The 119,370-nt window shown below is 43.8% G+C and overlaps 1 protein-coding gene across 3 annotated transcripts; it reads left to right on the forward strand.

The window, feature by feature from the left end:
- The first annotated feature begins 13,259 nt into the window (after window positions 1-13,259).
- LOC147897213 (geranylgeranyl transferase type-2 subunit beta 1-like) lies at window positions 13,260-94,865 on the forward strand. Of its 3 annotated transcripts, none has more exons than XM_087381440.1 (9): window positions 13,260-13,589; window positions 13,708-13,855; window positions 54,519-54,635; window positions 93,014-93,080; window positions 93,201-93,349; window positions 93,591-93,691; window positions 93,795-93,893; window positions 94,052-94,127; window positions 94,358-94,865. In XM_087381440.1, exons 1-9 carry the CDS (start codon window positions 13,527-13,529, stop codon window positions 94,447-94,449), a joined length of 912 nt encoding a protein of 303 aa, XP_087237566.1. In that variant the 5' UTR covers window positions 13,260-13,526; the 3' UTR covers window positions 94,450-94,865. The 3 variants fall into 3 exon arrangements, with proteins under 3 accessions (XP_087237566.1, XP_087237564.1, XP_087237565.1); XM_087381438.1 differs by having other exon boundaries at window positions 13,263-13,589; window positions 93,558-93,691; XM_087381439.1 differs by having other exon boundaries at window positions 13,265-13,580; window positions 93,558-93,691.
- The last annotated feature ends 24,505 nt before the right edge of the window (window positions 94,866-119,370 follow it).

Consider the following 119,370-nt stretch of genomic DNA (forward strand, 5'->3'; position numbering starts at 1 on the left):
CCCTCTCCCAAAACCTCAACAATCTTGTAGGGACCGTTATATCTTAACTTTGGTTTACTGGGACGAGGGCCCAGTTTAAAGTTAAACATTAACACTAGATCTCCCTTCTAGAACACCATAAATTTGATATTCCTATTGACCCATGCTTGCCTCCGCCTCTGGATCACATCCGATATGTATGAACTAACAACCCGATCTTCTTCCAGATTTAAGAACTGCTAGATCCTATGATTAACTGACTCTTCTGGAGATAATCTGCATTCAACCGCTATACGAAGACTTGGTACAATGAACTCCATCGGGACTATAACTTCACACCCATACACCAGACAAAACGGTGTCATTCCAATAGTTACCTTGTATGCTGTTCGGAATGCCCACAATGCCGAATGTAACTTCTAGTCCCAATCTGGTTCTATTCTCTGAAACTGTTCTCCTAAGGATTTTCTTGAATGTCTTATTTGAATTTTCAGCTTGACCATTAGCTTGTGGATAATATGTAGTTGATTTCTTATGCACAATCATATGTAAGCTTGTTAGCTTCTTCGTTACTTTATTCAAAAATTGAACTTCCTGATCAAATACTATCTTGGACACCCAAATCTAGTCACAATATTATAATAGAGAAGCTTAGTTGTGTTGGCAGCTGTATTATCCCTCAAAGCAATGGATTCCACCCACTTTGTATAGTAATCCATAGCCACTAGAATATACTTGTTTCTAGTATACCTAGCAGGAGGTTTAATAGGACCCATAAAATCAAGCCCCCATTTTTGGAAAAGACCTAAAGGTAGTACAGGTTGATGTGGCATTTTATCTGCATCTATTGGTCGTCCATCTCGCTGACAATGTAAACAAGTCTTGGCAAATTCATGAGCATCCTTCAAGACTGTAGGCCACCGCAAACCAGCCTGGAGTATCTTTTTCCCAGTAATGTCACCCGAATAGTGACCTCCCAAACTCCCAGCATGTGCTTCCATCAAAATAGCTTTTCTTTCATAATCTAGGACACACCTTCGGATCACCTGATTAATGCCTCTCCTGTACAACACTCTAGCTATTACCAGAAACGGTTTACTCTGTAGCACAAATTTCTTTCCCTAGTCTCGGGACAATGACTGAGGTACCACTCCATCTATCAAAAACAACAACATTCTATCATACCAATCCTGCCCTTCCTCCGTGCTGACCGAAAATAAATGCGCATTAGGTAAATCATCTTGAACGCCCAAAGCTTCTTCACCATTCAGCAATCGGCTTTAATAATTTGCAACAACATGCTGTTTACTCGGTGTATGAACAATGTCATAATCATATTCTTGAAGCAATAATATCCATCTAGCTAATCGGCCAAACAATTGTGGTTTGTTCACCAAATAAATAAGAGCCTGATGATCCACATGTAGTACCACTTTATTTCCCAACAGATAATGTCAAAATTTTTGGAGAGCATACACCATTCCCAACCTTTAACAAATTGTTGCATCAACACTGCTCCAATAGCCACATCTGAAGCATCCACAAAAATGTGAAATGGCAACTTCCAATCAGGTGGCTTAAGGATAGGTGCTACAACTAACATTTTCTTTAACAAAATCAAAGCCCTCTATTGTGGTTCCTCCCATGTAAACAATTCTCCCTTCTTGGTAAGCGTTGTCAACGGTACACAAACATGAGAGAGATATCGTAAAAATCTGTTGTGCCATTTAATCTTCCCAACAAAGCATGATAGTTGCTTCAAAGTTCTCGATGTAGGGGCATTCTGAATGACTTCCACCTGTTGTGGGTCTATGGTCATACCTTCTTCTAAAATTATATGTCCCAACAAGACACCCCTTTTTACATCAAAAGCATACTTCTCCAGATTTAAGCTAAGTCGTGCAATTATGCATCTTTTAGGGCATAATCTCAGATGCTGCAAATGCTCATTCTTTTTTCCGAACACAGAAAAATCATCAAGAAAATCTCTGATAAAAGTAGTCAAGTAAGGAGCAAAAACTTCCTGGATCCATTTCTGAAATGTGGGAGGTGCATTCTTAAGACCAAAAGTCATAACATTACTAGCAAAAACTCCCCACTCTGTGATGAAAGCTATCTTGTCTCTGTCCTCCGGAGCCATCCTTTTCTGATTGTAGCCACTGAAACCATCAAGGAAACTATACATCTCGTGACCAAGCACATCATCAAGCATTGTGTCACAAAAAGGCAATGGAAAAGGGTCTGTTATTGTTGTTGCATTTAATTTTATGTAATCAACACACACTCTAAGCTTACCATTCTTCTTAGTTACTATGACTATAGGTGAAAGCCAAGTCACTTTATTCACTTGGTAAATGAACCCCACCTTGAGTAGCTTATCAATTTCCTCCTTCACCCTCTGAGCATAGTTTGGATTCATTCTATATTTTTGTTGAACCACTGGGACATCATCTTTCTTCAAATTAATTCTATGTTGGCAAAAAGATGGATCAACCCCTTTCATATCCGTGTAATGCCATGCAAACACATTCTTGAATTCCAATAACAATTTATGTAAAGCTTGAGAAAAAGTTGCATCTAACAAAGCACTAACATGCACCAGCTTTGGATCTTGTTTTGCTCTAAGGTTCATCTTAATTAAATCACCCTCCTATACGCTTGCATACTTCCTCAAATGATCCTCAAACGCTATTTTAGCTTCAATGATTTCTTGAATATCTATTTTAATGTATACTTCCTCCTCCTCATCATCAACATCCCACTGGTCTGCATAAACTCCGTCTGACTTCTTTTCTTTGCGTTCTTCTTGGGCTTCCTTTGGACTAGAACTATCCGAAATTGGAACTATGGACATCTCCATTGCTGGAAAACTGTGCACTGCAAGACTCTTGTATTGATCAAGAATACTCAGCACATCCACTTTAAAAATTGGCACAAGAGATGGATTTCTTTTGAGGAACCATTCCTCCTCATCATCTTCGACTTCAGCCACCATGTTAATGCCTTCAGCTGCCACGGGCTGAACTCTTTTCGGTACACTCCTTGTTGGAACCATTGCCATTTTAAATTTCTTCTTTCCCTTTCTAATGGTCACCCTATCAGGCCCCCAATCCTATTTGTTCTTGGCTACTCGAAACCATGGCCTACCAAGTAACATAGAATAAGATTGCTCATCTCCCTCCAATCTGAGGACAACAAAGCTGACCATAAACATCAATTCACAAACTCCAATCTACTGATTTCTCAGAATTCCCAGAGGTTGGACTCTCCTTTGGTCCGCCATCATCACCTGAAAAGGAGCTGGTTCTAATTCATTGAGACAGAATGTCCTATAAAGGTCTTCGGACAAAATGTTCACACCCGACCCTCCATCTAGCAGGACTTCTGGTATCATCTGTGACTTATATTTCACCTGAATAAGTGGTATAGTATAGTCCACATCCTCAATCTGTGCTGCATTAACAGTTGGGTCAACTTCCAAAGACTCTCCCTCTTCCTTTTTCGCCTTATCCATTAGGCTCCCCATGTCAACTAACAACTTAGTCAATATTGATCTTAGCTTTGAGCAAGTTGTGAAACAATTCTTCTTGTTCCCCTATAACCACCTTTTCTGGTTCTTTAAGTACGCCGTGGGAAAGGGGCTTCTTTGCAAGCCCCTTTCTTTTGTGGCATGTTTGCTTTCTGGCCTTCCGCTTGCATATCAGATTCCTCAGGTTGCACTATGCTCCCTTTGTTGTCACCCTGATCTTCCTTTGGTTCCTCCTCAATCATTGCTAGCTTTTCATGTTGAGGTTGGACTCTTTTCTCTACTGATTGCATTGCTTCATTAATCTTTACTTTGGCTGGTATAGGTGTCTGTCAATGCCCACCTGACCTTTTTGTCTGCATTTACCTTATCCAAAGCTTTAAGAACCTCATGTCGAACTTTCTTTTGCTCATCCCAATCAATTGGGTGCTTGCGTTTATCTGCCATTGGCACTTTCTCTTCCTTCGGGATTGGTCCCTTAGACCTTGTTACAACCAGTGCTATAGGATCACTTTGTCCCTCCGACATGTCACTTTCCTGTTTGCACCCTGAACTATCACATAAAACGGCCAATACCGGCTCCATAACCTTCTTCTCTTTTGCTATTGTCTGCTTCCCCTTCACAGGTCCTTCCTCTACCCCATTTTGCTCGAGCTGTTTGATCACAGCATTGGCTTGGGTTGGTGGTGGACGAGGTGGATTCTGCGTTTGTGATCGAGTCTAGTACTAAACAATCAGGATGCCCCTCTCATTGTGGTGTTTACACCAGAGTTCACACCCTGGACCTTGTCAGTGTCTAGCTTTTCCACAGTATGTGCAGTCCTATGCATCATTACTTGTATTAGCTTGTCGAGGATTATTTCCCCAATTCTGATATGCTAGTCTTCTCGTTTGGTTAGCATTCTCATAAACCCCTACTTGATTGGCTACAGGTGGTTGTGTCGCTGCTCCAGCATCTTGTATGTAAGGAGGGAACTGCCCCCTATAATTCGGATTGTACCAGCAATTGGCACTGTCATGATTTCGTTTAAAGCAAAACTCACATTGAGCTTTCTCAAATGAACCGGCTTCTGATAGCCCCATACTTTTCAAATGATTTTTGATCTTTTTCTCTAACTTCTCATCCCCTGAGGAAGCTTTTTCCTTTTTCTTTGACTTGGAACTCCCCTTGGACTTTCCCTTCTTGGATTCCTTCTTTCTTTTTCTCTTGGACTTCATGTCCTCATCATCCGAAGCATCAGGACTCGAATTCCGCATCATCATCCTCACTATCTGTGTCAGAGTCTTCGTCCGAATCTATGTCCAAATGTGAATCTTTTGCATCCTTCTTTTTACCCTTCCTTGACTTGCTTTTGGTCATGCCAAATCTTCATTCTGCATGCTATGCAACTGCTACCATGTTGTCGAAGTCATTGGCTCCTGCCAATGTATCCCTTCCCGCAACAGCACTTCTCAATTCCTTATTTAACCCCTTATAGAAATAATCCCCCAATTGCTTCTCAGTCGGGCTTTGAGCGGGTGGCCAGCATTTTGGAACTTCTAGGCATAGTCTTCTACCAACAGATCCTTCTGTTTCAATTGTCGGAGCTTCTTGAGTATTGCTTCTGGTGTTTTCTTCTGTCTGAACCTTGACAGAAAAGCTTGTTTTAAAGCATCGTAATCCGAAAAGTGATTCATACCATATTGAATGAACCAACTCATGCCTTGCCCACCAAGGTTTGCTGCCAATTGTTCCTTCTTGACCGCATCGCCAAGCTGACCTTCGAAAGCACTTGCTATGCATCGGGTCTCAAATTGCCCAATGTGACTATCAAGGTCTTGTCTTGTCTTGCCACTAAATTTAGTAGAGCGGACTTTGGGGTTCTGCATGTTGATTGTTGGGTTGATTGGAACTACTGGTTTTACTCTCCTTGGGTGGGGTTTGCTCGGGAGTGGATCAAACAATTGCCTTTGTGCTCCTACATACAGCCCAAATGCTGCGTGGTACCCAAAAGTTGCCCGAATGAAGGTTTCTGATGGAGGCCACGTAAGATTTTTTGCATTAACTGCATCTTGGTATTCTAAACTTCCTCCGGAACTAGTGGAAGGATCTTCACCTGACGCTGTGCTACTAGGAACCCAGTCTTCATCCTCCGAACTCAGGGCAGTTTCATCCACCTCTAGCTGGATTTTAGATGGTTCTCCTACCTCTTCCGGCATTCCAACCGTCTCGCCAAGACCTTCTTCATTTGTATCAATATGACCCCTTTCCCGGGCCCTTGTAAAGTACAAATGACTAATACACTGAGGAGATGACTCCGTTTGCTTTGTGTCTGACATCTGCTACCACTCTCCCATGAGCATTCTGTGAGATTGCTCGACTCCTTCTCCTTTCAGTCTACAAATTGAATTGTCAGCGCCAGCCTCAATGCTCCCCAACATTTCCACTAAGAGGTGCTACGCATGAGAAGGGACGAGAAAAAGTGAGATGGGTACCGTGAATCGCCACAACCAAGAATGTTAGTGCTCGAGTGACCAACGATGATGAGGAGAACTTGAGTGAGCAACTAGAATGTCAAAGAGCAAGCGCCAAAGGAGGCAAGACAATCCAACAAGGGACCATTAACATAAAATGCAACCAAGGTGAGTTGTTAGAGCAAGAAATGCACCAGAAAAGGGTGCAAAAGAGCTAAACACCAGAGCACAAGGATGCGGCTATTGATAGGTAGCAAGATGTAGAGGAGTACCAAAACATAAGGAGTAGCCAAATAAGGGACAAAGATAGTTGCACAAAGGTGAAGAGAATACTCTTACTCTCGCCTCTCATGAACTGCAACATGAAGCAAGCACTAGAGCAAGGAGAGGAGAGACATGAAAGAAGTATAGATGTAAGAGGGTGGGAAAAGCAGTAGTGAAAGGAGTCAAGGCATTTTTAGCAATGGGTTTGAAGGATCGGGAGTCCATTCCAATACTTGGAGCAAATTAATGGGAGAGATAGTATATATAGAGCATGACAAGGGGGGAAAACATTACAAAGGAGCCCTTTGTGGGCGGTGGGCTTGGGAAGGTTTTAGTGGTTTAGGGTTTTGTTTAGGATGGGTTTTGGGAGTTTAGTGTGGCTAGGGGGGTTTAGGAGCTTTTAGGGTTGAGTTTAGGGATAGCTTAGAAAATAATACTACCACTAAGAATCATACGGGTGAAGGGGGTTCTAGACTAGCAAATGTAACATAGTAATAAGACACATAGGAGTAGAAAGTAACCTTAATAAGCAACAACTATGCTAAAAATTTAAAGATGATTAAAAGACGAACAAAAGAGATAATTACTAGCAGATTGGCAGGATAAAAGAAGATTATTGTGTTACCGACTTATCATAGAAGGAGAAGGTGGAGGGTAGACAATTATTGTGTTACCGACTTATTATAGAAGGAGAAGGGGGAGGTGGGGGGGAGACAATTATTAAACATATGTGAGTGTGAGGAGGCTTTTGTTAAGTAGGCTAAGTAAAGGAATCTTTCACATTTTAACGTTTGTTTTTCAACCCTACCTCCTATGCCCGCATCATCATTCTAGGCATCATGGACCATTGGATCAGCTCTGTGATCCTATCTAGCATAGAAGTATAAGGTAAGTTCTCTCTCCTCGAAAGGTTATAGAATAAACATGCAAATAAATTTCACAAAATGTATACAAGAGGAGTTGTATAGATGTATTTTTTCTTACAGCAATAATACCACACCGTGGTTCACTAGACTCCTTTATCCTCTAGATTAATGTGTAGATTGTAAGAAATAATACGACGTCTGTGCTCAACAGATAACAGGATCTCGTACACAAGAGAGAAACAAGATAGTATGGAGAATCAAAAATTTGATTACCGTAGAACTGATACAATAGATGGCGCTGCCTCCCAACCGTGCGCTCCTGTGAAAGACGCTTCGATGGCATGCTGGAAATAGTAGAAGATGGAGGCTGGATGCTAAGGAATCAGGGTTGCTGTAGCCAGTGATTAAATGGGCTTCACGAGCTTGCTCTTATATAGCCATCAGTTGTAGTCGGTTAGGCTCAATTGGGTGACCGACCTAGTCCGCCCAAAACGGTCGACAGGGGGTCGGTCTCGAAATAGGCCACCGACCATACGATAGAACCAGTGCGCAAAACAGAGCAACTGACCTATGGACACCGTTCGGCCCAGAGCCATCCGAGAAGAAAGAGCAACTATGGGTTGCTTCTTGCTGACCCATGACACAACTCCAGATCCAAGTGAGATACAGTACCCTGTCACTGATCTCCTGCTGTCCACGTCTCTTGCCCAATCCGAGTCACAGAATCCGGTCAAGATGTTGCCCTTGGTATAGGTGATGCCATAATCAAGTGTGCCTTTGATGTATTTCAGCACCTGCATCCCTGCCCTCCAATGGTTCTCCCGGGGCTTATTGGAAAACCTGCTTAGTACACCAGTTGCAAAACTGATGTCCGGCCGTGTGTTGCATAGGTAAATCAAGCTGCCCACAAGCCTTCTGTACTTTGCTTCATCCACCAGTGGTGATGAATCCTCGTTTGAGAGCTTCGCATCAACCTCCATAGGGGTACCAACTGTCTTGCACTCAGCCATGCCAAATGCCTTCAGTATCTCTCCAGCATACTTCAGCTATGAAATGAAGATCTATTTCGGCTCTTGCCAAACTTCAATCCCCAAACAGAAATGCATCAATCCGAGGTCTGTCATTTCAAATTATCTTCCTCGCAAATGCTTTGTCTGGAGATCTTTTCTTCATGGTTCCCTGTTATGACAAGGTCATCCACATAAAGGACAATAATCATACACCTGCCTCCTTCTCTGAAGATATACAAATTTGCATCAGATGGGCTCCTCCTGAACCCGTTTTGCAGAAAGTAGGCATCAATTCACTGGTACCACGCTGGTGGGGCCTGTTTCAGCCCGTAAAGTGCCTTCTTCAGTTTGCAGACTTTACCTTCTAAACCGGGGATCTCAAAACCTGGTGGTTGTTCCACATATACCTCCTCCTTGAGATCTCCATTTAGAAAGGCAGATTTCACATCCATCTGAAACACGGGCCAACTTCCCTGGGCAGCTAAAGCCAAAACACTGCGAATTGTGGTTAGTTGAGCTGTGGGAGCAAAAGTAACTTGATAATCAAAACCATGTACCTGTGCAAATCCTTTTGCCATGAGCCGAGCCTTGTACTTATCTAACGTGTCGTGACTTGTACTTGGTCTTGTACACCCACTTGGTTCCGATTACCTTGTGTTTTGGTGGTCGATCCACAAGGTCCCACGTGTTGTTCTTAATTATGGAGCCATACTCCGACTGCATAGCCTCCATCCACCTATCATCGCCCTGTGCCTCTTCAAGACACTTGGGTTCTTCAGCACGGATCACTTCTGTCATCAAAGCATAGTTGACCACGTGTTCCTGCGCCCTTCTTTGCTCCTCTAATCTCTTGGACCGGCGGTGTTCGGATGGTTCCTCCTCAATGGCTGGAGGTTCTCTGCCATCCAAAAGCTGCTTTACCCACTTCGGGAATGGCCGTTGCCATTGTGGTTCTGCAGGCTCTTCTTCATCTTCTTTGTCTTGAATCCTCCCAAGCACCATTGGGGGATTTTGGTCTGCTATTGGTGGCGGTACTGGATGGATATCTTGGTCCTGGTTGTCTTGGAAGGAAGCATCCTCCTCCAATTGATGCAGTTGTTCTGAGAAGACCACATCGCAACTTACAATTACCTTCTTGGTAACAAGGTTATAGAGACGGTAACCCTTCGCCTCTTCACTGTAGCCCAAGAAAATACACTTCCGGCTCTTCGGTTCCCATTTAGTCCCGGTAGCATCAGGGACACGCACAAAACAATCATCCAAAAACTCTGAAATGTGCAGTTCAGCGCGATGCTTCTAGAGGAGGAGATGCGTCAAAAGACGAGGACTGGAGAAGATTTGGCTTTCTGAACCGGATCAAAGAAAGGTAAGGGTAAGGACTCTGGTAACCCATCTTCTTCTGATGATAAAAAGAGAAAGAAGAAGATCAAGTGCTTCTATTGCAACAAGGCAGGGCACAAGCAGAATGAGTGCCGAAAGAAGATTGCAGATGAGAAGAATGGAGTAAAGAAAGAGTCCAGCAACAGCGCGCAGGCAGTACCAGTAGAGCTGTTCATCGGAATTGAGGAGATTTGCACGGAGGTAGTTCATGTACCTGCGGATGAACCTTGGATCATTGACAGTGGTGCATCGCGCCACATGACCAGTCGGAAGGATTGGTATACCTCTCTACAGCCGGTAGGGAATGACATCCTGGTAGCAGTCGGCAATGATGCAAAATGTCTAGCAAAAGGAAAAGGTACGATTGCTCTCAAGTTAGATGGAGTTGTAAAACAGTTGTCTGATGTTCTTTATGTGCCAGATATCAAGACGAACTTGTTGTCCATTTCCGTGATCATGGATCGGGACCTCAAAGTTCAATTCGATAAGAATGGCGCACAGATTTTGGATCTTCAAGGGAAGTTCATTGGTAAAGGTACATGGCGCAACAACATCTACGAACTCTCAGCTTTCAGTGCTCGAGCCGATGTGAAGGAGAACACTAAGCTGTGGCATGAGAGGTTTGGTCATCTAAACCTTAGTTCTTTGAAGGAGATGCATAAAAGTGGAATGATTGCAGACCTACCGGAAATTTCAGATTTGCCCGATGTATGTGAAGCTTGCATGATGGGCAAGTAGCATTGGCATCCCTTTCCTAAAGAGGCCAGCAGGGCAAAGGCTCCTCTAGAGCTCGTTCACACGGACCTCTACGGAAAGATGGAGACGGAAGCTTTGGGTGGTTCCTACTACTTCATGACGCTGATCGACTACAGTAGAAGGATATGGATATACTTCCTGAAGACTAAAGACGAGGCTTTTAGTAGGTTCAAGGAATGGCATGTAATGGTTGAGAAAGAAACGGGGAGGAAGGTGAACAAGTTGAGATCAAACAGAGGTGGAGAGTTCACACAACTGAATTCGAAAGTTACTGCATCACAGCAAAATGGAGTAGCAGAACGCAAGATGCGCGTCATCTGCGAAATGGGCCGGAGTATGATGAAAGGGAAAGATTTGCCAAAGACTTTCTGGGCTGAAGCATGTAACACTGCAGTTTACATCCTGAATCGTAGCTACACAAAGGCTGTGAATGGGATGACTCCACTGCAAGCCTTTTCTGGTAAGAAACCAATCCTCAAAGTTGAGGGGTGGATTTTTGTTATGCGTATTCAACGCCGTAATAAGACTGTCGTACTTTGGTGGGAGAATCCGTATGCACCTTCGTGCTAGATTCTCGCTGGTGATGGTGATGCCAATCGTAGTCATCTGATCGCGCAGATTCTTCACCCTGGTGATGAACTTCTCTGCCGCTTCAGACTCAGACAACTTCTCGTTCGTGAGTTGAGTCTCCAGACTCTGAATCCACGTCTGATTCGTGGTCTCATACTGATTTTTCAAGACCGTCCATGCCTTGTCCATGCGAGAATCTCATCCGCAGTTGATACTATCTGTTGTCCTGCATTGGCTGGATCCGGTCTCGCAACCGGCCTCACGTCCACCCCAGTAGCAGTGTCCCAAAGCTTGTATGCGCTTAGGATGGTCTTCATCTTGAACTTCTAGAGTGGATAGTTAGAGCCGTCCAACTTTCCGCTTTTCGCCGAACGGTGGGATTCGTAGTCTTGCAGGCTGGGCCATCTCTCACAATCTGCTCGCAAACAGAAACACACTACCAAATCTTCTTGCTAGAGTCCAGGCCCTGATACCATGTAATAAAATAATACAACGTCTGTGCTCAACACATAACAGGATCTCGTACGCAAGAGAGAAAACAAGATAGTATGGAGAATCAAAATTTTGATTACTGTAGAACTGATACAATAGATGGCGCTGCCTCCTAACCGTGCGCTCCTGTGAAAGAAGCTTCGATGGCGTGTTGGAAAGAGTAAAAGACGGAGGTTGGATGTTAAGGAATCAGGGTTGCTATAGCCAGTGATTAAATGGGCTTCACGGGCTTGCTCTTATATAGCCACCAGTCGTAGTCGGTTAGGCTCAATTGGGTGACCGACCCAGTCCGCCCAAAACGGTCGACTGGGGGTCGGTCCCGAAATAGGCCACTGACCATATGATAGAACCGGTGCGCAAAACAGAGCAACTGACCTATGGTCATCGTTCGGCCCAGAGCCATCCGAGATTATTTGAGGCTCCAAACGGGCCCCGGAACCTGAGAGTGGGCTGCCTCAGGAAATGCTCTGTCTACCCTCATTGCAGTCAGTCAAGGGATGCCTTCCCGCACTTGCATGTAGCCTAGTTGGCGGTGTGCCAACTCTACCTAAAGCCGTCCAGCCAGCAAGCCACACATGGCCCCCATCTGGTGTCCAAACTAGGACCTACCGGATAACGGAGCTACTCAAATGCCTTCTCCTCATATGGAGGGCTTACAAGTAGAGTTAGCTGGTTCCCGTGTAGTTACATGAGAGTGGAGCATTGATATCTAACATAGATTTCATCATTGTTATACTAATAATGTTCCTTTATCCAAGCATTGTTACTTTCTACAAAATTAAATTCAAATTGCACCTAACGGCTCTCACCTAATTTTTCTATTAGTTTGCTCATCCATACTTCCCATAGACATATTGTATAGGCCCTTAATAGCAAGAAATTATTTCATGGATCCAAATTAAGCTAAGGGGTTGAGAAATTCATGTGAAAAGGTGGAGTACCCCAATTAAGCTAAGATAAAAAAGAGAGCTTCAAAGTTCATGCAAGTGGGGGACTTCAACTAAAAATCTCCAATTTTCACTCTCAAGGACATCATGATTACCCTTCCCTTGCCTTTCCACCATTCCCCTTCTACATTTTCCATTAACTAATACATTCTTTTTTTTCCCAATTGGTGGGACCTATTTGTTATAGAACCTATCCTTGCCATTGGATCTATTTGTTCTAGGCATCAACTTTCGATCGTCCACACAAATCTTGAGCTTCCCATTCTCATTCCAAACAATTACTATGAAAGATAGTTGAGCCACCTTCTCAATGGGATAAATCAATCCCACCTTGGCCGACTTGTCAGTTTCTTCCCTCAGCCTTTCTTTCAAGTTGGTTGGTGTCCATAAAACTATCATCAACTCCATTCACCTCTTGATAAGTCTATTAGAGGCATTGTATAGGAGTGCAATAATTGCATCAATTTCTCTTTGGAATCTCGATATAGTTCAACACTAACAAGAACCACTTTGGGAGTATCCTCAGCTCCTAGATTCACATCTTAGGCTACATCCTCGTCTACCTTGCAAATTTAGGCCATCTCAACTTCATGTGTTCCTTCTACATCTATGATCTTCTAAGTTGTTCATTTCCCTCTCCCTCATCAGTCTGAGTATATTGTGAGCAATTTTGAGCATTTTGATTTCAAATCAAGGTATAAATGAAGGGTTCTTCTGAGAGATCTCAACAATGGAAGCGGAACATAAGAAGGTGAGAGAGAGGGAGAGCCATAAGAGAGAGCCACACAAGTTTTGGTGGGTTCAGAACACCCTAATCTTCTATGTTATCCATATATACGTGTGTTTGAGTATTGAGGTGTATTGATGGGCATTGGATAGTATGCTCAAAAATTTGATAAAATGCTAGGATTCAAGTTCAATCTCGAGTTAGTAGTTAAGTGCTCGACGATAGAAAGGCTCTCCTGCAACTCTAGTTAAAAATTACTTGTGGAAATTCACAAGAGAGTTTTGGATCCTCCAAGATAGCACTACCTTTAAGGAAAAATCTCCGGCTTGGGATCATGAATTACTGTTGTAGTCATTATAACATACTAGAGTTGCCCATGCCTGCCCATGGTGCATTGGATGCATAAGGACTTCGTGCCAGTCCACGCATGCGTGGGGGGTGCCGATGGTGCGCTAGTCTTAAAGTTTACCAGCTGAATAATCTCAGATAATCAGATCATACTTGGCAACATGCACAGTGAGTAGGCTACAAAGATAAAGTTGCAGTTACAGAGCGATGGGAGAGCTCGAGATCAAGAAGCACGTCGACTACATTAAATCGCTGGACAAGGTAGCACTGGTGAATGGCTGCCCACAATTGTGATCTACTGTAAATTGTGCAATACGATGAATGTTATATGCATCAACAATTCATCCGGCTTTCCATGGCTTTTCTGAGGTCTTTCTGGCTGAAACAGAAGAAAGACTTCGATTCACTTGTTACGGAGCATTTACGAATGAGTGGAGCATATTGGGGTCTGACGGCGATGGACCTGATGGGTTATCTTGGAGATATGGACAGGGATAACATCATTTCCTGGTTGCTGCAGTGTCAACACGATTGTGGTACTGACTATGCTCCTTGGTGTGGTTACGTATTACTTATCTTGTAAACTTTTGTGGAACTGAGCTCGCAAGAGCATGGTTATCAATATTTATTTTAGTGTACACGAAAAGCAAGACAGATGGCAGGTAAAATATAACGCAGCTGGTGAGGGGAAAAAGGACCGCCAAACAAAGGGACAGCCTTGAGCTCTTTTTATCACCGATCTTTACGGATGAATGAGAACATTAACAAATTATCTGGCCATCAAACTCGTCAAATAGATAATTGGCCATCTTTCTGTCTGATTTCATGATCGTTGTCTTTGATTTTGTTCATATTTACCTTCGTCGTTGAGAATATACAGAATTAGTGCATCTAATGTTGGTTGGAAGGGAATGACTTCTCCTTCTTGCCTTGATATAAGCTCAACTATGAAAGCCACGGATAAGGATTCTAAATAGTTGTGCAGGCTTCTGTGTCTCCTCCTTACGATCCCCATTCACCAGGTGTCGTTCATAGCCTTGTTATATAGCCTTAAAGTTGGCTTTTTTGTTTCTCTTGGAATTCTTGGATTTGTTGTTTTGTCCCTTAAATTTGAGCCGAATGCTTCAAAGCAGCAGAAGAGAGAACTTTCTGGAATTCTTTTTAAACTCCTTGAACTTTTTATAGCTGTTTGTTCCTGAGAAATCCTCTTTTCTTGCTCCTCATCACCCGTCTGTATGCTATAGCTTTGGACTCTTCCTTGGCTGTGTCTGCTGTTTTCCAAGCAGTGTTTGTGGTTCTGCATTCCTGGTCATACTAGTTGTTGCAGGGCATGCTTATGCTCTTTTTGTGAAGCATTTATGGGCTGTCTCCTGCAGTATTGCTCTCATGCAGCTATTCATTGCCTATGGTTCTGTATTCCTGGTCATATCTGTTGTTGCAGGGCATGTCTATGCTCCTTTTGTGAAGCAATTATGGGCTTTCTCCTGCAGTATTGCTCTCATGCATTTATTCATTGCTTGGCAGGTAAGAGGCATCTAAAAACGTGAATTTGCTGTTTCACGTTCCTTCTCATAAGATGTGAGCTTTTTATATCCAACCTCAGCCTGGGGGTGCTGTAGGTTTCTGTTTTCTGCTGTTCCTTTGAGCCCTAGTGACATTGTCTCTTCATCAACTCTAAGCTATTCCACTGAGTGTCTTGCAGTGGGCTTATGATCGTGTAGTCGATACGCATGACCTTTGCGGGGTTTTGCATGTATAGCCTCCTATGCCTTTGAAAAAGGTGGTACAAAGAATCCGTATAGAGCGAGGAGTTGTCTCCATGGATGATTTCTCCACGTCCTCTGACACCTTTTTCCAACATTCTCATGGATAAAGCATTCCCCTATGGATAATGTGGCATTGTTTGCAACGACGTTTTCTTTTTTTCATGTATTCCTTAATGCAAGTACTGAATGGTGCCTGCTTTTCCCTCCCCTAGAACTCCTTGCTAAGGTGGTGTTTCCTCATTTCAGACCCCCCAAAAATTTCAGAAACATTTCCATGCTCCCATTGCCGTTTCTGTTTCCGTTTCCGTTATTCTCTAACGACCCATCCTTTATGTGGATCTTCCTTTATGATCTTGGCCGTTGTTTCCTTGTCCTCCCATGCGTTTTTTTGTGTTCCACCTTGATTTTTCAGAGAACCCTGTATTTCTGGGGCTTCATTCCCTTCATTCTCCCATGTCTCGAGTGCTACAAATATGCCTGTTTCTGATAGTTCTTCTTCCAGTGTGATGGCCTTGCCCAAGGGCCATCTTCTAACGTTCCATATTTTGATCCTGAGTGTCTTGTGGTCTTTCCTCCCCATTCACCTCATTCTGTGATGATAACTTTTCCATCTCTCATGTAGGCATTGTTCTCCTCCTTTTTTGCATTCCTAAGTACCTCAAGCTCCTTGAGCTTTTGGGAGTACTGGCTTCTTGTAAGGTCCTCATTTATTACCCATATTGAGTGCCCCTTGAGGTGGTGCTTATGGTTCATGCCCTGGAATTTGACAATTATAAGTCTTGGCTTGTCCCCTTTCCTCCTCACTCTAAAGGCCCCTTTCCTTTCCTTTGCTGAGAACGTGGTGATGAGGACTGCTTCCATGTCCTCGTCCTCACTCTCTTCTAACCCACTATTTGGAGGTTGAGGGCCTTGTCTTGCTGCTCGTTTTGTTCTCTTAGTGTGAAGGTTAGCTCGTCGGTTTTGTTGTGGACTAAATCATCAATGGTGGTGATGATATCTTGTGATATTGGAGTCTGTGGAGCCTGCATCTAAGTAGTTCCCCCATGCATTGTTTTCTCACTGTGGAGTTCCTATGTGAAGGTTAGCTTGTTGATTTTATTAAACATCAATGGTGGTATTGGCATCTGCATTTGAGTGGTTCCCCCATGCACCTTTTTCTCACTGTGGAGTACCTATGTTGTCTTCCCTCTCCCCTTTGGCTCGTTCATTGATGATAAAATTTCCATCGCTCATGTAGGCATTCTTCCCCTACTTTTTGGCATTTCTAAGTACCTCAAGCTCCTTGAGCTTTTAGGAGTATTGGCTTCTTGTAGGTCCTCATTCACCGATATTGAGTGCCATGGTTTAACACTTTAAAGTGGGACTATGCGCCCCAGAATTTGACAATGATTAGTCTTGGCTTATCCTTTCCACTCTAAAGGTACCTTGCCGTTTTGTTGCTGAGATGTGCGTGGTCTTTTGGTAAACGTGGGTGAGGACTGCTTTCATGTCCTTATACTCAATCTCTTGCACCCCCACAATTTGGAAGTTGAGGGCCTTGTCTTGCTGCTGCTTTTGTCCTCGTAGTGTGAAGGTTAGCCCATCCATTTTGTTGTGGACTAAATCATTAATGATGGTGGTCATATCTTGTTGGTTTTTGGCATTTGTGGAGCCTTCATATGAGCAGTTCCCCCATGCACTATTTTCTCACGGTGGAGTCCCTATGTGGCCTTCCCTCCCCCTTAAGCTCGTCTTGGATGATAACTTTTCCATGTGTCATGTATGCATTCTTCCCCTTCTTTTTTGCATTCCTAAGTGCGCAAGCTCCTTGAGTTTTTGGGAGTAGTACCTTCTTGCAAGGTCCTTATTTGTCCATATTGAATGCCCCTTGAGGTGGTGCTTACGCTTCAACACTTTAAAGCAAGACGGTGTGCCCTACAATTTGACAATTATTAGTCTTGTCTTGCCCCCTTTCCTCCCCACTCTAAAGGAACCTTGCCATTTCGTTGGTGAGATGCGCATTGTTTTTTGGAAGACTGCTTGAGGATTTCGTCCATATCTTTATTCTCATCCTCTTCCACCCCCACAATTTGGAGGTTGAGGGCCTTGGATGAGCTAAACTTTACACTAATGATATCTTGTGGGTTTGGCATTTGTTGAGCCTCCATGCGGTTCCTTTCAAAGACGTGAGGTAGGGATTACTTGAACCTCACTCACACAGCGGAATTGCTCAGCTCTCTCCAAAGACATCTCACTGATACACACCTCACTCATGAATAGGGAGAGAAAGAGAGAACTCATTTTTTATTCTTCCACAAGATATGGGCAAAACAAGCTCAAGGGTGAGCACAACAATCTTCCAGCAAAAAGGGGTTGGCAATAAAACTCTGCTAAGAAGTCTCATGTGCTGGTCAGATGCGTTGCCTATATGGTGAGGCTTTAGTAGAAAGCGATGTTGAACTTGTTAGAAATGACCCAACAGAGGGCACACACAGCAGAAGACTTATAGTAATGCCCAGGAGCTCACACGGTGTGGTGTGGGATGTGGAATCACACACTTCTTTACTTATGTGCATACAATAGATGTGCAGACTCATCAATAGACAATGAACCAGCCAAATAGAGAAACCACCAAAATATATATTCTCGTCCAAAACTATGGACACAATACAAAAGAAATAGATCTAGAGTCCCACCAATGATGTGGTCCTCTGATCTTACCACAAGGTCCTTCTCCTATCTGCTGGCTATCTGTAAGAAATCCTAGATTTACTATATTTAGAAATGTGCTAAGGAACAGGAAGGAGACTGAAATAGCAGAGAATAAGGAATAATTATATTGCTTGAGTGTCTGTAGTGTAGCTGTAGTGTGTCATCCATACAATTGGGCCTCTCTTATATAGAGAGTGAAGAGTCACACATGAAAAGGTGTGTACTCCAAAGTGTATGTGCATGAAGAGGTGTGTACCCCTTGTGAAGGGTGTGACCCTTGATGAGAGGGTACATTACAATAGGAGTGTCTCTTCAATAGAATGTCTCTTGTGAAGGGTTGTGCCTCATAGGAAGTGTCCCGTCGAAAGGGCATACCCTTCCACAAGTGTCCATTCATCAAACCATCCATAAGTCTAGATATAGAGAAAGGAATACGTCATGGATCGTGACATCCCCTCCCACTCAAAATAAGACCCTGGTGGAGGTAATGAACTGATGTAGAAAATATCACGGTAAATTCTGAAAATACTGCTGTCAAAAGTCAGGGTACTGCTGTAAGTCTTCATCAGATTACCAAGTAGCGTCGGAGTCATCCAGATCTCGCCAAAGAACAAGGAATTCCGTGATAAGTCGATGTCGAGTCTCTCGGTGTCGATGGTCCAAAATACGCTCAGGAATAAGGAGAACATAATCGTCTTCAATTTTTGGGACATAATCACCTGCAGGAGGAACTGCTTCATCGCCTGGAATGTACGTCTTTAGCCAAGAAATATGAAATGTCGGATGGATTTTACCCCATGATGGTGGTAATTCCAATTTGTAACGTAAAGGTGAATTTTTCTTGATGATCCGGAAAGGTCCATAGTATCTTGGTCGCAACTTAGGAAACACAGACTTAACCGTCTTATAGCGATGTGGGACTACAAATAATAGCACCATGTCACCAGTGTCAAATTCCAGGTGACGTCTATGTTTGTTGGCAGACCGTTGATACCGCTCTTGCGCTTTTCGCATACGATCCCTGACTTGGAGTAGAATGTCTTGCATTTCTTGAACCAGTTGATCAGCTAGGGCCATTCGATGTTGAAGTACAAAATTCGTTGGTACAATCGGAGTGTGTCCATAAGCTGCTTGGAATGGAGTCATGCTGATGGCACTATGGAAAGAGTTATTATAAGCAAACTCAAGGAGTGGTAGATACTCTTCCCAAGCTGCTAGGCATGACTGAATATAATGTCGAAGCATTTCTTCCAGAACTTGGTTGACTCTTTCAGTCTGGCCATCTGATTCTGGGTGGTAGGCTGAACTAAACAGTAGAGTTGTACCCAAAGATTCGAACAATGAAATCCAAAAGTGACTGGTAAACTTAGGATCTCTATTGGATATGATATTCTTGGGCAATCCATGGTGTCGAAAGATGTGTTGTATGAAGAGTTTGGCGATGTCCGGAGCCTGTGCACTTCTTTTGCAAGCAACAAAGTGTGCCATTTTGGACAATCGATCAACAATTACCATAATTTGAGTGTTACCTCTGGAGGATCGTGGTAGTGTTGTAATGAAATCCATGGAAATACTTTCCCACCTTTCAGTTGGAATTGGAAGAGGCTGAAGAAGTCCTGCTAGAAGTCGTCGGCTTGCTTTCATTTGTTGACAAGATAAGCAAGATGTAACCATTTTGATGATGTCGCTTTTCATCTGAGGCCAGTAGTATGTTGCACTGAGTAACCTATAAGTCTTGTTGATGCCTGGATGGGTAGCATAAGGAACTACATGATGCTCTTTTAACAAAAGACGTCAAACATCCTTGTCATGTGGTACACAGACGCGATCTTGATAATACAGAAGGTGGTCTGTATAAGAATAGGATGAGAAAATCTTCTGTTCGGAAGTCGAAGGTTGATCTTTTGAAAGAACTTGTACTGCTGTGCCGAAGTCTTTATCATTGAAATACTTTCCTTTGAATGAATTCGGAACATCCACAAATAATGTAGAGATTACCATAGCTGATGCTAGAGTTAACCTGCTGAGAGCATCTGCAACTACATTGCGTAGTCCTGGAATGTACTCAATGGTCATGTGAAAGTTGGCCAAAAACTCAACCCAGCGTGCTTGTCGAGCGTTCATGACTGGCTGAGTAAAGATATACTTTAAAGAGTGATGGTCAGTCTTGACCACCGAGTTGGCTCCCATGAGATAATGTTTCCAAGAGCGATAAGCATGTACAACGGCAAGAAACTCCTTATCATAAACCGGGTAGCGGGTTTGGATATCGGAATGTTTATGGCTGTCAAAAGCAATAACTATGCCTTCTTGCATCAGGACTGCTCCTGTAGCGATGTCGGAAGCGTCGGTCATGACCTCAAATGGAAGGTTTGGGTTAGCAATAGCCATAACTGGTGTGGTAGTGAGTGCTTGCTTGAGTTGTTGGAAACTATACTCTGTTTCGGGAAGCCATTGAAAAATTGCTGTGCTTTTCAATAATTCGGACATAGGAGCTGCGATTTCGGAAAACTGATAGACCTTTGTATGGTAGAAGTTTGCCAATCCGAGAAAAGAGCGGACATTATGAACATTCTTAGGAGTAGGCCTGTTTTGGATTACCTCGACCTTCTTGGGATCCACAGAGATGCCTTGAGCTGAAATAACATGTCCTAAATATTCGAGTTGGGTCTTGAAGAACTCACTCTTCTCAATGTTGATGTAGAGAGAATTTGTGCGGAGAACTTCAAAAACTTGGTGAAGATGTTGTTTGTGCTCATGTAGGGATCGGCTGAAAACGAGGATGTCATCGAGGTAAATGATAACGAACTTATCGAGGAAAGGCCTGAAGATGTCGTTCATTAGTGTCATGAATGTGGCCGGGGCATTGTTTAACCCAAAAGGCATGACCAAACATTCATAGTGTCCATACTTTGTTCGAAAAGCTGTCTTGTACTCATCGCCTTCTCGTATGCGAATTTGATGATAACCTGAACGAAGATCAATCTTGGAGAAGTGTGTTGCATGTAGAAGTTGATCGAAAAGGTCATCAATGCGAGGCAATGGATCCTTGTTTTTGATAGTGAGCTTGTTGAGGGCTCGATAGTCGATGCAGAGGCGCATAGACTTGTTCTTTTTTTCCACAAGTAGTACAGGAGATCCGAAAGGGCTGCGACTGGGCCGAATGTGACCTTTGTCGAGTAGCTCGGTGACCTGTCTTTGGATTTCTTCTATTTGAGTATGAGAAACCCGATAAGGAGGTTTCGACGGTGGATTACTGCCGGGAATAAGTTCGATGGGGTGATCCACTGGTCGTCGAGGTGGTAACTGCTTTGGCAATTCCTGTGGGGTTGAAGGAGAGTTCCTAGAACCAGTTAGCTCAATAAGTTTTCCCTGGTGGACAAACTGGATAGTATGGCTGCGAAAACTGATTGATGGATCATAGTCGTAGAGCCACTGTTGTCTGAGTATGACATCGTACCGAGAAAGAGGCATGATGTCGAAGTTCAACTTGTCCGTATAATGTTGGATGTGAAAAGACAAGTTTTTGATCTTGGTGTTGCACAAGAAGGTAGTTCCATTTGCGAGTTCAATCTGATAGTCCATGAGACTAGGACTGGTGGTCAACCGAAGTTTGTCGACCATAGAACTAGCTAGGAAGTTATGAGAGCAGCCACTGTCGATGAGGATAGTGACCATTGTTCCACGAATCGATCCTTGAACACAAAGTACTTGAGTGGCCAGGGAAGGGTCGGGGTTGCTGGCAAGGCTCAGGTGGATGGTATTTGCCATTCGAACAGCTTTGCCTTTCTTGTCTTGTGCTGGGGTAGCATCTTTTGTTTGGGAAGTGCTAGGTTCCATATTGGAATTTTGCTTTGGTCGCTTGGGACAATCGAACCATCTATGGTCGCCTGTACAGATGGTACAAAGTCCTTTTGTGCTGTAGTTGTTCTTCTTGTCAGTGGCCGCACCTTTATGTTGGGGATGACGGTAATGACTTTGTGAAGAAGAAGAGGCGTGATCCTTGGAGGAGTGCTTCTGTTGGAATCCAGCATACGATTTCTGAGACTTGTGGGGATCTTGAGACTGTCGCTGACCTTGATTACCCGAGTTTTTTCTAAACCTGGGGTTATCTTGAGGGCGAGCACCTTTGGCCATAGTAGTGTTCTGTGTTCGATTAGCACTTTGCTTCCCTATGTTTTGGAAATCTGTTATGCGCTCTGTGTAAGCAATAGCGCCAGTTGTGGTGGTGATGTTTGCTTTAAGGACATCAATGTGTAACGAGGGATGTAGGCCTGAGATGAAAGCATGAAGGCGATCATCATCAGTTAACCCATCAATCTCCAGCACCAATGTGGTGAACTGAGAGGTGTAGGAAGACAGGGAGCCTGTTTTCTCCAACTGTCGGAGTTTTGAACATGCTTGGAAGTCCGCATTGGCAGGTATGAACTGCTTACGGAGCACGTGTTCAAAACGTTCCCAGGTTAACACACTTTTGCCGTCCTTTAAGCGTCTTTGCCACCATAGGAAAGCTGTATCCTTAAGGAGGGAGGCTGCCAAGGCAATCTTTTTGCCTCCCGTGAGGTCAACAGTATTAAAGTACATGCACAATTTTGCGAGCCATTGGTCAACTGTCTGTCTGGCTGGCTATACCCAGTCCAATCATGCTTGTAAGAGCTTAATGGCAGCAAAACATCCCAAAACCTCTGGGTGTAATCATCAAGATTCTTGCAAAGTTTGTATGACAAGTCATGCCAGTGTGAAAGTACTTCAACTTCAAAAGTTGGAGTAAGCCAAGTAGAAGAGAACACTTGCTTAAATTCCAGCCAAGTAGAAGGTGCATCTCCATGAAGCATAAGGTTGGTGTACCACTTAAGTGCATTGCCTTTCAAAAATGTGGCAACCTTCCTCATCTTGGATGCTTCTGTAAACAAACCCCCAAGAAATGCAGCATCAAACTGTTGAAGGAATGTGAGGGCTTTGTACCTGTCCTGTACTCCATTATATGTATCAAACTTGACATGAGAACCACCATCCTTAAATTCTTTATATACATTTGATATTGGCTGTCCCAAAGATGGCTGTATATTTGCAGCATTCCCTTCACTAGGGAGAGCCATGCTTGGCTGAACATTAGGCATGGGAGCATATGCTGTGGCTTGCATGCCTGGCTGCATTCCCACATTGTCATACATGGCTTGCTTTCTATGCCCAATTGGCGGTGAAATCAACATAGCATCAAAGATAGAATCTGTACCAAAATATTCAGGTTGCTGCCTCAAATATGGCTGAGGTGGTTGAGCCACATTTATGGACTGCACATTATTATTTTGAGGAGTAGAAGTACCCAAACCAAGGCCTTGTGCTGGCTGCTCATACTGTTGCACTGGCTGTACTTTTTGTACCTCTTTCTCAAGTGCTCTTTTGGGCGATTCCTCTCTCTTGGAAGTCACTTTCTGAGTCATTTTTGATGGCTGTCCCTCATGGGAAACTGATGCATGAGTGTGCGGTCCGCCATGAGAAGCTGATGCATGTGTGTACTCACTCTTTCCGTGCTTGTGCTTTCTTGATTTCTTCTTCTTCTTGGCATTTGTTTGCACAATCTGGGCCAAATTTTGAGCCAGCTGAGTCAAAGCAGTCACTGCACGTGCAAGCTGTGCATTCAACATAGTAGCATCGTCTGACTCACTAGTATCACCGTTGAGCTCAGTTGTAGCTTCATGTGTGGCCTGCTCAAAAGGCATTTGTTGTGCTCCCTGCAGCTGTACACTAGCTGGATCATTAAGGCTTTCCTGCCTTCTCCTTTGAGGAGTTGTGGAGCTCTCTTGCTCATGGGTACTCACCATGTTTATGGTTGTAATATTCAGCTGTTAAAAAGTGCAGCAAAGATATCCTTCCACCAAACTATCGAGGCCCACCTCTTGAGAAAGAGTGTGTGGTATCCCGGCAATGGAACCAATGAAACCGGCCTCTAATCACTCAGAGGGCAGTGGAACTAAACCTTTAATCACTTCAGCACTTATTTACAGCGCACAAAGCATATATCACAACCATTAACCATTGCATGATCACCATTTGGCATTTACCCATTTGTTCACAAACAAAACCACTGAAAAAGAGATGGAGGCTAGAATGCCCCTGCTCAACAAACATAGACAAGTGCACCCGATTGGCCCCAAACACCGTGGCGCCCCTTTCGGTATTTCTTTATATATCACAGTGAAATGATTACAAGTTGCATCTGGGAGACCTTCCCTGTAACTGAGCACGCAGCCCCAATTCACTAAGCCTTCGCAAGGCTTTCAAGCATAGAACACCATTACATAAGTGCACTTAACCCATAGGCTCAATCCAAAGGCATTCTCTTTTCCGAGTGCAATTCCATTGGCTGTCCAGATGCAATCACGCTGCACCCCACCTGCACTCTCTTTGAGTGGTTTCCAGATGGCATTCACAAAGCTTTTCAAAGCTCCAAAATAAAATCAGCAAAGTACCCAACCAAAGAATGACTTATGTAGCAGTGCCTGGGCACCTGTGAGCCAAGAAAGAAGCGGCACACGAGGCCAACCAATAGCTTATGGCAAAAAGAAATTGCAGCAGCAAAATCACAACTTACCAAAAGCCCTGAAAACTCGAACCAAGTCCTCAATTGCCAAGAGGACATAGTAGCCAATGCCCAATTGCATTCTCAGCCAAGGAGGAGTGCAAAGGCATGAAGAAAGAGCATTTACAAGAGCCGACCAGCATGAATTCAACTGAAAAATGCGAAAAGAAGCACTTCTGTCGTGAAGAAGTGGGAGTTCTTGGGCTCAAAAGAAGCGTGCTTCAGAGAGGAATGCATTGAGAAGGTTTTGGAGAAGTTTCATCGCCGGAAAGTCCTCCAAAACTGAGAAAAACCAGTCAACCAGCGCGTGGGACCACTCGAAATTCAACAGAAAGCTGTAGCTTTGCAAGAGGAGAGGCCCAGGAGGCGGTAGAAGCAAAAAGGTCCAGAAAAAGCCACTTTTGCAAATTCGACCAGCAAAAGAAGTGCTCAGCTCTGCCCGTTCTACCAAACGCACAGAGGGAAAAGCATATCACTACGAAGGGGAGGCAGAGGGGAAGCCATCGGGCCAAACGGAAGTCGAGGAATCCAAACGGGTGAGGAGTTATGAAGAAAAACGGAATTCAGCTGAAGGAGGCTGAAAAACCAGTCCAAAATCTCAGCAAAGGGAGAAGATGAGAGAGAAAACCACACATGTGAAGTTTAGAAGGCCCAGGAAGGTCCAGGAATGGCAAAGGAGCATGTAGAAGGCACTAGAGCCACCTGGAACAAGCTTTTGTAGCCTCTCCTTTTCAAATATGTGCTAGTATTTTTTGATAGACATCCAATCCCAATTCCTGCACACCAAGCAGGTCTCTGAACTTGCGCAGCTTCTCTGCGCCCAATGCCTTCGTGAATATGTCAGCTACTTGATCCTTTGTGATTGCTTACAATTGATGCATTTTGAGCCTTTGTTTAGCTGAGAAAGTGAGCATAAGTGAGCAGTGTTTTTCTGAAGCTGTCTTGTATCCGAGGAAGGGATTATTTTTTTGTGAGTACAATACTCTTCCCACTAAGGAAATTTTTTGGACAACAATTTTCAGAATTGTTGGGCTATTTCATTGGACTTTATGCCTCAAATGCTTCAGGAAAAGTTGGTGATTGGGAGTTTGCAGTCTTGTGACAGCAGTAAAAAGTGAGCAGGTGGCTGTTTTCAGAAGTGAATATCAGAGAATCCATGAGGAATTGTCTTCTGAGTTGAACCAAGAAGTTTTAGTTTTTTGGACAATCTACAATCTTGTTTTTGAAAGCGTTTCAATTCGAGATTTAGAGAAAAAGTTATGATGCCTGGTATGCCCATGATTTACAGTTTTGACAGTTTATGACAGCAGCTAGAAAAAGTGAGCAAGGGGCTGCTTTCAGCAGTGAATATCAAAAAATTTGGACCTGCAGTAAACTAGAAGTTTGTAGATCTATTGGTTGTCTATAACTTTGGTGTTTATAGCAAAGGCAACCGAGTTACGGTTGGGAAGATATTGACAGTTCAAAACAAGCCAAAACTGTTGCAGACTGTTATTACAGCAGTAAAAGTTTGCAGGTGGTGGTTTCCAATAGCAGATCTAAGGAAATCTGTAAGGATTTTGGACTTGCTATAAACTGAGAAGTTGTAGAGTTTTCTACAAGCTACATTTCTTCTGTTTACACTTTTTGCATTGGAGCTATCGTGCAAAAGCTATTGGCTAGTTTTGGGATGCCCTGAGGTCACTTACAATAGAACATGTATTTGTGAGTGACAGTGTGGCTGTTGTCATTGCAGTTGATATTTTTTGGGCTTCAGTTTGGTACATTGGTGCAGTGTATCCTGGTTGTTCTATCATCCATTGTGATGGCTTCCGCATCAGAGAATGCATTGTTTAACATTGAGAAGTTGGATGGCACAAACTTCTCCTATTGGAAGGAGCAAATCTACAATGTTCTGGTGCAGAAGAAGCAAGTAAAGCCTATAAACGCAAAGGCATAAAGCCAGAGAATTGGGAAGATGATGAAGAGTGGAAGGAATTGGATGAGCTTGCATGCTCCACGATCATGCTCACACTTTCAAAATCGGTGTATTTCAAAGTCAAAGATACTGCAGGTGGTGCCTATGGTGTGTGGACAAAGTTGCATGATCTTTATGAGAAGCAGAGTGCCGCTTGTCAAGTGTATTGGCTGAAGAAACTCATAGATCTTCGCATGGAAGAAGGGACTTCCATGTCTAGTCATTTAAATGAGTTTAACACAATTTCCAGTCAACTTTCAGCTCAGAAAATTGCCTTTGATGACTCAGTTAAGGCAATGTTCTTATTGGTTACCCTTTCTGAAAGTTGGGACACTTTTAGGACTGCTATAAGCAATTCAGCCCGTGCAGGAGGCCTGACAAGCAGTGATGTTGAGAGTAGCCTTCTCATTGAGGAGGTAAATAGAAAGAACAATGCTGGAACTAAAAGTTTAAGTGCTCTCAATGTGAGAGGGAGGTCATATTCCAAGGGGAAATACCACTACAGAAATACAAGCAAGTCTAGAAGCAAATCTAGAAGAAAAGCCCATGCCAAAAAGGATTTGGAATGCTTCTATTGTGGGAAGAAAGGCCATTTCAAAAAGGATTGCTACAAATGGAAGAACGATAAAGGCAAAGGCAAAGCTAATGTGCAACCCAAGAAGGAAGAGAAATCCATGGTCAATATAGAGGAAGTGAATGCCATGAGTAACAATAGTGATGAGGGTGACATTCTTTATGCCTCTATGTTTGAGCATGTTTTTCTTGTGACTAGTGATGATGCATTGTCACAGAATTGGATACTAGACTCAGGAGCATCTTTCCACGTCACTCCACATAAGGAGTGGTTTACCATTTATGATGCAAGAAGGAAAGGAACTGTGAGACTTGGAAATGATTATCCATGTGACATTGTTGGAGTGGGAGATATCCACTTGTCTCTTCCTAATGGTTCTACATTTGTACTCAAGAATGTTAGGCATGTTCCAAATCTGAAAAAGAGCTTGATAAGTACGGGACAGCTTGATGATGATGGCTATCATGTGTTTTTTGGCAACAATACATGGAAAATTAGCAAAGGGTCACTTGTGATTGCTAGAGGTTTCAAGCATGGAACGTTGTACTCAATGCATGTGTCAGGCATAAGAGATAATGTAATCAATGTGACCGAGCAGCCATCCATCTCTTTGTGGCATCGTCGGTTGGGACACATGAGCATGACAGGAATGAAGATACTTTCTGGTTTGCAGTATGTTCCCGTGTTTAATTTTTCATATTAAAGCATGTGTGAGCATTGCATGTATGGGAAGCAAACATGGTCTTCACATAAAAAATCTTTGGGCAAGAAGAGGCTTGAACCATTGAAGTTGGTTCACAGTGATGTGTGTGGACCTATGCCTACTGTCTCATTGGGTGGTGCTTCTTACTTTGCTACTTTCATTGATGATGCTACACGGAAAGTATGGGTCTATCCTCTTCGGAAGAAGAGTGATGTCTTTGATGCATTTCAAAAGTTCTTAGCATTTGTTGAAAATCAATCGGGCAAGAAGCTCAAATGCTTGCGCATTGATAATGGAAGAGAGTATACCTCTCATGCATTTAAGAGTTTTTGTGAGCTACGTGGCATCAAGCGGGAGTTGACTACTCCTGAGAATCCTTCTCAGAATGGGGTTGCTGAGAAGATGAATAGAACTATTGAAGAAAGGAATATAAGCATGCTTTCTAATTGTCTAGGAATGACAAGCATAAGTGGGAGAAGGCTATGCAGTCAGAGATGGATTCTTTGATGAAGAATGCTACTTGGGATTTGGTTTATTTGCCTAAAGGAAAGCATGCATTGCCATGCAAATGGATTTACAAGCTGAAGATGTCTCAAGCAGATGCATTGCCTAAGTATAAGGCAAGGTTGGTAGCCAAGGGTTTTACGTAGGAGAAGGGAATTGACTTTGATGAGATCTTTTCCCCAGTGGTGAAGATGACTACCCTTCGTATAGTGCTTGCATTGGTTGCTAGAGAGGACATGGAGCTTGTCCAAATGGATGTAAAAACAGCTTTTCTACATGGAGATCTTCATGAGAACATCTATATGTAGCAGCCAGAGGGGTTTGTTGTGCAGGGTAAGAACGGATGGTATGCAAGCTTCAGAAAAGTCTTTATGGGCTGAATCAGGCTCCTAGGGAGTGGTACCATAAGTTTGATGCATTTATGCAATCCCAAGGGTACACACGGAGTGAGATAGATCGTTGCCTCTACACAAAGAAGGCATCAGATGGCAGCCTTCTTATTTTGATTTTATATGTTGATTACATGCTTATTGCTGGGAAATCTACGTTGGATGTGGATGCCTTGAAGAAAAGGTTGCATGAGACCTTTGACATGAAGGATTTGGGTGATGCCAGTCACATACTTGGCATGAGGATTGTTCGGGATAGGAACAAGAAACTTCTTCATTTGTCACAGAAAGAGTATATTAGCAAGGTACTTGAGCGTTTCAATATGGAGAGGGGGAAGTCCATAAGTACTCCGTTGCCTCCATATGTGAAACTTAGCCAAGCGGACAGCCCTAAGTTAGATGAGGAGTGGGCTGAAATGGCAAAGATACCTTATGCATCCGCAATTGGAAGCTTGATGTATGCCATGGTTGCTACACGTCCAGATATTGCTTTTGCAGTGGGAGCTATTAGCAGGTATATGGCAAATCCTGGCAAGAAGCATTGGCGGGCAGTGAAAGGTATCATGAGATACTTGAATGGTACAAAGAACATGTGCATTTTCTTTGGGAGGAAGGACACATCTGTTGTTGGATATGCAGATGCTGATTTTGCAGGGAATGTAGACACCAGGAGGTCTACTACAGGATATGTTTTCTCATTCACTGGAGGTGGAGTTTCATGGGTCTCTCGTTTGCAGCCATGTACGGCTTTGTCTACCACTAAGGCAGAGTATGTTGCAGCCACTGAGGCATGCAAGGAAGCTATATGGCTTACTCGTCTAGTGGGAGACTTGAGCATTGCAGGAGAGGTTCCAGTTTTGCATTGTGATAGTCAGAGTGCCATCCAGTTGGCACGGAATTCTATCTTCCATGCGAAGACAAAGCATATTGATGTGAAGTATCACTTCATCAGAGAGGTGATTGAGGACAAGCGCATCCAGCTTGTCAAGGTTCACACAGATGAGAACCCTGCAGATCTTCTTACAAAGAGTCTTTCCTCAGAGCGGTTTGCACATTGCAGAGTATTGATGGGTGTCGGATGACATTAGGATGCCCATCTTCTCCCTTAAAGGCGCATTGGCCCCTTTAAGTGGGAGGTTGTTGGGGTAAAGGCCAATGGCCTAGTATATACCCCGTTGTACCATACATACATAATAAGAGCTTACCTTGATCTGGGTGAGCTAGCACCCACAATTTCGGTGTTCTCCCTTTCTTTGTTGGTCTCCGATAAGACCTCATCTGTGGTGCAAGGACAGAATTTATTTGGTGCCAGATTCAAAGTACCGACTGCTGGTCTTACAGGAAATGCACTCATCTCCTATGGCAGGACATGCGGGTATTACTAAGACATATGAAAAGGTCAAACAGAGCTTTATCTGGGATGGCTTGTGGCGGGATGTAGTTAAATTTGTTAGTGAATGTTTGCCCTGCCAGCAGAATAAAGTGGACAGCCGGTTACACGCGGGTTTCTTACAGCCATTACCTATTCCAAAAGGCAGATGGACGCACATTGCTATGCATTTCATCACAGGGTTGCCTTCCACAGAGCGGGGATGGGATAGCATTTTTTGTGGTGGTTGACAGAATGACAAAGCAGGCCCATTTCATACCCACTAAGACCCGTTATTCAGCATCACAGGTTGCTTGGCAGTTCATCGAGCATGTTCTTAAGCATCATGGCTTCCCTTGGGAGATTGTCAGCGACTGAGATGCAAAATTTATGGGTTACTTTTGGCAGGACTTATTTACAGCAGTGCGTACTTCTCTTACACCTAGCACTGCTACCACCCTGAGACGGATGGACAATCAGAAAGGGTGAACAAATGGCTGGAGGAGTATTTGAGGCATTTCTGTCATGACACATAGAAGTCTTGGGATAAGTGGTTGGCACTTGCTGAATTTTGTTACAACAGTACCAAGCACATCTCTATTGGCATGAGCCCGTTTGAGGCTATGTATGGATGCACAGTGGGTATGCCATCTTTAGTTGCAGACATGGCTGTGAAAAATCAGCAAGCAAGAAATGACTTGGAGAGTATGGATGCCCTTTTGCAATTGGCTAAAAAGAATATGCAGGATGCCCAAGCCAAGCAGAAGAAGTATGCGGATGAACACATGAGGTATCTATCTTTTGAAGAAGGGGATTATGTGCACTTACGCCTCCATAAGAACCGTTATGCCTCGTTGAAAGGTAACACCAACACGAAACTTGCTCACAGGTATTACGGTCCCCACAGGATCATCCACAAAGTTGGCGAGGTGGTGTATGAGTTGGAGCTACCCAGGATCTCCAGGATTCATAATGTTTTCCACGTGTCCTTGCTGAAGCCACATGTCGGACAGCATATCCAAGTCCTTCCTGAGCTACCACCTATGGATGAGGAGGGCCACATACTCTATGTTCCGGAGCGCATCATGGGTTTCAGGGATCACGTACTCGGAAACAAAGTCTACACCGAGTATCTTATCAAGTGGCAGGGACTCCTTGAGGATGAGAACTCATGGCAGCCAGATAGCATTGCCCAGGACAACCCCTATCTCCTGTTGGGCTGATTATTATTTGCTGTTTGCTGCACCTATTTAACAGCCTGCATATGAAATTTTGAGGGCAAAATTCTATGGGAAGGGATGGCTATAATGAAGGGGACAAAAAGGCCAAGTTAGAGGCCCTTTAGGTGGAAAATGTGGAGGGACTATATAAGTCTCCATCCACCCCCTACTATGTACCTTTTGATGTGACATCTAATCCTATCTACTCTCCCTCCTCCTCCCTGCTACTTGCTGCCTACATGCGACAGGAGACCAGAGCTTACACAATTGAGGTTCGACCTATCTCAGCTCTCCTCAGAGGCGACCGACAGAGATGTGGCATTACACTTGACATAGCCCATCGGATCTAGAGATCGAGGAGACCACGCCCCCCACCACAACGCCAGACAGCTCGACAAATGCAGATACGTGAGCTCTTTGCGTCACACCAGAGAGCTATCACGGAGCCTGGATACATGGAGCCAGATCATGTTCTTGGAGCATTAGCCCTGAGCGCTTGACATGCCTCACTCATGTTACACACTATTTGGCTTTTCTGGCTTGACATGATATGATGTACTACATTAGTATTTCAGTTTATGTGTTTTCTAGTACTCAACGAGGGCCTTAGTGAGCCCTTCGCTCCAGCCCACAGTGGCTTGTATGAGTTTACATTGTTTCCGCACTTTTGTCCCATAGGCCCGCGAGGCCTCTCGCGGACGTTAATATATCTTTCTTTCTTTCTTTCTATCCCCTTATCCTTCTCTCTCTTCCTCTCTCCTTCCCCTTCTCCTCTCTTCTCCTCCCTTCCTTCTGCTATTCTCTGAGGTCAAGTCGGAGGAGCATTTTATTTTCAGGTGCCCAGTGTACTACGAGATCTGAGGTCGCTACCATTGCCTCTTTAGAGACAGCTCTGGGCTCCTTTCCAGATTCCTCGCCTACCCAGATCAGAGATGCCTCGCGGCCTTCATTCATGAGGGGGTTCGACACAGAGAGTACTTACTCAGGCGACGAGGCTTGGGCACATCATAAGATACCTCTCAGAGCAGGATCACAGAGTTCTTCCCATCGAGTGACATTGATCGTCCAGTCTCTAGCCGCAGACGTGACAGAGACCTCGACCCAATGATTGCAGCACGACACAGGAGACATCGGGGGGACACACAGATCACTCTGGGGGACCTCCTGTCATTGTTTAGACCCGGGATACGTCCCACGGGAGTCACGGTGGCTCTGGTCTTGTGTCGAGCCTCGTCCAGGAGACCGAGACGTACAACACCCCTTGACGGGCACTAGCGTCCCATCACCGGCTATGCACCAGCTAGGGCGACATGACATACGGAGGATTCCGCTCTGCTCCAGTCCTTTTCTTTTCATTGTTACATCCAGATGTATTTGATTTGATTATGTATGATCAGACTTAGGATTCAGCATGGGTGATGATGCTCATTTAAGTAGCTCCATCCTTACTGTGATTTGTATCAAGTTTTCTTTCAGTCTCATAGACCCATCGGTCTTCCGAAGACTCTAATAAAATATCTTTCTTTCTTTCCTTCTTTCTCCCCATCTCCAAATCTGCCCCTTCCCCCTTACCTACACGTTATCCATGGCGTGAATCTCTGCATATCGGTGACTTTTCACCTCGTGAAATATGTCTTTTGCTTATCGGTTGAAAGGCAGCTTGGTCCACGATGTAGTACTTCACTTAGTTGATGAAATAAAGCTTCTGCTCATTATCTTTGCAACTCTTAGTTTCTTTTGGTTCTCCTTATTATCATTTGTACTTGCATGCAATAGATTAAACGTTTATTGTCTTCAGTCCTGAAAGCTGTCTTGGACACATCCTCTTGACGAATGCGTATCTGATGGTACCCACTCTTAAGATCTATGCGGTTGAACATAGCCGATCCCTCTAATCTATCCAAGATATCACCAATTCTTGGAATGGGGAAGCTGCTCTTGCTGGTTATCTTATTTTATTTAGTGCTCGATAGTCAATGCACGTTATCCATGAACCATCCTTTTTTTGCACTAACAACATTGGTGAATAGTAAGGAGATAAACTGGGATGAATCAGCCCCTTGTCTAAAAGGTCCCTCACCTGGCTCACGATCTCTTCCTGCTGGGCTTCAGTCACCCTATATGGTGGTGTTAGAAATTGACCAACAGAGGGTATGCATAGCGAAAGATTGATAGAATAGCCTAGGAGCTCACACAGAGTGTGTGGGGAGTGGAATCACAAACTTCTTAAACTTATGTGCAGACTCATCAATAGACAATGAACCAGCTAGATATAGAAGCTACCAAAACAATATATTTCCGTACAAAACTATGGACACAACAAAAGAGAGATAGATCCAAAGTCCCACCAGAGCGTGGTACTTTGATCTTACCACAAGGTACTTCTACTATCTGCCGGCTATCTCTAGACTTGAGCCCGCGTGCTCCACCTCGAGCGTAGTAGACTCTCTATCCAGAATGGTCTTCTCCACCTTTCTCCTTGTGAATGAGCCAAGGTGGGCAGCACCTTGCTGAGCTAGGTCTGCAGCCTTCCAACTCTTCTTGGTCCTCCAGGAATAGGCTCCAAGGGTGCTGGTCTGTGCTGCTCCTGCTTGCTGCTCCAGAAGATATATTTTGAGGGGCTGGAGGCCCTCCTTATATAGGCCCCAGGCGTGCCAAAAATAACCGACCAGCAGCCTGGATGTGGCCGACCAGCCTGCCAAAACCGCCCCCCTCTGGCTCTCAAAACCGGTCCATAGGCCCTCTTCTCTATGCAGGGGCCCAGCCCCTATGCTGGTCTGTTGGGCCGACTTGGTTGGCTAGCTCAACCGACCTGGTTGGCTCAGCCCAACCAGCCCCTATAAGAAGGCCCCCCTTTGCTCCTTTCTCTTCCCCTTCTTTCCTGCTGGTCTTGCCCCTGTTCAGGCCTGTTCCAGCCCTCAGAACTTGATCCAACAGCTCCGTCTTGTAGGCGCCTTTCCCCCAGGATGCCCCGCAATCTTGCTGCTCATCAATAGCCTCCTGCCAGGTCAGATCCAAGGCATGATGCCCCTGCCACCCTCTCTGCACAAAGGCGCCATCTGGTGCAGCCTCTGGAGCTCTAGGTACTTGGCTTTTTTCTCTCTGATCTCTCAGGACCCAGGTCCACCTACCCCATGCTCTCCTCATATGGGGGCTTACAGATGGGGAGGTGACCTTTCCAACAAGTGTCCTGTTTGGTGGACTACTGCATGGCACTATATTTATTCCATGATCTTCAGGCCTCTTTGGTGGAAGTTCCCCTGGCAATGAGTCAGAAAACTACTCTCCACATTGATTAAGAAAAGCTCTCCGCTCTTTATTTAGCTTAAAGACAACAAATTGTGGATCGTCCGACTTAGTATTCTTTGCAAAAACTAAATACGCAAAAATATGATGTTTCATTATTGAGCGAATAGTGGAAACAATAGGGACTGACTCCTAAAGTTCGACATACAATACATGTGTCTTCCCTCTATGTTCCAGAGAAATCTTTCGATTATATGTATCTACCAAAGCATGAACTCTGTGACACCAAGACATACCCAACAAAACATTACAGCCCTGAAGAGGCATAATATAAAATTCCTGACTGTCCACAAAGCTCTGAATGTGCAAGCGGAGCTTTCCAATGATAGGGGTGACCGGGGTGCTAAACCCAGGGCAAGCTAAGCCTAGCTCATAGGCCCCATCTCCTCTATATACTGAGTCCAAGTTTGCCTGCCAAATCTAGAGAGAGAAAATTTGCACGAGCCCTTGGGTCAAAGAAGAAGAAGATCTGATCTCTCACTTTGTCCCATGCCTTGTAAAGCTGTGTAGCATCCCCATGGGCTGCTCATTGATCACGTTAGGCATCAATTCTATAGAAGGCTTAGGATTCTTGCCTTTCTGCTCATTTTTATAATCCATTTTCCCTATGAGCTTACGTTTTGGGCATTCCCGTGCCACGTGCCCCTCTTCCTTGTAGTGAAATCATTTGTTGGCCTCCATCAAGGCTTTTCATTCCTCACGTGACAGCCAATCAGAGCCTGGCCTATCACACTTCTTCCTTTATCGAATGGATCCTTGGAAGCATTCCTTGGCTTCCCTGCTTTCTTAAAGCTATCAGCCTTACTGCTGGTCTTTCCAAGCAACAATGCATCAATTGTAGTTGCATTTTCAATTAGTTGAGACATGTTGGTTACCCTTGTCTTTGTGGTGTAGTCTCTGATTTCTTTGGACAGCCCATAACAATATTTTTCAATTTGCTTGTTATGACAGTTGACCGCATCCAACTTGTGCCATGCTGTCATAACATCCACCTCAAATGTAGTGGTCAGCCAAGTAGTTGAAAATACCTGTTTGAACTAAAACCAACTAGTCGGTGCTTTGTTCTATATCAACAAATTGATCCACCGCTGTAAAGCATTGACTCAATGAAGTTCCCTTTGTAGAAGGTTGCATCAAATTGTTGCACAAATGTTAGAACCTTCAGCCTATCTTGAGTCCTATTGAAGGTCTCAAACTTCACTACTGCCCTACCTTCCTTCTAATCCTTTACCTTAGCCTTGGGTATCGAATTGTCATAAACAAGTGGCTGCAAAAATGGAGAATGCATAGCATTTCCTCCAGCCACTCCTGCACTGCCACTATCCATTGGAGGATTTGCCCAATCAGCCCCAGACATTCCAAACATACCCCTGGGAGCTCCAAAACTACCTTGCATCCCACCTTGCATTCCTAGCTACATGTCAATATTCTCATACATTATGTTAGGCATTCCGGGCTGCATACCCTCAGACATATTCCCTTGCATACCTTGCATTCCAGGCTGAGAACCCATTGGGTAGTTTCCAAGCATTCCAAGATTATCTACAGCTTGCCCAGCCATAGACTGGAACACCGAACCACCACCAAAATACCCTGGATGCAAAGAAGGTTGGGGAAAAGCTTGCTGCCCTTGATTTGCATTCTGAAAGTTATTCCCTTGGCCATGCATATCCATATTAGTGCCATGACAAGATTGTTGCAATGGAGCACCTTGTGCATTTGGCATAATTGAGTGCTGTCCATTCAATGGCATCAAACCAAGTGACTCTTTTCGGACCCCACTGGGGCCGCCTGCATGAGAATGCCTCTTTCTTTCCTTAGACCTCAAAGGAGCATGCATAAACTCAAGAAACTGTGGGTCCGCCGTGAGGTGAGTGAGTGTTCTCACTGCACTCATCAATTGTGTCTTAAACAAGCTTGCTGTGCCTCAACATTTTGATCATCCTGAGAGGCTCCCTCATGCATAGATTGCTCATCTTGCTCATCATGAGAGGATTGCTCTTCCATATCCCAATCTTCATCAGAGTAAGACATATTTGCTGAGTTTTCCTTGCTGTAATCCAATTACACTAGGCAATACTTCACCAAAGGCAACCATAAGCTCACCTCCTTAAAGAAGATGGTGATATCTCGGCAACGGAACCATGAAACCGGCCTTAAGGCCAACAAGAGTGCAGTAATAGACAACTAACCAGCCAATGCTTTCATCATAAAACTTAAACATTGGGAGCTAGAATGCTCCTGCTCAAGAACAAGGACATCGATGGGCTTAAACCCTTGGCGCTCCTTTCGGTATTTCTTTATTACTCGGAAGCCCCTGAAACGGATTATACAGTAGTCACAAATCCTTCTGCATTTAGAGCGCTTTGCATTCCACTAGGCATCAATGCAATCTAGACCCACTTGCCTGTGCACGTTGCCCTGGGAGTCTACAGTTGGCGTGTACACAATCCGTTTCACTCCTGAACAAACTATGTGGCTGGTCTGTTCAGCTGTTCGTACACATCGTACGGCCAATTTGTACACAACAGTTGAAAGTCCGTACTACAACAGTTCCGTATTGCAACTTTGCACTAGCATGCGCTGTATGCCAATTTCGTACCAGCACGTACATGTTGTATGGCTATTTGTACCAGTCCGTACTGTTTTGTTCGTATAGTGGCGAAAGTGCTTACCCCCTCTAGTCTGTACTGTTCAATCCGTACACGTTATATGACTATTATGTACCAGGTCGTACTGTTCAGTCCGTACAGTAGCTAAAGTGCTTATCCCCTCCAGCCAAAGGATACGTATAGCAATTGAAAGTCCCTATAGCCGCCAAAATCCCATGAGGGAGGTCGTTATTCCGTTCTCCGAATCCGTTGTCAATTCTCATCTTCCTATGTGATTCTCCTTGGTCCTCCACAAGCACCTTGCCAAATGCATCCAAAGTATGGGAAATGCCATGTGGCGTCCCCCTTTTCATTTGCCTCCATTGCCCCCTCTAATGGGGCAATTTTTAGGTGCTAACCAATGGCCCAACTTGAATTCTAAGGGTCCTTTGTTCCCTCTTTAAACCAATCCCTAAATTCACCCCCAAGGCACTAAATCCGTAGGGGGAACTTTGCACACCCACATCCCAGGGCCTTGGCCACTCAGTTTTCCAGGGTCCTACCCACATGCAAGTTCAAACTCACGCCCTCATGATAAGAAAGGGCATGTGGTATGGGAAGCATGTCTAGACTTCAATGTTGGCTGGCTCTTTGCTGTGGTCTAGACCTTTAGCTTGGGGGTGACTCGACGTACTGACCGGCTGGGAGGTGAGCTGCTAGCTCCAACCCTTATGGGTTGTATGCGGGCGCATCCCATGGTTTGATAGGACTCCGGCTTGAAGTTGTACCTTACCAAGGTTTGGGGCTTACAAGACCTGGATAGGGGATGTTTCATTTGGTATCAGAGCCAGGTTCGAGCGCTGTAGAGTTCTGATGCTGTGAGGGAACGCGTAAATTCCCTTGGGACTGCTTATCTAGGTAAGGATGCGCATGTCCCTGGTACAAGAGAAGAAAATTTGTTGTGCTTGAGATTCGTGTTTTTTGTGTATGTTTTGCTGAGATATGGCTGCAAGATAGAATACGAGCTGTTTGAGATTTAGTTTCTGCTGTTTGAAATTTCGTTTTTGCTCCCTAAGGCTGTGCAGGTGAGTTGTTATGCGTTGCGAGAGTTGCAACAGGTTGAGGAACAAGCAATGAGAGAAATCGCAGCAAGGAGAGGGAGTTTTGGCTTGAAAACAAATTTCTGAAATGGTGTTTTGCTTGAAAACGAATTCCAGGAAGGCAAGACGAATTACCAGAAGAAATTGTGCGAAGATGCTGATTTCAGGTTCGTTTTTGACTATACAGTAGCATGGAACAAGCGTGCTGCTGTTCCAGGGTTGCCTGGGCTCTACATGGCTGGTTGCGACCGATTTTGGAGCAGCCTAGAATAGTTGTAGATCTGTTCCAGGGCTGCATGTGGGCTCGAAAAGTGCTTCAAAGAAGCTCGCTTTGTGACCTAACTGCTTCAAAAGGCTGTTTGTGGTTCTCTAGAGGCTGCATGCAGGTTTACTTTTTGAAAAGTAAAGTTAGAATAGAAGACATGCAGGCTAGTCCTAATTTTTTGAAAAGGAACGGGTGCATGTGTGACATCCAATTACTTTCTGGGCTTGCATGCCTTGGAAAGTAACTTTAGCAGTGGAAACTATTAAAACCCTCTACTTTTCACTTTAGTTGTGTGTCATGCAAGCATACATTTGTGGAAATGCATGCAAACTGAAGTTGGACTGCCACATGAGTTCTAGAATGGACAAGTGTCCAAAAGCATGTGCATGTGGGTAAACTTTCTAAAAAAAAGTTGTGGCTTGCATGACACTCTCTTTTCATGCAGCCTAGATCCACATGCAGCCCACGCATGGCATCACTTTTAGCACACTTTGCTCAGCCTAATCCAGCTTTTATTTCAGTCATATTCCCACACCCATAAGCTGGTCTATACTTGACCAATTTGCCTCATCTTGGTTGCAAATGATTGCTTTCTCAGCCCACTTTCCTCCTAGCAAATCAGCCACAGCTGTACCTTCTTGCTCCTCGCCAATGTCAAGCATATCATTTACAGCTTTCTATTCTCCCACTGCCACAAGCAGCAAACTTTGCCTAGTAACCATCTCCCCCTACCTTGGTTGTCGTTTGAACCTTGATCTCTGAAGAGCATTTGTTGCTGTCCTTCGACTTTGAGTTGTCGTCATACAATAGTAGGGTAGTCTCCACTAAACAATCGTATTATGGAACCACTTATATTGGAGTTGATTGCATGCGTGGACTGCCGCAAACCCGGGATTGTTTGGGATAGCCGATGCTGTTAAGTCTGCACATATTGGACTGCAATCAATTGGCATAGGTGCCCCTTAGATATCTGGAGCTGTGCACAACACCTTGAAGGGACGATGATTTTAGGATAGCCAGTCCAAACAAGGATGTGGTTGGAGAATTGCTTGAATATTGCTTTGCTAGGTACTACAGGTTTGACTTAGGAAAATAGGGAAGATGTGTTGGAAAGGTCACCTCCCCATCTGTAAGCCCCCAAATGAGGAGAGTGTGGGGGAGAGGGACCTAGGGTAGAAGATGCCCAGAGAAGAGAAAGAAAGAGGGGGCTGCCACATGGGCAGCACCTCATAGCAAACCAGAGCTTCAGAGGGCGTATCAAAAGAGCTGATGTGGAGGAGAGATGGTGGGGCATCAAGCCTTGGATTTGGCCCGAGAGCAGCAAAGAAGCGAGGGTAAGGGGCCTGGTAGCAGCGCAAGCGGTGGGCTAGGTGTTGTAGGGAAGGGAGGGGCTGCTGTGGGCAGCACCTTGCCTTATATAGGGCTAGGAGGAAGCTGGTCGGCCACATAGGCCAGCGCACATCCCCATACATAGGGGGGAGCTGGCACACACTATAAGGGGGGGCTGGACCCCTGCTCAAAGGTATAGGGCACACAACCCAAGAAGAGCTGCCCACAACCCAAAATATAGGGCTTGGTGGGGGCGGGTTTTTGGCAGATTGGTGGGCCAGAATGAGGCTTCCTGTCGGCTATTTCAGGAGGCCCTAGAGGCCTATAAAACTAGCCCTTTGCAGGCCATCTTCTGGTGGTTCTAGTGATGCCCTATAGGCCATGGTATGTGCCTTGTAGGCATAAGTGTAGGCACTTATAGTGTTAGTGCCTTTTAGGCCACATAGGACACTTAGTCCTATGTGACACCTAGGACACTTAGTCCTAGGTCTAGGTACAAGTACTTTGTACTTGTGTGTTATCATTTATCTAAACTTTGACGTGACTACTGATCTATCGACTCGTTACGTACCTGCACTCTCTCTTTCTTCGTTTCGCACCTTCAGTGGTATCAGAGCAGGTATTGCTCTTGTCTTCAAGCTCTCCTCAGCCCTTGAGTCCTCCATTGCTCATTGGGAGTCTGCTGCCCTGCTGGTCGTCACATTTCCAGCTTGTTTGAGGCTCTTCAGCTGCTGTCCAAGATCCAGGCGTTCAGCTTCCACAACCTCTTACAGATCCCTCCAAAGGTGTAACTGCATTCCCTTCCGTATAGTCGTACAGGCGTACGGAAGGTCTGGTACCTGTCCCGTACTGCATACAGTACTTGCGTCGTACAGCCCGTACGTGAGCAGACGTGCATCGCCGTACCTACGCGTGGAACGTACCTGCATCGTCGTACGTTGTATCGTACACCGCGTCGCGCATATTTCGTACCTGTACTTCAGTACGTCGTACCGTACACAGCATCGTACCTGATCCGTACATTGCGCATGTTTCGTACCTGATGAGTCGTACTTACGTACAGCCACCGTACTTTCGTATCTTCAGTGGTATCACCTGCAGATCAGCCGTCAACTTCTTCTGAAATTTGGGGCTTTTGTAGGATATTGGCAAATTTGGGGCTTTTCAGTTCTTTTCACCTCCTTTGGTTGCAATTTCTTGCAAAAATATTGGAGTTTTGGGATTTGGTTTGCAATTTCTTGTTTAGATTCCAGTACATTGGGTCACATTGCAGGACATTAAGTCACATTTGCAGGACATTGAGTCAGATTTGCATACATTGGGTCACATTTGCAAAAATTTCAGCAAAATTTGGGGCTTTTCTGCATTTTCCCTCTTTTTGGCCTATTTGCCCTCAATAAATTTGGGGCTTTTGCCAAATTTGCTGTTTTTGCAGTGAATATTGCCTGTCAAAGTCAAATTTGGGTCAGATCTGCATTTGCCCTTTGATTTGGGTCAGAAATTTGCAGATATTTTTTGTCATTTCTGGGACAGCCAGCTTTTTGCAGTGATAGCCTTGAGGCTTTTGGGTTTTCAGGTCTTTTTCAAGGTATCACAAATGCTATGGCTGGGAACAATCAAGATTTATTTGGAGTTCTTCGTGAAGATGATAAGTTGGATGGCACCAACTATCCGATGTGGTCTTATCTCATGAAACATATTCTTGTTGCAAAGCATTTGTGGAATATTGTTTCTGGGGCTGATCTGAGGCCCGCCACTGCTACAGTGGTTGTTTCTACTGCTGGTCCTTCTGCAGGGGGTACTCCTCCTGATGCCTCTTCCTCTAGCACTCCTGCTGCTGCTCTTCCAACTCAAGAACAGTCAAGATGGGATGCAAGAGATGCAAATGCACATTCATGCATTGCTTTATCATGCAAGAGAATCATTATTCCACACATCCGGTCTTGCAGGACAGCAAAGGATGCTTGGGATAAATTGGCTTCTCTCTATTAGATTCGCAATGAACCTCGTGTTACATATTTGAGAAGGCAATTACAGGAATTGAATATGAATGAAGATGAGTCAATGGATGCATATTTGACAAAGGTCAAGGACCTCATGGAGCAGCTTGCCAACATTGATGAGGTGGTGCCAAATTCACAGCTTGTCAGTACCACATTGAATGGACTGCCAGATACATATCAAGGGTTTGCTACAACCCTTCGATTAGTGGCCATGGGTAATCCAGACCACTATTCTTTTGACCAGCTAGCTACTTTGCTTTTGTAGGAAGAGCAAAGTAGAGCTAACAGACAAGCCATTATTCATGATCATGCATTTGCTTCATAGCAGACAGGAAGAGGCAAGGCTTCCAAGCCTATGGGCAAGCCAAAATCTGCGCATAGCAGTTGCAATTCCTCTACGCATAGCAGCTGCAATTCCTCCCATGGATCTAAAAATACAGCAGATAAGGGAAAGAAGAAAAGATGCAACTATTGTCGCAAGCCTGGACATGACATTTCAGAATGCAGGAAGCGCATTGCTTCGGAGAAAAAGAAAGCAGGATTGACAATTAATGCCTCACCTGCTATTGAATCCCATGAGCCAGCACATGCTTCACTTGCACCTGCTCTTTAGGATGATTGGGCATGGGCTGTCCATTGCTCATTTGATCCCTTCAAAGCTGATGCACTCTTTACTGCTAATGATGTTCAGTCCTGGTACTTTGATAGTGGTGCTTCCAAGCATGTCACATCCTGTAGACAGTTGTTTCATTCTCTAGCTGATGCACCTCGAGGGGGGACTATTACATGTGCTAATAATGCTTCATATGCTGTAAAAGGAGTTGGAGATGTGCAGCTCACATCCATTTCCAGCCATCCTGTCACTCTGACAAATGTTCTTTTTGTGCCTGGCATTGAAGTCAACTTGATTTCAATTTCAGCAATTGCTACTTCAGGCTTCATAGTAATTTTTGATGGCTACAGATGCCTAGTATATGATCTTCCTGATGACAATGCCATAGTTCTCACTGGCACTTTGCAAAAAGGGCTTTATCACCTTGATCATCATCCAGCTGCACTTTCTATTGAAGCATTGGCTATTTCAGATTCACAGCTTGCTGAAACTCATCTTTGGCATGAGAGAATGGGCCATCTCAATTATAGAGCTCTTGCAAAGCTACATTCACAGCAGATGGCAAATGATGTACCTCAGACTCACACAGTTTCCAAACATGTGTGTGAGGGTTGTCTTTTGGGTAAGATGCATCGATTTCCTTTTCAAAAGAATTGTCCAAAACTCTCACAAAGGAAATTGCAGCTAGTACACAGTGATGTCAGTGGCCCAATGAGGACAAATGCCATTGGGGGGTATAAGTATTTTATGACTCTCATTGATGATTTCACAAGATATTGCTGGGTATATCCTTTGAAGGCCAAATCTGAAGTTTTCTTATGCTTTCAGAGATGACTGAATATGGTTGAGAATGAATCAGATTGCAAGCTTGTCACCCTCAACACAGATAGGGGGGGTGAGTATATGTCAAAGGAATTTGATGCATTTCTGTCCTCACGGGGAATTATTCACTCATGCACTACTCCTTACACTCCTCAGCACAATCCTGTTTCTGAATGGAAAAACAGATCCACAATGGAGATGGCTAGATGCATGCTTAAGGCCAAGTCTTTGCCCAATAAATTTTGGCTTGATGCAGTAATGTGTGCCAACTATGTGCTGAATAGATCACCTACACGGGCATTGAAGACTATTACACCTTATGAAGCATGGAAAGGTAGGAAGCCTTGACTTTCACATATGAAAGTTTTTGGGTCTCTTGCATATGTTCATGTACCATCTCAGCTGAGACATAAGCTTGATGACAAGGCAATCAAATGCATATTCATTGGTTACAGCCAGGAGAGCAGAGGGTATAGGTTATATCAACCAAATACTAGGAAGATTATTGTGAGTAGAGATGTGATCTTTGCTGAACATTCAGCTTCTCCTCTTGTGGACTGCAAAGCAAAGCTAGATGTTGACATGTTTGATGCCTTTGAATCTTGGTTACCTGTGCCATCATCAGAAGAGGATTTTGACCAGCAACATGAGCCTCTTGCAGGTCCTCTACTAAGCAATAATCAGCCACAACCTCATGCTGATTTGCAGGTTTCTCTTCCGGCACAAAATGATCCCACTACTCATGATGCAGTCATTGAAGAAAGAGCTGTCAATAGACAGCAAAGGCAAGTTCCCAGATGGCTTCTTGATACATTGAGGGACAGCAAACAAGATCAGCCTTTTGCTGCCCGGACAAGATCAGGGAATAGACAGCATGGTCACTTTCTTGAGTTTGCACTCCTTGCTACAGCTTGCAATGAAGAGCGTTTGTGCCATAAAGATGCTTTTGACAGCAAAGAGTGGGTGGATGCAATGAAAGCTGAGTTACAATCTATTGCCAAAAATGACACATGGGAATTAGTAGATCTCCCACTTGGCAAGCATGCCATTGGAACGCGGTGGGTCTACAAATTAAAAAGGAAATCTGATGGCAGCATAGATCGATACAAAGCCCGTCTTGTTGCAAAAGGGTATGCCCAACAACAAGGCATTGACTTTGAGGAGACATTTGCTCCCACATCCAGGATTACTACCATTCGATGTGTCATTGCCATTGCAGCCCATCATCATTGGCAAGTTCACCAACTTGACATCAAGACCGCTTTTCTTCATGGGGATCTGCAGGAAGAAGTCTATGTCACACAACCTCCTGGCTTTGAGGTTGTCAATTCTGAAAATAAGATATGCCGGCTTAGAAAAGCCCTTTATGGTTTGAAGCAGGCACCCAGGGCATGGTATGCCAAAATTCATGCACATTTACTATCCCTTGGTTTTCAGAATAGTCCCACAGAACCCACTCTTTATGTCCGTGGGAGTGGATCTGATTTTTTAGTGCTGATTTTATATGTGGATGATATGCTTATCACGGGCCCAGATACTCAGCAAATTGCAGCTTTCAAGGCTGATTTGCAGCAGATTTTTGACATGTCAGACATGGGACGGCTCCATTATTATTTGGGCATTCAGTTTGCTCATGTTGAGGGGGGTATCATGATGTCTCAGTCCAAGTATATTGGACAGCTCCTTGATCGTTTTCAGTTTGAGGATTGCAAGCCAATCTCTACTCCAGTGGACCCTGGCTTCAAATTCTCAGCTCATGATGGGAGTCCACCATGTGATATCACTCTTTATCAACAGGCTGTTGGATGCCTTATTTATTTATGTCACACCAGACCTGACTTGCAGTATGCAGTATCTCAGCTCAGCAGATTCATGCACATGCCCAATTCACAACATTGGCAGGCAGTGAAGAGAGTCTTCAGATATCTCAGAGGCATTTAGGATTTAGCCCTCTTCTATGGTGATCAGGGTTCACTTACCATGCATGCTTACACGGATAGTGATTGGGCAGGATGTTCCGACACCAGAGTGTCACATACTGGCAATTGTTTTTTGCTTGGCAATTCATGTATTTCTTGGCTCAGCAAGAAGCAACCGACAGTTGCCACGTCTAGCTGTGAGGCTGAGTACAGGGCAGCTTTCACCGCTACAGTAGAGTGTGTTTGACTTCGACAGTTACTTACAGATCTTGGTATTTGCCAAACATCCTCCACTATCATTATGTTCGGGAGCGGTTGTCAGCAGGAGACATAGAGTTGTCCTATCTTCCCACAGAGGACAACATCGCAGATATGTTTACAAAGGCACTTCCTCGTCCGAAGTTCGAAGTCTTCCGACAGGCTTTACACTTGGTTCCCTTTGTTACATGATCTGACATTCCTTGTACATTCATAGGTGGCTATATCCTTTTGGATGAACATGTGCCACCATGACCAGAAACTACCAAGTGTTCTGAGACGTTGCCAGAGTACTTCAGCCCATCCCATGGGGGGGGGTTTGTAGGCCATCTTCTAGTGGTTCTAGTGATGCACTATAGGCCATGGTATGTGCCTTGTAGGCATAAGTGTAGGCACTTATAGTGTTAGTGCCTTTTAGGCCACATAGGACACTTAGTCCTATGTGACACCTAGGACACTTAGTCCTAGGTCTAGGTACAAGTACTTTGTATTTGTGTGTTATCATTTATCTAAACTTTGACGTGACTATTGATCTATCGTCTCGTTACGTACCTGCACTCTCTCTTTCTTCGTTTCGCACCTTCACCCTTTGGTAAGGCATAAATCATCTAGCAGGTGAGCCATTAGAGGAGCAGCTGTACACACACCCTCATGCCTACAACCACGAGGCTGAGTCATCTAGTAGTTGCTGCAAACTAAGCTCATCAAGGGCTCGACCTTGGCTGTCTTCTAGGGCAGCAAGGAGCTGAGATTTGAACAAAGAGTCTACATACGCTCGAGGTGGAGCATGCGGGCTCAAGTTCTAGAGATATCCGGCAGATAGTAGAAGTACGTGGTGGTAAGATCAAACGACTGCGGTTTGGTGGAACTTTGGATCCCTCTCTCTTTGTATTGTGACCATAGTTTTGGACGAAAATATATATTCTTTTTGTTGGGTGCAGGAAGTAATGGAACGGGAGTGGAGTGCGGGAAGCAAACAACAATCTGGAGCAAAACGTAGTATTGCTCAAATGGATAAGAGGAAAATACAAAGGGTGGCCTATATGGCCCCCAAGTCAACCATATGGTTGATTAAATAAGTCAACTCATAGAGTTGACCTGACATACAAGGCTCATACCAGGGCTGAGTGCTAACAAACCCCCCTCCATGGTATGGCTGAAGTATTCTGGAAATATTTGAGGAATACTTGGAAACTACATCATGGTTGCACATATTTGTCCGAGAGGGATATAGCAACCTATGATATGTACAGAGTGATCCCTCACGTAACAAAAGGAGCCAAGTGTAAAGCATGCCGAAATGCCTCAAACTTGGGCCGTGGTAAAGAAGATCTGTCAAGTTGTCCTCGGTGGGAACATAGGACAACTGTATGTCTCCACCAGACAGTCGCTCTCGAACATAGTGATAGTGGACTTCAATATGCTTTGTGCGCTCATGAAACACTGGGTCTCTAGCAACTGCCAAAGCACTCTGGCTGTCGATGTAGATCGTAGTAGAGTCGGATTGAATGATATCATAATCTGCAAGTAACTTGCGAAGCCAAACGCACTCTACTGTAGCTATGTACTCAGCCTCACAACTGGAAGTGGCAAGTGTAGGCTGCTTCTTGCTGAACCAAGAGATGCATGAAGCTCCAAGCATAAAACAGTTGCAGCTGTGTGACTCCCTAGTGTCATAACATCCTGCCTTGTTGTTGTCCGTGAATGCATGCAAAACAAGTGGGGCCTCTAAACCATAGAGTAACCCAAATGCTGCGTGGCCTTCAAGTATCGAAAGACCCGCTTCTGTGCTTACCAATGCTGCATACTAGGCTTGTGCATGTACCTACTGAGCGGGAAAATGGCATATTGAAGATCAGGCTGGGTATGACAAAGCTATATGAAACAGCGTTTCAGAGCCTGAAACGGCTGGCTGAAACATTTCAGCCAGCCTGAAACGCGTTTCAGGGCACAGAAACGGCCAGTTTAGACAACAAAGCATCTAGGGTCTCCAAATGTCACGAAAATCCGCCGCCAGCCCGATTTTGGTCATTTTGATTTCAATTTTGGCCTTCTATGCAATGTTTCACTCCTTCCACTCCTTCAGCCTCATACTCTCTCCATCCTTAAGGTTTCCCAGCCCTCCTTGAGCCCCATTCACTCGTTTCTTTCTTGTAGGTTGCTTCAGCCCTCCATCATCATCTACTCCCCTTCAGCCCTCCTTCAAAGCTCAAACTCCACTCCTTCAGCCCTCTTTCAGGTTTCAGACCTCTTTCAACCCTCCTTCAGCCCCCTCTTTTAGCCCTCTCTTTCAGCCTTCTGTTCCCTCCTCTTTCAGCCCCCACTTTCAAGTTTCAGCCCTCTCTTTCAACCCTTGGCTCTGTTTTCAGTTTCAGCCCCCCATTCAAGCTTCCATGGCTTACTGCTAAGTTAACTTCTAAGTTCTAATTTGTAACTTGTTCTAAGTTCGAACTTCTAAGTGACATTGTGGTAAGTATTATGCACTATATTTTAAGTTACGGGTAGGCTGTAGCATTCTAAATGTGTGCTCATCTCAAAACCCCCCTTGCTGACGTGGTGTTTTTCCGTTTCAGAAATCCCAAAACGTTTCCGTTTCCGTTTTCGTTCCCCGTTTCCATTTCCCCTAACTATGATATGAGGCAACCAACAACTTGCTGATAAAGGGATGCATCAAATGGCGGACTTCCATCCTTGGAGGAGAAACGAAAGCCAGGCTCCAATGGAGTAGAAATTGGCTTGCAATCCTCGAATTGGAAGTGATCAAGGAGCTGTCCAATATAATTGGACTAACTCATCATTATACCCCCCCTCAACATATGCAAACTGGATGCCCAAATAATACTGCAACCGGCCCATTGTCTGTCATGGCAAAAGAATGCTGTAAATCAGCCTTGAAATCTGCAATTTGTTCCATATCTGGCCCAGTGATAAGCATGTCATCCACATATAAAATTTCGGACATAAAGAGTGGCCTCGGTTGGGCTATTCTAAAAGCCACGGGCTGTCAAAAATGCATGTATCTTTGCATACCATGCCTAGGGTGCTTGCTTCAAGCCATAGAGGGCTTTTCTGAGCCGGCAAACCATATTTTCAGAACCTAATTGTTCAAAACCAGGTGGCTGAGTGCCATGCTTCTTGAAGATCACCATGAAGGAAGGCAGTCTTGATGTCCAGCTGATGAACATCCCAATACCGATGAGATGCCATTAGTCAAACCCAAGCCAAAGATTATTTATTGAGGTTTTATTGTAACAGTACCACCATCTTGCCTTTTTGGGTAGAGTTTTTGGGTAGAGTGATATGCATGTAATTATCAAGTTGTGCCACTCTAAAGATTATTACTGCTGGCTGTCCTTTATGTTGTATGCTACTAGATAATGTTTTCTTTTTGGTAGGCTTTGAAAAGTACTTTATGTTCTGTGGCGTGGCGTCAACGAGTTTTAAATGTTGATATTTCATTTTTTGATCGGTCAAGTCTCGTTTACCCAACTGTTGGTATATTCACATAGACTAGTACATCTACCTGTTGCTATGTCATTCAGTTTTCACCATTCAGCTACCTAGGTTATCCTGGAGTGAGGACTCACTCCAAGGTAACCTCTGGACATGGCTATGTTATTCGGTCATCTCTACTGTTGACATGGCTATGGCATTCAGGTTTCACCATTAATGAGTACTATTCGATTATAAATTCTTGTATTCTCTGGTAGGATTCAGCATGGAGGATACAAAGAATTCCTGCTACTTAAAGGATTAAGTAACCAGTCTACTGTGACATTATGGGTATACTTTCCTATTGTTGAGGCGAGTTAAGAATGGCTGAGGATTCCTTCAGGTCGCGAGAGAAAACCTTATGGACAAAATCACTCATGTCTGGAGGACATGAAAGAAGTCAAGTTGTATACTAGAGACTCAGATTCCACCCATACCTCTCCCTCACGGCCATGGTATTGTGATATAGGTTTGGGATCCCTTATGTTCATCTTTAAAGTGAGAAAGAAAGAAATTTTATTAGAGTCTTCGGAAGACCGATGGGTCTATGAGAGTGAAAGAAAACCTGATACAAACCACAGTAAGGGTGGATCTACTAAACGAGCATCATCACGTGTGTTGAGTCCTAAATCTGATCATACATAGTCAAATACATCTCGGTGTGACAATGAAAAGGAAAAAGACTGGAGCGGAGCTGAATTCTCCGAATGTCATGTCGCCCTGGCTGGTGCGTAGCCGGTGATGGGACGCTAGCGTCTGTCAAGGGGTGCCGTGCGTCTCGGTCTCCTAGAGGAGGCTCGACTCAAGACCAAAGCCACCGTGACTCCCGTGGGACGTGTCCCGGGTCTAAACAGTGATGAGAGGTCCCCCAGAGTGATCTGTGTGTCCTCTCGATGCCTCGTGTGTCATGCTGCGGTCGTCTGGTCGGGGTCTCTGTCATGTCTGTGGCTAGAGACTGGACGATCAATATCACTCGATGGGAAGAACTATGTGATCTTGCTCTGAGAGGTATCTGGTGGTGTGGCCAAGTCCCGTCGCCTGAGTAAGTACTCTCTGTGTGGACCCCCTCGTGAATGAAGGCCGCAAGGCATCTCTGATCTGGGTAGGCGAGGAATCTGCAAAGGGGCCCGAAGCCGTCTCTGAAGAGACAGTTGTAGCGACCTCGGATCTCGTAGTACATTGGGCACGTGAAAATAAAATGCTCCTCCGACTCAACCTCCTGACAGTCGCACAATGTGCATATGCGATGCTCCCTAGGGATCCTCTCTGCTCTGTTGCTCTCTATGCGGAGGTGGTGTGATGGAGATCCGAAACTGTCCGATGGAAATCCGTAGTGAGTGAGGCATGTGTAGCTCAGTGTACCCTGGTGGTGTGATGAATCCCTCCTCTGAAATATGAAGATAGTGATCTCTGTAGAAGCTCAGCTTCACTGGAAGCTCCCTCGCCTCCAACGAGGTCCTAAAGGTGTGTAGCTACAAGAGATCCTCTCGAATGACCTGGTTGGTGGGAGAGACACTGGGAGAGCCAGAGAGTGCCCCGGGATGTTCGCTCCAGGTTTTGGACGCGGTTGTGGTCCAGCTTGCGACCGACGAAGATTTCTTACTTCTTCTGGCTGGCAGCCCACAGAGGCTTGCCCATCGGCCCGTGGTTGGAGCAGATGCGAGTGGAGGGGCAGTGCCATTGCTGCTCAGATGGTGTCCTGGAGACTATCCCACACTGCCTATGGAGCTATCGTAGCGCAGCGAGGAGCTGGAGGAGAGCCCTCAGGATCATGACATGCATGCAGAGCCTTCACAGAGACTAAACCTGGGGGATGGTGGCTTGGTTGACAGAGGGAGGACACGCGTTCCAGATTGATGAGATCTCCCCAGCCTACTGGATACAGGGTCAGAGCATTCAGAGGATTGCACTCCACGAGGCAGCCCCCCCTGACGCCCTAGCTCCTCCTTCCCCTAGGGAAGACAGTAGCCAGCATCATGGCTTGGAACATTTGGGTGGCTCGCTACAGTCTCGTGATGGGAGAGCACCCGGTTCCACCCTCGGCTAACTTGGTTGCCATCTAGCAGGATATCATTTACACTCTACGGTCCACGTGGGAGCGTGGAACTCCAGGCTCCAGGGTGACTATTGAGAGGCGTGCTTGTTTTTGCAAGGCTTGGCCTGCAGGTGTTTTCTACATTTTCACTCCACGAGGGATTCGTTGGCTGTATAGTCCCCCTACTTGGCTGTTAGCCCCAGTTCCCGAGATCCCCTAGGCAGTGAGCTGGGTTTCTCTCGAACAGGCTGGTTTTTCTTTCAGCCTTTTCCGGTTTTTCATACTCAGCCCCTTCGGGGCTGTTGTCTTGTATGAAATCTTTCAAGCATTAATAGAAGGTTCCTTTCTTTTGAAAAAAAATAAAAAATAAAAAAGCCCCTCTGTCTCAATCTCGTGCATGTCACACAGTGTGCATATGCGCCTCTCCTTGGGTAACCGCTCTGCTCGGTCGCTCTCAATACGAAGTTTGTGTGAAGAGACCCGGAACTGCACAAGGGAGATCCTCAGCGAGTGGGGTAGGTGAATCTACGTGTATCCTGGTGGATCAATGAAACCCTCCGCTGTGATATGTAAGAAGTGATCTCTGTAGAAGCCCAGCTTCATTGGAAGATCACTCGGGCAGCATCCATGCTGTACTGGAAAGGGGATAGTCTGTCCATGTGGAGCCCTAATCCTAAAACCATCTCTCTGTGCGTGCATACCAACACCTCTGATCTCCCCCTGCTGCAAGTGCCATAGAAGAGGACAGTGCTAGCCATGGTATCCTGCTACGCCTGGATGTGTAATCCCCATACTCCGTGACTTGATACAGATATGTAATGACCTGAAATGCAGCATCTAGCTGTAATGGGGGTGACTCAAACTCCGTTCGAATGATCTGGTGAGGGACGGATGGCTTACCACGGATCATCCATGATAACATGAGAACGTGTAGCCGCTCCACCCTGGCCCACTCTGTATCCGACAAATCTGGTCCCCAACATGGGCTGCCATACATCCCTACAGGCTGGACCAAGGAGCCAAAAAGCAACCCTTTGGTCTGAGGATCCTGAAAATGAGAGTGGAAGCACTGTCTCTCAAGTCATATCCTCTGCTTAGGCGCGCCTGCATCGCGGGTCTCATGGTGAAGGTGGGTCCGGAAAAGACGACCCCCAGATAGAGTAGGACCATAAGAGTTTGGGAATTTTGGTGTGTTTAGTTGATGTTCTCCGAAAACAAATACACGGTTAAGGATACTTTGCTACCGGATAGAACTTGTCCGTTTCATGATAATGTTAGGGAGGAAAGGCCATAGGCATAGACTCAAGGCCTTGGCTAAGATCTTGTAGGTTGTCTTCAGAAATGTAAGATGTTAGGTCTATCTGTGAGAAGTGCAGCGGACATGAATGGAAGAGAGAGAGATAGCACGTCTCACACACACACTGAGAAGGAGGGAAAGGAGAGAGGAAGGCACAAGAGGACTGCAAGTGATGTCTGGAGAAACCCCGCTATATCTGGGGGAAAACCTCGGAAACAACGGGCTGCGTGAGAGCTCGGAACACACAGCTCAACAACCAAGTGAAGGGAGCACTAGGGAGTGGTTGAACTGCTCCACTACCCTGCTCTTCTGGTGCACAACAGGGCTGGCTCTGCTCCTCTGCCAGGACCTCCAAAAGATGAGATCTGCTGCTCCAGAAGATGAGAAATGAGGGGAGGGGGGAGGCACATATATAGCCCCCAGCCCCCCCCAGTCGGTCAGCAGCCTGCTAGGGCACTGACTTGCTGCACATAGAGGACCGACCCCACTGCTGTAAGTGGGCCAACCAGGTCTGATGGCCGACCCACCTCTAGGGCTTCCCACAGGCCTATAAGAGGGGCTGGCAGCAGCCCTACTGCTCCCTGACACAGGGCTGACCAGGCTGCCTCTGTCCCCCATATAAGGGGCTCACTCCTACCTGCATATGACGGCTGGGCAACAACCCTCTAGGGCCGATCTGCCCCTCCTCTACATAGAGGCTGCTGCACAGCTCTATAAGCCCCCCCCCCCCCCCCCCCCCCCCCACCCCCCCTCCTCTTCCGGCCCCCCGCCTAATGGCCGACCAGGCCAGGTGATAGGGCTGACCCAACACCCTATACGAGGGGCTGTTGGGGCCTAGTCTCCTGCCCCAAAGGCACCTGCTAGCGCAAGTAGATCTAAACTCTAGGGGGCGGGCACACCCACAACAAAAGCCCTCTCTCTACCTATGCTAGCCTCACTCACTGGGCGGGCACACCCACAAGCAAGGCCGTCTCTCTCTCTCTCTCTCTCTGGTGACATTAGGAGATGACCTCTAACACTATTACCCGCCTTGGCTAAGATCTTGTAGGCTATATTAAGAAGTTAATTGGCCACTATTTCCTGATGTTAGCGGGATTACCCTCCTTTTGGATTGAGGCACATCCAATCACGGGAGAGGGAAGGTGGCATCAGGATTCAATCTTCAATCAAAGATCTCCTGGTACGTTAGAGTAGAGTGCCTAATAGATCACAAAATTGAGAAAAGAAAAGAGGAGTGAGGCCGCTCTCTTGGGCATTTCTACACGAGAAAGATCTTGAGGCCCTCAAGCATGTTGCTATCTGTGAAAGGGGACCTCATCATGATATTTGGAACCACAATGGTGACTTGGACTCAAACCTCTTCTCATGTATGCTGGAAATATTAAGGCAGTGGTCAATGTTAGATTAGTAATAAGATTAGTGGTACTTTTTCCCTTGTTGAGGTTTTTTACCATAACCACTGTTAATGGTTGAGTTGGTTGTGTGTAAGTGTCTTAATTCACAGTTTTGTTCCTCGTATTTCATTTTTGCTTCTCATCCTCAATACATCGGTTGGGTGAGTTGTGGCTCCTCCACCTTCGCACACCGTCCTTCCATTCTTACAAATTGGTATGAGAGCATGCTGCCCCTCGTTTCAATGCAACCTCCCCTGTTGTCCGGAGGCACTTCTGGTGTTCAAACTCTCAATTTCGTCACGAGAAACCCTACGGGACAACTCGATTTCAGTCGCTGCCTTCAATTCTGGCATTTGAAGAGCTCCTAGAGCTGCTCTATATTAGGTCACCTCTGATTTTATGAAAACCGCCTTCATATTTACTGTTTTTGAGGTTCACCTCTGATTTTTTCTTCATATTTACTATTTTTGAGGTTGTTTTACTGCTACTTGCTTGGTTTTCAGCCCTTGGAGCTGTTTTCATTATGTCCATGACTGGACTAACTCCAAGACTAGGCTAACCTAGGACCTTGGATACAATCTAAGGTTAGAGCGTGGTGTAACTCAGGGTTAGGAATAACTTAGAGTTATGCCTAGAGCTAGTGGTCTAGATCTTGGATAGAGCTGACTTGCTAAGGCATGGCATGGCTGAGGTATCCTTGGCAAAGCGTGGCCACAAAGCAAAGTAAAAGCTACGTTATGCATGCATGCGAAAGTATAGGCTCACAGCTAAAGATAGCCGGGGGTGTGGCCTGCATTAAGTTTCCACATTAATGTGTTTGTGGGGTGACAGCATGTATTCTAGCATGTGCTTGGGTATGAGGTCTTAAGCTTTGTCAACATCATTTTATGGAAGTAGTAGCTGCATATGTTTTATTTCCTCTGTGATACAAATTTGGAAATTTTATCTTTTTATAGTCTATTGCAATGTCTTTGATTCTTTTGTGAACATTGATTATGATGATGATGTTGTTGATGCAGGCGGTTTTGGTGGCAACATCGACCATGACCCTCACATTTTGTACACTTTAAGTGCAATGCAGATTTTGGCATTGTACAACAAGCTTGATGCTATTGATAGGGACAAGGTAGCTGCATGTATCCTCATTTTGAAAGAACACGTGTGTATATATTTGTGTGCACATGTGTGTATGTGTATGGAGACGTTGAGAAGTTGAACAATAGATTCTACAATCCTGTATGTACTCTAGAATTCATATGGTCTATGGGGTCCAAGCAACCAAATTGGTACATGCATTTTGGTGAAACGTCAGGGACATGTTCGTAAACAAGGGTCCTATGACAAATGTTTCGAATTGCTCTTTTTGATAGGATGAAAATAATGGAACTTAATCCAGAGAGCTATAGCTATGCACATTGCCAACATAAAAGCATTGGCATAAAAGTTTTTTGACCAAGTGTTGGTCATGTTTACAAGTAGGCATTGCTGAAGCTAAGGTATAGTAGGTGCTTTAAATATTTGTGCAATGACTTTTTTTGACCTACCATTTTTCTCTATCTTTTTTTTTTTTTTTCAAAGAAAGGAACCTTCTATTAATGCTTGAAAGATTTCGTACAAGACAATAGCCTCGGAAGGGTCGGTCGACAATTTCTTTTAAAGGATCAATACTTGTATTATATTTGTTTGGGCTTTACGTAAATGATCAGAAAGGAATCAAAGTCAAGGTCCTTGGTGAGGGTGATATGGCACTAGACTAGGTGGATCTAAGGCTAAGGGTTATAAATGCATTAAATGTGCCAAGGGACAAATGATTTCAATGATATCCCAAGAGAAGGGTAAATGATGCATTTAGGAGGTACCCTAAAATGTAGACATGTGGCATACTAGATCCATCTAGGGAATTGGGGCTCGTTGGAATTTGACAAGCAGAAACTTTCACGTAAGAGATTCTGTGAGCTTGCTACCATCGAGGTTGGTTGGGAGGAAAATATGTGCCTATGCCCGTGATTGTGAAGTAAATAAGAGAGTTAGGCCTTTGAATGTTTATACGTGATATTTGGTATCAGAGCAGCAGGCGATTGGGAGAACGGGGATCGAGAGAGGTCTTGGGCTTTGGTATTCAGCAGGCAGAGCGTGGCGGAACGTCGGGCTGTTGATCCGATTCTTCGTTAAGCCTTAGCGTGCTACCACCGGGAAGCCAATAGAGGAGCGGGGATCTTGTCTTACGGGATCAGAGAAAAAGGCTAAGAGCGGCGCACGCGTTGGTTTACGGGTGGTTACCTTCAGGACTAGTTGACTATAATATTTTGGTATCTTGTGTCGTTGATTGAAGGCGTGGAAGACGGGATTGCTGGAGCCTGTGAGTACGGGCTAGTTTTATAATTATTGTGATTCCGTTCGTCAATCTGCAACTAGCCTAGGGCCAGGGAAACTGATCTAGATATCCACGATGAACCACTTAAAAGAAGTCTGTGTTTTGATATTTGCGTTACGTGGAGATCCTTTAATGTTATCGATGATGGTACTTCAAAGATGAGTGTCTTGTTGGATAGTGCCGCAAGTAGGAGCTGGGTGTGAAAGAAAAAGCGTAGTATTGTGGATTTTGCAAGTAGTGGATTCGGTAGCCAGTAGAGCTACGTACATTGCTGTGGACTGCTATCGGACGAAGCACATAGTCTATTAGATGGTGTCGTGATTGGTTGGTGGAGCGTTGGTTAACACCAAAGGCTGGGGCGTAACAGAGGTTGTGGATCAATTACTCTGCAAGGTTCGGGCGTTATGATAGTGTAAATGGCTTGTTAGTCATGGACTCGACTATTGGGCCTGATAGCCCGCAGAGCTAGGCCTTCATTGGTTGCACTTAGTCGCTGAACACGAGTTAAGATTGCGCTTGGTCGTGAGCTCATGGGAAGGGGTAGACAATACAGCATGTTCATGGTCACAAGGCAGGTCATAAATGCTTGGAACAACTTTACAGGGACAAGTTAATCTCTTCATGCAGCAGAAATATGACGAGGGAGCTTTCTATGCCTTCTAAGTTTTGTTGTAGTATATGCTAGTTTATTTGTCCTCGGTGTTTGAGTTATTTGAGATTGCAGATATTTCCCTAGTATAGGGAAAAGATATTCATCTTGGTTCTCAGTTATTTTCAGTTGATGGTTATGCTTGTTTAGATACCTTTTGTGGTTATGAGATTGGAAAGCAGTCTGTAAATACAGTTTTAGGCGGTGTTTTATTTGTTTAAAAAAAAAAAAAAACACCTATCGACCTAAATGGAAGTAGAAGAAGAAGCTTCTAGGGTGGATCCCGTAGAGTCCAGAGTCCAGCCGACCCGGCAGGTGTTGCGCCCATCAGGCCATACACTATCTGGTAGAATTGCATTATTGGAGGATGCCTTGCAATTGATTTTAGCGCAACAGTTACAAGCAAATGTAGGGCAATCTGAGCTCAGGAAAATGGTTCATAGTATGTCTACTAGACCATCTCGTGAGGACAAAGGTAAATCTCCAATGGAGCCTGAAACCAGTGTTCATACGGTCAAGCCTAGAAGGGCTAAGGTGCCTAATATTGCCAATTATAGGCCATAAAAGTATTTTGGTCGGATGTCTGACTGTGGTTCCGATATCATAGAGACATGGTTACACAAATGGGACGAAGCCTTCGCCATTTGTGAAATCAGGAATGATATGAAGAAAATCCGTGAGGCCACCCATATGTTTAATAAGGCAGCAGATAGGTGGTGGATAAAATAGCAGAAAGATGGTATGGCATCCACTACTTGGGAGGGGTTTAAAAAAGAATTTAGAAAACACTTCTTACCTCCTGACGAAGCATCCTGAGCTTGGGATCAGTATTGAAACCTTCGTCAGAGAAATTTATCAGTGGCAGAATACATTGATAAGTTCAAAGAAAGTGTAATGAAAGTTTATGAACCTCTACCTCAGTCAATCCAGGTAAAAGATTTTATCTTTGGATTGAATGATCGGATAAAAATGGAAGTTCGGGCCAAGTATGCGAATATGCTAGGTGAAGCAATTGCCATATCCCTGAACTATGAGGATGCAAAAGGGAATAGACCGAGTGGGTTTGTACAGGTTGGGACTCGGTATGAGTACCTGAAGAAAACTGGGTTTAAGAAGAAGTGGATTAGCAAAGGGAGTGCCTCACAGCCTAGTGGTCAAGCCAAGCAGGCGAAGCCAGTTGAGACTCCTAAACCAAGTACCACCATTGGAATGAAAAGAAAAGTAGCACCAATGGTAGCCTGGGCTTGGTCGAAATCTTCTTTGAACCTAGAGCAAAGAGAAAAAGTGAGGAGAGAAGGCTTGTGTTTTGGATGTCTTCAGCCTCATCAGTGGAGAGATTGTCCACGAAACAAGGATCGTTGGATGGCTGAGATGGTGATCTCAAAATGCGACGTGGAAATGGAGGGATGTCCCAGAGCAGAACATATGCAGATCCAGCTAGCGGGATCTTCTCAAAGGTCAGTACCTGTTTTGTTATGTGTGTCTGTTGCTAAGCTAGTAACTAGTGTACCTGATAACGTCTTGTCAAAGCCTGCAGCAACGGGGTATACAGCCTTTAACGATACGGAGTTAATTAAGATGAAAGGGCAAGTAGCCAATCATGATGTCATTGTGTTGTTTGACTCAGCATCAACGTATAATGTAATTAACTCCAAGCTTGTAAAGAGGCTGAAATTAAAGACTAGCCCATCTGACTATGCATATACAGTCAGAATGGCAGACAGAAGTTCAACTGAAGTATGGGACCAAAGGGTTACCCAGTTGGAGCTTCGAATTCAGGACTATACTGAGAAGCTTGATTTTGAAATGACAAAGCTTGCTCATGCAGACATAGCCCTGGGTAAGGCTTGGCATTCTAGGAAGAATCCAGCCATAGATTGGAAAAAGCACATTTATCAATTCAAGATGAATGATGTGCTGTATGTCTTACGAGGTGAAAAAGATATACCTCAAGGACCGTTGGTTTCCGTAATGGAAGTTCGAAAAGCTTAAGAAGAGTTTTTGTTTCTTTGTAGAGCATCGGTAGAGCTGATTGATGGTCCTTCGGCTAGCACTGATGTTGCCCAAAATCGAGAGATGGCCAAGCTGGCTGATCAAATAGCAGAGAAGTTCTCTGATTGTTTTAGGGATGAGTTACCTTGTGGGTTACTTCTAGAGCGGAATGCTCAGCATAAGATTGAACTAATCCCGGGGGCAGAACCTGTAAATAGGCCTCCCTATAGATTAAGTTTTACCAAAGAAGCGGAGATACGAAGACAACTGGAAGAATATCTCAAGTTGGGGCAGATTCAACCCAGTTTCTCACCTTTTGCTTCGCCACTGATATTAAAAAAAAAGAAAGATGATACTTTTCGCCTTTGTATAGATTACAGAGCATTGAATAATATCACTATTAAGCACAGGTATCCGATGGCTCGGATCGATGATTTGCTAGATGCATTACGTGGGGCCGTAATTTTCAGTAAGATAGATCTTAAATGTGGCTACCATCAGATTCGTATTAGAGCCAAGGATGTGCATAAAACCGCTTTTAGAAGTAGGTTTGGACATTATGAGTTTTTGGTAATGCCGTTTGGACTTACCAATGCCAGCTACATTCATCATGCTTATGAACGATTTACTACGTCCGTATATCGGGAAGTTTGTAGTACATTTTATTGACGACATTCTTGTTTTCAGCAAAAGTATTGCTGAGCATCTCGAACACTTAAGAATAGTATTCAATACTTTGAGGAAAGCCAGTCTTCATGTAAATAAAAAGAAAACCGTACTGTGTATGGTAAGACTTGAATATTTAGGATTCATTATTACTCCTGAGGGGGTAGAAATGGACCCAAAGAAAGTGGCTGCGATACTGACTTGGCCTATCCCTTGGAGTTTGACCGCTTTGCGATCATTCTTGGGATTTGTCCAATTTTATTGAAGGCATATGAAAGGATATTCCGAAATAGTATCGCCATTGACTGATCTGATCTCAGATAAAGTACCTTTTATATGGGGACAGAATCAATAGGAAAGTTTTAACACCATAAAACAAGCTGTGGTCTCAGGACCGGTGTTAAAAAATAGTTGATCCCCAGAAATGGTTTTTCCTTGAAACCGATGCAAGTGGCATTGCGGTAGGAGCGGTTCTCCTCCAAGAGGGAAGGCCAGTAGCCTTTGAAAGCAAGAAGCTTTCTCCCTCTCAACGAAATTGGCCAACTCATGAATTAGAGTTGTATGCTGTTGTCCATGCTCTGAAAACATGGAGACATTATTTATATGGATTAGAGTTTTATGTTGATGTTGATCATGATACTTTGAAACATTTTTGTAAACAACTTGACTTGAGAGGCCGCCAAGCTAGGTGGGTAGAACTCATGCAGGAGTTTAACTTGACGATTCGGTACCGAAGAGGGAAGGATAATAAAGTTGCTGATGCGTTGTCACGCATTATGCATAATATGAGTTTCACGGTATTAGAAAGTGCTCTAATGATCGAGATAAGAGAAACTCGAAAGGTGAACGAGTTCGTCCAGAGCCTTTGGCCTAAGGCTCATGTATTCAAACGTGGGGAAAAGGATGACCTGGCATCCAGAAAAGGCCAGACTTAAATATACCATAAGAGATGGTATGCTGAAAAGAAATGGCAAGGTAGTAGTACCTAATCAGAATGATCTCAGGCAGAGAGTCATTCAACAATGCCATGATAGCCCATGTGCGGGACATCCACCAAGAGTCGAGAAGACATATGATCTCGTGAAGCGAGATTTCTTTTGGCCAAAAATGAAAAAACATATTCATGAATATGTGACACGTTTTTTTTCGTGTCAGGTAAGTAAGGCAGAGCGGGTGAAGTCACCCGGACTTTTACAGCCTTTGGAAATACCACTAGGTAAGTGGGAGAGCATTTCCATGGACTTTATTGTAGGTCTTCCTACGACACAAGGTGGATATGATTCTATCCTTGTGATAGTTGATGGCTCACTTCATTCCGACTAGAGAGTCTGTTAGTGTCCCACAAGTGGCAGATTTGTTTATTAAACATATACTTCGTTTGCATGGATTACCCAAATCCATAGTGTCAAACAGGGATGTCAAATTTACCAGTCATTTTTGGACTGCGGTGTTTGAGACACTAAGGACTGAGTTGGGAATGAGAAGTCGGGATCATCCAGAAACGGATGGTCAGATTGAAAGAATCAACCAAATTTTAGAGGATATGCTTAGAGCATATGTGTCATTGAGGCAACATACATGGGACAAGTGGTTGCCATTGTTAGAATTTGCCTAGAATGATAGAAAACATTCCTCTATAGGGTTCAGTCCGTTTGAGCTGAACTACGGTTATAGACCAACAAATCCAATTATAGTTGGAGTACCTCAGAAAGTGCCTAGTGCCGCGAACTTTATGGTTCAGATGCAGGAGATGCTAGCACTTGCGAGAGCTAACATCCGCCAAGCTATGGATAGAGCTAAGGCATATGCAGATGAAAACAGATCTGTTAGAGAATTTAAGGAAGAAGAAGAAGTTTTTCTCAGAGTTCCTTCGCACTCTAAGTCTTTGACTGCAGGAGAGTGTGCTAAGTTATCACTCGATATTGTGGGCCGTGGTTTATTCTAAAAAGAATAGGCAAGGTAGCCTATAAATTAGAATTACCACAGGTTGTAAGGTGTACCCAGTGTTTAATGTTGCCTCAACTTGAGCGTAACATTCCTTTCCTCTTCAGGCATCAGCGTCCTCGATGATAAAGTCTGGGAACACTTTCCATAACTGGTATACGGATTCACAGGTAGTTTCTGATAGAGGTAAACCATGCCATGCAACCAACACCGTGGGTATCTTCTGATTGCGTACTTGCATTGTTCCTCGGTCCAAGATTCGTGTTGTTTTGTTTCAGGAGATAGAGGATAATGCAAGACGCAAACCAACAAGAATCCTGGACCGAGGAACAATGCAAGTACACAATCGGAAGATACCCACGGTGTTGGTTGCATGGCATGGTTTACCTCTATCAGAATCTACCTGGGAATTCGTATACCAATTACGGAGAGTGTTCCCAGACTTAATCATCGAGGACGCTGATGCCTGAAGAGGGAAGGAATGTTACGCTCAAGTTGAGGCAACATGACCTTGAAAGGGTCGGTTGACAATTTCTTTTAAAGGATCAATGTTTGTATTATATTTGTTTGGGCTTTATGTAAATGATCAGAAAGGAATCAAAGTCAAGGTCCTTGGTGAGGGTGATATGGCACTAGACTAGGTGGGTCTAAGGCTAAAGGGTATAAATGCATTAAATGTGCCAAGGGGCAAATGATTTCAATGATATCCCAAGAGGGGTAAATGATGCATTTAGGAGGTACCCTAAAATGTAGACATGTGGCATACTAGATCCCATCTAGGGAATTGGGGCTCGTTGGAATTTGACAAGCAGGAACTTTCACGTAAGAGATCTGTGAGCTTGCTACCATCGAGGTTGGCTGGGAGGAAATTATGTGCCTATGCCTGTGATTGTGAAGTAAATAAGAGAGTTAGGCCTTTGAATGTTTATACGTGATACCATCTGAGCAGCAATGGCATTGCCCCTCCACTTGCATCTGCTCCAACCATGGGCCAATGGGCAAGCCTCCGTGGACTGCCAGCCAGAAGAGGTAAGAAATCTTCCTCAGTCGCAAGCTGGACCACAACCGCGTCCAAAACCTAGAGCGAACATCCCGGGGCACTCTCTGGGTCTCCCAGTGTGTCTCTCCCTCAAGGGGGTCCATCTCGACGAGTCCAACTGAAGTCTCTTGCCAATCCGTGTGGTGTAGGAAAAGAAAGGCACCTCATCTATCGTCTCAGCAAGGCCGCCCCTGGAGGACCAGAACCACTCCTTGGGGTCCCAGTGGACCTCCCTCAGGGGTCTACCCTCCCATAGCCAGAGGCGCCATTTAGAGGTGTCCTACTCTAAGATACTGGGAGGATCAATGTGCCACTCCTTCCCCAAGCGTCCTACGACTCTGATCATCTGCCAGTGTATCCCATCAAGACTCCCATCCATCTCAGGGTCACTCCCAGTCAGGGGCTGCAATAGGCCTCCAGGTCCTACACGGAAGAAGCCGGGGTCCGTGTTGTCGCGTTGCATCAGAATCCTCAAGGGAACACCAGTACGGGAAAACTGCCCCAGCCATCTGCTGTCTCTCCAAATGTGAAGTCCTTCCCACCAGGACTCAGGAATGGCTAAGTCGATCTCGCCCATCTGCCCCTCTCAAATGCGCTAGGGCGTCAAGCCTCGTCTCTGCCTCCATAGGTAGTCTGCTCCTGTGACCAAAAGACCCTGCTGGACCACTGTCCCATTGTGCCCAACCAATGTGAGTCTGCTGCCCAAGCATACGTCCCTCCTGATCTCTGACCTGTGGGTGCCACATAAGGGGCTGACACTCGAACTCCTCTCTGTATCTGGGCGGAGCACGGATGAGACCCCCTGCTAGTCTCAGCCAAACCCTGTGAAGACTTCTCATCAAGGGAGAGCCCTTCCTTGTAAGGGGGGCCTCTGAGAAGATCCATCTATGTAGACTGCCACTGTCCTCTTGTGCGTGGGGTGTTCGTCAGAAGCCCTCTTTGTAAGAGGAGCTTCCAAGGCTCGGCACCTGGGGTGAGGCCACGAACCACCAGCTTGCCCAGAAGGGCCTTGCTCTGCATCTCCGGATCAATGATACCCAAGCCTCCCAGTGCCTGCGGCATGATCACCGTCTACCAAGCTACTCGGGCCCTATTGTTCCTCGTGCTGTCTGAACCGGCCCAAAGGAAGTTGCGTACCAACTGTCGGAGCTGCCCAATGCATCCTCTGTGAAAGCACCAATAGGAGGCAATATATTAGGCAGTGGAAAGAAGGACTTGGTTTGCCACTAAGGCGCGACCTGCGAGGGAGAGTTTGGCCGAGCTCCAATAGAGAAGCTTGCGCCGAACACTCTCAAGGACCGGGGCAATCTACTGCTCTGCTGTAATGTCAATACCCCTGGCATCCGAGGTATCTCGCTGTCTGGCCCCACGGTATCCATTTGAAACCAAAGTCACTCCCCCACTCACGGATCTCCTGTGTCTCCTCAAAGCCCGTGAGGAAGCCTATGGATTTTGTCCAGTTGATCTGTGCCCCCAAGGCCTTGCAATAGATAGCCAAGGCGCCTCTGACTCTCTCTAGACTCGCTGTGGTGCCCTCAACATACAAGGCCGTGTCATCTGCAAACTCCGAGTCAAGGAGCTCCTCCTCCTCCCTGATTGGGAGCCTCAACCCTGTGAGACCCGCCACCTGTGATCTCAAAAAGTAGCCCAGAGCCTCCGCTACAATTTTTTCTCTATCTTGTGAGAGCTTTGCTGCAATGAAAGATGGCTACTTTCTTCTTTCCTCTGCATCATTTCATCTCAATTTGGGAGGCTGAAACAGCTCATTTTGGCTGTTCTAAATGTATAGTTTTACAAGATGAAATCCCACTAGAGGGTACCCCGCAGCGGAAGACTGATAGATGGGCTCAGGAATTACACGCCGAAGTGTTTCAGTATGGAATCAAGCTTCATCAACATGTGTGTACTTCACAACCATTCATGTATGTGCAGGCCAGCAAATAGACTGTGCTTAAAGACAAATATAGAAGCAACACTTATATATTTCTGTCCGTCCAAAACCTAAAAGGTTCTCCTACTATATGCCTGGCACCTCTAGATCTCTGAGCCCATGTGCTCCACTGAGCTTATGTAGACTCTCTGTCCAAAGGGTCTCTTCCACTTGCTGCCCAGGTAGTCATCCTAGGTGGGCAGCTCTCCCAGCTCTTAGTCTGCAGCTCCTTGTGCTCCCTTCATCACCTGAATATAGGCCCAAGGAAAGCTCCTTTGCTGCTCCTATCTGCTGGCTGTTTTGCTGCTCCAAGTGATGATGAATGGGACCCCAAATGCCCCCTTTTATAGGGGCTGGCTGCCCCCCCAAAATAACCGACTGCTACAGATCCTGTAGCCGACTCTAACAGCCGACTTCCTTGCAGCCTAGAAACCCCCCCCTAGGCACTCTTGCAGGCCTTTTGCTGGCCCTGCCTGGCCATGTGGCAGGCTGGCACTGGCCCAGAGAGGCCTGCCCATATCCAGCCTGATTCCAAAGCCTTTGGACCCTCTATTACTTGCTGGTTTTCTCTGTGCAGTCTGTCCTCTCCACGCTTGGACGGCATCTAGACCTTTCTTTGCTAGATTTTCCCTCCATGGTGGATCTCCTTTACCAGGTACCTGTCCTCTTTGTCTGCTGCCCACATGGCAGCCCATGTGCTGCCCATCTGGCAGTCCCATGCCTTTTCCTATCCTATGCTCCACTCCCCAGCATAGTTTTTTCCATACGTTACCATATGCATACGGCATATGTGTATGGAAGTATGATTGGAGTATGGACTGGGGCTGAATCATACGTGACCCTAATTTTTTTTTAAAACAAAAGGAAAATATATATTATACACATTTAATTGATAGAGAGCTATAAAATTTTCAACTTCGAACTTCAAACTTCAAACTTGTATCAAGTTTAAAGTCAAGAAACTGATCAAAAAACGTTTTCATAAAGGTCTGGGAACCCTGTTTCCCCCCCAAAAAAAACCAAGTATGATTGGCCGTACCATACGCGTTCGGGATAATTATTTTATACGCATATGGTTCAGCCAACCATACGCGTATGGACCCAACTATGCTCCCTGATGCACTCGTCATATGGGGACAGCTTTCCTGAGGAGATCGCCCGAGACGAGGGGTCACTTTAAACATAGCTCAACGGGTTTAGAGATCGAGGAGACCACTCCCTCCTCTGCCACTACAGCATGAGACGGCCAGACAGACGCAGGTCTGAGATATTTCGCCGCTCATAGACGAGCCACCACAGTGCCGGGTTTCGGATTCTGAGTTCTAGTTCCAGTTCGAGCACTCTTCTTCCCACTTCAGATAGCACATGATATGACATGACATGACATGATATGATATGACAAGGTGGAAGAGATCCGTTGGATAGAGAGACTACATAAGCTCAGTGGAGCACGCAGGCTCAGAGATCTAGAGGTGCCAGGCATATAGTAGGAGAACCTTCTGGTATTGTATCTTGTCTAGGTTTGGACGGACGAAAATATATTAGTGTTTATTTGCTTTGAGCACAGTCTATTTGCTGGCTTGCACACACATGAATGGTTGTGAAGTACACACATGTTGATGAAGCTTGATTCCACAGTGAAACACTACTAGAGTGTTCCAGAGGGCTACGATAAGGGAGCTACTGGAGCATCTTCATCAACGGATTGGGATTGGGCCAATGTGAGTCGATGAGAGGCTATAGGCCGGACCTCAATCAAGTGTGCTCTGGTCGCTCTTCGTGTCACAGGTAACCTCTGCAATCCTCTCTCAGCAATCCATACCGCCCGCATATCAGCTAGCTCCTCCTCCTCCACCCCACTGTGTCCTGGAGCTTACTCAAAAGCATAGAAATCTGTGACATGCCACTGGGTCTAGTCAGTCTTTGTATCCTGTTGTCTAGTCCCCTCCTGCTTCTCCCTGATCTGTTGTAGCAAGGTCTCCCTGTGGTGGTGCATCTCAAGTAGATAGAGCCCAATGCAGACGTGGTCATGGAAGTGGATCAATCACGATAGTGGGCCGAACCCACTCCTGTTCTAATAAAGACATTTGTATCTTCCTTGGATCTCATAGTAGGTTGGGTAGGCGCATAGAAAATGCTCCTCTGTCTCCATCTCTCCAAGTGTGCATAACATGTAGATCCGCTGCTCTTTGGGTATACGTGCTGCTCTCCCTGTCTCAATTCTCAGCTGATGGGATGAAATCCGCATCTGCCCAATGGCGATCCTCAGTGCGTTGAGACTCCCCTGTCCTCGAGATACTAGGGTCTAATGATGAAGCCCTCATCAGAGACTCTCAGGAAGTGGTCGCGGTAGAACTGGGTCTTGGTGGGGAGCTCTTGATCTTCCTTCCAAGCCTGAGATGTATGGAGCTGGAGGAGGTCTAACCGTATGATACGATTAATCTCATCTCGTGGAATCGACTCAGGGGGTGCATCCATACTGTACTGAAAGGGAGGGAGCCTGTCCATCTGAATCCTGTGTTTGGCAAACATGTGGATATACATACATACCGTGTGTCTGCCTCGCTCTTAGCTAGTCGTCTGGATGACTCCAGAGCTAGCCTCGGTAGTTCTAGTAGGGTAAGTCCCAGACTCTTTGAATGAAAGTCAGTCTGGAAGATGGCATCAGTCTGTAGTGGTGTCATGGCGAACTCTACCTGTACTATCTCATGCGGGACTGAGGGTTTGCTCCGAATCATCCTAGTCCCATAGTCACTTATAGCCGCTGAAATCTATCACATCCCCAGAAGGGTGCTACATACATGGCAGTCAGTTGCACAAATGTGTCGAAGAGCCAGCCCTTCGTCGGTGGGTCCTAGAAGTGTGCTTGGAAGCACTGTCTCTCTAGCTAGGCCAAAGCACTCCACCCTCACATGATACGTGCCTGGGTTGCATGGGTCATCGTGAAGAGGGGTCTTGTGAAGACTGCTCCCAAATATGTGTAGGACTACACTATCTCCACTGGCTCACCACGGTAAGTGAAGCTGAGTCGACGGGCCACTACATATGAGGTGTTGAAGGCCATAACCTTGGTCTTGCCAAGGTTGACTGTCAAGTCTCTCTCTCTATAGAACACCTCTAGGGCCTCCAGATGTCTCTGCAGCCCTTCTGCTGAAGATGATATAAGGACTATGTCATCAACGTATAGCAGTATTTGTATCATGAGATAAGCCAGTAGTGATCCCTTGCCTCCTAGGCGGTCTATGAAGGATGTGATCTCAATGTAAAGCCCGAAGAGGGTCGGTGAGAGTGGACAACCCTGCTTCACCCCGATCGTGCTGTTGACCTAGTCCGATAAACCACCTGGGACACGGAATGTGTCTCTAACTAACTCATATTGGCTCACCGCACCCCAAACCAACATCTGTGGGATCTGCAGCTCCTGTAGTCTCTTGATCATGCGGGATCGCGGGACAATGTCGAAAGTCTTCGGAAAGTCTACAAAGCATGTGTAGTTTTTTGGGTGTTTGGACCTCGCCTCCTCAATGATAGCTCTCAGAGTGAAAATGTGATCTAGAGTAGAGTGCTGCCTTTGGAATCCTGCCTGTCCTAATGCCTGCTGCCCCCGAGCCTCTAAATGACTGCTGAGCTCCCTCTCTAGAACCGATCCATAAATCGTGGCTAGAGTCTGACCAATCATGAGGGTGCAGTAGTTCCCAACAGTCTCCATAGGGTCCCCGGCTTCGTGTATCGGTACACTAGCAGTGGTGCTCCTAGCAGGTGGGAAGCCGTGACAACAGCCCGGTTGAACATCTGTGCTAGGACCAGAGCTAAAGCTTCCTGCTCATGTGCAAAGTGCTCAGTCCGTAGGCCCTCATGATTTTGTGCTTTCCGATTGTGTAATCGGCAGAGTGCAGCCCGTACATTCTGTGTGGTAAACAAGTGACAAGTGGTTGGCTTGGGCATAGAGGACATGTCTGGTGGTGTCTGCATCTGAGCATCATAGAGAGAACATGCATACATGTGCCACGCATCTAGGTCAGTGATGGGGAATCCCCTCCATCAGAAATCCCCATCCAGTGGTGGGGTCCCCTCCATTGAAAGGCTTGTCCATCTTGTGTTATGAGGAAAGCTCGCTTCTTACGCTGTGTCACTTGGCGTGAGATCCGCTACGCCTCAGATGGAGTGAGGTGTTCCAGGGCTCGCTCACGTGTGAGGTAAGCTCTCATCTCTTTGGACTCGTCGTCAAACCAAGAGTTTTGGGACATCTTCCCTTCTGGAAAACGTGCAGATTGAGTCGTGGGAAAAGATCTGATGGTAGCATCTTGTACTACCGAGACAAGGGCCTCTGAAGCACGCGTAAGGTTCATCTTGTCACCACATAGAGCTGGAAGATCTGAAGCTAGGTGGCTCTTGTATACTGGGTGGATAGCACGATCAAAGTGGATCTGAACGCAAGTGGGTGTGGGAGGGTCCCTCCTCATGACTAGTAAGTCAGCCGAGATACAGAAGGCTAGATATGAGTGGTCGGCATTAAGTGGGGGGGAGGCACAACAAAATCATGTATCCGAAAGGCGAAGGCTAGTGGGCCTAACAAGTAGTCCACCGTGCTTGTCCCCACACCATGTGGGAAACAAGTGAGCCCACCAGATGAGGGCCATCTTTGGAGACCATTGTATATAATCAAGTCGTGGACAGCCCCCAGCTTAGGTAGACATCGCATGTATCGTGTCACATGTGGTGCATCTGTTGAGTGTCTCACTATCCCCAACTTCGCTGCACCTATTTCTGGTACTATGAGGGAATCGGCATCAAAATCCAGCAGGCCAACCATTGAAGTCACCAAGAAGGAGGGTATCTCCTTGCTGTCTGGAGAACTGTGTGATATCATTGTGTATGATCTCATATGGGCTGTGTCCATCTGTGGTGACCTCATGTGCGTAGGATGATGTGTCTGGGGAAGTAGCACACCGCAATGAAGATCGGTCTTATCTGGTAGCTGGACTCGTACCCCATGCATGTTCCTCCCTCTGTACCATGGATATGAATGGTCTCAGCTGTGATCTAAAGAGGACAGCCGCACCTCCTGAGCCCCGTATCCCATTGTCCCCTCTCATCTCTTTCCTATGGGCTGATTCCCAAATGTATCCCGTCACTGCGGGCATTCCTCTATCTGGGCTTTCATGTGTCTCGGTATAGAAGATCCTGTCTCGGTCAGTGTCTCCCAAAACCCCCCGGGTCGGACCAAAGGGTACCATTGCAATTCCACACTGCTATTTTCAGATCCCTTTGTGTGCCCTGCCCATTGCGACACCGTCACAATTCACCTTCCTCTCTCTCCTCTCTTTCTGGTCTTGCTGCTCCCTCACGGATAATCACTATCCCATCTCTGTATGCTGCCCATTTTCCTTCTTGTCTTGCTGCCATCACTTTCACCATTCCCTCCCTTAGATTTTCCTGCTGTAGAAGGGTGAGACCATCATCCGAAAAGGTCCTGCTACCTTTCAATGATGCCCTCGTGCTCAGAAGAGCGGATCTGTCCTCTTTTGTTCGAAATCTTACCACCAATGGCCTTGCTGGTGCCTCAGCTTTACCCACCCTCCAAGCTGTCTCACAAGTGAGATTAACCCCCATCTTGGTGAAGAGGATTTTGGCGTCAGTCATAGGGTTGTCCCCTACTGGCAAGCCTCCAACAAGTACATTAAGAGATTTGCTGTCCCGTCTCTTGTCCTCTTCAAGAGCCTCTGAGATGATCTCCTTTTTAGGGACTGATGGGTTTTTCTTAACCACATCCTTCCATTCCAGCATCTTGGCCTCTCCCATGTTGATTTGCTATTTGAGTTCAGCGTGCTTCCCTTGCATTGTAGCCTGCATAGCTGCAATATCTTTCTTGAGGTTGGCATTTTATGCTTTGAGCTCTTCCATTGCCTTGCATGCCTTTTCTTCTTGGGCACCTTTCATTTCTTTGATTTGTTGTACCTCAACTTCCAATGCGTGCACTTTTTCCTGTAGGCTGGTTTTGTCTTTCCCCCATTCCTCGAGCTCAACTCATCACACGCCTACAGGTACTCGGATTTGATCAGGAGATCATCTGGGCAGTCATGGCACTTTATGAGAGAGTCTGAGGCCGAGTTCGGACAGGCGCAGGTTAGACAGATGAGATCTTGAGTACCATAGGGGTCAAACATGGTTGTCTCTTATCACCAACCCTGTTTGGCCTCTACATCGATGAGCTTGAGACTTTCATGGGGGTGTTCGGAGGGAAGGGTTGCTCACTTGCCAGGATCATCATTAGGATTCTTCTTTATGCAGATGATGTGGCACTCTTGTCGTCCACACCCGAGGGGCTCCAGCGACACTTGGATGCACTGCAGGCTTTTTGTTTATCCCATGATTTGGAGGTCAACCTTGGCAAGACTAAGGTCATGATCTTTAACACCTCTCGAGCAAACATGCACCGGAAGCAATTCACTTTCGGTGGGTCACCAGTTGAGATCGTATCCTCATACACTTACTTGGGGGTCATCTTCTCTGGCCTGATCTTCACGATGAGACCAGCATGCAGGCCATACTGAGTAAGGGATACGCCTCACTGGCTCGGCTAGAGAGACAATGCTTCCACTCCCACTTCTAGGACCCTCAGACCAAGGCTCTTCTCTTCGACTCCTTGGTCCGACCAGCCGGTATGTATGGCAGCCCTTGTTGGGGACCTGACATGTCAGAGATAGAGTGAAACACGGGTGGAGCGCTTGCAGATTCTTATGCTCTCACGGAAGATCTGAGGGAAACCATGTGTACCACATCATATCATTCAGGACGAGTTTGGTGCTTCTCCACTCCAGCTAGATGTAGCCTTTCAGACCATCACATATCTACACCGGGTTAGATCATATGGGGACTGCACATCAGGGAGACAGAGGTTGCCATGGTTGGCTCTCGATTCCTCCATGAGATTGGCAGCAGAGGGAGACGAGTGATGCTGGTATGCATGGACTCACAGATGGTTTGTGAGACTAGGGTTTCACATCAATAGGATACCTCCTTTTTAGTACAGTTTGGATGCCCCTTTGGTACTCCCACCTACCATCCCGATCGGGCCACACACCGACCAGGTCATTCGAGAGGATCTTTTAGAGCTACACACCTTTAGGACTTGGTTGGAGCCGAGGGAGCTTCCAGTGAAGCTGAGTTTCTACAGAGATCACTGTCTTCATATTTTGGAGGAGGGATTCATCACACCACCGGGATACACTGAGCTTCATATGCCTCACTCACTACGGATCTCCATTGGACAGTTTCGGGTATCATCACATCGCCTTCGCATAGAGAGCGGCAGAGCTGAGGGGATCCCTAGGGAGCATTGCATATGCACATTGTGCGACTGTTAGGAGGTTGAGTTGGAGGAGCATTTTATTTTCAAGTGCTGAGTGTACTACAAGATCCGAGGTCGCTACCACTGTCTCTTCAGAGACGGCTCCGGGCTCCTTTTCAGATTCCTTGCCTACCCAGATCAGAGATGTCTCGCGGCCTTCATTCACGAAGGGGTCCGACACAGAGAGTACTTACTCAGGCGACAGGACTTGGCCACACCATCAGACACCTCTTAGAGCAGGATCACAGAGTTCTTCCCATTGAGTGACATTGATCGTTCAGTCTCTAGCCGTAGAAGTGACAGAGACTCCGATCCGACGATCGTAGCACGACACACGAAGCATCGAGGGGACACACAGATCACTCTGGGGACCTCCCATCATTGTTTAGACATGGGACACGTCCCACGGGAGTCACAGTGGCTCTGGTCTTGCGTCGAGGCTCCTCCAGGAGATCGAGATGCACAACACCTCCTAACGGACGCCAGCGGCCCATCATCGGCTATGCACCAGCTAGGGCGACATGACTTATGGAGGATTCCGCTCCGCTCCAGTCTTTTTTCTTTTCATTGTCACACCCAAATGTATTGATTATGTATGATCAGACTTAGGACTCAGCCTGGGTGATGATGCTTGTTTAATAGCTCCACCCTTCCTGTGATTTGTATCAAGTTTTCTTTCAGTATCATAGACCCATTGGTCTTCTGAAGATTCTAATAAATTTTCTTTCTTTCTTTATTTCTTTCTCTCCTGGCTTTCTCTTCCTCCACTCTTCTGGCAGCTTCCCACCTTGTTTCTTCATTTCAGCTAATACCTTGTCTACAAGTGCTTTCTCAGCTAGCAAGGCCACATTAGTGGTTTCCAGATTATCTATCTTCTCAACGAGGGGTGTGCACATCTTGTTGAGGCTAGTAAGAACATTTTCCGCAGCCTTATTGGGTGTCCTTGCTGAGAGAGAGAGAGAGAGAGAGAGAGAGAGAGAGAGAGAGAGAGTTTATTAAAGTCTTCGGAAGACCGATGGGTCTATGAGACAGTGAAAAACCTGGTATAAACAAGCTGTGGTGGTGGAGCTACTAAACGAGCATCCACACCAATGCAAATGCAAAATATGCAGAATGTCAGTACTAAATCATAGATACAACATAGTCATGTCATGTAGGTAGGCGACTATCTCATCATCATAGTCATCATCATCATCATCATCACCATCAATGGCAATGGGGGCATGAAGGTGGTAATAGAGTGCTGTCGGCCACTCAAAGGTGGAGCCTTGGCATGTCTCCTGGTCATAGCTCCGCGTCTAACCAGGGCTACTATGACCCCCGTCGGGCGAGACCCGACTCTATGTAGGCCATCTTCTGGTGGTTCTAGTGATGCCCTATAGGCCATGGTATGTGCCTTGTAGGCATAAGTTTAGGCACTTGTAGTGTTAGTGCCTTTTAGGCCACATAGGACACTTAGTCCTATGTGACACCTAGGACACTTAGTCCTAGGTCTAGGTACAAGTACCTTGTACTTAGATTTATTCATCATCTAAGTTTGACGTGACGGCTGAACTATCGTGCGACTCTTTTGCTACCTGCACTCTCTCTCTCTCTTTGCCTATCGATCCTATAGTGGTATCAGAGCAGTGGTATCAGAGCTCGGTTGACTCGTCTCCTGCTCATCGGGTTTGTACCAGCCGTACCTCCGTACATATCTGCGCCACCGTATGTTAGATCCCGTACACAGTACATGTTACGTACCTACGTCGTACTGTGCTCCATTGCACTGCACTTTCCGTACAGCCGTGCGTTGTGTTCCGTACTTCATCGTACTGCATTCCATACTTGCGCCGACGTATAGACGTACACTCAGCTCCGTACCTGAACCACCGTACAACTACGTACATTCGTTTTGTACTTTGCCGTACATGCGCCGCCGTACAACCGTACAGTGTACTCTGCATCCATACATCCCGTACAATGTACTTGCATCTGTGCATTGTACTTGCATCTGTACATTGTACCAGATCCGTATGATTGTACGTACACCGTACATTGTAACACATCCGTACAACTCCATCGTACCCATTCCACACAGCTCGTACTTGTCTCGAGAGTTCCGTACAGGTTTGGCACGTGTGAAGTCTTTTGCAGGACATTGGCAAATTTGGGGCTTTCAATACCTTTCATCTCCTCTAGTTGCAACTTCTTGCAAGAACACTAGAGATTCGGGATTTGGTCTGCAATTTCTATTTGATTGCAGTACATTGAGTCACATTTGCTAGACATTGAGCCAGATTTTCAGACATTGAGTCACTTTTGCAGGACATTGAGTCAGATTTGCATACATTGGGTCACATTTGCAAAAATTTCAGCAAAATTTGGGGCTTTTCTGCATTCGCCCTCTTTTTGGCCTATTTGCCCTCATTAAATTTGGGGCTTTTGCCAGATTTGCTGTTTTTGCAGTGAACATCCTGTCACAGTCACATTTGGGTCAGATCTGCATTTGCCCTTTGATTTGGGTCGGAAATTTGCAGATATTTGCTGTCATTTTTGGACAGCCAGCTTTTTGCAGTGATAGCCTTGAGGCTTTTGGGTTTTCAGGTCTTTTTCAGGGTATCACATTTGCTATGGCTGGGAACAATCAAGATTTATTTGGAGTTCTTCGTGAAGATGATAAGTTGGATGGCACCAACTATCCGATGTGGTCTTATCTCATGAAACATATTCTTGTTGCAAAGCATTTGTGGAATATTGTTTCTGGGGCTGATCTGAGGCCAGCCAATGCTACAGTGGTTGCCTCTACTGCTGGTCCTTCTGTAGGGGGTACTCCTCCTGATGTTTCTTCCTCTAGCACTCTTGCTGCTGCTCTTCCAATTCAAGAACAGTCAAGATGGGATGCAAGAGATGCAAATGCACATTCATGCATTGCTTTATCATGCAAGAGAATCATTATTCCACACATCCGGTCTTGCAAGACATCAAAGGATGCTTGGGATAAATTGGCTTCTCTCTATCAGATTCGCAATGAAGCTCGTGTTGCATATTTGAGAAGGCAATTACAAGAAGTCAGTATGAATGAAGGTGACTCTATGGATGCATACCTAACAAAGGTCAAGGACCTCATGGAACAACTTGCCAACATTGATGAGGTGGTGCCAAATTCACAGCTTGTCAGTACCACATTGAACGGATTGCCAGATACATATCAAGGGTTTGCTACAACCCTTCGATTAGTGGCCATGGGTAATCTAGACCACTATTCTTTTGATCAGCTAGTTACTTTGCTTTTGCAGGAAGACCAAAGTAGAGCTAACAGACAAGCCATTATTCCTGATCATGCATTTGCTTCACAACAGATAGAAAGAGGCAAGGCTTCCAAGCCTATGGGCAAGCCAAAATCTGCGCATAGCAGCTGCAATTCCTCCCATGCATCTAAAAATACAGCAGATAACGCAAAGAAGAAAAGATGCAACTATTGTCGTAAGCTTGGGCATGACATTTCAAAATGCAGGAAGCGCATTGCTTCAGAGAAAAAGAAAGCAGGATTGACAGTTAATGCCTCTCATGCTATTGAATCCCATGAGCCAGAAGATGCTTCACATGCACTTGCTCTTCAGGATGATTGGGCATGGGCTGTCCATTGCTCATTTAATCCCTCCAAAGCTGATGCACTCTTTACTGCTAATGATGCTCAGTCCTGGTACTTTGATAGTGGTGCTTCCAAGCATGTCACATCTTGCAGACAGTTGTTCCATTCTTTAGCTGATGCACCTCGAGGGGGGACTGTTACATGTGCTAATAATGCTTCATATGCTGTAAAAGGAGTTGGAGATGTGCAGCTCACATCCATTTCGAGCCATCCTGTCACTCTGACAAATGTTCTTTTTGTGCCTGGCATTGAAGTCAACTTGATTTCAATTTCAGCAATTGCTACTTCAGGTTTCAGAGTAATTTTTGATGGCTATAGATGTCTAGTTTATGATCTTCGTGATGATAATGCCATAGTTCTCACTGGCACTTTGCAAAAGGGGCTTTATCACCTTGATCATCATTCAGCTGCACTTTCTATTGAAGCATTGGCTATTTCAGATTCACAGCTTGCTGAAAGTCATCTTTGGCATGAGAGAATGGGCCATCTCAATTATAGAGCTTTTGCAAAGCTACATTCACAACAGATGGCAACTCATATACCTCAAACTCACACAGTTTCCAAACATGTGTGTGAGGGTTGTCTTTTGGGTAAGATGCATCGATTTCCTTTTCAAAAGAGTTGTCCAAAACTCTCACAAAGGAAATTGCAGCTAGTACACAGTGATGTCTGTGGCCCAATGAGGACAAATGCCACCGGGGTATAAGTATTTCATGACTCTCATTGATGATTTCACAAGATATTGCTGGGTATATCCTTTAAAGGCCAAATCTGAAGTTTTCTTATGCTTTCAGAGATGGCTGAATATGGTTGAGAATGAATCAGGATGCAAGCTTGTCACCCTCAACACAGATAGGGGGGGAGAGTATATGTCAAAGGAGTTTGATGCATTTCTGTCTTCATGGGGCATTATTCACTCATGCACTACTCCTTACACCCCTCAGCAAAATCCTGTTTTTGAAAGGAAAAACAGGTCCACAATGGAGATGGCCAGATGCATGCTTAAGGCCAAGTCTTTGCCCAATAAATTTTGGCCAGAGTCCTTACCCTTACCTTTCTTTGATCTGGTCCAAAAAGCCGAATCTTCTCTAGTCCTCGTATGCAGTAATGTGTGCCAACTATGTGCTGAATAGATCGCCTACACGGGCATTGAATACTATTATACCTTATGAAGCATGGAAAGGCAGGAAGCCTTCACTTTCACACATGAGAGTTTTTGGGTCTCTTGCATATGTTCAGGTACCGGCTCAGCTGAGACATAAGCTTGATGACAAGGCAATCAAATGCATATTTATTGGTTACAGCCAGGAGAGCAGAGGGTATCGGTTATATCAACCAAATGCTGGGAAGATTATTGTTAGTAGAGATGTGATCTTTGCTGAACATTCAGCTTCTCCTCTTGTGGACTGCAAAGCAAAGCCAGATGTTGACATGTTTGATGCCTTTGAATCTTGGTTACCTCTGCCATCATCAGAAGAGGATTTTGACCAGCAACATGAGCCTCCTGCAGGCCCTCCACTAAGTAATAATCAGCCACAACCTCATGCTAATTTGCAGGTTTCTCTTCCGGCACAAAGTGATCCCACTACTCATGATGCAGTCATTGAAGAAAGAGCTGTCAATAGACAGCAAAGGCAAGTTCCCAGAACGTCTCAGAATACCTGGTAGTTTCTGGTCATGGTGGCACATGTTCATCCATAAGGATATAGGCACCTATGAATATACAAGGGATGTCAGATCATGTAACAAAGGGAACCAAGTGTAAGCCTGTCGGAAGACTTCGAACTTGGGACGAGGAAGTGCCTTTGTAAACAGATTTGCTATGTTGTCCTTTGTGGGAAGATAGGACAACTCTATGTTTCCTGCTGACAATTGCTCCCGAACATAATGATAGTGAACTTCAGTATGCTTGGTACGCGCATGAAACACTGGATTACACGCAATGGCCAAAGCACTCTGGCTGTCAGTGTAGACAATAGTGGAGGATGTCTGGCAAATACCAAGATCTGTAAGTAACCATGGTATGTGCCTTGTAGGCATAAGTGTAGGCACTTGTAGTGTTAGTGCTTTTTAGGCCACATAGGACACTTAGTCCTATGTGACACCTAGGACACTTAGTCCTATGTGACACCTAGGAAACTTAGTCCTAGGTCTAGGTACAAGTACCTTGTACTTAGATTTATTCATCTTCTAAGTTTGACGTGACGGTTGAACTATCGTGTGAGTCTTTTGCTACTTGCACTCTCTCTCTCTCTTTGCTTATCGATCCTACACTCTAAACATGGAGGGGATGTCCCCAAGTGTGATCTGTGTATCAACCCTCTGTTTGAGCTGTCGGGTCACAGGCTCCGGGTCACTCGAGGCCTCGTCCCGTGTGTGTCCATGTGATCTGGCTGGAAAAAGTCCGTGATAGAACTGTGAGAGGGATCAGCCAAGGAAGAAATCTGCTCCTGCCTCCGTGCTCGAAGTACCCTCTCGCGGAGTCTGAGTGCCTCATGAACGAAACCTGCCAAACATCGCTGGTCACAGTAGAGATGAAATGAAATGAAAGTGTATTATCATACTCAGGACTCCAAGATGTCCTATGGAATCTGAATAGTATAATATATGTAGTAAGAAAAAGAAAAAGCCTATGAGTACATATACATGTCTTGTGAATCTATGATAACTTTTAAGTCTAGCGATGAATAAAATATAAAATTATAGTAATGCCTCTAAAATTTAAAAGTCTCTAAAGTCTTGTACGTTATGCACCTCGCACGGCACACCTCTTACCACTTTGATGACAAGGCGTTGGACCGACCCCCCCATCCCTCTCTTGGGATAAATAAAACAAAAAAACCTTCTACACCTCTAAAATGTAAAAGTCTTTAGAGTCTTGTACCTTATGTGCCTCGTACAGCATGCCTCTCACCACCTTGACTACAAGGCATCGGACAAGGTGACAATTAAGAATAGGTTCCTTGTTCCACATATGGACGAGATTTTGGACAGTATGAGAGGAGCCAACATTTTTAGTTGCAAGACCTTAAGAGTGGATATCATTATGTTTGGATCGCACTAATGGATGCCTACAAGACTACTTTTCGGACTTCTCATGGTCTATACCGATATTAAGTGGTTTCTTTTTATCTTTGATGGGATGATGAGAGGAGTATTTCAAAAACTCAAAGGATGCATATAAGGATGATGCCGATCTTTCCAGCATATGGTCTTAATTGAATGAAGGCAGAGGACATAAAGCTGTTGCATGAACTCAAGTTTCCTTCACGTATTGGGGCTTATACTGTGACCTTAAATTATTAAATTAAAAAAATGATTTGCTTATTGAGGATCTTTTATGACACTCTTGAAGTTCTTACTGTGAAAGGTTTTATTAGGACACTTGTGAGCCTTTGCAGAAATGGTTGAGGTCCTTACATTTCTTATTCTGAGGACATTCACTTGGGACGTCTTTTGACTCCTGGTTCTACAGAAATGTTACATGTGGATAGATTCTGGGCTGACGGTATCAGTAGGTTTCTTTCGCTAGATGAGGTGATTCCTCCCCTTTTCCCAGTGAAATATTGTGATGAGAAGTCCAACCCAGATTTGGATCCCTTCTATGAATCAGGCTTAACATATTCTTTTGTTTGGAGAATTGAGACGCTCTTAGAGGCCCTCTTTGAAACGTTTGTTTAAAATGTTGGAATTCTGTTGCATAGACCTAGACTTATGTTCTACAGATCTAAGACCTTTTGTATTTTATATTTGTGTGTGTGCGCGTGTGCACATCTGTGTGCATGCATGCACATGTGTCTACGATATGGCTTCCTGTATTTATTCTGAGTGTGCATGTGTGCGCACGCGCGTGTGTGCATGCATACATGCGTGTATGCAGACACTACAGACTATAGGATCGTAGAGAAGAGAGAGAGAGCGCAGGTAGCAAAAGTCATAATAGAACAGCCGTCACGTCCAAGTCTTAGATAGATAAAAAACATACAAGTACAAAGTACTTGTACCTAGACCTAGGACTAAGTGTCCTAGGTGTCACATAGGACTAAGTGTCCTGTGTGGCCTAAAAGGCACTAACACTATAAGTGCCTACACTTATGCCTACAAGGCACATACCATGGCCTATAGGGCATCACTAGAACCACCAGAAGATGGCCTACAAACCCCCCTCCATGGGATGAGCTGAAGTACTCTGGAAACGTCTCAGAATACTTGGTAGTTTCTGGTCATGGTGGCACATGTTCATCCAAAAGAATGTAGCCACCTATGAATGTACAAGGAATGTCAGATCATGTAACAAAGGGAACCAAGTGTAAAGCCTGCCGGAAGACTTCGAACTTGGGACGAGGAAGTGCCTTTGTAAACATATCTGCAATGTTGTCCTCTGTGGGAAGATAGGACAACTCTGTGTCTCCTGCTGACAACCGCTCCCGAACATAATGATAGTGAACTTCAATATGCTTGGTATGCACATGAAACATTGGGTTACGCGCAATGGCCAAAGCACTCTGGCTGTCAGTGTAGACAATAGTGGAGGATGTCTTACCAAGATCTGTAAGTAACTGTCGAAGCCAAACACACTCTACTGTAGCGGTGAAAGCTGCCCTGTACTCAACATCACAGCTAGACGTGGCAACTGTTGGTTGCTTCTTGTTGAGCCAAGAGATACATGAATTGCCAAGAAAAAAACAATTGCCAATATGTGACACTCTGGTGTCGGAACATCCTGCCTAGTCACTATTTGTGTAAGCATGCATGGTAAGTGAACCCTGATCACCATAGAAGAGGGCTAAATCCTGAGTGCCTCTGAGATATCTGAAGACTCTCTTCACTGCCTGCCAATGCTGTGAACTGGGCATGTGCATGAATCTGCTGAGCTGAGATACTGCATACTGCAAGTCAGGTTTGGTGTGACATAAATAAATAAGGCATCCAAGAGCCTGCTGATAAAGAGTGATATCACATGGTGGGCTCCCATCATGAGCTGAGAATTTGAAGCCAAGGTCCACTGGAGTAGAAATTGGCTTGCAATCCTCAAACTGAAAACGATCAAGGAGCTGTCCAATATACTTGGACTGAGACGTCATGATACCCCCCTCAACATGAGCAAACTGAATGCCCAAATAATAATGGAGCCGTCCCATGTCTGACATGTCAAAAATTTGCTGCAAATGAGCTTTGAAAGCTGCAATTTGCTGAGTATCCGGGCCCGTGAGGAGCATATCATCCACATATAAAATCAGCACTAAAAAATCAGATCTACTCCCACGGACATAAAGAGTGGGTTCTGTGGGACTATTCTGAAAACCAAGGGATAGTAAGTGTGCATGAATTTTGGCATACCATGCCCTAGGTGCCTGCTTCAAACCATAAAAGGCTTTTCTAAGCCGGCATACCTTATTTTCAGAATTAACAACCTCAAAGCCAGGAGGTTGTGTGACATAGACTTCTTCCTTCAGATCCCCATGAAGAAAAGCGGTCTTGATGTCAAGTTGGTGCACTTGCCAATGATGATGGGCTGCAATGGCAATGACACATCGAATGGTAGTAATCCTGGATGTGGGAGCAAATGTCTCCTCAAAGTCAATGCCTTGTTGTTGGGCATACCCTTTTGCAACAAGATGGGCTTTGTATCGATCTATACTGCCATCAGATTTCCTTTTTAATTTGTAGACCCACCGCATTCCAATGGCATGCTTGCCAGGTGGGAGATCTACTAATTCCCATGTGTCATTTTTGGCAATAGATTGTAACTCAGCTTTCATTGCATCCATCCACTCTTTGCTGTCAAAAGCATCTTTATGGCACAGAGGCTCTTCATTCCAAGCTGTAGCAAGGAGTGCAAACTCAAGAAAGTAACCATGCTGTCCATTCCCTGATCTTGTGCGGGCAGCAAAAGGCTGATCTTGTTTGCTGTCCCTCAATGTATCAAGAAGCCATCTGGGAACTTGCCGTTGCTGTCTATTGACAGCTCTTTCTTCAATGACTGCATCATGAGTAGTGGGATCACTTTGTGCCGGAAGAGAAACCTGCAAATTAGCATGAGGTTGTGGCTGATTATTGCTTAGTGGAGGGCCTGCAGGAGGCTCATGTTGCTGGTCAAAATCCTCTTCTGATGATGGCAGAGGTAACCAAGATTCAAAGGCATCAAACATGTCAACATCTGGCTTTGCTTTGCAGTCCACAAGAGGAGAAGCTGAATGTTCAGCAAAGATCACATCTCTACTGACAATAATCTTCCCAGTATTTGGTTGATATAACCAATACCCTCTGCTCTCCTGGCTGTAACCAATAAATATGCATTTGATTGCCTTGTCATCAAGCTTATGTCTCAGCTGAGCCGGTACCTGAACATATGCAAGAGACCCAAAAACTCTCATGTGTGAAAGTGAAGGCTTCCTGCCTTTCCATGCTTCATAAGATATAATAGTATTCAATGCCCGTGTAGGCGATCTATTCAGCACATAGTTGGCACACATTACTGCATCAAGCCAAAATTTATTGGGCAAAGACTTGGCCTTAAGCATGCATGTGGCCATCTCCATTGTGGACCTGTTTTTCCTTTCAGAAACAGGATTTTGCTGAGGGGTGTAAGGAGTAGTGCATGAGTGAATAATGCCCCGTGAAGACAGAAATGCATCAAACTCCTTTGACATATACTCTCCCCCCCTATCTGTGTTGAGGGTGACAAGCTTGCATCCTGATTCATTCTCAACCATATTCAGCCATTTCTGAAAGCATAAGAAAACTTCAAATTTGGCCTTTAAAGGATATACCCAGCAATATCTTGTGAAATCATCAATGAGAGTCATGAAATACTTATACCCCCCGGTGGCATTTGTCCTCATTGGGCCACAGACATCACTGTGTACTAGCTGCAATTTCCTTTGTGAGAGTTTTGGACAACTCTTTTGAAAAGGAAATCGATGCATCTTACCCAAAAGACAACCCTCACACACATATTTGGAAATTGTGTGAGTTTGAGGTATATGAGTTGCCATCTGTTGTGAATGTAGCTTTGCAAAAGCTCTATAATTGAGATGGCCCATTCTCTCATGCCAAAGATGACTTTCAGTAAGCTGTGAATCTGAAATAGCCAATGCTTCAATAGAAAGTGCAGATGAATGATGGTCAAGGTGATAAAGCCCCTTTTGCAAAGTGCCAGTGAGAACTATGGCATTATCATCACGAAGATCATAAACTAGACATCTGTAGCCATCAAAAATTACTCTGAAACCTGAAGTAGCAATTGCTGAAATTGAAATCAAGTTGACTTCAATGCCAGGCACAAAAAGAACATTTGTCAGAGTGACAGGATGGCTCGAAATGGATGTGAGCTGCACATCTCCAACTCCTTTTACAGCATATGAAGCATTATTCATCAGCTAAAGAATGGAACAACTGTCTGCAAGATGTGACATGCTTGGAAGCACCACTATCAAAGTACCAGGACTGAGCATCATTAGCAGTAAAGAGTGCATCAGCTTTGGAGGGATCAAATGAGCAATGGACAGCCCATGCCCAATCATCCTGAAGAGCAAGTGCATGTGAAGCATCTTCTGGCTCATGGGATTCAATAGCATGAGAGGCATTAACTGTCAATCCTGCTTTCTTTTTCTCTGAAGCAATGCGCTTCCTGCATTCTGAAATGTCATGCCCAAGTTTACGACAATAGTTGCATCTTTTCTTCTTTGCCTTATCTGCTGTATTTTTAGATGCATGGGAGGAATTGCAGCTGCTATGCGCAGATTTTGGCTTGCCCATAGGCTTGGAAGCCTTGCCTCTTCCTGTCCGTTGTGAAGCAAATGCATGATCAGGAATAATGGCTTATCTGTTAGCTCTACTTGGTCTTCCTGCAAAAGCAAAGTAACTAGCTGATCAAAAGAATAGTGGTCTAGATTACCCATGGCCACTAATCGAAGGGTTGTAGCAAACCCTTGATATGTATCTGGCAGTCCATTCAATGTGGTACTGACAAGCTGTGAATTTGGCACCACCTCATCAATGTTGGCAAGTTGTTCCATGAGGTCCTTGACCTTTGTTAGGTATGCATTCATAGAGTCACCTTCATTCATACTGACTTCTTGTAATTGCCTTCTCAAATATGCAACACGAGCTTCATTGTGAATCTGATAGAGAGAAGCCAATTTATCCCAAGCATCCTTTGCTGTCCTGCAAGACCGGATGTGTGGAATAATGATTCTCTTGCATGATAAAGCAATGCATGAATGTGCATTTGCATCTCTTGCATCCCATCTTGATTGTTCTTGAATTGGAAGAGAAGCAGCAAGAGTGCTAGAGGAAGAAACATCAGGAGGTGTACCCCTTACAGAAGGACCAGCAGTAGAGGCAACCACTGTAGCATTGGCTGGCCTCAGATCAGCCCCAGAAACAATATTCCACAAATGCTTTGCAACAAGAATATGTTTCATGAGATAAGACCACATCGGATAGTTGGTGCCATCCAACTTATCATCTTCACGAAGAACTCCAAATAAATCTTGATTGTTCCCAGCCATAGCAAATGTGATACCCTGAAAAAGACCTGAAAACCCAAAAGCCTCAAGGCTATCACTGCAAAAAGCTGGCTGTTCCAAAAATGACAGCAAATATCTGCAAATTTCAGACCCAAATCAAAGGGCAAATGCAGATCTGACCCAAATGTGACTGTGACAGGCAATGTTCACTGCAAAAAACAGCAAATTTGGCAAAAGCCCCAAATTTATTGAGGGCAAATATTCAGCCATCTTTGAAAGCATAAGAAAACTTCAGATTTGGCCTTTAAAGGATATACCTAGCAATATCTTGTGAAATCATCAATGAGAGTCATGAAATACTTATACCCCCCGGTGGCATTTGTCCTCATTGGGCCACAGACATCACTGTGTACTAGCTGCAATTTCCTTTGTGAGAGTTTTGGACAACTCTCACACACATGTTTGGAAACTGTGTGAGTTTGAGGTATATGAGTTGCCATCTGTTGTGAATGTAGCTTTGCAAAAGCTCTATAATTGAGATGGCCCATTCTCTCATGCCAAAGATGACTTTCAGCAAGCTGTGAATCTGAAATAGCCAATGCTTCAATAGAAAGTGCAGCTGAATGATGATCAAGGTGATAAAGCCCCTTTTGCAAAGTGCCAGTGAGAACTGTGGCATTATCATCACGAAGATCATAAACTAGACATCTGTAGCCATCAAAAATTACTCTGAAACCTGAAGTAGCAATTGCTGAAATTGAAATCAAGTTGACTTCAATGCCAGGCACAAAAAGAACATTTGTCAGAGTGACAGGATGGCTGGAAATGGATGTGAGCTGCACATCTCCAACTCCTTTTACAGCATATGAAGCATTATTAGCACATGTAACAGTCCCCCCTCGAGGTGCATCAGCTAGAGAATGAAACAACTGTCTGCAAGATGTGACATGCTTGGAAGCACCACTATCAAAGTACCAGGATTGAGCATCATTAGCAGTAAAGAGTGTATCAGCTTTGGAGGGATCAAATGAGCAATGGACAGCCCTTGCCCAATCATCCTGGAGAGCATGTGCATGTGAAGCATCTGCTGGCTCATGGGATTCAATAGCATGTGAGGCATTAACTGTCAATCCTGCGCCTTCCTGCATTCTGAAATGTCATGTCCAGGCTTGCGACAATAGTTGCATCTTTTCTTCTTTGCCTTATCTGCTGTATTTTTAGATGCATGGGAGGAATTGCAGCTGCTATGCGCAGATTTTGGCTTGCCCATAGGCTTGGAAGCCTTGCCTCTTCCTGTCTGCTGTGAAGCAGATGCATGATCAGGAATAATGGCTTGTCTGTTAGCTCTACTTTGCTCTTCCTGCAAAAGCAAAGTAACTAGCTAATCAGAAGAATAGTGGTCTAGATTACCCATGGCCACTAATCGAAGGGTTGTAGCAAACCCTTGATATGTATCTGGCAGTCCATTCAATGTGGTACTGACAAGCTGTGAATTTGGCACCACCTCATCAATGTTGGCAAGCTGTTCCATGAGGTCCTTGACCTTTGTCAAGTATGCATCCATTGACTCACCTTCATTCATATTGACTTCCTGTAATTGCCTTCTCAAATATGCAACACGAGCTTCATTGCGAATCTGATAGAGAGAAGCCAATTTATCCCAAGCATCCTTTGCTGTCCTGCAAGATCGGATGTGTGGAATAATGATTCTCTTGCATGATAAAGCAATGCATGAATGTGCATTTGCATCTCTTGCATCCCATCTTGATTGTTCTTGAGTTGGAAGAGCAGCAGCAGGAGTGCTAGAGGAAGAGGCATCAGGAGGAGTACCCCCTACAGAAGGACCAGCAGTAGAGGCAACCACTGTAGCATTGGCTAGCCTCAGATCAGCCCCAGAAACAATATTCCACAAATGCTTTGCAACAAGAATATGTTTCATGAGATAAGACCACATCGGATAGTTGGTGCCATCCAACTTATCATCTTCACGAAGAACTCCAAATAAATCTTGATTGTTCCCAGCCATAGCAAATGTGATACCCTGAAAAAGACCTGAAAACCCAAAAGCCTCAAGGCTATCACTGCAAAAAGCTGGCTGTCCCAAAAATGACAGCAAATATCTGCAAATTTCAGACCCAAATCAAAGGGCAAACGCAGATCTGACCCAAATGTGACTGTGACAGGCAATGTTCACTGCAGAAAACAGCAAATTTGGCAAAAGCCCCAAATTTATTGAGGGCAAATAGGCCAAAAAGAGGGCAAATGCAGAAAAGCCCCAAATTTTGCTGAGATTTTGCAAATGTGACCCAATTTATTGCAATCTGACCCAATGTCTTGCAAATGTGACTCAATGTCCTGCAATCTAACCCAATGTACTGCAATCTAAACAGGAAATTGCAGATTAAATCCCAAAACTCCAATGTTCTTGCAAAATCCCAAACACTGGTTCACAGCCAATGCCAAAACAGGTACGGAACCTAAAGACAGTTTCGCACGTGCAAAACTGTACGGAACACCGGTACAAAATACTGCAGATTGTACGGAAGATGATGTAGGCACAAAGTGATTGCACGTGTGGCGCAGGGCTTCTGTTGTACGGAAGCCTGGTGTACGGAAGCACAAGTCGTCTCCAACGTTGTACGGCAGGTCTTCACGCAGTTGTAGGCGGGTCTTCACACGTGGCTGTACGGTGGCACGCGTACGGATCGAAGTGTACGGAGCAAGTACGACGTAGATGTACGGCGACGCAGATGTACGGAATGCAGATACGTTCCCACGCGCAGGTATGGCGATGTACGTGTGCAGGATCTGTACGTCTGCTCACGTACGGGCTGTACGGCACAGGTACTGTATACAGTACGAAACAGGTGAAGCTGGACGCCTGGATCTGCAGCACAAAAAATGGCGATTGATGGCCATGGTTGCTGAAGGAGACCTCGAAAAAGCTGCAGCAGCTGGAGATGTGTCAACCAGCAGGGCAGCAGACTCCCAATGAGCAATGGAGGACTCGGGGGCTGAGGAGAGCTGGAAGACAAGAGCAAAACCTGCTCTAATACCACTGTAGGATCGTAGAGAAGAGAGAGAGTGTAGGTAGCAAAAGTCGTAATAGAACAGCCGTCATGTCCAAGTCTTAGATAGATCAAAAACATACAAGTACAAAGTACTTGTACCTAGACCTAGGACTAAGTGTCCTAGGTTTGATAGGGAGAGTGTGAGAGCACACACACACACACACAGAATAGGCAACAAGAGGTGTGGGGATAAAACATATGTGTGTACCTCCCCTAGTACACAGTAAAGCTTTTATATGAAAAGGATAAGGTTACAACACTAAGTACGGTGTACTTAGTGTACTAAACAAATAAAGTACTAAGTGTACTTAACTGTACTTGGGTGGCCATAGAGCCTTTACCCCAACAACCTCCCACTTAAAGGCAATATGCCCTCAAGTAAATATAAATGAGGCTCAACCTATACCCATCAACTGTCTGCAGTGTGCAAAGCGCTCTGCAGGCAAGCCTTTTGTCAACAGATCTGCTGGATTATCATCTGTGTGAATCTTGACAAGCTGAATCAGCTTATCATCTATCACCTCCCTGATGAAGTGATACTTTACATCAATGTGCTTTGTCTTTGCATGAAAGACAGGATTGTGTGCCAACTGAATAGCACTCTGACTGTCACAATGCAACAATGGGATATCACCTGTAATGCCCAAATCTTCCACTAGCCGAGATAACCATAAGGCCTCTTTGCATGCCTCTGTGGCTGCAATATATTCAGCTTCCGTAGTAGACAAGGCTATGCACTGCTGCATCCTTGACATCCATGACACTGCACCTCCAGTAAATGTATAAACATAACCGGTAGTAGACTTCCGGTTATCGGGATGACCAGCAAAATCTGAATCCACATAACCATGCACCTTTGCATCTCGCTTGCCAAAGCATATGCACAACTTCTGTGTGCCCTTCAGGTATCTCATGATACCTTTCACTGCATTCCAATGCTTCTTGCCTGGATTTGCCATATACCTGCTAACCACTCCCACTGCAAAAGCAATATCAGGTCTGGTAGCAACCATGGCATACATGAGACTGCCACAAGCTGAAGCATACGGAATCTTGGACATTTCAGCCCTCTCAGCATCTGAGTGTGGGCTGTCCATTGCACTGAGTTTCACATACGGAGGCAATGGAGAACTAAGAGTTTTCCCATCCTCCATATGAAACCTGTGTAATACTTTGCCAATATATTCGGTCTGAGACAAATACAACAAACGCTGTCCCCTGTCTCTCCGTATCCGCATTCCCAGTATGTGATTTGCATCACCAAGGTCCTTCATATCAAAGGCCTCATGCAGTCTTTTCTTAAGTTCATCAAGCTCCTTACGAGCTGTACCAGTAATAAGCATGTCATCCACATATAAAATGAGAATGATTAAGCTGCCATTGGCAGCCCTTTTGGTATATAAGCAGTGATCGTCATCACTTCTCCTGAAACCTTGAGACTTCATGAAGGTATCAAATTTCTTATACCATTCCCTTGGTGCCTGTTTCAGCCCGTAAAGGCTCTTTTTAAGCTTGCATACAAGTGACTCCTTGTTCTTGACTGCAAATCCTTCTGGTTGCTGCACGTAGATCTCCTCATGAAGATCACCATGAAGAAAGGCTGTCTTCACATCCATTTGGCATAATTCCAAATTCTCACATGCAACCAGAGCAAGTACAATCCTGAGTGTGGTCATCTTAACCACTGGAGAAAAGATTTCATCAAAATCAACACCATACTCCTGCTTAAAGCCCTTGGCAACCAACCTGGCTTTATACCTTGGCTTAGCTCCAGGTGTAACTTTCAATCTATACACCCACTTGCATGGCAGTACTTTCATGCCCTTAGGCAACTGCACCAATTCCCAAGTACCATTTTTATGGAGACTGTCCATTTCAGACTTCATGGCTAGTTCCCATAGCCTTTTGTCATGCATTTGCACGGCTTCCTTGTAACAGGAAGGTTCTCCACAATCTGTAAGCATAATAAAATCTGCTCCTGGAACAAATCTGTCTGGCGGTTTCATTTGTCTGGTGGACCTTCGGACCCATTGGTCTTGCTGTCCAACTTGCTGCTCACCTAAAACAGGTTGCTGTTCTAGTAGATCAGGCTGCAGAATTATGCCTGGGAGGTCTTCCAAAGGTGGCATGTCCCGTAGTACATCTTCCGCCACTGCGGGCTGTCCATTTGGAACTGCTGCAGCATCAGGCATCGGCTGATTACGCTGCTGTTGTGGCTGATTTGCAGCCTGCCTGAACTGTACAGGATGTCCCGAGTCATAAATGTCAACTTCTGAAGCATCAGAAGGCTTATCTGCTGCCTTAAACATACATGACTCATTAAATAAGACATCATTACTGCGTATTAGCTTCTTATTCACAGGATCCCATAGGCGGTAACCCATCTCACCACTGTCACCATATCCAAGAAAAATGCATTTAAGAGACTTAGGATCAAGCTTGCTGCGATTTTCTCTGCGTATGTGCACGTACGCAGTGCAGCCAAAGACCCTCAAGTGCTTGTAGGAAGGAGGTTTTCCTGTCCAAAGCTCTTCTGGCACTCTGCCATCTAGTCTTTTATTTGGTGACCTATTGATGAGATGTACTGCTGTTTTTACAGCTTCAGCCCAAAATCCATGAGGTAAAGCAGCATGTGACATCATAGAGCGAGACTTTTCCTGTATGGTTCTATTCATACGCTCTGCAGTGCCATTTTGCACTGGATTGTAGGGGGCAGTGAGTTCTCTTTTAATACCTTTAGCATCACAAAATGCATTGAATGCATTAGACATATACTCCCCACCGTTATCTGACCGCAAAGCCTTCAGTGTTCTGCCTGTTTGGTTCTCAACCATAGCAAGCCATTTCTGGAACATTGGAAAGACATCACTCTTCAATCGAAGAGGATACAACCACACCTTCCTTGTGGAATCATCTATAAATGTGACAAAGTACCGTGCACCTCCAAGTGAAGGATTAGGCATCTCACACACATCTGTATGCACAAGCTCAAGTTGAGCCTCTTTATGTCCTAATCTCCTTTTATGAGGACACTGTAACTGTCTACCATATATGCAGTGCTCACAAAACTTTAAATCAGAAAATTTAAGAGACGGTAAGTAGCCAAGGTGAGCCAATTGCTCCATTCCACTTATGCTCATATGTCCCATCCGGCTATGCCACATAGAAATATTCGGCAGCTCGGTGGCATGAATATCAGCATGATTACATTCTTTAGCATGAAGAGTATACATTGTGTCAACCTTAGAGCCTCTGGCAACAACCAGGGCACCTTTGGTGACCTTCCAGAAACCATGACCAAAGCTGGTCACAAAACCTTCGTCATCCAACATGCCAGTAGAAATCAGATTTTTCTTGACTTCGGGTACATGCCTAACATTGTGAAGCATAAGCTGAGTACCATCAGCAAATACAAGCCTGACATCTCCAATACCAATAATACTGCATGCATGATTATCCCCTAGAAAAACGACTCCATTGTTGCCTGCTGCATACCTGACAAACAATTCTCTGTAAGGTGTAACATGGAATGAGGCACCTGAGTCAATGATCCAAGAGTGCATGTCTGCAAATTCGCCTGCATGGAGAGCATGAGCATCCAAAATAGAGAGAAATAGAACCTCTCCCTCACTGTCATAACCGTGTGTAGAATGAAGCTCTTCAATCTTCACACTGCTCTTGCCCTTGCTTACTGGTACAATTGCCTTTGCATCTGACGCATCAGTGTCCTTGGCCTTGTCTCTCTTATCATTTTTCAGTTTAAAGCACTGCTTTTTGGTATGTCCCTTTTTGCCACAGTAGTAGCACTCAACATCTTTGTTGGAGCGGGACTTGCTCCTGCCTTTTCCCTTTTCCTGGGATTTGCCTCTTGCTGACTTCTCCCTCTTGTATTTAAGGCATTATTAGGCTTTATTGCATCTTGAGCTTTCAGCTTTTGCTCTTCTTGCAAAATCAGCCCTGTGATATCTGCAAAACTTATGAAGACGTTTGCATTTGTCACAGCTGTGATGAACGTATACCAACTCTCAGGAAGAGAGATTAAGAGTGCCATACCCTTTGTTTCCTCATCCACCACGTACTTCTGATTCGCAAGCTGAGTAACAATAGAGTTAAACTCATTGAGATGTGCATCCATGGAGGTCCCTTCCTTCATCTTCAGATTGAAGAACTTGCGCAACCAATATATCTTTGTGGCTGCACTTTGCTGCTCATATGTGTCCTGTAGCTTTTTCCACACACCCCAGGCTGTCTTTTCACCATCCACATTCCAAACAATACTCTCATGGAGTGACAATTCAATTATGGACTTTGCTGACAGATCAGCTAGTGCCCAAGCATCATCAGATGTGCCAGTGGGCTTCACACCTTTGTGTATAATAGGAGCATGAAACTGCCTGAGAATTAGAACATTCAGGACCATCTTTTTCCACATTGGGTAGTTAGCAGCACCCTGTAACTTTTTAATATTGAGAAGAGAGGATTCCGAGGATGAAGCCATTATAATATAACCCACACTTAGGTGCCTGACTTCCTGCAAACCAAGTGCACACATGCACTTGAACTGTACTCAAAGATCCAATTCCTGCAGCGGAACAAACAGGAACTGCACTTGCACTGTATCTCCCACTTAAACAGAGATTTATCACTGTTTACTGCTTGCTGCAGTTTCTGAACAGCAACTCTGTTTGCATCATTTAATGCACCATTGTACAACCAGCAAGATTCTGAATTTACAGAAGCATCTGCCCTGCATACACAGTGAAAAACAGCAGTGTACTTTGTACTCTGTACCTCTGTACCGTGACTGAATTCATTCAAAACTGTTGACACAGGACAGTCCCCGACTGTACCAGAAAGTACAGAATCAGTATTTGACTGTTTGACTGTTCAAAAATGTCAATTTGAAGCTTCCAGACACTTCTAAAACTGTATACAACAGTTTAGAACGGAAATTGGGCAAAAGCCCCTTGACTGGAGGCAAAAAATACAGAATTTTGTGTGCATAACTGTTTCACTGACAACTATTAGGCATTTTGTTGCTTCCAACAGCACTGATATGCATAACAATGTCAAAAGCCCCAATTCATATGCATCTGCCACTGTCCCAGAAGTAATAAAAAATGCACAAATCAACTCCAATGAGGAGAATATATGCAAATAAGTGTGTAAGAAGCCAATGCTTGGCTGTGGCTGCAAAAGCCCTTTGATTGCACGACCTGAACCTGTGGCCACGTATGGCTCTAACACGAGACCCGGGCTGACACCGATGGTTTCGCTGGCTGATAGTTAGCCTCTGGCCGTCGGTGGCTGCTGGTGGCGCGATGAGGTAGCTGGCTGGTGAAGTTTCGCTAGCTGGCGCCGTTGGAAAGTGACCCGTTGGTCGCTGGCGCCGGTGTCAGCTGGTGGCCCGTTGGGGTCGCTGGCTGGCGGAGCTGGTCGCTGGTGGCCTGTTGGTTGCTGGCGTCGGTGGCCTTCTGGCCGCTGGCGTCGGTGGCCTTTGGCCCTAGCTAGCGTCGCGTAGCCTTTGGCCGCTGGCGTCGGTGGCCTTTGGCCCTGGCTGGCGCCGCGTGGCCTTTGGCCGTGGCGACGCAAGGCCTCAAAGGGCTGCTAGCACAGCGCTAGCAGCTGAAGGCTTTGAAGGGCTGCTGGTGGCCCGTTGGCCCTGGTTGGCGCAAGAGGCCCGTTGGCCCTGGTTGGCGCAAGAGCTCAAGAAGCTGCTAGCGTAGCGCTAGCAGCAGAAGACGTCAAGGCTGAGCAGGCTGCGAAGCGCTACCAGAAGCTATCGACGGAGCAGATTCAAGCAATGGCTGGCGGTGCTCCTTGACTGCAGGTGCACACAGCTGCAGGTAAGACCCACGTTTGGGTACACTCACGAATTGGCTCTGATACCAGTTTTGATAGGGAGAGTGTGAGAGCACACACACACACACACAGAATAGGCAACAAGAGGTGTGGGGATAAAACATATGTGTGTACCTCCCCTAGTACACAGTAAAGCTTTTATATGAAAAGGATAAGGTTACAACACTAAGTACGGTGTACTTAGTGTACTAAACAAATAAAGTACTAAGTGTACTTAACTGTACTTGGGTGGCCATAGAGCCTTTACCCCAACACTAGGTGTCACATAGGACTAAGTGTCCTATGTGGCCTAAAAGGCACTAACACTATAAGTGCCTACACTTATGCCTACAAGGCACATACCATGGCCTATAGGGCATCACTAGAACCACCAGAAGATGGCCTACACAGACAAACATTTTCTATTCATACACCTTCATATGGGTGCATGTTTGTATATTTTCTGGCAGACGGCATGAAAATATACTCAAACGTATCAACTTCCGGATACCTATTTGAACATGGTGTCACCTTTCATAAGTCACCTAGACATTGCGGGATTGCAGCAAGAAGATGGATCATTTGCTGGTGATGAGTGGGGAGAGATTGATACAAGGTGTGCTTGCAATCTCAACATGTCTGTTCCGATTTTCACAAAGCTGATTTGGCAAATTGTGTATCAGTTGAAGTTTTATAGGATTTGGCTCTATTCTGACAAAATGAAGCTTGTTTGCAGGTTCTCCTATTGTGCAATCTGCTGCCTTGCAATCTTAAAACGGTTGGATATGATAGATCTAAAGAAAGCTACTGATTTTGTGGCCAATTGTAAAAACTTTGATGGTGGATTTGGTTGTACACCTGGGGCAGAATCACACGCTATGCAAAGTGAGCTAATTTCCCACCCCTTTTTTAACTTGGTGTTCTCGTCTTGATTCCCTTCAAAACTATTTGTGGGCATCAATCTGTGAAAATTATAAAATTTCTGGGACATCTATGCCATATTTACTGGAGACTCTGATGCATCCACTAACACTACCAAAAATAAATTTCATGTTTCTGGTTGTATGCCACAAACTGATGACACACACTGCAGTTTTCTGTTGTGTTGGTGCCCTTGCCATTTTAGGTGCCCTTCATCATGTAGATAAGGACCTGTTGGGGTGGTGGCTTTGTGAGCGGCAGGTGCAATCGGGAGGTCTAAATGGGCGACCTGAGAAGATACCTGATGTGAGGAAAAAATGCTAACTGGAATCGTACATATTTCTGCTGCTTTGTAAATGGCTTTAAAAGATTCATGTGTATGAATAACGCAATGATACACCTTTTACAGGTATGCTACTCATGGTGGGTGCTGTCGAGCCTGGTGATAATAGACCGTGTCCACTGGATAGACAAAGACAAACTCAAGAACTTTATTCTTGACTGTCAGGTGAACATTAAGCTTTCTATGTTTTCGTACAGACCAGCCTTTTCTTATCTTGATTGCTTGAATATGAAGAGCAATGCTTTAAATCAGAAGTAAATATCTTTTTACTGTGTTTTGTCTGTGTTTTATGAAATGAGGCATTTACTTTTAAAAAATGACAGGACAAGGAGAATGGCGGTATATCAGACAGACCAGATGATACGGTGGATGTATTTCATACATTTTTTGGGGTAGCAGGTAGTTTTCTCTACGCAGTCCAAAGTAGATTTAAGGTTGCAGGTTAGAACTGCACAATTTTTAAAGGTTTCTTCCTTTGATTGTAATCATTTTTTTAAATTGAGAACCTTTTGTGTAATAATGGTATCAAATTCGAAATGAGTGCGAAAAAACCATAGGATTTACTGTAGGGCTACAAAACTGTGTATGCAATTCTATAGCTCCTGAATAAATTAACTTTGTGTTCACAGGGTTATCTTTATTGGAGTATGAAGGACTAAAGCCAATTGACCCAGCCTATGCTTTGCCATTGGATGTGGTCGACCGAATGTTTTTCAGTTAGGAAGAGCAATGCGAAATACCTTCCCTTAACGTTTCATCGCACGCGGTATAATCTTTTCAGTTCTCTTCACGGCAATCTCTGATTATTCATGTCCAAGACTAAATGGTTTTGGAGCTGTTGATCCTCTGTGTGAGTCAAACAAGGTGGTCGTACCATTATCGGTCTTGTTAGGTTATAGGATTAAAGAGAAAGGCCAATTTGTTAGTAATACTTCAAGAGGGATGTGCTTATTATCAAATTGCATTATAGACAATAAAAGATAAATGAGCCCATTACGACCAAAGAACAGCGACGGGAGGGTCCAAGATGACGTATGTTACATATTATGATAGGAATAAATAAAACTCACAATTGAGTTGTTATTGGCATTAATATTTGTGTAAGGGAGCTGCTTATAATTTGGGCATTTTGGTCTATCTGGGCTATATTTCTTACATAAAAGTGAACTAGTGATTGACAGATTAGGAATGATTTAAATCAGGTCATGTTGTCTTCACAGCTCATTATTTTGACCAAGTCCTCCCTAGAGTTTTGTGCAGATATCTTTTATACCCATAGATTGATGCTTGGTATTTGTAAACGGCGATGAATAGTATTTCTTGATGTAGGCAGGTAGGCACATCATGAAGTGACCGTCACACGATTGTTTGAAACGAAGGGTTGTGCTACATGAGATCTTTGATATTCTTTCGTGAGGGCATGCATTTTATGCCTGCAGGAGGTTTACAAAGTTTAACAACGAGGACATGCTTAGTGGTGTGTATAAGACAAGAAATGTATTAAATTTTTTAGAGAAGTCACTTTGAACACGTGCTTCTGTTGTTTCAAAATGCATCCTGTAAGATATAAGTAGGTAAACATACAATGCAGTCCATGGCTGTGCCTGTTCTTTATGAGACATTTTCCCATACAAAGAAGCTACAAGCAAACTTCATTTTCCATAGAGTCCATGAAACCCTAAGTTTTGCCATCTACAACTACAAATTAAACAAAGAACCATCTAAATGCGAGCCTCCAAACTCATTTATATAAAACTAGCAAAGATGCTTAGATGCAGTTAAACATATTAAAAGAAAGTACATTTGTTTCTCTTTGTTGGTGCTTGGGTTTGCATTATTTGTGTGCATAGACTTAAAACAAATATGTGCAAGTATTCCAGCCATCAAGTCTTTACATAGCCAAGGAAATAGAAGTTGAAATATGTTTTTTGGAGTATACGCAGATTGATAGTATGTTGCTTTTTGTATAATGTTGAGTAACATATACAAAATATCTTGAGTAATGTGCAACAATCTTTAGAGGTGTATTGTCAAATAATGCAAGAGGTGACTTGATCTATGTATGCCCTTCACATGGGGGCAGAATGTAAAAGTTAGAATGAATATTGGGGATAGGGAAAATATTCAAGGGAGCCTTTTTATTGCATCATTTTTCTAGTGTGCACCTTTTGTGGTGTCATATGTTTCTATGTTCTCCGAAATCATTTTTCAAATTAACTTATCCATGAAAGAAAAAACGTTTACTAGTAACAATAGATTAGAAGTTCTCTTTCTTTTAACATGGGCACACTACCATAATTTAAATGTTGTGCTAAAGTTTTGGTGAAAAAAAATGAGACAATTTTGGGTAAGAAATAGATATTTAAACTTGAGGGTAACATGTGACCGTACCTTTTGATAATCAAATTCTTGCACGCAAATTTCAAAGGGAAGTGAAAGATCTTAAGGTATATGTAATAATCATAGAAACACTTTGCATTTTTCATAGAAGACTCTAAAGGTTTGCTTTTATTAATACACAAAACCTCAAATAATAATCTTAGAACTTGTTAATCCAAGTCTAAATCCAAATATATAACATCTAGATATGTATGCATTGGGACCTTAGTAATTTGAATAATCTTTGTATTATGGGTTTCTCTAGTTTTGTGGCAGTGATTGAGCATCATGTGTGGGTTTTGCTTTTGCTTTGGGTCCGTGACTGAAGTGCTATACTTGTTTCATGGTGTGGATCCTCTATGGCATATTGGTGCTTATTCTAGCTCTCTAGCTCTTGAATGTTAAAAAGACCATTCTTAATATCCATAGTCATTAGGCAAAGCTACCCATAAACCAATGATGATCTACACTATCAAGTAGCCTTTTGTGAAGCACTACTTCATCTTGTGTAGGCCCTTCCATCCTATCTATTTCCTTGCTTTCCTTTGCAAATTAAATATGTTTGGATCTTTGTGCAACCATTTTGTTTAAAAATTGAGGTGAGTATGACCCATGTCATGTACTCTTCTCGATTGAATCTATGTGCTATTGCATTGTTGGTTGCTAAGTCAACACTTATTCCCAAAATTTGACCCAATTTTGAACCCTTGAAAAAGGAGGAGAATTCAGAAGGTCAAAATCCACATAACTGGCGTTAAGGAGAATAAACTTTTGCACATCTAAATATGCATGTTAATTTAGATATGAAACATTTAATAAGTAGGAAAATTGCATGTGGTAGGTTAGTTGAAAGCGATTACAATTGTGTAGCTTAAAATTCTTTAAAGGAATAGGATGTATTTGGCTTCCTGCCTTTATGATCTCTGATTGGTGTTTGTGAGTTATTTCTTTGTTTTTTCCTTAGAGCAACCTATATTAGTGCCTTGACTTCTTTGTATATCTATAGAGGCTCTTCACTATTAGAACCACAACCAATGATGATTTATCAACATCACTTTTTTGGTGCTTTATTGGGAAACATCGTCTATTGTGCCAAAAAAGCTATGAAGGATTGTTGAAGAATGCATGGTAGAAGTACTTTTTGGACTGTGAAGCGTACATTTGTTGCTTCAAGGGATTTTAATCAAACTAAGGTGGTATTAGTTTGCGATCAAAGAGTGAATGATGGGATCACTTGCCATCTAAGTTAGCAATCCTTTGACACACATAATGTTGGGATGAATCTAGATCTAATTGAGAATGGGAGATTAGTCCTAGAATCATGTGATGATCAAGGTACCTTTCCTTACTTTTAAGAAATAAGAGTAAGGAGAATACTAATACCCACATGATGGAATTTGAATTTATATGCACTATTAGTGGCATTTCAATTGACAAGAAGAAATAGATTCATATCCCTTTAGTCCAAAGTGTATGGAAAACATTATGGTAAACAACAGTTCGATGACTAGGATGGTATCAAGGATGCCTTCTTAGAGCACATATTGAAACCAATTGTATAGCTATTACATGAGTTGCACCCCATTAAGAAAGGAAGAATGGGGCGGATTATGTCGACATGCTCAAAACCATATGATAGGATGGATAAAGATTCCAAATCCAATAATAATTTGATGGTAAACTATTATGTGTTAAGTCTTTAAAAGCTGTTTAAGGGCCCTTAAGCTAAAAAATGGATGAGACGATAGAAGATAAAGTGATGGCTATTCTATCTAAAAGTTTGAGGCTGCGCCCTAGGTGTGCTGTACAAAGTGCATGAATCAAGGCACACTAAGGGAGATTGGGGGTTGAAGAAAACCATATGTGTGATGACACATAATCATATGATAGAAGAGTGTTTCTACAATGCAAAGAATCACTAGTCATCTTAAGGGACAAGGAGCTGCAAAGAAGAGCTAGAGGGATTGTGTGGGGGTGAGGGCTCTTCTCTTGTTGGCCTTCTTGAAGAAGGAAAATTAAGATCATTTCCCAAGAGAGAAACCTAGTGCCTGTGTTCCCTCCTATGATCCCCAAGCCTATCAGTACATCGATATGAACTTCTACATAACAATAATATGGAAGAACACTAACAAAACAATCAAGATGCTTTATAAAATGAGGCTCCTCATCTTATAGGAAGGTGAGGTAGGAAAATCAATAATGCTACTCATGCACGATCAACGGCTCATCACCTATGTGACTAGTAATCAATGACATATTTCTGTTAATCAGTGGTGGTTGACCTAGAAGGAATTTTTACCATGCCTTTTTGATCGGGTTAAGTGACATCATAAAAATCAGTGCTCTTTGGAGCATTAACATAAAATCTAATAGGTTCTATGTAAGTTTTAGGTTGCTTCATTAAAGGCACCTCAAAAGCAACATGGTGGAGAGTTGAGTGTGCGGTTGTGACCCTAGATGTCATGTACAAAGTGCATGAATCATGGCACACTAAGGGAGAATGGGAGTTGAAGAAAATATGTGATGAAACGTCATCATATACATAGGAGTTTCTACGATGCAAAGAATATCTAGCCAAGAGCAAGAGAACTAGCAACCAAGTGACATGACTTTGTTAATCAATGTTGCCTAGAAGGGATTTTCACCATGATTTTATTATTGGTTAAAGCAACATCTTAAAAATGAGTGCCCTTTGAAAGCATCAACATGGAGTTCAACAGGTGCTAGGTAAGTTTTAGGATGCTTCATGGAAAGAATATCAAACTAATATGATGGGGATTCAGTCTCTAAATGGAGCTCCAAGTTATGATAAATTGGTGCCTAATGCTTTTTTTGTTACTCAATCCCAGAACTAGAGAGTCTATTTTGCTTACTTGGAAGAGACATTGAAGTGAAGGGAACAAACTGGGATGAATGAAAGGGCGATGAGAGATGAGTTCGCCGAATTGATCTAGAAGTCTCAACTATAAAATGCAAAGAAAATGGCCCAAAATGGGATAAACATGCCAAAGGATGTGCAATGGAGTTACATAGCAAAGACTTCTAGATGAGCATGGTAACTCAGACATTTGAATAGGGATTTGACATTTCACCTAGTAATGCATCTAGACATTATGGAAAAGGTGTCATGCAAGAGGCATTCTAGCAATGGATAGACCATAGAAAAAGGATCCTACTTTAACTTTTCTATTTCAAAGATGATTTTGGATAATATTTAGGCATATTATGTCCACCTTAGTAAGGATTAGGGTGAGACAGTTCCAAAAGCAACCATCCATCTTGGAGATTAGAGAATTTACAACTTGTTTTGGATGAAGGTTTCAAGTGAACATTCTTCCTATTGCCACCCACAAGGAGCTAGGAATTAGCAAATATGGATCCCACCATATTCTCAATCACGATTGCTAACTATGCCTTGGTGTTGGTATGTGGAGTACAACTGCAAAATGCTATGTGGAGTGGAAATCTAGGTGGTGGACTTGACTTTCTCCACTATCCTATGCAATAAAATTTTGGGCCATATCTTATGCTCTACTGTGGTAGGAAAAAATCAATCACAATTAGGCCAATAATTAAATTACTGTTAAGAAAGGAAAAATGAAGAGGGAGATACAAGCTGCTAACATTGAAACACAAAGCACTCATCCACTTTAGCACAAAATGACTCATCCATTGTAACACAAACCAATCATTCACTATACATAAAAGGATTGGATTGGTTGGGAGAAAATATGATAATGAAAAAGGACCGTTCATTTGATTGATATGCTCAAGACTTCTCACAAAGTAGGCAACAGACTTGTGTTGCCTTTTTAGTTTGACTAACTAATGAGGGTGAGAAAGTGAAAACTTGAAGAAGATCATAGCTATACAAGCAACACATGAAGTTGAGATGAAGTTTGTAGGTAAAGGAGGATGCGCTCTAGGATGTGAATCTAGATGGTGAGGGTAATGCCAAAGTGGCTCTTGTCATGATGAACTATATCAATATTCCAAGTAGAAATTAAAGCAACAATTGTACTACGATACGAATGCCTCTGCATGGACATATCACGACATGAAGGAAATCAATCTGTAGTTCTATCAACACAAAATCAAAGCGAAAGAAGATGAAAATTTGGCTCAACACTGATTTTATTAGATGAATCCCATTAAGGTCAAATGGTGATGGAAGGGATCGACAAGTTGGCCAATAAGGGATTGATTTATTCCATTGATAAGGTCACTCAACTATCTCCCATAGTAATTGTCCCTGAGATACACACATTGTTCTTGAGGATAGAGGAGTCTAGTGAACCATAGTGTGGTTTGTTGATGTAAGAAAAATATACATCTATGAAATACATCTCGTATGTATTTTTTGAAAGGTCTTTGCATTTGTAGTCTACAAGCAAGAGAGAGAAAGAGGACAAAGGTTCAACTATGAGAGATTCCGTCTAGGAGTAGGGAGTCTTTGATCGATTGGGACTTCCTTCCATTTGATTTTTGGCTACTTTTTCCAATATTGGGCTTCCATTGATTGAGTCCCATAGCTTCTTTAATGCTTATGTGATCTCTCTCTCTCTCTCTCTGTCTCTCTCTGTCTCTGTCTCTGTCTCTCTCTCTCTCTCACTCTCTCTGTTAAGTAGAGCACAAAACAGCTAAGTATGTGGTTGGTACTACACAATTCTTTACCCAAAGGGGGTTTGCATGCGTGCATGTGGTGTGTGTGTGTGTGTGGGGGGGGGGGGGGAAGTGTTCGAGATGGTGCAAGAGACCTCTGCACCTTCGTTTCCTTTTCTGTATGATCCTCCGTCTCCAGCTAAGTTTCTGTCTGGTCCTTCATCTCCAGCCAAGCGTGATACATCTCAGCCTGTTGTTGCTTCTGTGTTTTAGTCTGGCCCTTCATCGCCTCATTTAGTTTCTAGTCTTTTATCTCCAACCCACCCTGTCGTCGCGCTTAGTACCGTCACTGTCGCTTCTTCTGATTTTTTGTCTCGTCTCCAACCTGGTTGAAATCTCCGCTCCTGCTTCAGAGGCCCCGTTCATTTTCCAATCTCCTGCTATGGTACAATCTACTTCACGACAATGTTCTCGGACTCTAAAGTGGCGTGCTGGATTTTGTACATCTGCTCAGCATGAGAAGACTCAGCGATTTACTTTTGGTAGTTTTCCTTCTACGTCTACGCAATTGGATCTCCTCAGTTGTTTATGCAAGGAGTCCGTCATTCACAACCAAGTCTCGAGTTCATCTATGTGTCGGTTCTCTTCTCTGAATCCTTTCTCCATAGTCTTTATCAAGGCCAACAACTCGGTATTTGCCTTTATTTTACGGGCCACATCATCAAGGGACCCTAGTGTACCACCTCATCAACCCTATCTTGCCACATTAGTGCTTATCTGCCACATCACCTAAGATACCACATCAGCACGCCACATAAGCATTAACGAGTCAAGTGCCACATTAGTCAGTCAAAGTCAAAGTGCCACATCACCCTACCACCTCATCATCTACCAGGTGGCATAGAATCTCTTGCTAGGCACACTATTCTCTTCATAGGCACTACATGTGCACACGGCTGACACCTCATCACTGGGCTCCATTGGCACACCCCTTGGCAGGCACACCCTTGCATGTGACTTTGAGTGCCATGCCATCATTGCACCTTCTTTTGCCAATCCACATAGATCAAGCCGTATCTCTTGATCCAAGAAGAATTTAAGGGAGCTCCAAAAAGGCAAAATGCTTGATTCAGCGCAAGTATCACAGACTTTTGAGCCTCAGTAAACAAATCCACTTCTTGCATGCGCATCCACCTCTACGTCCCGCAGCCGACCCAGAACCTAAAATGAAAAAAGAAAATGAATTATTTGGTGCTGTTTCATTGTTCGACGATGGTCTAGATCTAGTTCAGAGTAGATTAGATGATCCTTACAGGACATAATCCACAAAATCCAATCAAAGCCGCCATGCCCAAAAATTCCCAAAGTAGTTCCTACTCGAAGTTATTCCCTCGCTCACATGTGGTTTCACATCCTTACACTTCCTAAAACTCGACGTTCCACAGTTCAGTGAGCAGACTTCAAAGTGTTTAGAGGCATTGATGGATTGATCAGAGGGCAGATAGCACATTATTTTAGTTTTCACACACATGCCAACATTGTAAAGCATATTTGGCTATTTTTTGGCATTGTGTACTTGATTTGAGCCTTGTAAAGCCTCTTGGCTATTCTCGGCATCATTTACCACAAGCCTTGTAACAGATTGGATTATATATTGCTGTTCTATCTTGACCAACAGTTTAGATTGATGCCTTGATACATTCAGTGTATTGCGATTGATTCAGACAGTGATTTCACAGACACTTTGAGTACATTTCTTGCACCATGTCTACCACTAGTAACTTGGGTGCCATATGTTGCCTAGAGGACCAAAGGATTAGAGAGATGGAATCTTTTGATGCTAATGAAATCTTCTAGACTCTGTCAATGGAACTTCGTAGGTGGAGACGTGAATGGCATATAGCCGCCTCTGTGCAGATTGAAGCAGTCGCCATCATGGAGTTTTTACTGTGCTGTTGTGGGTCGCCCCATGCTGGCTTGGTAAAGTCAGTGGGGGGAGTTCATCGATGGACATTTCTGGAGCAGCCTGGGAGGCGTTTGGAGTTGGTATAAGTCCGTAAGGTTTGCTGTAGGTAGGTGCTAGCAAAAAAACATGTCACCTCCAAGCTTTTGGCTGTTGGCTAGAGATCGTAGGCTGGAGGTCATAGAAAGCTGATGACTTGAGGATCCGCCTGAGTTTGTGCTAGAGCTGCTTGTAGGTTGTGTATGGAGTCGTGCTGCTTGAGGTCGTTCCAGCTATTGCTGATCCCATCCATGTATGCTTCAACTAGCTATAGGTAGTAGCTATGGCTCTGAGGCCATCATTAAGGAATAGTATGAGTTGAAGGAGTGGCTGATTGGCCTTGGTGGTTGGTTTGCAAAAGGTTTGTTCGTGTGCTATTGTAGTAGAGTAAAGATCGCCTTTGCTGAGTTCTGCATAGCTGGATGTGGAGCATGGCTGATGGTGCCCGTTGGAGGCTAAGAGTCAACATTGGAGTGGCAGATGGGCTGAGAGAGTCATAGATAGGTTGCCCTTGTTGATTTAAGCTCTCCTTATTGCTTGCTTACCCTTGCTGTTGAAGCCTTTTTCTCTCAGAAGTAGACACTCAAAGCAAAAACTATTTCTCTCAAATTTCTCAATCTCTCTTTTTTGGGAATGAACAAAAAGCTATTATGAAAACCTTTCTCTCTCACATAGACTAGAAATGAAGAAAATTATCTCTCTCGCTCTAGGAGAAGAACAACTCTCAAGAGTGAAACTCTTGCAAAATATTCTTCCAATGGACATAATTTTCTCTCTCTCACTAGAAATCTTTCATCATTGTAATGAAAGGATGCAAACACTCAATCTCCCAATCTCTGTCACAATGATCTCAATGCCTCATAGGAAGGCAAGGAAGCTCTAATACCATGACAAAATATGAAGAGGGGAGAGGAGAAGAGTGGAGATGAGGAGAGAGGGCACAGCTAGAGAGCAGATCACAAATGACTAACTATACACTAGCTTTAGTTGTAAATGTAGAATGTATACAAACCCTTTTAGGGTTAGGGTTAGGGCATCTAACCCTTTCCTTTATAGAACTCTATGTGTTAATGCTATGCACAATATTGAACACATGATGTTGAGATGGTTTCTCAACAGTTGCCAAATAAAGAAAGGTTCTAGGAAGATGATGAAGGATAACAGGTGTAGTTCTATGGCGAAATCATTTCTACTATGAAATTGATGAAGATTTGATACCAGAAGAAGGAGAAGCATCTACAAAAGGAAGTTCAAAGTACGGATGGAATGGAAAGGAATAAGTGATGGTCTACATGTCAGATTTCATGGATCCGTTAGGACCCATTATGTCTAGTATGCGACTGCGATAGTAGCGGTTACAAGAACCAGATGCAAGACTGTTTAGTGTTAAAACAACAATAAGAGGAGCAGGATCCGTGAGGGCAGATGGTAACATTTCAACAACATCTCAGGATGATGCTAATATGGCTTCGCCAGACAAACAATTGTAGTGCTTTCCATTTTTAGTAATCAGAACTACGGCATTGGCTCAGTGTGGCAAACCAACCGTTGCCTATGGTATGACCCACTTCAAGTCACAGGGACTAGACAAAGGAATCTGATCACATAATTTGAAGATGAGGAAATTTGTACGCTAGTAGCGGAGGGATTAGAACCCATAGCCAAGGAAGTAGCCAAAGACTTCAACAATGATTAGCAATTTAGTAGCACTCACAGTAGTCTGTGGTATCAAAATCTAGTATTAACAACCAAAGGAGGCACCAAAGCCATCACCCTTCGGGAGGTGCTAGATCGGCGGACTGAACAAATAAAAAGGTGAGGCTAGTACAAAAGCTAGCATATGTAGTACTGGGAGACTTAGTAGGACCCAAGACTAAACTGAACCCATTTAAGGAGTTCAATTCAAATGTTGCAAATTTATTCAATACAAACAAGTAGAAAGATCCGGTAAGTCAGTTCTTCTCACCAACATTTTTTAAATTGGTACCAGTAGTCCCAGTGAGCTAGGAAAACTCAATTGCTCCATAGAATACAAAATCTTACATAAACCAAACAGTACCTGTTAATCCAATCGTTTAGCCAGTAGTGCTAGCAGTACCACAAGTGTCAATAGTACTAGTAGTGACACTGATTCCACCAGCTAACCCAATCAATCCAAGCATAACAACTTGAAGTGCAAGTTTGCCGAGTTTAGGGGTCAACAAAAGAGGTCCGGATAGCCATGGAGCACAATTTGAGACCTGATGGCAGGTGATCAGTTTCGACACAATCTTTTGAGATCCAAAACAATTACAACAGTTTGCAGGTACCTTGGGTGGTAGGGTGACGACGAGCTTGTTCAATCCGTATGGCCTCGCACAATTTGTAGATTATCTAGAACTGAAGACAGCTTTGTGCATAGGTTTCATAAAACCCCAAATGACATCCATAAAAATTTTTGAGAACTTTGACAGAAGAAATTGATGATGGAAGATTACACACAGAAATTCAAGAACCTCAATGCTAGGTTGGATGCAACGAAAAGACCCACAACCGAGACATTTAGACAAGGATATCGAATCCAAAAGTGAGGATTCAAAAAGTGATTCAGAGGATGAGGACCAAAAGTCCAAAAAGAATCAAACTTAACATAAGAAAAAGAAGTCCAGTAAGAAAGAGACAAAGAAGTCAAGAAAAGAGAAGAAGTCAAAAAATAAAACAAGTAATGAAAAGAAACTCTTGGATGAGAAACTGAAGGGTTTAGGAGAACTAAAGTCAGCGGCTCAGCCAAAGTGTGAGATCTGCACGAAGAATCACCCAACTAGGGTCTATTGGTATAACCCCAGTGCTCGAATGAATCTGGCACAATAGTACCCTGAATGCTGGCAATCGATGCTAATCAAGTGGCCATCAACCCAGCAGCGGCACAAAACATGACCCAAATTCAGTAAAGTAATATTTGGCATCATAGAGGCAACTGGAACCACAAGTAGAATTGGAACCTGCAAAAGCGGTCTAGGGCCATCAAAATTCCAGCATAGATAAAGACTGCAGGTACTGTTTGGAGAACAAACACATATAAGGCCTGGATTGCCCAATGTGGTGCAAACATAGTATAGAGCGAGGTCATGTGCTAGCCACCAAGGTGGGGGCCACCTCTATAGGACCAACCACTTACACAAACAAATGCAGTATTGATTGAAGAATGGGGGGATACCCCCATGTGTTAGATTAAATCCACAGCATAGGTTTACAAAGGGTAGCAGTGTGGCTACTCAACATGCACCAAGTAGGGAGGGTTTCCACAAAAGGAACTAGAAAAGATTGATGTGTATGCTATAACATGATCCAAGGTTCTAGTTCAAGAATCTATAAAGGGATTGTAACCAAAGAATGAGAAACATTTGAAGTGGAAGGACCAAGAGGAGGTCCATATGGTGACATTAAAGCCAATTGAGAAAATGCAAGTGGATGCGCAACAACAAGTGGAACAACAATCAATCACATCAGAATGGGAACTCAGATTCTCTTCTCCCACAGCAGTGCAAAGACAGAGAAGGAGACGAAAGTAAACCCTTTGGTTTAGAATTAGGACAAAACTCGGATTGGAGAATTTTTTAGAAGGATTGTTGACGTCAGCCCTTAAGAAGACAGAAGTAAATATTCTAGTGGAATGACTATTATGGATGGTCCCAGAAGTAAGAAAGAGGTTGGTGCCAAATGTGATGTGGCCCCACCAAGAGTTCCAAGCTCAAGAATTTATACCACCAAGTCGATTAGAGAGGGAGGCACCAATTAAATGCCAGGAAAAACCCAAGGATGTGGATTATATGTTGCCAACAATAAAAGTTCAATACCAAGGTTAGAATCTGACGAGTGTATTGCCTCATGGGCGATACAAGGTCAAACATTCCACCACAATACATGTTTAGGAGATTGGGACTTTTCAAATTGGAACCTGCCCCATTTCAGGTTCGCATGGTAGACTAGAGAAAAATTCAACCACAATAGGACTTCTATGGAATCAGTTAATACACATGCAAGGTATGGTTTTCCGTATTAATTTTGTAATCCTACAGTTGGAGAAAGAGGACATGCATTACCCTATGTTTCTGGGAAGGCTGTGATTCAAGGTAGCCCAAGAAAAACACAATTGGGGATCTTTGATGATCACAATACTAAATGGGAAAAAGAAGTTGAAAATGCAAATGATACCCAGCACCACTTTATAGAAGAAACAACGATCGGTAATGGCCCAAGTGGTGAATATGGGAATAGAACTAGATGATGATGAGGAGAAAAAGTTCTTGGATGCCGAGTCCATCATTGGTCCCACTATTTGAGATAGACATGGAAGCAATTGTCCAATAGAGCAATAGGGTGAAACAACCTGTCACAAAAGTGATAGGGTGGAAAAACCTATCATTGAAGTGCACATAGTCGCAGTGGAAGATCCGGCACCCGATGAGGGATTTGAATTAGAAGAGGACCAGTCTATCATACTGAATGCTAAACTAGATGAGCGGGAGATTTCACTATATGTAGAATATGGGGAGGTGGTCATCTTGGAAGTTGAATCAGCATATGAGGATCAGATGCAGAGAACATCAAGGGTGAAAGAAGATGACTTGGAAGAGTTCAATATGGGAACTAAGGCAAAACCATAACTGGTTAAGGTGATTATATTTGCTACTGGAGCATTCAAGCAGGAATTGGTGAAGTTGTTGCAAGAATAGACATATGTATTTGCATGGGAGTATACAGATATGAGGGGAGTAGTTCTGGCTCTCTATGTTCACTGTCTTAACCTGAAAAAGATGCCAAGCCCGTAATTTAGCAATAGTATTGAATGAACCAAAATTAAGCAAAGTAGGTGAAGAAATAAATAGATAGTTGTTGATGATAGGATTCATTTACACAAAAGATCCCAACAAGAGCAAGGGGCTCCCACACAATCACCTTTCTACCATCAACGGTCTCATTGATAGACCTCATCTGACCTGCAAGTCAGGATCCATCCAGTGTCCTGGGCTCACACATGGCTTCTCCTCATATGGGGGCCTTACAACTTGAGCAACCTTGGACCATCGGTGGTTACCAGGAGGGTGGGGCATTGAGCATATCTAACAAGCAATAGGTGGATTGGGCAGTAATGCGAATTGTATCTTCTATTAATGTTTTGACCACATTTCATCAACAACAAAGGAAGATCTCAACATGAATAGATGTTGCTAGAAAAATTAGAAACAAAAGGAAAGATGCATAGGAGCTATAGGGAAGTCATGAGAAATTTACAAAACATATGCATATTAAGGTGACAAGATTGCAAAGTCAGATTAAACAACTTATAGATGAAAAGGCAGGGTTGACTCTCGAGAAAAGTCAATTGCTACAACAATAAAAGAAGGCTAAGGCTCAAGAGAAATAGGTAATATGTTGATGATGGGAGAATTGCAACAAGAAAATGAATAGATTACGAAGAAGACCAAGAAGTTGCAAAATTTGTTGATTGTAAAAGCCAGTATGGTTGAAGATATATGGAAGTGGCTAGTGGAGGTCAAAAGTACGCTAACTAAATAGTCAAATATCTTGATGGAGGAAAATTCAAAATTTTCCACTGAGAACAAGAAAGGGTGGATGCATTCATAGGGGTGGAGGCTCAGATCAAGGTCATGAATGATGAGCATACTCTTGAGGTAGAAGGCATGTTCATGAGTAGTAAGAGTAGAAGAGTTAGAGAGAAGATTGTATGATTACATGAGTAAAATGTGGATAAATGTAAAGCAAAGACTGTTACCTACACTTGAGCAAACATTTGGAGAGCATATTAAAACTATAGAGTCAATCCAGGTGAAAATAATACATGAGCAATTAGAGGTCTTGCAGAAAGAGTTATATGAAAACAAGAAGTTTAAACATATAATATTAGCAGCCTCTATGTCTGAGTTGGGAGAGTCCCTATTCACAAAAGAAGAATTCAAAAAATCTAAAGAACAGGAGGTAGTCAGAGGACTAGTTAACAAAGTGGGGGCAAACTTTGCAATTGGAAAAGAAGGGGATGTGCACTAGACTGAGCTAACAATGCATACTCAATTCAATAATGAGCATGAAGAGGTGGATCTTTCATCATTTGCAACACAGACACTCTCAGATGTGGTAGAAAAAATCTATGATGTATCAAAACAAAGGAAGCAAGAAGGAGTAGTGGGAACACAGGGAAGGTTGGAAAGAGATGCATATGATGGGCCACTTCCTTTGAATAGAGAATTGAAAAACCAACAGCTTTAGCTGTAGAAACATGTTGAGCACCCATTATTTCACCCAAACCCAAACTGATCTTTTAAAGATCAGTCTATAATTTCTTCTTCCAAAACCATTACCAAATATTTTTTTAACACAACAAGATCTTTACAAAACAACAACAAACTGTGTTTTTTAAACACAGCAATAGATATATAGTGATGTTTATATTTTGTATATAGTTTCAAAATTTGCTATCAAATAGTATAAAATTTGGTTTAGAATACTTTTTTGTACACTGTGTAATCATCTATGTGTAGGAGTAGTGTACATGTTGGTACTACATGAGGCTCTTTACTCTATATCCAGCATAGTCATGGATCGATGTGATGATTATTACATCATGAAGAGAGCTTATATGGAAAGTACTAAGATATTCTTATGAAAACATTTTGGTGTTTTCATGTCTAGAATTTTGTTCCAAATTCCTATCTACCAGATGTGCCAGTGATATTAAGCGTATATTATCTAGATAGTATTTTAGATATATTTTAGCATAGCTTAATGCTTGCATATATGAAGGGTCACCACTTGTCGGGTGTACCTCTTCAATCAATGCTTGGAGTTGTGGAACGTGATGTTCCAAGATAGAGAGTGTGGAGAAAGTTTTTTGGATCTACTATTGTAAGCATTTTACATTTTGAAATTTATATTACTCCTTCTATATCTGTTGATCTATTTCAAGCAATTCAAATGGTGTTGTGAGTTTTTGATTGCAATAATGTATTTTCTACATTATCTGTAATGACGTCTTGCATTTCATATATGAATTGTGCGTTGTGCTTTGAGTTTTTGATATTCACAGAAATAAAAAGGGAGGGGGAGATGATCACCTACAACAGTGCCTCCCAAATTTTTGTTGATGTAACGGTATTGTTGAGGGTGAGTGGACAGTGGGTGGATGGCTAGGTTATCACTACAAGAAGGGCTCAAAGAAAACTCAATGATAAGGATAGAAGTAGGGTGGTGTTCAATGTAGAGGGAGGAGGATCCTGAGTAAGGCACGTAATGTGAAAGAGGATGGAGGCTAGGCATGGAAAAAGAAGAATGAGGGGGTGGAGAGATTTTTGTAGGAATGGAGTTAGGAGAGGCTTAGGGTTAGGGTTAAACCTTAGAACTTTTCCCTTCCCATTGCTTTTCATGGTCATCTCGGATCGCTTTTCTATAAAAAAGGACAAAGGCTAAGAATAATCCCACTTAGAAATCCAACTTGCATATTCTACATGCAAGTTCTACATATGATTCCTACATGCAACATGCAACTCCTACATGCATGTTCTACATGCAAGTCCTACATGCAACATGCAACTCCTACATGCATGTTCTACATGCAAGTCCTACATGCAACATGAAACTCCTACATGCATGTTCTACATGCAAGTCCTACATGAAACATACAACTCGTACATGCAACTTCTACATGCAAGTTCTACATGTAGAGAGAGAATGTCTTACAATTCCTACATGCAGAGAGAGAAGCTCTCCAACTTGTATAAATACACCATAGTGGAATGAAGCCCATACTCTTTGGGGCATTGTGTTGGGTTCTACTTTGATATTCCAAGCAATTGTCTCCACGTGTCCATGCTTCCTTGCAATCCATGTCCAAAAGCATGTCCTAACCTTGCAACTCCTCCTACCCTCTCCTCCAACCTTGAAACCCATCCTCTCCTCCTCCTCCTCCTCCTCCTCCTCCTCCTCCTCCTCTCTCCTCTCTCCTCCCTCCTCCTCCTCCCTCTTCCTCCTCCTCTCTCCTCCCTCCTCTCTCCTCCCTTCTCCACCCTCTCCTCCTCGCTTCTCCTTCCTCTCCTCCCTTCTCCACCTCCCTTTCTCCCCCCCTCCTCCATGAGGCCATGCTAAAGGCCCTATTAGTAGTGGACCATGCACTATGCCAAATTGAGAAGATAGTCATGCATAACCTGGACTTGGAAAAAGCTTATGATAGAGTAAGCTGGGACTTTGTTCTTCACACTATGCAGGCGCTTGGGTTTGGCAGTGGATTTTGTAACTTGGTTAAGATGATGTTTTCTAATGTTTGGGCTAGAATTTTTATGAATGGATGCCACTTTTAAAAATATGTTTTAAAACGATCTATAAGGTGAGGTAGCACTCTTGCTCTTTGTCGCCATCGTCATTGAGCCCCTTTTGGTTCATATTGATCATCACTTGAACAGTGGATTGATCAGAGGTTTGAGGCTCCTAAATGACACTTAATTCTGCTCTCAGTTTTTTGTTGATGATAATACTAGTTTTTTAAGCGGGGAGGGAAGACAATATTTGCATATTTTTGGAGGTATTTGGGGAATTTGTAGCCTTATTTAATTTGAGAATAAACCACGAGAAGAAAATTGCACTGTGGCTTGGGTCAAATGATCTCCCTGCATAGGCTTAGAATTTTTACTTTTGCTGGATTCCTAAGGGGCAACTAATCAGGTGTCTAGGATGCCCTCTTGGAGTTGGGCTTTCTCTTAAGCAAAAATTTGACTGGGTGTTTCAGGAAATTAAAGGTAAGCTTCCTAAGTGGACAAGGAGGTTAATATTACTTCCAGCCAGCATCACTACCATAGACAAGCACATGATGGAATCTTTTCTTGTCTATGTACTTTTAGTGTTGCCTTTTTTAAAATCGAATCTCAGGAAAGTTGACAAGGCTATAGCGGATTCTATTTGGGAATGTAGGTGGCATGTGATAAATTGGGATTTAATGTCAGCTTCTAAATTGAATTGTGGATTGGTGTTAACGCCCATGAAAATAAAAAATGAATGTCTCTACTCTAAGTGGATATTGCAGATGGGCTTCTCACAATCATGGGCCAAATTAGCAAGATCCTTGAGATGTATAAATGCTCCCAGGAGAATTAACTTCCCTTGGTAGGACGTCCTCCTATTTGAAGTCATAGTGTTTCGGAGATCCCATTTTGATAGAGGTGTATCTCGTTTGATCTTTGAGGATGTTCAAAACACGATGCAATATTTTGGCAAGAAAAATGAGACCTTTAGTGCTCTAGGCAAACTCTGGTTGTAATCAGGTTTTGACCCCACAAAAGGGCAGGCTTTTTATTTTCTTACTGTTGTGAATTTCTCTTATAAATATGAGTTATCCTTTTTACCCATAAAAACATAAGGTCCCCTTAGCATCCATATTCAAACTGGTCACTCTATGTGTGTTAAAATGAAGCCAACTAAACTCCATCATGTAGATAAATCTTGTAAGATTTCTCAGCTTCTCCTCCAAAAGAACATTTGCAGACTTATATATTCTTGCAAACACTTGATGTGCAAATCTATGCTATACACCAAATCCGAAAAGTGGGGCTTCTCGTGGGGCTACTAAATTGTTAATATTTGTCTCACTATACTAATGACACTTTAGTATGAGGTTTTCAAAGCTCCACATAACTTATGCCTTGGTTAAACCTCCTCTTCATCAAGAGCTGTAAATTTCCCTTTTCCCACTCTTCCTTTTAAGGGTAGTGCTTTATGCAGCTCTTGCCTCTTGTTAATTAAGTTGTGGTATGCTTATGTGTTAGTCATAGGTTTGTTAGCACTGCCTTTAAAGCAAGCTATAGCAATGATTTGGTTTTTCCTTTGAATTCGAGTTGATCGAAAAGTGCCAGTTATAGAACTGGTTTCACTCTAAGACTATAGTTTCACTTGAGTCTTCTATAGACTACATGGTGCCCATGCACTGAGATTTTCTTCCCTTTCACTTGTTAATGCCATCCTAGTTTTCAAGCTTAGGATTCTAAGCTTTTGCAAGCCACCAATTCTTGCTCTTTCCTTCGATTAGGCTCCTAGACGTTGCACGCCTAGGATCGATTGATTAGTTCTTCCCTTCAAGTGTGGCATCCATCTTCTATTATGGCTCTGAGATTTTTGTGACATGGAGGTTCATTGTCTTTGAGTGTAGTATCTTCATTTTGTTGTGATTTACTAAACGATCTTTGTATTTGAGAAGCAAATGATGGGACCACCTATTTTCTGCATTGTTGGATGTATATTATGGTAAAGAGGATTTCGCTACCCTTTTCCATGGTCTTACTTATTCCAAGAATCGATTTTGACAAATATTTTAGCATTCTAATGGATGATTCTACGTGGCAGTACTGTTGGATGCATACTTGGTGCTTCCTTGTGTCAGGAAATTGTTGAATATAGAGAGGCAACTGGTTTACTTTAGTTCTATCTCCAAGAATTTTATTTATAGTTTGATCGGTCTATTGCACTGTTATTCTAAAGCTCCTCTTTCATTTTGTTGAGAGTTCGTAGGATTGTTGGCATCTTGTAGCACTTGGGATCATTTTTGCATCTCGGTAGTACATCCTTGATGTAAATGGAGTTTCCAAACTTATTTGTCTTGGCTGCATTATTTCATGGTAGTGGGGTTCATTTGTGTTAGATGCATCCCATAATTTAAGTCCTTTTGGATATGGGTTTCAATGTCTTGTGCAATTTCTCAAGCTTTATGCTATTGTTGGCCTCTCCTAGAAGGATTTATGGAGTAGGAAACGTCCTTTGGTTCACATGCACATGATGCGCCAGTAGCCCAGGTTGTTGGACTAGTACATATCTCCAAGTTCAAGATGACGGAAACTTGGTCCTTTATATCCTTAATATTGGAGTTGCTATTTGGAGTTCTGACACTATTGTATGTCCAAACTTTAATTGCTAGGTGTCAACTGCAATGTGCTAGGTTGTAAAGGTTTATACATATTACTCTTTCTAATAAAGATGATTAGCTACAATGTATAAGGACTATGTCATTACAATACTTGTTATCCCTACTCTTCCTCCCAATAAAGATGCACTACAATATAGAAGGATATGTGCCTCTCTAAGTGCTATCATGTTTTTTCATATGATTTTGGTACCACTTCTTAAACTTTTTGACTACTGTTTTCTTCTTTAGTTGCACTAAGTCTTGCCTTTGAAATAATGTGTGTTTGTAATTCCCTTTAACATTCAAAATGCAATTGATTATGTCTTGTCCTTTGCAAATTTAATTCTACTTTTTCTTACGCTCATCAATTATGCTCTCATGCTTGCTAAAACATCAAATTTAATAATAACAGTGGAATTACTGATGAAATGTCTCCATCTCCCTTTGCCATATGTTCCAAATCTTTATTATTCTTATTAATATAGGAGTCTCGAGGGGGGGGTCACTCATAAATATGTAAGTATAGCATGGGGGTTCAACAAAATGAGTTTTTAAAATCCCCGCTTTATACATTTTCCACATACAAAAGGGTACCATATCAAGGGGGTCAAGTTGAATAGAAAAAGGATGTGTTTTATTCATGATAAATTTACACATAAGGGGTTTTGAAAATAGGCATTAAACACACGTGATATATAGGATTGACACATGGTGAACCGTCGTCCCCCCTCGAGGTAGGAGTGCATGCAGACATGCTCCAAACAAATGTAAAATTTCATATTATAATGTCAATTATGTAATAGTGCATTAGGCAAGGTTATTACAATTCTAACTACACAAAAAGCACAGGTTGCCTTTTATGCTCTTGTAAAGGTTGAAGACTCGTTGTTGTAATATGAGGATCTTAATAGCCAAGCTATTTCGCTTTTATAGTTGTTTTCATTTGAGGTATTTTTGCAAATCGATAATCAAATATAGAAAATAATGGCCAACATTGCTGCCACACCAAGCTTGCTACATCTAAAGAGCAAGGGATTTTTTTTCATGTAACAGTTTTGTTTCGTTTTGAGAGATGGCTTTGTTGTGTGAGGCACTTACACCCACTAGACGTCGAGCATGGAGAACTCTTTCCTCCCACCTTATTTATTCGGTGCCACCTCAAGTGTGGACCCTCTGTATTAAATGGATACTTAGAGAGTAAAGAAGATACCAAGACCCTAATTACAGACCCAGGCATGTAGGACTTGCCTTCGACCCCCAGGCCTCCAGCTCACCAAGCTAAAACTCCATAAGTCGATCTAGAGCTGCCATATTGATACCGGGTGTCGGCTCAACACCATGAACAATGGGAGTTCTTTCTTATGACTTGTTGGAGTAATTCAATTAGGTTCAGGTTACTCTATGTTGCCTTCCACATGACCATAATCTCACATTAAAGCATGTATAAAGACTATCTACAGATTCAATTCATCCCTTTTAGGGTGGGTGCATTATTAGATGGTTTAATGGTGGTATCCCAAATAGACTAGTACTAGGACCACTATTACATTAGCTATAACATAAGTTGACATGTAAATGATATCATACCCAATCATTCCAACATGCATATTTTTGCAAATCAATAAAACACTATTGCGGATTGTTTGGGTAATTGCAAACGTTTCTCCTTAAAGATTCCCTTGAAAATATTGAAAAATGGGTTATTTTTCAAAATGTGCTAAAAATCATCATTGTCTTATGTAAAACTACAACTGCAATGAAAGCTCATTGATGCTTATTTGAACAGAGAGATTAACAACGAGAAGAATGCTTTTCTTGTGCTTTAAAACTTAAATAGATGAGGTTAGATTAAGCCACAAATATCTGTGTTGCAAGAGCATGCAGGGTGGCCATGTTTCTTTAATTTAATGACTTTTGGCATCCCTTATCTTTCACATCTTTCCATGATGGTGGTAGCTATTGAAATGGGGCATTGAGAAGCTAGTAAGCCACCTTGAGGTTCAAAGGAAGATCCATCGAGAGCTGGACAACATTCTAGGAAAAGATGTGTCAATGACGAGGGCGAACATATGCAAGCTACCGTATTTGCAAGTCGTGACAAAGAAGATCTTTTGCAAGCAAATGATGGCACCAATGTTGGTTCCACACAAGAATTAGGCCCAACATGGGGTGTTTCAGGCTTCTGCCATTCTAGTTGGGGGAAAATTTGGTTTCATGGGGTTCTAGAGGATGGTGTTAATGATAGACAAGATTGTGTAGGCTTTCATGCTTTTGCCACCCCAAGACAAGATCCCCTTCCCTTAAATTAGTAGCTCACATTGACATGATTCCCCATCCGTCACTCTAGCCACCTTGCTTGGGTACCATGACTCATTGGCTAGGAGGCCATCTTATATAGTTATCCTGCAATGAGTTGATAGGGTGCAGCCTTTAGAATCAATTTTTTGGTATCTACTGCTTTTTTCTAGGTAAGAAAGTACTTCCTCTTTTTTCCTTTTGTTATTTTCGTTATTTGCATTGGCCTGCAGCTAGCGTCTTATGTGCTAGCTGCAGTGATGGGCGTAGAAACCCTCTCTTCCCCTCTCTTCCCCCCCTCTTTCCCTCCTATGCTTTTTCTCTTACGCGAATGTTTTTCCTTCTCTTATGCTCTTTTCCCCTCTTTTTTTTCCCTTCTTTCAATCTCTTTTCCTCTCTTCCTTCTCTTATTTTTCACTCTCTTTTTTCCTCTCTTTTTCTCCTCTTTTCATAAGCATATGCTTTCTTTCTTTTTCTCTTATGCTTATGCTCTTTTTCCCTCTTCCTTCTCTTATGCTTATGCCTTTTTCCTCTCTTCTTTTTCCCCTCTTTCGATCTCTTTTCCCCTCTTACTTCTCTTCTTTTTCGCTCTTCTTTTTCCCCTCTTTCAATCTCTTTTCCCTCTTCCTTCTCTTATGCTTATGCTCTTTTCCCCTGTTCTTTTTTCCCTCTTTCAATCTCTTTTCCCCTCTTCCTTCCCTTCTTTTTCCCTCTTCTTTTTCCCCTCTTTCAATCTCTTTTCCCCTCTTCTTTTTTCCCCTCTTTCAATCTCTTTTCCCCTCTTCCTTCTCTTATGCTTATGCTCTTTTCCCCTCTTTCAATCTCTTCTCCCCTCTTCCTTCTCTTCTTTTCCCCTCTTCTTTTTCCCCTCTTCCTTCTCTTCTTTTTCCCTCTTCTTTTTCCCCTCTATCAATCTCTTTTTCCCCTCTTTCAATCTCTTTTCCCCTCTTTCAAACATACGCCTATGCTTATGGTTATGCTTATGCTTATGCATGAGCATATGCTCATATGCATGCATAAGCATAAGCATATGCTTTCTCTCTTTTTCTCTTACGCTCATATGTGTGGGGGTTAAAGGTCACTGTGCCTTTACCCCGGTTATGTACAATACTCAAACACATATATAAATGAATGAAAAAGAAGATTAGGGTGTTCTGTACCCACCAAAACTTGTGTGGCTCTCTATTTCTCTCTCTCCCTTTTCCGTTCTTGCTTCTGTTGATCTTCCGTTCTTGCTTCCGTTGAGAGCACTCTCAACTGGTATCAGAGCTCGGGTGATCTAGCTGAGCGTGCGTGAATGCTTGAAGCTTAGCAGCTCTGTGGGAGAAAGGAGAAGCTCTGTGGGAAGCTTTGTGGGTGACTTTACTTGTATCCGAGTGTGTAGAGACCTTGGAGGAACCTTTGGAAAAGTCACTTTGGCTTTGCGAAGTGGTTTTGAGAGCCTGTTAAGTGTTTTCAAAGAAAAAGTCGTTTTTTGAGCTTTTCCCTGTTCCGTTCGATGACAGAGACTCCGTATTGACTTGTAGAGGCAACTATTGCTTGCTTTTGGTGTCCACTTCACTTCAGGAGCTTGGAAACACCTTCATTCTTGAATCTAGGATCATTTCATTGGATTTCTGACTCACTGTGTCAATTTCTGCATTTTTCTACCCGGGTGTTGGAACTCAAGTTTGGAGCAACCATTTGCAGATCTGTCAGTTCCGGTGGAATCAGGAGGTCCTAAAACTTCTATGTTGCTCATCATTCGCACTCCGGTGGAGTTTACAAACAGCTCTGTTTCCAAAAACGTTTTTCAGTCCGTGTGTTGGACCCAGTGATTGAGACCACGGTTTCCAAAACTGTCTGTCCCATTGCATTTCCGACGCCCAAAAACCCCTACCTGTCAGTTCTTACACGATTCGGTGGAGGATTTTCAGAGTTATAGTATCTGTGTATTCGATTTCGTCTCTCTATTATGCATTTTTCATTCTAAGGTTTTGAAACCTTAGATTTATGCCACATGGCAGTGAATAAGTGTTGACTCCCATTTCTCACTCATCGGTTGGGATTTTGGAGTTCCGACAAAAGAGAGATATTTGCAGAATTTCTTACTGAGTCCGATTATGCAATGGCGCCCATGTTTTGAGGCATCTCAGGTTCTATTTTCAGTAGCGGTCATTACCATGGGACCATGTTTTCTTGAGCATACCTTATGCAGATCACTCTGGTTGTAGTTTGAGCAGTGTGCACTCATTCGTGGTGTGCATTGGGTTGTAGTGGATGATTTATAGGCCATTTGGATGCATTGCGGTCCTTATTGGATGCGTTGATAGGCCCAAATTGCCTTGTGGAATGCTATTTTTTATGGACGCTTTGCACATGGATGCTATTTTATGCTGAGGGACAGCTTTGACACATTGCAGGTGATGCACTGATAGTGCTATGCTCTCTTGGATGAGATATTATTAATGCATATGCCAGTGGACGGTGTTTATGCTTGAGTCATTTGGCACTTATTGGCATTTTGGATTGCCATTGCAGTTGGCATTTTCTTTTGGGCCAGATTTGCTCATATGGATGCATAGTATATGCACATGAGTCAGATTCTTTGAGACATGAGTTTTGGTGATATTTCACTCTATTGTGGCATACACATTTGGGTGCACGTGGTATTTGGTGTGATTCTCTCTTGTAGGCACTAGCATTTGGGATTTTTGCTTCATTTGCATCATGGCATCCTCTTCCATGTCTAAAAAGGAGTTTTTAGGCATTAAAAAGTTTGATGGGACAAACTTTTCTTTGTGGAAAGAACAAATAAGGATGTGCTTATTCAAAAGAAGCAGATTAAACCCTTGGCACAGATTGAAGCTAAGCCTGCAAATATGTCTGAGGATGATTGGAATGAGTTGGATGCATTAGCAAAATCTACTATTAGACTTCATCTTGCAGAGTCAGTTTATTTCACAGTAGTAAATGAGTAGAGTACGGAAGATTTGTGGAAGAAACTGTGTGCCACTTATGAAAAGGAAACTGCCTCTAATAAAATTTACCTCATGAAGAGGTTGTTTGAGCTGCAGATGAAGGAAGGGGTCTCCATTACTTCTCACTTGAATGAATTCAATATTATTTTCAACCAGATTCAGGCTCAGAAGATGAATTTTGATGTGGAGACTAAGGCAATATTTCTCTTATGTTCATTGCCATCCTCATGGGATACCTTCCGTACAGCTGTCAGTAACTCTGCACCTAGTGGAGTACTGAAATTTGATGATGTTGTGGGTAGCTTGTTGGCCAAGGAGATTAGACGGAAGTCTATAGATGGCAATAAGCAGGATGCAACCTTAAATGTGCAAAGGGGGAGATCACAGTTTAGGGGGAAGTCCCAAGAAAGAGGGAAGTCTCATAGCAAATCCAGGGTATGGAACATTGAGTGTTAACACTGTGGC

The sequence above is a fragment of the Dipteris shenzhenensis genome, chromosome 11, assembly GCF_047967505.1.
Source record: "Dipteris shenzhenensis isolate YYH24624 ecotype China chromosome 11, Dip_SZ_1.0, whole genome shotgun sequence".
In the NCBI taxonomy this organism is placed as follows: domain Eukaryota; kingdom Viridiplantae; phylum Streptophyta; class Polypodiopsida; order Gleicheniales; family Dipteridaceae; genus Dipteris; species Dipteris shenzhenensis.

Coding starts and splice junctions, on each gene's coding strand:
- LOC147897213 (XM_087381438.1), top strand. CDS start 13,527: ATGGGAGAGCTCGAGATCAAGAAGCACGTCGACTACATTAAATCGCTG. Junction 13,590..13,707: donor CGCTGGACAAGGTAGCACTG/GTGAATGGCTGC, acceptor TGGCTGAAACAG/AAGAAAGACTTCGATTCACT. Junction 54,636..93,013: donor TAGGGACAAGGTAGCTGCAT/GTATCCTCATTT, acceptor TAAGTCACCTAG/ACATTGCGGGATTGCAGCAA.